Consider the following 107311-nt stretch of genomic DNA (forward strand, 5'->3'; position numbering starts at 1 on the left):
ATGAGATCCATAGTTCCTTTGTGAAGATTGCAGCAGCCACAGAACCTTAAAGAAGGAAAATCAACTGCAGCACTCCACCAATCAGGCATTTATGGTTGAGTGGCCTCACAAAAAAGGCACATGACAACCCGCTGGGCCTGGGAGTTAGCCAAAAGGCAGTGGGCACATGAAAAGCTTGAGAAGCAAAATGATCAAGTCTGTTAAAATGGCCAGTATTTCCATAGCACAGAAGAAATCAGGCACTGAGCATCACCTCATTAGCACCATTCAAATTCAAAAATCAAATGTGGCAACATCGATCATGCTGAAAATACAGCATGATCGAAATTAATTCAAACTATGAATTAATTTTAATTATTAGTCTGAAAACAAAATGTTATGGATTGAGCTTTTTCCTCTGCCGACCTTGATATTAAAATTACCGACCCAAACCAACACCCCTCTACACTCATTACTGTTCAACATTCTGAAGAGAATTACAGAATTTATGGTCAAAGCTACTTCAGCAGTTTAGTCTAAATAATAAAGTATATTAAATGCTTCATTCTGTGCATACGGTATGCGATTCCTCTCCCTAAACTATGACTGGTACACTTTTTCCTCTAAGTATATTGTGTGATCCGTTTATGTAGGCTACTTTGTATTTGTGTCCTGAAGACTCCTGATGGCTGCTTAGCACAAAATGAATTTCCTTAAGGACAAATAAACAATCTACTCTGTCTTCCTTATCTAGAAGTTTGCAAACTAAATTTAAAAAAGTTTAGTAAAAGTAAGTTAGCTCTATTATCCTTTCTTGACCTCAGACTGCTGTACTGTTGATTATCGAAATTACAACATATTCACATACCAAAGATAAATTACAGTAGGTTTCAATGGACTGATAATTGGTTGATCTGTATGCATATATAATATACATTAGGAAACATGTCACATAACACACAATAAATATCTTCTGAAACCAATACATGGTATCATGGTCTTGACTAAACAAGTGTATGCCAACACTTTAAATAACAAACCTGACCCTTCACATAAAAATGAAGCACAAGACACACATGTCAAAAAAGATGATTTATTTAACTGATTGAGATTAAGCTTAAGCAAAATCGAGACTTCAAAAACAACAGTCCATGACCGGTACTGAAGATGGAACCCTTCAGTGGAAAGCTGCTGAACATATACACACACTGTAGTATGGTGCAATGGCGGCAGAGTTATGCAGTGTTTCCTAATCTTTCACATTATCCATTCCAAATATATGGCTTAAATCTTCTCTACTTAGAAAAGTTTGATTAAAAACATCAGAATATACACAAATACATTCATATTTACATACCATGGATGATAAGTAATAATTTGTTATTTATTATGTGGTTCTTTAAAAAAAAATGCTTTTGACAGTTTGTTGAATGGTGCACTGTATGTAATAGGCTTTGCATACAACTCAAATGGCCCTCGGCTTCTTGAAATGTGATAAAACAAACTAATATTGTAAGTGGCACAAAAAATAACGTTAGACATTTCTAGTAGGAACATACCAACATAATATGGAAATATCCTCAAAGTATATTTACAGGTGTGAGACAGACTGGTGATGGTTGAAAAGTCTTTTTTTAGGACAGTATTATAGTGTTCTGGAAAGAGAGCCTAGGACGTGTTTTTACCTTTCTCCTTTTCACCTTTCTCCTTTTCACCTTTCTCCTTTTCTGCGGATTTATTTCTCTCTTTGGAGGCCTCATGTTTACTGTCCTTCTTCCTTTCTTTGCTCCTACTCCTGTCCCGACGATCACGTTCTTTGTCCCGGTCACGGTCTCTGTCCCTATCCTTGTCTCTCCGCTCTTTCCCGCGATCTCTGTCTCTGCTTCTGGACCGCTCTCTTCTATCGTCTCGGCTTCGCCTGTCTCGTTCTCTGTCACGGTCGCGTTCTCTGTCGCGCTCACGGTTCCTCAGTCGGTCTCTGTCATGGTCTCTCCTGTCTGGAGCCCTGGGATCCCTGTCTCTGTCATGGTCTCTCCTGTCGGGAGCCCTGGGATCCCTGTCTCTGTCATGGTCTCTCCTGTCGGTATCCCTGTCTCTGTCATGGTCTCTCTTGTCGGTATCCCTGTCTCTGTCATGGTCTCTCCTGTCGGTATCCCTGTCTCTGTCATGGTCTCTCTTGTCGGTATCCCTGTCTCTGTCATGGTCTTTCTTGTCGGTATCCCTGTCTCTGTCATGGTCTCTCCTGTCGGTATCCCTGTCTCTGTCATGGTCTTTCTTGTCGGTATCCCTGTCTCTGTCATGGTCTCTCCTGTCGGGATCCCTTTCTCTGCCTCTGTCCCGGTCTCGTTCTCTGTCCCTGTCTTGGTCTCTTTCCCTCCTCTTGTCTGCCTCCGGCTCCCTGTGTCTCTCTCCCTCAGGCTCCCTGTGTCCCTCTCCCTCAGGCTCCCTGCGTCCCTCAACCTCAGGCTCCCTGCGCCTCTCAACCTCAGGCTCCCTGTGTCTCTCCCCCTCAGGCTCCTTGTGTCTCTCAACCTCAGGCTCCCTGCGTCTCTCAACCTCAGGCTCCCTGCGTCTCTCAACCTCAGGCTCCCTGCGCCTCTCAACCTCAGGCTCCCTGCGTCTCTCAACCTCAGGCTCCCTGCGCCTCTCAACCTCAGGCTCCCTGCGCCTCTCAACCTCAGGCTCCCTGTGTCCCTCTCCGTCCGGCTCCCTGCGTCTCTCTCCGTCCGGCTCCCTGCGTCTCTCTCCCTCCAGCTCCCTGCGTCGCTCTCCCTCCAGCTCCCTGTATCTCTCTCCCTCTCTGCCTCTACTGCGGTCTCTTTCTCGACTACGTTCGCTGTCCCACTCCCGCTCTCGGCTCCAGCGCTTGCTCTGGCCTCTGTCCCATGATGGCCTGCCGCCATGCGGGCCTTCTCGGTCCCTGTCCCTTCGGCGGTCTTCGGACGGTTCCTTCTGCCTCTCCTCAGAGAGGTGCAGCAGGCCAGGAGGTGGCTCTCGGTGCCCTCCGTCAAAGCGACTGAGCCTGTCTCCGCTACGAGGCTCTGAGCCTTCTCGGTCCCTGTCCCTTCGGCGGTCCTCGGGCGGTTCCTTCTGCCTCTCCTCAGAGAGGTGCAGCAGGCCACTTCTCCTCATGTCAGGTGAGTGCCGGCGCCAGTGCTCCTCCCTGTGCAGGTCTGGACTGCGGCCTCCCGGGCGACCAGGCGGAAGTATGGGGCCGTCCTGAGGAGTCGGCAGTAGAGGCCCACTGTGACGAGCAGGTCTGTCATCAGACGGCAGTAGAGGCCCACTGTGACGAGCAGGTCTGTCATCAGACGGCAGTAGAGGCCCACTGTGACGAGCAGGTCTGTCATCAGACGGCAGTAGAGGCCCACTGTGACGAGCAGGTCTGTCATCAGACGGCAGTAGAGGCCCACTGTGACGAGCAGGTCTGTCATCAGACGGCAGTAGAGGCCCACTGTGACGAGCAGGTCTGTCATCAGACGGCAGTAGAGGCCCACTGTGACGAGCAGGTCTGTCATCAGAATTTCTATTATCAAGGCGGTACCGCTCTGACCCACTGAAGTGCTGAGGTGGGTGCCCCCTGTTGTCTTGAGTGGGGGGACCTCTGTGGTCATCGAAAGATCCTCTGTGTGGCGGTGGAGAGCGTGCTCTAGTGCTCCCATACTGGCTATGTGGGTGGAAATGTGGTCCACTCATCTCCCCACTAGGAGATGGCCCCCTTCTATCCTCATACTGGTTTGCAGGGGGACCTCTGTGTGCCTGGTGGCCTGGTGTAGGGGCCTGGTTGTCTTTGTACATGTGTGGAAGAGGATTCTGGTTCTGATGTTGGTCGATGCCCTGTTTGTAAGGGCCGGCACTGTCTTTGTTATTCTGATCTCCAGGCCCTCGTGTTGGGTCTATAATTGGTGGTTGGGAGCCATGAGCCCCATACTGAGATGGCGGGGGACCCCGGGGTCCAGGGAAGTGGGACGGCGTGGGTAATCTGTTATCAAAGTGACCAGGAGGTGGCCCAGTGAATTGCGGTGGAGGGCCTCTGGATCCAGAGAAACTGAACGGTGGAGGAGGACCGGTGAATCTTGGGGGAGGTGCGTTGTTTTGTCCATCAAAGTTCTGAGGTGGAGGATGGCCCAGAGGGCCTTGCTGTACAATGTGTTGAGGCGGCATGGGACCTTGCTGTCTAATGTGCTGAGGCACGGGACCTTGTCCCAAATGCTGAGGACCTTGTGGTCCCAAATGCTGAGGACCTTGTTGTCCCAAATGCTGAGGACCTTGTGGTCCCAAATGCTGAGGACCTTGTGGTCCCAAATGCTGAGGACCTTGTGGTCCCAAATGCTGAGGCACAGGACCTTGTTGTCCCAAATGCTGAGGCACGGGACCTTGTCCCAAATGCTGAGGCATGTGACCTTGCTGTCCAATATGCTGAGGCACGTGACCTTGCTGTCCAATATGCTGAGGCACGTGACCTTGCTGTCCCAAATGCTGAGGAGGCATGGGACCTTGCTGTCTCATGTGCTGAGGAGGCATGGGACCTTGCGGTCTCATGTGCTGAGGAGGCCTGGATGGATCAAACATCTGAGGAGGTGGTCCTCTCTGACCCATTGGTGGGAATGGCGGTGGCCCCCTAGGTGCCATAACATTCTGGGGAGGAGGTCCAGGAGGTGGTTGCTGCTGGGAGCCTCCCCACTGGTTCTGATATGGAGGATAGGTACTTTGAGGACGGCCATACTTCTGGCTGTTGTCACCTTGCATGGGGGAAGGACCATGCATGGTAGGAGGAACCTGCATGTGTGGAGGGGGTCCCTGCATTGGGGGGTGGCCTTGCATGGCCGGAGCCATATTAGACATTGGTGGTGGCCTATTCATTGGGGGTGGTCTCTGCATCGGAGGGCGACTCTGTGGGGAGAAGCGAGTTGGAACGGGAATGTCAGCTGCTGGAGGTCTATATTCATTTACGAAATGTGGTGGTGACATCTGGGACCTGTGGGAAGAACGACTGTCATCCATCACATGTGACATGTGGGACATGTAGGAAGAACGATTGTCATCCATCACAGAGCTCGGAACAAGTACAGGGATTGCGGATGTTACTGTAGAGATGTTTGAAGATGTATTATAATAGTCAGTGGGTGAATCTTCAGTGTCCTGGACATACATTGAATCCTCACCAGCTTTTAAAATACTGGCAGCATTGGGCCACACATTGTACTTGTCCTTCTCAGTTTCAGCCTTGGCTGACTCGGCTTCCTCATTTTTAGCTTTTTCCTCCCTGCAGTTGACCCCCTTATCATGTTCCATCTTCTCTCCTAACAAGGGAATTGACACCTCTACCTTGTCTGAATCCAAGAATGGAAGCGGCTCACTTTCTTCCTCCTCCTCCTCCTCCTCCTCCTCTACCTCTTGCAGTGTTTTTTCTTCTTGTTCTTGTGGAGACTCTGTGTGTTCAACCTCCTCTACCTCCTCATCCTGTGGTTCTTCAACTGGAGGCAGTATTGGTGGAGTGGTCACCTCACTCACCTGCTCCGTAATCAGAGCAGGTGACTCCTCTTTCTCCTCCGGTTCATCTGTCGATTTCGTGGTAGCTACAGCCTGACGAGGGTCCTTACTCTGTCGTGGGTCTCTTCTCTCATTGATCAAAGGAGCAACAGATGAAGACTTTACTAGTTCTTCAACCTGTTTGCCCAGTTGCAGCAGCTGACTATTGACTAGAAGTGACTTTGTAGGCTGTGTTAATAGAGTGTCTGTGAGGGAGAATGAGGTAATTGAAGTCCCTGTGCACGTAATTTGTAGATTGTCTTGCTCTCCTTTTTCCTTGTGCTTTTTCTGATCCTCAAACAGCTTGCTGAGGCTCTCAGGGAGTCTTTGTGGTTCAGTCAATCTTTGTGGTTCAGTCAATCTTTGTGGTTCAGTCAATCCTTCAGATGTGGCCTTTGTTTGGTCGGGGACAGCTGGTTTGACGTCATCAAAGATGGAGTCATCCTCTGGGTCGTAAGCCACATCATCCACCTCACTGACCATCTCTTCAGGCTGCTTACACACCTCAGGTGCTTTGACCACATCAACAGGTTTCTTAGGTGGAATGTAACCCCTGCCGTTGTCATATTCTTCCTCTGGGTCATATGGCCGGTCATCCTCATCCTCATCCTCTTGGTCCTCTTTGGATATCTGTCCAAACTGCTGGACAATGGGATCTAGCATTGTAGCAGGTGGGAGGGAGCCTTCCCCACCCTGATCAGAGGGAGAGTTGGAGGCCGAGTCATGCTTCTTCTTCCCAAAGAGAGTTTTGAGGATAGTCTGAAGAGGCGTGGCACTGGCTGCTGTAGAAGCAACAGAGCCCCCTGAGGATGGGGAATCTCTGCCCGTCATGGTGGACGCGGGAGGTACTTTGACAGAAGACAAGATGGACAGGACGGATGAAGCAGTAACAGGGCTGCCAGTGGTATCTGAGAAACCGAGGGTTGGCGGTGATCCTGGGGGAGTTTTGCTGAACGCAACTTCCAGGCTCTGCCGTACACCTTTCTCAGCTTTGACCAAGGTGGATGGTTTTGGAAGTCCAGTTTCATCCACATCTCTAGTGTGGGTCTTGGAACGTTTCTCATCACCTTCTACCAGAGAACCAGCCCGCTTTCTCTCCTTCTGGCAGATCAGCAGGCCCAGAAGCAGGTTAGGACGTGCAGGTTCAAGCCCTGTAAGACAGAAAGGAATAAAACAACTTAGAAAAGACCAGCTCTGATGGAGTCACATGGGAATTTACGTGTCTGTCTGTCTCTGTGTGTGTGTGTGTGTGTGTGTGTGTGTGTGTGTGTGTGTGTGTGTGTGTGTGTGTGTGTACTATGAACATACAATTTACTTTAAGAACTAGTTATACATACAACATGTAAAACACGTAAATCTCAGAAATGTAATGATCACATAAATGGACAAATAGAAATGAGAGCTTTCTTTACATACATTACCAATAAAAACAAACAATTAACACAGTATACTGTTGTCAGGCAAACCTAGTTTGCAATTAAACAGACAGTAATACATCAGTTACTAATTAATGAATTGTTCAATAACGGATATAAAAGAAAATAAATAAAACACAACCATCATCATTGATGAAAGAAAATAACCCTTTAAACCAGGAGGCCTGACAATGAGTTAACCACTTGTTGGCGCAATGCATTTCATACCAGACAACCAATGACAAATGTAATATAATACATCTCTCAATATGACATTATTTGTCTGTGCTTGTGACTTTGAAGATACAACTTCAGGAATATTACCACTACATCCAAATAATCCAGGGATGAATATTCTTGCATTGACATCCTTTATCAAATCAAATCATCTTGTGTTGTCATGAGTAATTTGTAAAGGAGTTTGTAAAGGAGTTTCTTATAATATCAATGAAGATGTACCAATTTACTGTTCATATACAGTATACTATACACAATAGAATATATGCAGTTGTATAATGTTGCTTTATTCATTCTCAGTATTTAGGGAGTCCTCTTTCTGTATCCAATGTTCAGGATGTGGATGAGTGGATCCGTCTTTGAGAATGGGCGATATTGTCTCCTCTGACAGAGGGTATGCGCGTGACATCATCGTCATTAGGAGTGGGCGATATGGAAAAATACCACAATATTCTTTTCAAGCAGTATCACGATATAAGATCATCACGATACTTTCTCATGGTTCTTTTTTGAGCCCCTCCTATGGACAGCTTTGTGTGAACGTTGTACCATGCAATGTGATGATTTGATTGGTTGAGCACAAAATGTGATGAACAGTTCAACCACCTACAAGGTAACACAAACTAAAAGTAATAGTAGTAACAGACCATTTAGACCAAAATACTTCAAAATCATAGAATGTGCATTCATTGTATCCGGATATATATACACGATATCTCTGAAAAGCCATATCGTGGAGACATTGTATTGTCTCGACGATATTTATCACAATATCGCCCACCCCTAATCATCATACCCAGAAGCCTACCGAGTGGCAGAAAAACTACCACAAACTACTACTAAAACTCCTATCTGGTTGCATTAAACAACGTTAAACTCCCTTTGCCACTCACTTTATGCATGCGCATACCCTCTATATACAGTATTTATGATGTGTGGTCTAGTATCATGGTTTGATGATTGATGCTTTAGTCCAGATGTCCAGAGAGATGCTATATCCAGTACTGCAGCAAGGTATGCTGGGAAAATGTTCAGCATGGAGGTACAAAGCACTTAGATATCAAGTTAAGAGTTAACCCTAAAGAAACAACAAGCTGAGACTGAACTAAAATGGCACCCACCTGCGATGCACAACTTCCTTTATTACAAATTATAAGAAACATGAGTGATACAAAGACATTTACATGGAAAAACAGTAGAGTACACATAAGTGGTCACATGTACAGAGGTGAATGTGGAACACCAAGAGCACAGGAGTGCCCCCTACAGTACAAACTAGAAATAATAGAAGTTCTCATTTGACCCATAAGCTTGTAAATCTGCTTTTGTTCTTCCTATAATGAGACATGGCAGAAATAGGGACCGCCAGCTGAAAGTGGGTAACCTGCCTCCAGTGATAAATACAAAATATCACAAACTATAATTTTTGACAGAAAAAAAACCATTTACATTTCTACAGTTACATTCAAAACACAACATAATTATCCCATTCTGACCGGGAACCCATTTTGGTGATAGCATCATGTTATGCTTTAGCTATTGAAAAATAGCAGATCTACAAGCTCATAGCGCGCCACCGAGTGGCGCGCTACGAGCTTGTAGGTCTGCTATTTTTGAAAAATCGAAGAACGACTGACATTTTTAGAGTCTGATATCAGGTCAGAATGGGTTAATCAGACCAGTGTGTGTCCAGTGGAAACCTCGTATGAATCTGATCTCAGGTCAGAATGGGTTATGATTCTAGATTTGCAGTGTAATCCCAGTGAAATCTTACCTGGCCCCTCAAAGGGTAAGAGCTTGGCGGGCAATGGCTCCTTGGCACTCAGTGGGATTAGATAGAGGTCTTTGATGCGGCGGTTATTGTTGGCCACCACGCCAAAGCGTTTTCTGCTGCTGAAATAAGAGAAGAGAGAGACATACGCCACTTCCTCTTCCTCCGTTGCTGGGTGGAAACGAATCAGACACAGCTCCTGAGGACAGCCACAAAAGAGAGAAAGGTAGAGAGTGAGAGAGATGTTGTGACTGAGTGGCCCCCAGACTAATTGAATAATCAATTAGTCCAGTGATTTTCAACCAGTGGTCCTGGGGGGGGGGGGGGGGTTGTTCCAGGTGGTACCCAGCTAAATGATGGAGAGTTGGTAACCAAATGGACCCTAAAAAAATCCTTAACTGTTGAGTGTACAATTAAATCAAAGGGTCCACTTTTCATTGTATGGTTTTCATTTCATTCATTGCACGCTTTTCATTGTACGCTCTCAAGTATTGTTAAACATCCGCATTACTTAATTTACAAGAGGTCTACACAATTAGAAAAATGTGTTATTTTGATCAATGTTTGTGTGTTATCTCTACTATGGTACCGCATCAATACAGCATGGAATTGTGGACAAAATCTTATCCAACAATAACAAAATATTCTTTATTTTTGGGCCTGCTAGGCTAAAATCTGATCAAATGGTGGGCCCTGGCTCAAAGGCTGAATAGATAATCGGCCTCGACATAAAAAAGGTTGAAAACCACTGGATCAAATCAAATAATTGGTTGTGTGATTGGTTGTGAAACAGATTACATCTTCAGTCACTTTGTGGTGTAAATTAAATTGCATACCGGTATATTAATCAGATCATCAAAAACATTTTCAAGGGATTAAAAGATGCACATAGTCCAAGCGTGAATTGAATCACTTTTCAGAGCGTTTTCAAACAAAGCGTTGTCAAACAAACCTTTGAGAGAGAGGTCTTCAGCTTCCCAACATAATCCCACACAGTGCTGGGAGATATGCGTCCTCCCACGTGGATGGTGTCTGGTAAATCCTGCAAAATCACATTTGAGATTGTCCTATTTATGAGAATTTAATTATCAGATTACACACACACACACGCACGCACACGTATGTTTTTTTTTTACCAGGGGCACAGTATACATGTGTATATTACTATATTTACATGCAAAATCACAAACCTCTTTCAAGTATTCAAAGGATCCAGAAACTAGATAGGCCTTCGTGACAAACTTAGCCACAGACTGCATGTTGATGAGACCTTTCCAAATCTTCTCCTGACCATGGAGGAAGATGGCAGTTTCACCCTCAAGCGCTGATGTGCTGGGAAAAAAAGAAAGAAAAAATTACTTTTGAGTGATATTGCTCTGTGTATGTATGATCTGAGGGCTTTACACACTGAGAATGAATAAATAATACGAAAATTACAATAAAGTATTTGGTATCACTATCATAGTTGATTCCACATTCATACAAGTTGATACCTTTATTCATATTTACAGTGAAAATGTTACCTTGTTCGGATTAAAATATATATTTATTTATGCTTTATCATCATGTAATATTCACATTCTGTGTGGATGTACGAAAGACAAAAGAAAACGTTGCTTAAGGGTCTCAATACTGGAAACAACAATGCAAGTAGTGGTTTTACAAGCAAAGCTACCAATCAAGAGTCTTTTGTATTGATTTATACCTGGTTTTGGCTGCTTTAGCCACAGTCAGCAAAGACGGTGCAGCTGGCGGCATCGGTAAGGGTCCCTTGGGAGCCACCTCCACTGGAGCAAAAAGCGCCACGATGGCGGCCTCTGTAGAGGCAGGCATCACGGTGGGCGTTTCAGGGACAGTGACAGTGGCCGTCACACCAGCGCTGTGTCGGTTCATGCGAGGGTCTCTGCGGGTGATGGTGACAGAGGAGACGGCAGGGATGTTGACAGGCGTGGGGGCCTGAAGTGGAGCTATCATGCTAGTAATGTCCTGGTAATGCGGCTGGGCCAGTGGGTCTATTGCAGGAATCTCAGGCCAGGATGGTTGTTTATCAGCAACATCCTGTTGCTGATAACCCGAGAGCAAGTCCTGTTTTTTGGTCAGCTTCGCTTTCTTAGATGCGGGCTCATCTTCTGACTTCTGGCCTGGAAAATTGATTAAGATGAGGATGGTATTATGATTAATTCCTGTTCTGTTCTTTGGCTATATATTAGTGTATATTTGTACGTCTCTAAATGTTTTGATGAATTGAACAAGGTGGACCCTCTTGTAAATATTAAGTGTAATGCTTTATTGGGTCGTCCACTCACAGTTAACAGTCTTTGTATTGAGTTGTGCTTGAAATGTACTGTAATTCTGCAAACTGTTAATGAATACTTCAATCAATCAGTCTATCTATGGTGCTGAAAGGGACCAAGACATCATGTAATATTCCGGTTTACCTGTACAGATTTTACAGTTGAGATCAAAGAGATGAGCCTTGTGTTCAGCCGTGGTGTCCTTAAGCATTGTACTGAAAATGTCTGGCATGCTGCCGCCACCGTTCCCCTCTACAGCAGACCCTTGAGCAGAGACTGAAGTAGTGGTGCTGAAATCCTCATGGTCCTGTGAACATTGGAACGAGAAATCTCCCTCAAATCCAATTGTAATTGGTATTACTGAACTAATAATAAAGAATGGCAGACTGAGATGGAAATTCAGGAGGGAATTTTAGGTATAACAAAGTTTTGGGCACAGTTGATTAAAGTAGAGAAAAGCATGTTAAGGAACAGGACAGTGTGCAAATCAACTAATCGGTCAATCTCTGGCATATAAAGCGTCCTGTAAAGTTGGTAAGACTATTTTGTGCAGTGACAAACCCAAGCAGAATGAAATAGGAAATGTGAGTAGAAAGGAAAGGAGTGCATGCTGCCACTTACTGCAGCAGTAGCCATGCGAGCAGATGAAGAGGTTGCAGAGATACATACATCAGCATCAGACGTTGGTGGAGCATCCTCCACGTCAACACTGTGAGAGCCAGACTCACGCCTCTGGCTGGATTTGGACTGACCTGAATGAGGTCGAGCACCGGCATTCTGGACCTAGTGATGACAATGAAGTGATATATGAGTATTACTTTTTTGACCCAAGTGGTTTACACAGGTGAAGACTTTGGCACATGGGGTTCAATTAATCTATATGGCAATAATCGTATCGTATTCCTTGCCGATAATAGTAATATCGATAGTTCGATAGTTACGACAGGAAATTCTGTGTGAGACGTGGCTTTAAAAACAAAATAATATCAGAATCTGTTTCTGACAGTTACGATATATGATTAAATCATTTGCATTTATCCATCAAATTTTTTCTTGCTTTTTGTTTAAATGTTATCCACTAACTTTTTCAAATTGTTTTGGAAACTTAAAACTTTTCGGACAATTTATTTGTCAAAACATCGGCAGTCGTGGTCTAGGTCTCTAGTAAATTTAGTAGGACACACGGTCATTTAAAATCAACGCGTATCGTGATTACATATCGTATTGTGGCCTCTCTATCATGTGATACGTATCGATCGTGAGGTTGTCGCAACACCCAGCCCTAATGGCAGGTGTCCATTCTGCAAAAACAAAAACAAATGAAAGTGTAAAGATAGCACACTTGCGTTAGCGATCTTAAGATCACTAGGAAACTCTTCAGACTATGCTTCCAATAATGATTCTATGCAAAACGTTCATAACAGTTACCTCAGGATGGTCAGGTTTCCTCCATTCAGAGATTTCTTTGGAGAGCAATTCTTCAGCACTGAGTCTCACAAGCCTGAACGGGGAGACCTCACCCCACACCACCCTGTAGAACAAGCCCTGAGAAAACATATGCCGTTATAACGTCATATAAATGAGGCAGAGCCAGGTATTTATTCCCACTTAAATTGAGCACAGATCATGATAATTAAGACAAGCTATCTTCTTATTCTTTTCGTGTCTTTAAAGCATGCAGTTGGATCCAAGGTTCCCAACCACTGGTACTAGTACCACTGGTGTTACTTGAGCACTCCTCTGGTGGTGCACAGAGGAGTCGCCCAAAAAAGGAGAATGAAATATTTATATTACAGAACAGATTAATAGAATTAGAAATATCAGTTGTTCTGATAAGTGATTAGACAGAGTTTTGTCAGAGCAGCATCAGGAATGCTGCTCAGCTGGTTGAACTGTTCATCACATTTTGTGCTCAACCAATCAAATCATCACATTGCATGCGCAGCTTAGGAATGGAACAAAAAGGGCAGGTATACGCTCCTGTATTTTAACATGAGTTATGACAAGCTATAATCCTTAGCTTCCCTACGTGCGATTCAATTTAATTTACACAAAATAATCTGATTCTGCCGTGCATGTGTGAAAAGGCTAACCATACAAATTATGACATGTTTACTTTGACTCACTTTGTTCTTGGGATCCTTCAGGTTCAACATGAGCGACCTGTACTTGTTCTTGTACTTGCTGTCCGTGTTAAGGCTCTGCTTGAACATTTCCTTCTCAATGGCAACGGACAGCCTTGCCATCTCAACCTCAGACATGTTCAGATCATCACTGTCACTCACCCTGGTGATACAAAATGCCAATGCCAAGTGTTTACAATACATGATATGAACATAATTTCCATTTTATTCAAGGGACCAGGGTAGGATTCCATGATTCTTACATACAATACGTTTTAATCTTGGCAGGACACTCACCTCTTGTAGAGGATGTCTGTGAGTGAGCGGCGGATGTTCGTTCTCATCTGATTATTGGGTGGAGGCGTAAGAGACATGGAGGGTGCTGAAGCTGCTGTCTGGGGAGGTCTGGAGGATGACTGACTGTGGTTGGAGGGGGCTGAGGTCAGAGAAGATGAGACTCTGGGGGATGACTGACTGTCCAAGTGGGAGTCTTTTTGCTGTGGTTGCTTCTTAGGAATGGTGAAGTTGGACTTCTGGACTCTGAGCGCCCCCGTGATGTGAATGGGACCGGAAGGGTAGGGTGATGGGCTAGGTGATGGACCCGGTTTCTTGGACTGTGCCATCTTACTAGGTGGCGTCACTGGTTTCTTGGAGGACTTAGAGCCGCTGGCTTGAGGAGAAGATTTCTTACCCTTCGCTCCTTTGACCCCTGGGGACTTCTTACCCCCTTTGGCACGTGGGGACCGCTTACTTCCTTTGACGGCTGGGGACTTCTTACGGCCTCTAGTGCCTGGAGACTTCTTACTTGCTTTGACTGGAGTCGTAGTGGACTTCTCAGCAGGTGCTGGATCGTTGGGCTCCTTTTCGGTCTGCTTCTCTTCGTTGAGTGGAGCTGAAAACCAAACACAACAGTAAAGTGTTAAAACATATAGATGCCATAACCACTTACACTTCATTAATGGCTGCAAGACAAGGAATGAGTGTACCAACTGTTAGAGGTCATTGAGTCATAGATCGCAAAAAATACATTTAAATCACATTGATCACAGTGACTTTTGAGAAAGGCCATGATCCATTTTAGGTTCATAAGGACTTCCTTGAGACAATCAATAAAAACAATTACATGAACATATTTTGCAAACAATCTCAGCACTATAAACCAAATATTTTTAAATAAAAAAATAAAACTGACACGAGCTTGTTCTTAATGCCCTCTTTATTTGAAGAGGATGGCGATACAGTTTCAATGGTAGTGCCTTGAATTTAACAGTTGAAATGGTGGTGATAATGGAGAGATCAATGTAACCCCAATTGACAAAGATGTTAGTTTCCCAACATTTTAAGCCCATGTTTGATTGTGAAGCTGAGGGAATGAGCAACTTGCTCAACACATGTCTAGTTGCAGCCCTTGTTATGTGCCAACATTTACCCAATAATTCTGATGACGTACATTCCTTGTCAGCTCGGCTGCATTAACATACAAGCAACTCCTTCCCACAGTGAAGTCACATTTCTCATGTGGACATGCTGCTGAAACCAGGGTCAAAGTTGACTCAGTGCATTTCTGAGAAGACATCTTAAAACTAAAAATCATGTAGTGGTTATCTAGGAGGTAAATTATCAGAGAAAATGTGTTTGCGCTTTCCTGAATACCAAGACAACTTACCACATCTCATAAAACATCAACATACTTTTAACACTAACACAAGCCATAGGTGCAGTAACAACTTTACACTACTAGCCAATTGATTTTCTCCACTCCATCCACAATCCCTAAGAACTGCTCATTGAAGCATCGCTGTGGAGCAATTCATTTGTAGACTTTAACCAACTCTATGATAATCTGATGGCCATAATATAATTATTTTCATCAGCTTTGTGTTTTCATGCAGCTGTCAACATGTCCCATTTCAAAATGGTTGTAAAAGTATAAACAGCACATTGTGCACATGCTAATGGCTAAGTCATTTTCTACAATGTGAATTCAGATTTATTTTAAAGCAGAGCCACATTGTATAGACCCAAAGCAGTAGAACATGCATCTACTGAATGTCAAATAAATCTGCTCCCTCTTTCAAAATATCAGTCACCAAATTCAAAATAGCGCAAGGGCATAAATAAGCCAATCACTGAACCATGTTTCTTCCTCACATCATGTCCCATTTCAGCATAACTCACACTTTGCATACTTGGCTAAAAATGTAATTTTCTACAATGTGAATTCAGTTTTTTTTAAAGCAGAGCCTAGACCCAAACCAGTAGAACATGCATCTACTGAATGTCAACTAAATCTGCTCCCTCATTCAAAATATCAGTCACCAGTTCAAAATAGAATGAGGCCATAAATACTGAAACATGTTTGTTCCTCACAACCTGTCCATTTTCAAAATGGTTGTAAAAGTATAACCCACACGTTGTGCACATGCTAATGGCTAAAAGAGTCATTTTCTACAATGTGACAGGGACGGATTAACCCCAACAAGGGCCCCTGGGCCTGTGTTTGGGGATCCCCATAGCGCACGTGCGCGCAGAGTTTTTACATTTATCATCTTTTACCTAAATCTAACACAATCAATGGCCAATGAAGGGCCTCAAACCCAATGCCGTGCCTCAAACCCAGTTTCCCCAAAGGGCCCCTGAGAGCCAAGGGCCCCTGGCCACGGCCCAATGGATAATTTGGCCCTGCAATGTGAATTCAAAGATTATTTTTTTAAAGCAGCCACATTTTAAACCAAAAAGCAGTAGAACATGCATCTACTGAATGTCAAATAAATCTTCTCCCTCATTCAATATCACCAAGTTCAAAATAACATGAGACCATAAATAAGCCATTTCACTGAACCATGTTTGTTCCTCACAACATGTCCCATTTCAAAATGGTTGTAAAAGTATAACCCACTTTGTGCACGTTAATGGCTAAAATTGTCATTTTCTACAATGTGAATTCAGATTTTTCTTTAAAAAGCAGAGCCACATTGTAGACCCAAAGCAGTAGAAGATGCATCTACTGAATGGCAAATAAATCTGCTCCGTCGTCAAAATAGCATGGGGCCATAAATAAGCCAATCACTGAACCATGTCTGTTCCTCAAACTATAAAACATATGTTGCACACCTTGTATCATAATGGATAGACTCTAGGTTCTTTGAGCAGTGATTTCTTTATGAACTTAAATTTGTCAGGTCAAATCATTAACACTGCCTTCCAAGAGTCCTCGTAGATGACAATGTCCTCATTTCATAGCAAAAAGCAAACTCTCAACACAATCCAAACAAATATCAAATGCAGTTGAGTGCAAAAGGTTTAAATGTGAATCTCGCCAATAAGTGTGAGTACAATGGCCTCATCTTCAAGTGCCATCTTCTGCTGCAGCCGCCTTTCTGAATTTAGTGGAGTATCCCAAGATGGTCTGGTCTCTGGCAGAATCAAGTTCTTCTTAATCCCAACTTCACATCTGGCGGCTCGTCAAATTTCCTTGGCGTGTTGTGTGTGTGTGTAGAGGAGTGGCATTATGCTTCTCTGAGCTGAACTGGTCAGGACATCCTACAGCAATCCGACACTGCTCACATAATCAAGCCAGGCATCCAAAATCTGTCGTAATACCTTTTATTTTATAGCAACGTTTCCCACGTTGTGATGCATGACATTGAACAAGCATAAAAAAGTATGAAAAAGGCCAGCCATGTTAACTCTCAGAATTGAGGGTTAGACTGCCATTTTTTCCTGATGTCATCAGCTCAATATGAGCTGGTCATCAGCTCAATATGAGCGTAAAATTTGAGTGAGTCCCTGAAAAATCAGGGAGAAAAAGTCACTGAAACCTACCTGCTGCAGAGACGGGAAGGACTTGTTTTGAGACCGACATTATAGCTGAAGAATCAGGGTGCAGGGACACTTGCACAGGCAAATAAAATAGGTAATTGGACACGCTCACATCAGAATCAACCTTTCCTCGACATTCATACATTTCATGGAAACTGTATTATGTTAAACTGAGAGTAAGTGATGACAAGCTGTGTGTATTCAACTGTCATGTTACTTTCACAGGTCTTCATCCAAACACTCACGTTTTAACCATGAGATTCTAAACACAACTCTTCAGGATTACTGAATAATACTTACCTATAGCAACATTTGGCACTTACCTTTTTATAATGATGTGCATAATTCATCAAGCAACTTTAACATTAACCAATTCATAACACTCTGTAAATCAATAAAAACTGATATCAGGGTGTGCTCTTCTATAAAACTATTTGGTGGTTCTCCACCATGAGTGGACCATCTCTAATGAATTACAGGAACCACATTTACAAATGATAATGGAAAAAGACAATGTGGTTTTGCAGCAACGGCCAAATGCATACAACAGATTTGCCCTGTATCACAATTCCCTAATGTGAAGAGACAGATGGTTAGGATTGATTTGTCAAGACCTTCAAAGAGATACATACACTTTTTGTTTAACACTGTTGGTGCTATTGGTGAAGTCTTTTCTGGCGTTACTGCATTGTAATTATGGTCGCAGGACCAGGATGCTGCGGCCGGTGGTTCTTCAGCTGCATCGTCTTCACCTTCGTGTTCTGGTTCAGGATCGGCGTCTTCCTCACTGTCTGACGCCAGCTCCTCCTCTGTGGACTTCTTCCTCGTCTTCCTCTTCCTCCTCCCACCAGTGGCTGTTCTCTGGTAGGATGCACAGACACACTGAGTCAGTTCAATGACAGCATAAAAGGAAGGATTCTGCAACTGAGGATCATTTGGTTACAGGGTCCTGATATTAAGACAGTTGCATTGAATAATTTGGAAACACCTATCTTAGTCAGAATTACATCAAATTCACATAATTCTAAACCATTTTTTAAATGGAACCTTTTAAACTGTCCCCATGCTGTGTATACACTGTATAGAGCCATGGCTGAGTGGAACAAATTGCCAGATATGATCACAAAAGAAAAACATTAAATCAAGTTTCAAGAGACAATTGAAGAGGCGTCTTGAACCCACACACACACAAACACTCAGTCATGATTAGGATTATAGTTTCAATTTATATCTCTAATTTAGTTTTCTACTTTAAGAGAATGGAAGGTTAATATGTAATTAATTTCTTATTGTTTTTGTTTTCTTTCTCTTTTCCAAGAAAATGGGGAATCGGAGAAAGCTGGATGAAATTGTTTTTAGGAAATTGACTTATTTTTTTGCATTTTATGTTATTTATTTATCACTGTCTTGTAATGTCATTCCTGTCGAATGTCATGTTTTTATGTTCTGTGTGGACCCCAGGAAGATTAGCATCCTAATAAAACTCCAAACTGTGCAAGTGAGACTAGCATTTTAATTTACTGCACCATGCCCACTTCTAATAGGGATGCAACAAAAGATTGTTTTCATTATGAATAATTTTTTGTGTCTGTTATATTTGGTTTTAAGACAAGTTTTCCCTTATGAGGCATTAGAATCACATTCAACAACAGTGCCTTTTCTTTGCAAAGACCTTCTGAAGAGGATTCAATAGCCCTACGTTTTTTCTTGATTGTTACAAAATGTTAAAATGTTGAAATGTTGAATACCCAGTTCTAGGGAAAAACTCACACCATCTCACTATCCAAGCACAAGCCATGATAACGTATTGCTTACTTTCCATCTATCTTCATATTATGCCAAAACACTTGTTTGATTCTTTTTTAGGGCATATTGCATGATCCAATCAAACAAAGCTGTTGAAAATACCGGCCTCATGCTTAGGGCAGATGGCTAATCTGGCTAACAGTAATTGACAACAACAATATATGTATTTAAGAAGGCTGGTTCATTGTTAAATATGAAATTAAATGTATTACGTTATTAAGTTAAATATGAAAATATTTCATACATAAAAGATGACAAAATACATCAAATTCCATGCCCCCTCTCAACAGAAATCTTAATAAATTGCGTTATAACTTGTAATCAAGGTCATTCAGAAAGGAGGGCAAACAAACAATTCTCAAGAACAAGAATCCAGCAGGCAGACATTTAAGTAAAGTTCTTTGATCAGAAATTAGAACAAATCCAATATAGTACATGTTTTACAACCAATTTAAGAGTATAAGACCATGGCTTCAGGATTATTATATTATTATTAATGATCACCATGTGCTGGCATCAGTTATATGGACATACAGTTGTGGTGTGATGGTACATTTTGCATTTACTGCATCCTAACTATTTCTAACAGTGCTGCAACTTTATATTTTTTTAATCTGTATCATTTTCTTGATCATTCAATGAATCCATGTTATTAATTCAGAACATGAAATGTTAGTAAAAATAAATAATAAAGCAATAAATTATGAGAAATTCTCATAATTTGGGTGGACTCCAAACGGAAACCGGACCTCAATTTTTCAGTGGACAAAACAAAGACAAAACAAGCATTCTAACTTTGAAATGTTACAAATTTGTGTGCGCACGCTTGTGTGTAAATATATATTTTTCTTCTTTTTCTGGCACACATTTACATGACACATCACTAAACAAATTATTTTATTACAAAAAAGGTTTAGTTTAATTGATTATCTTTTTCAACTTCAACTACCATGGAGACAAAATAACATCTCTCATGAAGCTAAGTTTCTATTCTATAAATGTCTATGTCCAATTCGCTGCACAACCTTTGTTAACCCATTTAAGACTGTGGCCGCTTCTAAAAACACCTTCTAAATTCTAACTTAAGTTTTCTGAAAATGTTCAAATATTTATTTAAAGAATTATGAAAATGTTATGCTACTATATACTGTACAATTTGTACATAGCAAGCAAATTGGGTTAAATCGATGTGATGTCAACATCTTTGTGACAGGGACAGGTAAAAGCCATAGAATGTCTGTCCCGAGTTACCTTGGGTGCAGACTTGGTGCCTTTCTTCTGAGCCTTGGCCTGAGCCCTCTCCTTGGGTGTGGTGATGGACTTCATGGCCGCAGCAGCGTGCCTCAGGATGCAGTCGTTGCCACAGTAGACCGAGTCCGGTTGGGCATCTTTCTCACAACCAGGCCCGATACATTTGGGAAGAGAAGATTCCTCTGCCATCTGCTCTGCCTTGGGAACCGATGTCGGCTCTGCCTTGGGAACAGATGTCGGCTCTGCCATGGGAACAGATGTCGGCTCTGCCATGGGAACAGATGTCGGCTCTGCCATGGGAACCGATGTCGGCTCTGCCTTGGGAACCGATGTCGACTCTGCCATGGGAACTGATGTCGGCTCTGCCATGGGAACAGATGTCGGCTCTGCCATGGGAACCGATGTCGGCTCTGCCTTGGGAACCGATGTCGGCTCTGCCATGGGAACTGATGTCGGCTCTGCCTTGGGAACCGATGTCGGCTCTGCCTTGGGAACCGATGTGGGCAGCTCTGCCTTGGGAACCGTCGGAAGCTCTGCCTTGGGAACCGTCGGAGGCTCTGCCTTGGGAACTGTGGGCAGCTCTGCCTTGGGAAGTCTGGGCAGCTCTACTCTGGGAACCATGGTCTGCTGTACCTTGGGAACCACCACCGCTGCTGGTGTTGTGTCCAGCTCCACATTTGAGGCCACTATCTGCACTGCATCTGGTACAGCTTTCTGCTCTGCCGTTGGTTTTGCCTTCGGCCCCAGTGTCTGCTGTGCGGCTTGCTGGAAGACACAAAGTCAGTAGAGAGAATCTTACAACATGCACAACACAACTTTTCAAAGTCCATAATATCACAGGCTTAAAAAAATGAAGTTGACAAAAAACACCTACCGGCTGAAAGATCTTTATCCTCTTTTTCCCAGTTGGATTGATGGCTTTCTCTATTCTGCCTTTGATGCCTGGGTCCATTTGGCTGGCAGCCGTAGCGACGGGGTCCACTTTACCGGCCGCAGCAAATGTGGAACCAGCAGGGGCTGCTGCTGCACCATCTGCTCTGGGTTTCCCGGTCTCCGTGCTTGCAGCCAGGGACGCTGTGGCTGGCTTGACCACTTGGCTTTTCTTCACAGTGCAGTTGGGACAGACATAGTCTTCCCCGTTCCTCTCCATGAGGCGTCCGCGGGCCTCTGTGATGCCCACACAGTCTCCATGGAACCATTCCTCACAGCGGTCACAGCAGATCATGAACCTGGACAGAACACAGGGCAATTCTGTTATTATCACCATGCAATGAAAGTCAGGAGCAGATGGCTCTCACTCAGGTTAACTGCATACTTTCAGACTAGGACTGCAATTTTAAAGAGCAATTACTAAATTACTAAAAGAACAAAGGGCTGCAATTCATCTCTATTGTTTTGCTTCATTTACTGCGATTTGATTTAGATTTCAATTTGAGAACATTTTAAGCAATCAAAATGAACAATATACAATAAGAAAATTAATTAAAATAATGTAGATCAAAAATGAAAGCGGTAGACATTGCAACATTTCTGGGGTCATTGTAACATCTATACCAACTTGGGTGTGCAACCCAGACACTTTTAGGTTGCTTGATTCAATATTTAGATATTTGAGGGGTTTTTTGACACTGATTTCATTTATTTTTTGTTTTATTAATTAATAATAATGTAATTTAAAAACAAGTCCCCCTCACACAAAAAGGACCATGTCAGTCACCAGAATCAGAAAGTGTTTTCAATGAGTTATAATGTGTTCATATAGGAGGGACAAGCTACTTAAAAAAACTGTCTGGCGTGCACAGTTGCACACAAGTGACTCATGGACACATTGAGGACTAGTGTTTCTCAAACAAAAAAGTACAAAAGTAGGACCAAAGACAGATAAAATGTACCGTTTGTTGTGTTTCTGCCGACAGATGCAGTACAGTGCATTGGGGTCATATCCTCCGTCGTCTGCGTCAGAGGATGATGAGGATGTAGATGTTGAAGAGTCTTCATCGACTTCCTTTCCCCCTTCCACGTCCTGGGACTTGCTGGACATCGGTGCCGCTGGCACTGCTTTGGTGTTGACCGGAGTGGTGCTCTTAACAAGTGGTGTAGTAGCAGGGATTTTATTGACGGTTGTTGCTTTATTGACAGGAGCAGAATTCTTGGCCACCCTCTTCTTGTTAACATAAATTCTGATCGGTCCTCGCTTTGCAAAACGGCCTATCATCGGCCTATCATCGCTCTCCCCTTCGCTATCTTCAGTCTCTGGTCTTGGCTCCACTTTGTCATCCGTGTTATCTTGTTCCATTGTGCCCTCTTCCGTGACCTCCTCCTTCTCAGAGTCCAGCTTTGGCGGAGGCTGGGCCACGTCCCCGCTTGCTAGCAGCTTGGAACAGGGGTCCTTCTTTTCTTCGGCTATGAGGACCGGGGTTTTGTCGACGGTGTCTCCGTCCTCCTCGTTCTCCGAGCTCCCGCAGTCTCTGGCTGCACTTCTTCCACCACCTCGACTCCGTGTCCACCTGCCGTCCCGAGTCCTCCCCACGGTCCGTTTCTTGGCACTGCTCTTTGTCCGCCTCTCTGGAGAATCGGCCTTGTCGTCATCAACAGTCTTTGCGTCTGTGTTGCCGTCGAAGCTGGCCTCCGAGGCGGTCTCCGCATCGGTCGGCGTTTGGGATGGGGGATCGCCACTCTCAATGCTGGGTGGAGCGCTCTTTCTTCCACCTCTCTTGGAGGTAGAGAGGAACTCCTCCAACTTGTCGGTACGTTTTGGCTGCCTACCACTACGGCGTACGGGACCACGGTTTTCTTGGCTCTCAGAAGCCGTTTCCCCTGGCATGTCTCTCTTCTTAGCGATGGTCGTCCGACGGAATCCCCAGGTCTTCTTCACCTCACTTGTGGCCTTGGGCAATTTTTCTGGCTTCTCTATCTTGTCTTGAGTAGCATTTTCGTTTTGCTCGTGAAACTGTTCTGCAACAGCTGTTGAGAGAATAACAGAAAGTTGAGGCAAATAAACGAGGCACGTGAACATTGCAATATGGTTGGCTGAGGGCCACAATATAGTTTTCTTATGTCTATAAAACTTAGGATTGCTTCGTGGTCGTGCTGCCTTAACCCTTAAAAAAAAGGAGGTGACGGTGAAGTGTGAAAAAGAAGAGGAAAAAAATAAAAAAGAGAGCTACAATGGAGGGGGAAAAAAAGGTGATTTTCACTTACCCTTGAACCCAATTCACCAAAATACATCAAACCCAACACTTAAATTGTGCCCAGTTATCAATGAAACCAACCACCCCTCACTAATTAGGGAAAGAAGCTCATTCGAGATACCTTGTGAGCAGCTAGCCATATGGTCCTGGCTCTGCTCTGGAGCTAGAGAGAGCTCAGGGCTCACATTCTCCTCCATGATGGAGTCAACCACTACTTTCAATTTGATTGTCTACAGAAGAAAACAAGAGAGCAGCTATGAGTCACTCTTCAGTTCATAAAAAAAAAATATTGCAACACTTAAGACAGCATTGCTACAATGGAATTTTAACATTATGGCCAATTCTATCTTCCTTCCTAGGCATGCTTAAGTTCACTTTAAAGTCACCTTAGGAAATGAAGAAACACTGATTCAGACCATGGTTATTGTTAACTTAACACCTTGGTTAGCAAACAAGCTTTCATAAAGACAAAGGTTCCGCGGTGGCATATCATAAAACCTCGTTTTTTTTTTAGTGGTGCAACCACTCCCTTACGGAGCTGTGTGTGGGTGGCTGGGTGGGTCCGAGCTTGAAAACAGGATGGTTATTTTTCACCACCTGTGCACAACCGAACACACACGCAATATTAACTGTATATATGATGATTTCCGGGTGTGCCAGTACAGTAGCGTGAGTTGCACCACTCACTTCACACGGGTGTGATTTGTGAGTATATGATCTGTATTATCCAGGGCCAAAATTTGCTGGCCTTTCATAACAAACTTTGTTTAAAAAAATGGCCCAAGTATGTACCCGCAAGTTCAGTAATGGTGGAAAGCACAGCACTTCTTCATATAAAAAAATGCTTTTAGTTAGTAGCCTAATCAGAGTCTCTGCAGTTACTGGATCTGCAGAAGAAAACAACATCAGCGACCAAGACATGAATCCTAGTAGAAAAGGAGCTGCTGCAGCATTGAGTCAGTTATTCAAGACTAATATACAGTCAATATTTAAGGAGATTAAACATGGGGGCGGGGAAAGCTACGTCAAACATTTGTTTAATTTATCCGCAGATACAGTAATGGCTTTGCATAGTATACAGACTTGGAGGGGCAAATCTGCAGTCAGTTGTCTCTAGAACACCAAGGGAAATTCATAATTGGTGAAATTGTGAAATTATATCGACATGGAGGTCAGCTATTCCATTTAAACTGAACGCAAGCATCTACCATGCGACATTATCGTCAATGCCCATGCAGAAGTCAAGACGCTGCGGTCCATCTATATGGCCAAATAATTTTGTAAGGATGTGGTCACGATACCGTGCCACGTGAGAGGGAGAAACTCTGTTGCCAAGAAGGAAAAAAGTATGGGAGGAGCCCATTGATCCATCACATATACAAAGGTTCAAACACGTGATAAAGTGTTAAGTAAACCGAGCAAAATAAACGCCGTTAAACAGGAACGTCGTGTTTAGTCGCTGTCTGACCGAAAGCCCTGTGTTGTCTGGTCTCCGAGGCTACTAAAGGTGCGCGATGCAAGGTACTGGCGGCCTCACTAGGAAGGGCCCTAAACCCACATCAAATATGCACACCGTTATTCCCAGCACCATTTTAGACGCAGAAGCATTTTCGGTTAAGAAGATCAGTTGGGAGGCATTGTATTATCATATTAAGTTACCCGATTACTTAATAACCCGCATGTCAGAAAAGGCAAACCTTTAGACCAGCAGATACATCATCGATCAAACGAGGAATCCTTTCCGATCATCAGCACGTACTTTCGACGACACGGAATGGCGGAATTAACGATTGTGCTCTAATAATGACGGTTGGGTGCATTTTCTCGTCTCCCACCCTACAAGGAAGTAACAACTGCTGAGCTGAGCCGCGTGCCAGACGGTTGCTCCAGGAATGTGAACACAACGACCGTCTGTGACTGCTCCTTCCTTGCACGCACTAAAGCACATTTATTTCGAAATCCAAAACAAATACTAGTGACGATCGATCGCTGTGGTTGTGCTGTATATGCTGTTAGCTAGTCGGTGTGGCTAGCTACAGTAGTCTAGTCGTTAGCATAAGTAACGGTTAACGTTGGTAAACAAGGTTACGTTAGCTTGTAGCTAACGTTAGCTGCACCATGTTCAACCTTGTCTCGGCCATCCTCGACAGTCTTACATTTTATGGCGCGCAAGAACACAACAGAAACATTTGTATACGCCATGCACACGTACATCCAGACACCAGTATTTGTTATATTGCATTATTTCACCCACATACCAGATCAAACTATCGATGATATGTTCTCGCAAGATCCTTCGGGCATTCCTCCATTTTCCATTCCTGACCTGCTGGCTTGTAGTCGTCGTCGCGTCTCGCGCTTACAACTTGCTGCCTGTTACTGACTGCGGCAGATGGCTGACCGTTTACTGTCCGGCCTTGAGAATCCCACAGCCCCTCTGCTGGATAGGAGGGGAACTACAATTGAAAGGCCTGGCGAGGAACATGCATTTTGAAATACTTTGACTTGATGTAAAATAGCCTATGCTATTTGAACGTTCTTACCGCATCATGAAACTAAAATATAGGCCTGTCTTAATGAAACATTAATACAAACAAACCTATTTCAACCATAACCAGAATTCACTTTTAACATCTGCTGTCCTATTAAGCAGTCAGCTAGATAAAAATAAAAAAAAACGTTTCCTTCCTGTGCTATTATCATTAATGTTTGTGGTAGGGCAGCCCAATGTTTATGCATGCATCACTGATGCAGCCTTAAATTTGACGCAGTTCTTCTGTATATAAGCCTTACCTTATAAAGACCAAGGGGTAAAATATTGTATGTATTTTTTATTGTACAGAATGTAAACATCAGCAATGACACTGTCGTGCTGACAAAAATATACAGTTTGTATGAACTTCCAAACTATACAGAAACAGTAAAGAATAGTTTTTTAAATAAATACTGTAAAACAACTTATTTGAAGAGTTAAATCAATATACTGAAACGGATGACAGAAAACCTTTTGTGAACAATTTGTTGGGGAATTACAGTGGCACCCAAAACATAGGCAATACAATTGTCAACTCTGGCACTTGTAGCCACAAGCAATTCTAGATACAATTCTTTATATGTTGAATCGAGAGTTGCAACACCAACCATTGACAGCCCATACATCCAAACAGAAGATCTGTCAAGAAATTCCACGCAGGTGAAATTCTGGAATGTTGGGAGTTTGGAAGTGCTTGTTGGAAGTCACTCAACAGCCCTTTGTACCACCCGTGTAGAAAATGCACATATGCAGGAGGCAGCAGGACGTTGCGTTATAGAAAACAAGCGCTTCCAAACGCCAACACTGCACAGAATTTGTCAGAAAGTAGCTAATAATATGTCTACGGTGTATTTTTATGAAACGAAAAAAACTGTTTCCATACAGCGGCAATGCGAGTTTAACATAATTGAATACAATCAAATAGGACTTTTCTGTTGTGGAAACTTTGGTTGTATGGGCTGTCAATGGTTGGTGTGGCAACTCAACATTCAACATATTAAAAATAGTATCTAGTTGCTTGCAGCTATGGGCACTTGCCGAACATAATGTGCAAATGTGAACAGCTGAACAGCATGATAGAAGCATTTAATTCCCCCCCATTTCAGTTGTCTGAAATGTGTTTGTCCTTTTGATGCATGCAGGCGTACATGTAATCCCACTACAGAATGTGTTTATTTTTCAGTAAGACATGAGTGCATGAGGAAGAAGAGGGAAGGTATAAATTATGTTTAAAAACAAATCTGTAATTCCAAGTGTTTTCACTCTCTGCTGTTCTTTCTCGAGCAGGTATTTCTATTGAATATATAAACAGCCTATGTAAAACGTTTATACCTGTTATTTTCTCTGAGCGCTACTGAACAAGCAACATTACAGTAATGCAAATAAGTTAACATATAATATTGAGTATTTTACAGACATTTGTGTCAACAGTCTAAAAATGAAATGGTCCGTCAAATGGAATTACATTTTTGTAAACAAATTCTCGAATCGCTTATGCTCACAGCCTAATATTTTTAGGTCAAGCACTAGCATACACCCAATTTACTGCAAAGGTGTACATGGAAATATTAAAGTGCTTTGAAGGCCTTTGCATGGAACTGGCCCCCTCTAGTGGTTATTTGCTGTTTGCTGTCAATCTGTCAAATTGAAATGGGGAGTGTATTTGAATATAGCATGTGAGCCCACAACTGGTAATAAAAAATAAATAAAAAATGAGTTGCTCCAGTAGCAGCCGTTTAAGAAAATGGCACAGAGAAATATCCATGTACACAAACAAAATGTCCACAGCTTGAAGTATGGTAATGACAGATTATGACAAACTTACAGCAACATTGTCAGTCTTTTTTTCCATGTCACAGTCTTTGTCTGATGGTGCAGAGATTGCAGGGTCTCTGAGTGGCATTGGGCCACTACTAGACTGTCCTAAACCTTTGTTTGGAGGAAGATCTGCTGTGGATTCCAACTCAGGTTCTTGCTGTGGGGCTGTTGCTAGAAATTAGATAACAAAATAGTTATAAACCGCACATCCATGAAAATGATGTAAGTGCCTAACCTTTTCACAAAAAGCAGTTACAAGCCAAAACAAATCTTTAACACTTTCTGTACAAAATCATATAATCATATACCTGATGATCATGTTTTTTTGGGGGGGGCTCACAATCACAGGCACTCCATCTTTAACCGGAGGAGAGCCTGCTTTAAGTGGACATTCATTTGTATATCTACAGTACAAATCCTTGCCAGCATACATAGATGAATACCGTATGATTTGTATTGACAATACAGCAATACATAGTGTTCACTCAATGGCCATTTGTATTAGGTACACAGTACACACATATTTAGTATCAGGCATGTGTCACTATCCAGTCATCTCTCACTAAAAGAGTGACTGGATGCTCGTTGAGAAGCAGTGCTGTACAGGAGGTTATCAGAGATGTTGGAACCATCCTGTCCAACACTAACAATCATACCATGTTCAAAGTCACTTGCTCATTCTAATGGTGGAACTGTAACTGAACCTTTTAGCCCTTTCTGCATCCAGTAGTTTATATACTGAGTTAGGGCCACGTCACTCTGTTTGGAGGAGTATGTTGTCTGCATTAATGAACAGGTGTACCTAGGGGGAGGGCATAGTGACGCGTTTGGTAGGATTGTGGCTAATTTAGGCGCCATCTTCCTGCCTACATGTAGGCTAGTAGGATGCTAGGCTACTTGGCTGCCAGTCTGCAGTTCGTAAGTTTGCTTGTCAGTGACGCTGGTGTGTACACTGTCACTACAGCACACCATCTTCCATCTCTCTACTATCTTTGACTTGTCACAACTCATCAACGGCTCTGGATCGATGGCGGTGGTATTATTATTATTCGCCGTTAGAAAATGTTCGGGTGTTCTGATCTCCCCTCCCCTCACGTCAAAACAGTTCTCAATGTTTTACATGTTACTTGACGAGAAGACATGTGGACATATCCTTATGGAACCAGGGAGAGGGGGAAAACACCACGAGAGTGACGAGTGATCAGTCAAACATGTGTTCTCTCCGCAGTAAATACATAATCTGTCTGTATGCAATCTGACCACTATTATTTTGATTACACTGTCATGCTCGTTTGAGGACAGGTAGAGAGCAGAGAATATGTGTTTGGGAATGTTGCTGAAGGTCATGATATTTTGTCAGCTGACACCCAAATCAAAGAAACCATACAGCATGTATTTTATTATTTGATATCTCCGACAGTCAACACACTGCATTCATGGTTATGTTATTTTGTCATCAGACACCCAAACCATACAGTGTTTATTTAATTTTATATCTACAATGGTATATGTCTCCACAGTGAAGCTGGAAAATGTAGCCTATAGGGCCAGTGCATACTGTAGGGAGGAGTTTCACTCAAAACGGGTTATTCTGGTTGACATTTTCCTGCCTACCAGTAGGCTATAGTAGTAGGCTGCGAGGCTACATTTTCCAGCCTCACTGTACTAGACATATACCATTATAGATATGAAATAATTAAACAAACACTGTATGGTTTGGGTGTCGAATGACAAAATAACATAACCTTGATCCACAACAGTAATGGGTCTGCCCTGTTAGTTTATACCCTAACTTGCCCATTCCACGTGGGCCATCAGAATTATGCTTCCATTGTAGCCTTGCAGTGTGTTGACTGACGGAGATATCAAATAATTAAATACACTCTGTATGGTTTCTTTGATTTGGGTGTCAGCTGACAAAATAACATAACCTTCAGCAACATTCCCAAACACATGTAGGCTATGCTCTGCTCTAGATCTACCCGTCCTCAAACGAGGACGACAGTGTAATAAAAATGATAATGGTCAGATCGCATACAGACAGATTATTTATTTACTGCGGAGAGAACACATGTTTGACTGATCACTCGTCACTCTCGTGGTGTTTTTCCCCTCTCCCTGGTTCCATAAGGATATGTCCACATGTCTTCTCGACTTCTCGTCACTGTTTTGACGTGAGGGGAGTGGCGGCTATCAGATCAGAACACTCGAACATTTTCTAACGACGAATAATAATAATACCACCGTCGACCGAGAGCCATAGAGTAGAAGAGAGTCAAAGATAGTAGAGAGATGGAAGATGGTGTACTGCAGTGACAGAATACACACCAGCGTCACTGACAAGCAAATTACGAACTACAGCCTGGCAGCCAAGTAGCCTAGCATCCAGCAAGATGGCGCCCAAATAAACCAAAATCCTACCGAACGCGTCACTATGCTCTTCCCCCATAGCAGACTAGCCTACTACTATAGCCTACTAGCCTCCTGGTAGGCAGGAAAATGGCAACCAGAATAACCCATTCTAAGTGAAACTCCTCCCGATGCACTGGCCCTATTAATGTGGCCACTGAGCGTATTTCTTTTAATTATTTACCCGACTGTGTGCAGGACTTCATATGTTCTGGCCAGTGAGCTTGCTGGCAAGGGTAATCACAGTAGCTTGTGTTCCAACAACAGTAGAAGATGGCCTCTTTTCTGCAGTTAGCACACCACTGTTTCTTCTTGGTCTCATCTACCGCCTGCTGCTTCTCCACCTCCATCTGTTTCTTCACCTCAGCCACCAACCTCTCCCGCTCTTGCTCTAGACTCTGCCTCATTTCTGCCATCGTCAACTCTGCATGTGTGCACACAGTATGCAAGCAAACAAACTTGAATAAACGCACAAGCCTACATGTAGTATTTACCTCCATTACATGGATGTAGTATTTGACCAATTAAAAAAAAGAAAATCTTACCAAGATTGTGTTTCATTTCCGATAACTCTTGTTGATGCAACCACTGAAATTTTTCTATTTCTATTCTCAGCCGTTTAATCTGTGTCAAAAAGACAAAAAGACACTCATTTCATGACATTGAATTATGATTTGCATGATCAGTTCTGTGTCCATCCTCCCAGGGCTGAAGTAAAAAAATAAATACCTCTGCTATTGTGTTTCCTGAAGTACTTTTGGAAAGATCGTTGTAGATTTCCGTCATTGTTCCTTTGATTGCATCCACAATCTGAAAGAAGACAGCAACATTCAGATACAAAATAAAGAGCGTTTAAATTGCTACCCAAAAATCATAGCTAATCAAGGTCACAGAACGTGTGGGCAGCTTTGATTGATTGACTGAATACTAAGAGTTTGCGTGGGCGAGCACAGGGGAGTACAGTACAATACAATACAAGGTTTGGCTTGTTTCCATTGGGGTCCTTTTGTACTAAAACATTTAATGATAGACATTTGCATAGTACATAAATGTACTATACAAAAACATCATATAAACGGGTAGAAAACGAAAAGTAAAAAACCTGTGTGAACTTAAGTGAGGGGTGCTCTTATCATCATACATCATCACATTCCGGCCAATCACAATTGGCAATCTCACTTCTCGGTCCTCACTTTTTCTACTCGATACGTACATTGCTCAGCCAATCAAATCATCGCTATGGGGTGCTCATCCCCATAGATGTCAGACATCTCTCCATCAGCCACATATACATACTGTATATACAGTACAACGGGGTGTCCCCTGTGGCACAATCGTTATGCGATGCTCAACCAATGGCACATCTCCCACCCAATCACACCGGCCAATCAAAACTTGCATCCTCACTTTGCAGTCTTCACTTTTGTCTTCAATGTCTGTGTTTACACAAACCCGGAAAGCTGGGCACAGGAGGGGCTAGGGCCCCTCATGTGACAACTTAACCTAACCATAACCGCAAGCATGGGAGCAGCACATGTTCGAGCGCTAGTCCGACCGTTGTTCCCGGATGTCGGAATAATGCTCCGTTGGAATTACCATCGAATCCCAGATGAGTGCAACTACAAGAGTCCTCAATGTATTCTTATTGACCAGTACAAAAATCTTGTTCTTTGCTTGACTTTTAGCCAGCTAGCCAGCTTTGACAGATGTTTGACAGAATATGCCTGAACAAATGTCCACAAACGGCCATCAATTTCCGTTAAAACATTTATTATATATAGATAGGGAGTATTCCAGCCCTGTGGGAGTAAACACGCCCGTATTTAATGAACAGGATGTGAGAGGGGTGTGAAAAAGAGGAAAGCAGACGGCCCATACTGCATCCCTGGGTGGGTCATCAAGACCTGTGCTGACCTCCTGGTGGCAGTATTCACCACCATACTTTCCCCCAGCCCAGTGTGTGGTCTCCATTGTCCACCATTGTCTCCAAGAATGACTCCAGCTGGCCTGAACGACAACCAGTCATGAAGTGATTTGAGAAGCTAGTTAAGCATCACATTGGCACCTCTCCCCCCAGCACCTTGGAAACATTGCAGTTTGCCTACAGTACTGAACTAAATAGATTAATTGAGGTTCTACATGTCACCCTCTCCCACCTTGACAACAACAAAGAGAGGAAATATGCCAGGCTGTTATTTGATTAGAGCTCTGATTTTAATACCATAGTCCTCACCAGGCTGGCTAACAAGATGGCAGACCTGTGACCGAACCCTACAGTGAAAATATTGTATTAGTAGGAGTGCTCGTTTTACCCCGCCGGCTACTACTAGTACTAGCGGGGCTTATTTGCTAACTGGGTACTGTAGTTCCTGACTGCCAGACCTCAAGTGGTCACCCTCACCCTAAAAACCCAAGCCCCCCTGCATACCGAGTCCCCTGCTGTACACTCAGTCATCAGTGGCCAAGAACTGCCCAGTTTGCTCACGACACAGTGGTGGTGGGCCGTATCACAAATGACAACTAGGACTGCACTCTGTCGAGTGCCAACTTGTGCAGTCTTATGTAAAGCACCTTGAATTCATGAATTGCCTTTGTGCATGACATGTGTTACACATTAATACTGGCCTTGCCTTAATATTAGCGATCAATCTACGAATACTCACTTTATTTGTGTACTTTGTGATGTCTGCTGCAATGTCTGCTGAGGCCATGGGGATCTGCATGTCTCCTGAAACTGAGGAGGAGGAAGAGGCTGTGCCTAGACCCGACGCTGTCGTCGCAGCCACAGAGACTGGAGCACTGGTTACCAGGGTTACAGCTGAGGTGGACATGACGAGTGGAGGAGTATCTTTTTGCTGAACAGCTAGAATGAGAAGAGGACAGCTGATCACTGACAATAATGCATCCAAACCAGGACGTTTTTTGGCTAGAACCGATTAATCACGGTATATGTTGAACCGTTCATTACACTTGGAAATCATTAGAACCTGTACCAAGTTTGATCTACCTTTGGCAGCCTGCCTGGTCTGATAGCGTGTGCTCTGTGTTGACATAGACGCCGCTGTGGGGACTGCTACCGTGGCCTGAGCCTGGCTGAGTGTTGCCTGTGCCTGGCCTTGTCCTGGGGAGGGCACCGGTGGCTGTGCAGTCGTCGTAGACTGCTGGTTCTGCTGCTGTCGCTGCACCTTCTGCATGTGCCACTTCTGAGAAGAGGTCTGGAACTTAGCAGTGGGATTCCAGACCACAGCTCTCTGCACTACTGGCACAGTCTCCCTGGGCAGCAGAGGGCGCTGCTTTTTCAATACCGGAGTGGCGGGAGCTGAGGAGGAGGCGAGGGTCGGTGCTGGGGTGGTGTTGGACAGGGTGGTGGCGGGGCTCATGGCTCCAGGAGAGGCAGTGGTGAAGCCGACCATAGTAACGGGAAGGGCCTTAGGGGGCTGTGTAGAGTCTTTGACATTGGTTGAGGTTGAGGAAGTGGCTTTGTTGTGTTGAGACTGAGAAGCTGAAGGAGTGGGGGCTTTACCTGCACAGAGGGAAACATAGAATGCAAATTAATATCATTTCAGCAAAGTTGTGAATGTTTTCATATAGTGGCAATCTATAGAAAGCGAATTAATCTAATTTCAGCAAAGTCATGGATGTTTTCAGATAGTGGTGGTAATCTAAGGCAGCGAATGCAGCGAATGTTTGTGTTTCCAATCCAATTGATCAACATTGCCAGCCACACGCTCTCACCAGTGAGGATAAAATGAAAGAAAATTAATATGTAAGATTATTATAGTGCTAGACTTTGGGTGTGCAATACCCATATATTGTATAATCACAGCACAGCAGTATGAACACATATTATTGTAAACCACAGCAAAAGTTTAAAGTGAATAAATCCAATTACCGGTAATAAAAAATAAATTGCCTTTTGCCATAGAAAGCACTACTTAAACTGGGATGGAGGTTCTTCCTTGGCTTAGTGGGCGTGCAATGTTTCCCAGCAATCTTCTATCTTGCATGCCTTAGCCTTTATCCCTAAACTTACTTACTTACTATTTAACAAAAAAACTTTTTTAAATAGTTGAACTACCGTTCTACATCAACACGTTGTGAGCTTGTAGATTGGCTATTTGAACTATTTTTTTATATTTTTCAAAATAGAAAAGAAATTTAAGTTTAGCGATAAGGGGTAAGACGGCATGCAAGATAGGGCCCAATATGTACCAAATTGCGCCATGTTTGGCTGTAGGAGTAATATGATAATATCCAAAAATGGGTTTTGCTAAATTCGGCCTCCTGGTGGCATTATAACAGGCTTATATGAAGTTCCAGGGAGTGTGCGTGCGTGCACAGTTTCACGCTGATCAGTTCAACGGTGCCGGAGATAAGCTGTACACAGACGGACGAACACATACACGGACGGATGGATAGGGTCGAAACATAGTCTCGGCCAGGCCTTCTACCTTTTGTCTCTTTTTGATTCCTTTCTTTTAACATCCCTGCACTAGTTTAAGTTTAATTCTCCAGGGAGTATAAATGGCCTTACCAATTTTCATGGCCATCTGCCCATTAGATTTTGAGATACTGTATCTTGTGTTTTAGACCTAATGGCAAATACCATGTATCACGAAAATCAGTAGGGGCCATCATCTGGAGAGCAAATTCTACAGCAATAGTTTTTTATCCCAATTAACTGCCCCCTCTTATTGTACACTTAATGCTCACCTGCCATTGAGGAGCCCCCACCGGTAGAATGACAAGTGCCACCCCAGTCCCCAACCCACAGGAGTCTCTACTACTAACACTCCCCCGAACACTCCCACCAAACCAGATGCACCACGGTGGATTCGAACCCTGAGACACACAGCGGTGGTGAACAGGTAAATTAGAGGTACTTTGCCCTGCGACATACTAGGGTCATGTCCAAGGGGAGTGTACTTATATATCAAGCTGCCTCACACTACAGAAACAGGAGATGGGCTCCTGCCCTATGGGCCTCATGGCTCGGCAAGGCTTACTACTTACCCTTGCAATAACTGAGCTCACAGTAGTAGAGTAATATCATCATCCTTAGAAAAAACAGAACACTCACCCTCAGTCTTACTGGCAGACGACTCTTTAACAGCAGTGTTGTCTCTTCTAGTCCGCTTCCTCTCTCTGCCTCCTTGTTCATCTCCCAGGTCAATGACCAGCTCCCTCTCTGAATCAGAGTCGTCTACTGGCACCGGCTTCCTTACCTCCTCTTTGACCGGAGGTTTCTCTCTGGGAACAGTTGATGCCGGAACTGCTTTTGTCTTCTCTCGGCCCTCTTTATCAGATGTGCTACATGGTCTCCCTGCGGTATCAGAAACGGTAGCACCTTCGTCACTTGAAGAGCATTTTGATACCACCGGATTCTCAGATTTGCTGTCCTTTTCTTGGTGTGGGGATGGAGGTTGGTCCTTCAGTCGGGTTTTGGAAGGCTCTTTCTGGCCTTTGTCATTAGAAGGAGCATCCTGTCTTTCTTTGGGCTTCTGCTCCTCGTCACTGGCATACTCACTGTCACTGGAGTCCGATTTATCAGAGTCCTCCGAGTCGCTGTGCTCTACGCCCTTATATACATCTTCAGAGATCTCATTTATGCCTGCACAAAGCCAAGAAAACAGTGGGTTTCATTCAAAAAAGGTTTTTAAACAAATTGAGTCATTGGCAATGTGCCACAGTCTCTATCACTGCCAGCCTTGATAAACATGGAGTTACTATAGTCTCTGTGTTTTACCTGACAGCAAGGAGTTTCACTCCATCTTCTGCAGTTCCCCTCCCAACAGAACAGGTACCTCACCAACCAGTAGGAATCGCTAGTCAAGGACAAATACCACTGGAAACAATGGACCCTTCGCTAAAGCCCACCCCAAAAGTGATTGTCCAATGCTAGCTTAGCAACCAACCGTCGCTGGTCTGGCAACGTCTGGCAAGCTGTCATAACTGTCGATGTTATTTTGCCCAACGCCCGCATACAAACAATAGGAATATCACGATATTCTGATGGTGACTAGGAACCAGCAACAGATTCCACGTACTCAGAATACGGTTGGAAGGTGTCTTTTCACCCTGCCCTTTTCCAAAATGAAAATCTGCACTAGCCGTTTCCTTACCGAATTCTGATGTTATTACACCAGTGGTAGAGGCGGAAAAATTAATACCGGTAAATAAGAAACTCCATGCCGAGCGCACCTCTCAGCTCCAACCGTGGACGGTGAATTTATCGCTAAACCGCGTATTTGTATCGCTCGACAATTATTTTCTTTTTTTGTTTACATCTGTCGTTCATAATGTAAGAGATGTGTCCAGGCGAGGAGTCCCCTCGGATGGGCTCGGGGAAGAGTTCTGGAGGAAAGAGTCACAAAGTGTTGGAGGCCCGGCCTATAATTGGAGGGCCAGCTTGCCAGTCCTTGGTCTGGCAGCGTGGAGTGGGTGGGGCTTAGCGAAGCGAAGGGTACATTCACTACATTGTGTTCATTGGATGGCCTGGCCGAGCTACAGGCACCGCAGCCAGGAATCAAACCTGGGCCTTTATGGTGTTGTAACTCAACATCACCAACTTCGAAATCATTATTACGTGTGGGATGTTATTGCTTCATTCAATCGCTCTTTTTACTCTACCTGCTCACTGAAAACAGTCTCTCACCTAGCTGGGCCTTGCAACTTTCAATGGTCTTGTCCAAGTTGAGTTGGAAGCGGCTCTTGATTTGTCTTTTGGGTGAGGTGAGGACCGGCATGGGCCCCTGCTTCTGCTGAACAGTCTCGCTCAACTCTTTTAGGTCCATTTCTGCTTTACTCCGATCTGGCAGGACACAACACACAATAGAAAAATCTAAATAAAGCAAACCTAGAGGTGTGCATAGCTCCTTCTTTTTGGTGGACAATGTGCACTTTGTGCAGACAGTGACATACGTACAGACAGCCTCATTAGAGTAGTTTTGCACTCACCTCTTCACAACGGCTCAACTAACAATAAAGGTAGCTCTCCACCTAACAGACTACTACAGATTACTACAGACTAGCAGTCGAATTAAGTCGGAAGATAAGTCAGTTGGACTTGGAAGGTGTGAATGTACCCGAGAGCCGACACCGACAGAAGGCTACTATGGTGCATATGGCTTGATATCTTTTTCAACAACAAGCACGCTGCTAGTAGACGGTCGGAAAGTTGACCAAGCTTGCTGGGTTGGCTTTCACCGCTTCCCTACAACTTGCGACCAGACGCGGCAGTGTACCCACCGTCCAGTTAACTGCCCAGTGTACCCACTGCCCAGTGTACCCACCGCTCAGTGTACCCACCGCCCAGTAAACTGCCCAATGTACCCACCACTCTGTGTACCCACCGCCCAGTGTACCCACCGTCCAGTTAACTGCCCAGTGTACCCACTGCCCAGTGTACCCACCGCTCAGTGTACCCACCGCCCAGTAAACTGCCCAATGTACCCACCACTCTGTGTACCCACCGCCCAGTGTACCCACCGCCCAGTTAACTGCAGAATTGTGGCAACAGACACTTTCCAACACTTATGCCGCCAACGTTGGTGCAGTGGAGAGCTACCTTAAATGTTTAGTTCACCATATCTATATTTGCTCTTAGAGAATAGCCATTATGAAGCATGGCCACAAATATCCCATGCCTAATGAGAGATTCACCTAGGTTGAGGTTTAAAATGCTTCCTGTTGGTGGAGTCTTCTCCTGCTTGGCAGAAAGGGGTGCTTGAGAATGGAATGGTTTGGGACTGTCCAAGGCATTGCCTGCAGCAACAGATCGTCCATAGGCAGGTGATGCTGTATGAAGAAAACTATTGTTAAGTATCCTATGTGCAATCCGGCCTAGAATACACATACAAAAGAAAATCATTAATTGTGTCTGGATGCGGACATGATAAAGTGTCTGTCTGCGTATACCTGTACAGTCCATGGACTCCTCCCCTGTGCTATACTGGCTGTTTGCAGCTTTTGTCTGGGACTTGTCTGCCGCGTCCTGTTCCCCATCCGAGCCCGTATGGGCAGAGGAGTTAGTGCTCATGGGCGAACGAGCCACGTCATTAACAGCAATTCGCCGGCCTGCCATGGTCCCGCCTATTCCAGCCCCAGACATCACACCTCTGCCGAGTGGTATCTTGGGAGACGCCGTCATATCAAAGCTCAGCTTGATCTTCTCCTGCTTCTCGGGATTGATGGGGGTAGACGCGGGGTTGGAGGTGTCGAGCAGCATCTGAAAATGGTTATCAGGGGCATAGGGCGTCCTGAAGGGGGCGTAGTTGAACACGCCAAACTTCTTCCTCATGTTCTCTACGTACACCTCCATCTCCTGCATGGCACTGTTGAAGATGCTCTTGGTTTTCTTCACAGAGAATGGAATCTCTTTGGACATGAGGTAGCAATTGTTTAAAGGGACCCAAGCCCTGAGGATAAAGATCAACACCATAACGTCCCACCGTGTGACACAGTGAGGTGCCTCCCAGTCCAAGAAATGTAAGCACATTGAGCCATTACCTGTCATGCTGTCCAAAGAAGCGAGCGTCCACTTGTCCGTCTTTATCTCGCAGTGCTTTGGCAGGCCAGAATGGAAAGCCTTTCAGTTTAGCCCAGATCAGAGGATGTGGATTACTCTGCAAATATGAGAAACAGTTGAGATGCAGAGATTCTGTGTATAAGAATATAAGAGAATATATCAATAAAACTGTGTAGAATCATAATCATCATCAAATAGTTGAAATTAGGGAGCTTACACATGGCTCGCAGAACCAATTGTCTCTCTTTTGGCATGCTGACAGATAGCATTCAGGACACACCTCAATCTCATTCATCTGCAAAACAAGCAACAAAGGATGTATGAAGTTCCTGTTCCCAACTAAATCCTTTTGTGCCCTCCCCTATCGGCACACATACTCACCTCGTGTTCACAGATTTTCACTATCACTTTAGCTGTAGCTGTGAGTTTGTGATTGCCTAAAAGAAGGTGATTCGTCTGTATTAAACAACTGATTAAAAGGCTGGATCAAACTTGTAGCAGGTCGAAGCTGAGCAACATACCTCCGTTGTATATGATACAGTTGTGAAGAATCCATTTTACATCTGCCAAGTAGGCCTCTGTGCAACCATACATTTTCTTTTTGATATTCTGTAAAACACAAAATAAAGGGGGAAAAAAAAGTCAGCGAGTGTCCTGTCAAATTGTCTCAAAGTGAATGCATGATGCTCTGATTCACCTTCTCCAATGTGCAGAGATCCATTGCGTGGAAAATATACTCTGCATAATCTGGGTGCTGTTCAAGAGCTACAGGCTTCTGGAAGGGTTCCGTCTGGACAAGGTGCACAGAATATAGAAACACACGGTGAACAAAGGGGTGCAACACACTCCACAGCTCTGACCACCACCACTGCACACCACAACAATCACAACATGCTGCCAAACCTCCCCGTGGACAGACAATATCGACGAACAAAGCTCTAAAAAAAGGCTACTTGAAACAAAAGAAGGAAAAACAAACATAACAGAAGAAGAAAATTATGATGGGGTCTTGTTAGTGGTGTGATTTATTACCCAATTAAAAGCTTTTCTCTGCGTGGAAGCTGCGTGTGGGGAGAAAGGTGACGAGCGGGGTTGGTCCTGAAAGAGAGTTAGGCTTAATTTATACTTTGTCGCACGACCCTGTTGTCAAACGTCGTTGAAGTGAAAGGGTCGTATACGACGACGTATAAAAGAGGGCAGCTGTGTCCTCACTACCAACTAGTAACTTTCTGAACTCCAGCCAGATCACACAGGTCAACTACAGTTTATGAGTCTGATTGTTAGTGGCGTAATACATGCCTTATAGTACATGGCTACATGCATATAATCAACTCATCATGCCAAAGACACAAAAGTTAATATTTTAAAAACTGGCATCAGGCATTATGGAATGGAATAGGAAAAGCATGACAGCAAAAAAACAAGCCCAATAACGTTCAACTGTGATTTGCTTCCAGAGCGTTATTGGAATAACATGACTGGTAACAACACATTCATGCCACTATTCAATAGATACAATTTGTGGGATGTGGAATATTTAGCACAGGTAGCAATGAAAAAGAAAGAAAAAAAAAAAGTAAACAGAGAGCAACCTATTTGTAGTAGGGCTGGGCGATAAGATATATTTGTGATTATGTTTTTGGAGATACAAAAGTATCTGAAAAAACCATCTTAAATGTTGAATATATATATCAGTTATCTTAATAATGTGCTTTTTGAGTGGCACCAGCCCCTCCAATACATGGTTTTTGAAAATGACGTCATATGGTGACCAAGTCTATGGGCTTGTTTGTTTTTAGAGCACTTATGACATAAATCTTTGGACTTTTAATGTTTGTTTAGGGCAGCAGTTAAACAAACAATTGTAGTTCACCTGTGTCCAGTTAAGTCTCAGCCAATCAATGTGTCGTTTGTAGTTAATGTTTCACCTGTGTCTAGTTTTTCTGTGTCTATTTAAGCCTCTGTGTTGACAGTTTATAGTTATTGTCATGGGGTGTGTCCTGCCCAACAGTATGTCTGTCCAGTTTGTTAATAAATCATCATTGAACTTGATCTGCCGGCCTGCGTGGTTCTGCACTTGGGTCCAAAACTCCCACGAAACTCGACGACGACCTCGTTGCTATCAAGTGCCATTAAGAACACCACCTGTATTAGGCAGCAGGAAACGGCTCTTTACGGTTGGCACTGAAAGAGACATTTTGTTCGATGAAGAAGAAACCAGTACTAGCATGACTGGTGGATGGAACAGCCAGGCAATTAACTGCTATGTTGGCATCCTTGGCATTCCAACAACCACCAGCAGCTGGAAGCAGTACCTCCAGTTTGTCCTGCTCCCCAGCCTGTGTTCCAGTCAAGCCCTACACACACACACCGGGTGTGCAGCGACGCGGCACAGGCGTTGCCGGAAAATAGAACGGTGGCGTATCGGAGCGTCAGGTGAGGCGTGAACGCGCGTCGGACGGAGCCGGTGTGGGATAGGTTCATTGAAAATAACGGAGGCGGCTGTTTTGACGTGCGGCGTTCGCAGACGGTGTGTGTAGCCCTTCAGCTAGCCACCAGGCCTACTAGCATCCAGTTGGCTAGAGACCAGCCTGCTCCATCAATTCGGCTTGGGTTCAAGAGCCTGGAACCCACCTGCCCAGATCCTGTTCCCCCTCAACCCGTCTGTCTAGAGGCCACCAGGAGGAGGCGTGGTCGCTCCCACTGGCACCAGTGCGCCCAGGAGCCCTTACTGCCTCCCAGTGCACCAGAGCCCACGCTTCAGCCCAGCACCGGAGAGGCTTCATCGCCACCGGCCATCAGCACCAGAGAAGCTCAGCCGCTGCACAGCAACGCAGAGAGGCCGCCACGCGGTGACGCCGAGATCCTGCCACCGCCGCAAAGCGACGCCCATTACACTGCTGCAGCTCAGCGCCACAGAGCCTCCACCTCTGAGGCCCCACAGCTGCAGCTCACCTCTGAGGCCCCACCGCTGCAGCTCACCCCTGAGGCCGTGCCGCTGCAGCTCACCTCTGAGGCTGTGCCGCTGCAGCTCACCTCTGAGGCCCCACCGCTGCAGCTCACCTCTGAGGCCGTGCCGCTGCAGCTCACCTCTGAGGCTGTGCCGCTGCAGCTCACCTCTGAGGCCCCACCGCTGCAGCTCACCTCTGAGGCCCCGCCGCTGCAGCTCACCTCTGAGGCCCCGCCGCTGCAGCTCACCTCTGAGGCCCCGCCGCTGCAGCTCACCTCTGAGGCCGTGCCGCTGCAGCTCACCTCTGAGGCCCCGCCGCTGCAGCTCACCTCTGAGGCCCCGCCGCTGCAGATCACCTCTGAGGCCCCACCGCTGCAGCTCACCTCTGAGGCCCTGCTGCTGCAGCTCACCTCTGAGGCCGTGCCGCTGCAGCTCACCTCTGAGGCCCCGCCGCTGCAGATCACCTCTGAGGCCCCACCGCTGCAGCTCACCTCTGAGGCCCCGCCGCTGCAGATCACCTCTGAGGCCCCACCGCTGCAGATCACCTCTGAGGCCCTGCTGCTGCAGCTCACCTCTGAGGCCGTGCCGCTGCAGCTCACCTCTGAGGCTGTGCCGCTGCAGCTCACCTCTGAGGCCCCGCCGCTGCAGCTCACCTCTGAGGCCCCGCCGCTGCAGATCACCTCTGAGGCCCTGCTGCTGCAGCTCACCCCTGAGGCCCTGCAGCTCGCTTCCACTGAGGTCCCACCACGGCTGACGTTTTTTGTTCTTACAAACACAAGCATAATCTATATAATAAAATCATGATTGTATATGCATCGTTATTCTGTGCATATCCGATTGCATTTGATAAAGGTTTGCGGGGTAAAAATTCATACAACTGGCCTGGGTTTGAATCCAACCCAAGTCTCTTTGCTGCATGTCATTCCCACTCTCTCTCTACCACCTTTACAGTCTCTCTCATTGCCATCAAGAACAAAGCAGAACTTATGAAAGAATATTAAATATATATAAAAAAGACAATTTTAAAGAAAATGCATAAATAGATATACATTGAATTATGGGTCGACCTGGTTGCGCAGGGGTAAAGTACCTTCCCACCACTGTGGTTGATTCCCCCACAGCACCTCCAGCTTGGCCACTCACATGTTTGTGGGTGCAAAGCTGGCAGGGACGTCTGTTCAATTCGGAGCAAATTTGGGAGGTATAGTGTGCTCCTCTGCACATGTTATGTCCTCCCGCTGAAAGGAGACATGTGGTTGTCTACTCACTACTCTATACCCTTCCCAGACCAAACAGTATAGGGTTGCCAGTTTCAGGGTCTATAAACATGTAGGTGGAATTGGCAATATGACTAAATTGGTGATTTGAAAAAATCTAATATAGTTGATAAAAAAATGTTTTTATATGATATCACCCAGCCCTTCTTTATAGTGAAAACGATTCCCACCCCAAACCTAATCTAATCAGGTGAAATTCTCCACTAAAAGGCAAGCATCAATGTACTTACACCTGGCTGTTTCATCTTCTGTAGGGCGAACTTGAGCAGGTAAGACAGCTGGTCTAAAGTTAACATCATCATTGCTTTGCTCTGAGTCTCTATACACTCTGCAACTGTTATTTTCTGAAAGACACCAAGAAGAAAAGAGTTGACAATTTGAGGAGTTCCACATATTCCTGAAAAGTCATCCTAGAATTGATTGAAACCGACTGCTTACAGCTACACAGGGGTCCCCATCACCCGTATACACGTTCATGAGTATGTACCTCACACTCTGGACAGAACCAGTCGCCCTCGGGCTCGGCTGGGAGTTTGAGGCACTTGGCGTGGTACACCCTGGGGCAGAGCTCACAGCAGAGCACTTGGCCCTCGCGGTGGCACAGCCAGCAGTAGAAGTCATTCCTGCCGTCCTGTGGTGCAACATCGACAGGGTCCGTACTAGTGAGTGCTGGCTGCTTCGCGTAGTAAAAGGGACCATGTCTTAGTTCTGACTGGAATGCGGACAAAAGAAACAAATCAAAATAGCAATGAGACTACAGGAGAATAAACATCTGTAGAATGGACACAAGGTGGGCAATGGGCATGCTGAAATCACAGGCTACACACACTTCTATAGTAAATAAACAGTACATACTGCAACAGCCGTGTTATATATTCAAACTGTAAAACTGTATTGAAATGTTATACGTTTGCTGTTCTTAATTGAATGTGCTGTTCCATTTTATAATTAATACTTTGCTGGAATCTGAAAAAAGACGCTAGCTACTCATGCGCTGGGTTGGCAGGTTCGAAGTACGTAAGTATGTAAGTATGTACGTACATTACATTTAATAAATACTAATTTATCTGCAACTGTTACAATGTCTTTAAATACATTTAGATACATCACAAATGTCACTGTGTCCTGATTCACAGCCAGTCAGGATACCCATATCTAATATAATATTTAAATAAAAAGGTAGGTGATTCGCTTCGAAACTATTCTGGTATCCAATTTTGGGACGTCATTATAGGTACACTGTACACACACACACAAAAACAGCTACAACGCGCCATAGTGACGTGTTGTGATCTAGCAACATTTTTATGGTGAAGTGATTAAAATATTTCTTTATGGACGAAGAAGAGATTGTTCGGGGGGCTGTACCTGGTCTTTGTTACTGCCGACTGCCCCTGGTTTCTTCTTCCGTTTTGTTGGGCTAGGGGAGGTTTCAGCGGAGGAGTGACCATTGGATGAGTGACAGGGACTGGGCATCTTGCGTTTCTGGACCATCCTCTCTGCTGACCCTGGGTCTGAACCTACACATAAGGGTCGAAGTTCACACAAACACAGCATGACACAGTTCTGATTTTAAAAAAGAGGCATTGACACAATTACACCAGATCTCCAATCCAGGAGTGTTGCAGTGTACTCATACAGGGGGTTGCAGCTAGTGACCATAATGATAGACATAAAATAAATGTAAAAAGCAGCAGTATATAAAGTAATCCTCCATCTTGTTTATTTTGCAGCTCACTGCCACATGCATGCAGACACGCAAACCACAGTGAACGCATGTACACACCCCTGAAGACCAAAACACTTCCACTATTACCGCATACTCCCGTAGGTAGGGATAAAAACAGCTCTGTTGAGCTTTCTAAAAACAGCCTTGTGTGGTATCTTCTTACCTTTGGATCGTGTTGAGATCTCCATTGCCTCTGCTGCATCTATCTCTGTCCTCCCCTCCTCCTCAGACACACTGACGCAGAGAGGAGAAAGGCATCATCAAGGATTTGTCCACAATAACCTTAAGAGTCCTCATATAGCCGTGTATATATATATATATATATAGCCGTATAGCCGTACAGTGACTTACAATAGGGCGACGAAACCTATTGTAACGACTATCATTGGGTTTGTATCTGATGATTCAAGTAAATGATTTACACTGAAACATAAGAATATGCTTTTAGAGTGTGATGCCATCACATTCTGTAATTGGCTCCACCAGGCCGAAGGCATGGGGAGAGTATGTTTTGCATTCCGTCCGTCCGTGTTTCTGACCTCTACCCCAATTATTTCACTTTTTTGGACAGTACACCTACAGATTCTGTGTTACCCTGATGTCATGTTATTGCCAGCTTCTTCTGCTACAGCAGCTACACCACATAAATACAATATCACCTGCACCTTTTGGACAGATACAGCGCAGTGATTGGCTATTCACTGACTGTCACGTGACACGTGCCGCCCCTGTTTGATGGGGGAGGGGGTACAGATGTCCACTGTGCCCATCGCCCCATCCCTCGCCGCTATCACCCACCAACAGCCAAACGAAAGGCAGTGGTGTGTTCTACCGTGGAAGTGGAACTCAACACGCCATATGATGTTTAGAACACAATGACGACTAGCACATGCTCTTGACAAAAGGGTGTATCTGATACGCAGGAGAAGGGGCTAGGCAGCAAGGGGACTTCAATACTTTTTCGTGATTCGTGGTAATGTTGTGTGGCGTCTGCCGTCTGATGTGAATAGACCTGCCAATGAATACTAATGAAGTGTGCTAGACACACTAATTAGTAGGCTCTTTAAAACTGCGCGTCTACAATTCACGGTAACATTAGTCTGTTTTTACAGGACATTACAGAACGTTCTGCGTGTGTCTACGATGTACAGGCCTCCGCTACTAGATGTAAATGTTAACCTCTAGTGTAAAACACATTTTTGGATATTACTCCTTCAGATTTTATCGTTATACATCATCTCTATAGTCATGTGGTCAAGACGGGTTTCTTTGATTTCCCAAATTCCATGCTAATTGGCTAAGATTTACAGTGTGGCCCGTTTTGTACAAAATGCCGCAAATCATGAACATTAGCTTTTTTGCATTGCTACTTCTTGCGACCGTAAAGACGACCTTAGTAGACATTTTTTCATGATTGGCTGCTTCTAAGCCAATGGGAGACTTACCCATATAACCCAGTCTGAACGGCATAAAAACCCAAACCCCTTACATACAATTAATAAAGGCAGAAAAGCCTAAAACAAATCTTTAAAAAAAAAAATACCGGTACTCTGAGTCTGCACTGCACCTGGCAGTTATGACTGAGTCATTCTTGTTTAAACTGTCTCACCCGTCTGTGCGAGTTATTTCTTTTGTCACACTAAACTAGTTTTGCATTGTTGTGCGAATGTGCGTGATGATTATGGCCCTAAAGTGCCCAGCTTGTACAGTGGTGAGAAGCCTTGGGAGGCAACAGTTCCTGAGCAATAGAAAGAAACGCTGAGGTGCAGAGAACAAACAATTCAACAAATGGAAAAAGCCTGCACACCAGTAGAGAAAAGGTTCCTATTATTTGACAACATTTCAATCAGATTAGATCTTCATCAGGAACTAAAGACATTGTGTCACCGTTACACTAGCTACCACTTCAACAGCATCCACTTCTAGGACCATCTTTAGTCTAGAATATGGAATCCAGTACTTTACTGACTGACAATTGAGAAACAAACAGTTTCCAAAAATATCACCGGGTAGGTATTCATCAGCACATCTTATGTTTCACAATTTGGGGCTCGTGCCTAAATATAGACTCTGCAATATAGCCTGCATTTGGAGCATATCTGGCACTTGAAACATACCTTGCATATAAAATAGGCATTATGTCCATTTCTTTAAACCTGAGATATTGTTGATGTTTAAGCAAACATATTTGCGTTTGTTAAAAGTTAAACCACAATAGTACGGTAGAAACAGATGTTTTCTAATATATGCCTTGGAGGCCTCCAAAACCGTACATATTCTTTCTACTGATCCTATGTTCGTGTCAAGAAACATTTTAAGATCCTCCCCTAATACATTTGAAAAGGTTTCATCCTGAAAGTAACGACACATTCATCCTCCATCTGTTGGACTTAACACCTCGAAACAGATGTTTTGACGATTGATTTGACTTCTATTTCCAACTTGCCTAATGCAAACCTGACAGCGTGTTGCGGGTTTGAATCCCGCTCCCGATTACCTTTGCTGCGTGTCACTCCCCATCTCTCTCCCCATTTCCTGTCAGTCTGCTGTCCTATCAATAAAGTCATGAAAGTCTGAGCAAACGATTGACATTTTCCAAGGGGCCATGCAGGGAAAGGCCGGGGGAGGAACTTGAGGCAAGAGCTGCTCAGATGTGTGAGAAGCTCTCACGGCATGATGGCTGTGATCAACCTGATTGAGGTCAGTCAACTTGTGTGAGTGACAATCTGGGAGGGACGTTGTGTTGTTGAGGAGTGTGTGTCCTTATTAAACTCCAATGGCATATACAGGAAGACACAGAAGAGCAACATCATCCAGATCTTCTCTCTCCAATCTGTAGATCTGAAGGAATCCGACATTGCTCTCATTGACAAGGGCATGATCTGGACTGGAGGATGGCAACTCCATCAACAGAAGAGCGGCAGGTTTTGGCACAGATTGGCATATCATACAAGTGGTTTGAATATATCCACAAACTGGCCATCCACCTTTCTTGTAGCGATGCATGCTCATTGCTCACTGTATCGTCTGTGAATGAGCCGTTATGAGGCAGCAAATACACAACTAAAGAGGACGAGCGAGACCTGTGTGGGTACAGGGTGACACATGTCCCCAACACCTATATGGAATTGAGGGGCCCCTTCCCCTGTGCCCAAGTATTCAAAACGCTGCTGTGTAGCGTCACTAAAAACGCCGGGACAACGCTCCACACGTCCCAAACTCTTCTCCCTTCTGGCTCCAAAACTGTGGAATGCACTTCCCATGGCAGTCAGAACTGCAGCATCACTCCCAATCTTCCGCCGTAGTCTGAAAACCCACCTTTTCAGACTCCATCATGGCCCATAGCACTTACTCTACCCTAGATAGCACTTCTGTAGACTTAGATAGCATTTGAAACAGACTTATAGCATGTTATGTAGACAGCACTAGAATTGCATTGTATATAGTCATAGCACGCCATAGTACATATGTATAGCATAGTAGTATATGTAAAGTTTATACGTATAAATTTCATTACATAGATATTCCACTGTTACTTTCTTAGCTTACGCATGTTTCATGATGAATGTTTTTATGTGATGTATTCCCATGCTTTTGTTCTTGCTTAATGTAAGTCGCTCTGGATTAAGAGCGTCTGCTAAATGCCTAAATTGTAAATTGTAAATTGTAGTAACAAGGGGTGGCTGCAAAAAACGAATATGTAGTTACCTGACTGATCTTGTACAGAATGAAGATGCAGAGATTATCTACTCTGTTGGCTTCACTGCACCAATCAATACAGAATTACAGTTTAGACCAGGCTGAGGCTGACACCATCCTCTTCCGTTTATGCAGCTCTACGAGATAGCTTGACCTTAAGTGATCTATTGTGACAAGAACGGTAGCATGATGGCTGAAGTCTGTGCTATAAAGTGGGAAAACGAAGAAGAAATCATTCCCTCCAGAATCCAGATATCCACCAACGTGTTACCAGCCGATACCGAAAATAAGCCACTCCTCCGACTTCACTCCTCCCTGAAGCTGCACTCCTTCCTAGTCACTCGGACATGGCTGGGAATGGTGGTTGCTATAGCCCTGTCCATGTCTTGTCCACCCCACACCACAACCTGATCTCCCTAGTACACATCTACCTGCAAGTGCAACAGGGTCAGGTGAAGAGAGCACCGAGGTAGAAGAGAGTGAAGCAGATGATGAATCTGATTATTCAGAAAGTAGTGAGGCAGAATGCTCACAGTCTGATTCAAGTTCAGACTGATGTTTCAAGTAGTTTCATGTTCAAGTCAAATTAAAGATACATAACACATGAATCAAGTATTTTACTGCAATTGTAGAGATATGGATGTAGTGTTTATTAAATGACTGATTCACCTCAGAGCTAGGTCACTGAGCACTGGGCCCTGACTAACAGTAGGCTCAGTTCTTCTCACATCCCTTGTGGTTTTCCTGAGATCTGACCTCTTGGCACCTTGGTAAGTGAAGACATATATTCAATGTCCAAGTCTACATTAATTGGGCCTTTAAAGAAAGGCATCCATCCAGCTTCCTATGACTTCAAGTGCTTAATGAAATTGATTAGGTATTAACTATTTCATACCCTGAAGAAGGCATTTTGTTGCCGAAATGTTGGTAATCTAATTTTGTTCGCATGACTACGAGCTGTGCTGTCCCCTTTTTTCAAGTTTGTCTCCCATGGTCAGCACCTCCCCACTAGTGGTGTTCTCTCCTGCCTTTTTGTTTTCATTAACCATTTCATAACATAATTGAAATCAACCGGTTTTACCCACTATATCACCTCAGACATGAATCATCTTTTCCCCCCCCAGGCTAAATAAACTCCATTGTTGATGTATCAATTTTGTCACAGTACATGGAATTGGCTAAGGCTTCAATGTATTTATTTAGCTCTCACTGTTACAATAGTCTTACATGATAAGTACTGCATTTTCCATGTTTTGATCCTCCCATCACTAGGAAAAGTACATTAGAATCATGCTGAGATGAGGAAAACAAAATAGCATCACTTTCCTCTTCTTCATCTAAACTCCCTGAACATCAACCAGACAATCACAACCTCAGCAACACCTCCCCTTGGCCAGGCCAGGATACATAAACAAGAGCATAACAATGAAATAACATTAGAAAAACAAATCTGCTCATTCAGACAAAACACTTTTGACATTTAAAACAACAGAGCACACAATATAACCAACTGCCTCCTATTGACTTTCCTACACCCACTATTGATACAACATAGTACTATATACTTCCAATATAGGAATTCAACAGCATACCTTTTGTTGCCTTACTCACACACAGATTCTTCAGCTTATTCTTTAATCTGTTTCTTTTGGTTTCAGTTATTGAGGTCGTTGGGGGTATGAGCCATCATGGATGTGTGCAGGTTTTCCAGAAGGCCTTTTCTCCCTGCTGCTCTCTCTCTCCCTGCGATTCTCAATCTTTAACCTCAGCTGTGGGCTACCGATTGGTCTGAGCGCCACACGGAGGAGCCTGATTGGGTGTGGGCTCAGTGTGCCACACAGGCTTTCTTCTCCCCGCTCTCGATATGCAGTGCTGCAATGCAGAGTGTATTGCTGCTCACCTATAGCTGGGAAACCACTGAAACTAACCTTCCACTTCCTTAAAGCCCAGGCCACCTTGACAGCATGAGCATGTCTTCTCTAATCAAACAGGAGATGCAGTTGCCTAGGCTTGAGAGGGTGAAGATCAAATTCCCTCCCTCACTGCACTGCACTCTCAGTGAGTGTGTGTGTGTGTGTCGTCCATTTTGAAGACACCCTCCCTGCTGCTGCATACACGGCACATAAACACACCTCAATTTGACTGCGATTGCGAGTGCATTAGAGAAAGACCAGCAGGGTGGTAGGCAGCAAGGGCCTTTCCACAGAGCACAAAGACAGGATTGCAAATGTCACAGGCCTCCGAGTCAAAATGGCTGCGATTTACGTAATATACAGGCTACTGCCAACAATCCTTTTCTTTCATCAGTAGTGTGTTCTCTTCTACCATTAGCATACCTTCACAAAAATCAATGCTGGCTTGAGGTTTTGTGAGCTTGATCAGAAACATTCACAGACCCAGCTGTGAAAGTGACACTGTATGATTCTTTCTTGAGAATTAATTTCAGACAGACCTCTTCTATTCAGTATTTCACTGTATTTCACTGCAACACAACAGTAACACAAACCTGAACAATGCCATAGAATGGAGAGGTACGTACATATAATAAGGGAAAGAAGGAAAACAAATGTGGGGGTGGGGTGAGGATTACGCAGGACATTTGGAAAGGTCAGGTGGTATAGGGGTCTGGGGAATAATTTGAAAATGACAGACTGCCATGAAAAGGATTTTCACATTCTTACCCTACGAACAGACTGTGTCGATGCAAAACAGATTCTAGTGCAGTAATGCCAGTCCACACTCCAGAGTGGAATGATGGGATTAGAGGCATTACCGCACACCATTCACACAAATAAAAGCCAGGGGTGAAAAAATTTGCTCTCAATAAATTGCAGAAGGCTGCTGAACCCCTAGCTGGGCAATAATGTGTGACATTATATCTGGGCCATTTTTCCCCCCATGGTCATACATGTAAGACTGCATACTTGTCAGCAGGCAACCTCACATACAACAATGATGCATAAAACGATGCCCTTGACACATTTCACGTGTTGGGAGTATAAACTCCTCATCTTTACAAAACTGGAATAAATGAACGAAAACTGATCTAAACCTTTTCACTGAAAACCTCACACACAGAGAAATGAACTCAATCAGGACTGATACATACTGGAAATACAAATTAAAAGCATACACATATAGTTATGTATCAATAACATGCATTCAAACCTGATTGAGATCAAACGGATATTCTAGTCTCTGTGTGCAGGATGGGCTTTCTATCCAGTATCTTTTCAAGAGCAAGTCCTTCCCCTCTTCTTCCCTTCTCCCTCACATACAAATACCCAGCATGCCTCAAACCGAGGGACAGAAAAGGGAAGCTCTATGAAATGGCTGCCGCTCGGCAGCAGAGAACTGAGCACTGTGAAACAGAGCACACCATCAGATCCAGTCAATTCTCCCCATGCGATGAAAGAATAAGCTTATTTTGCATTTAATGTTTGTCTTGTTTTTATTTTAGGAATTTGTCAGGACCTACTCCTTTTCTTTTTTTTAATACATGTTTTGTCATTTGCCATTTAAAAAGGGTTTAGTTCTGTTAAGGATGTACTGAGCTCTGGATGACATGCGTTAAAAACAGTCTTGATAGAACACAGCTATGAGGTCTTTTCATGATCATTACTTGGTTGGCATATGATTAACAACGCGTCCCCCCCTTGCTCTGGTGCCACTGTGAGGCCTAAATTATTCCTGCTGTGCTGTCAGTTGTACCATCTGTTAATTCCACCAGGCATTCCCCTCTTTCTGTGTTCCCTCTCTCACCCTGCAGCTACAAACAGCCGTGTGCCCCCTTCCTACTCAGGTCTGCCATTTTGACAGCACAGGCCTGTGAAAACCAACCTCTTGCTTCCTACAACAGCTCAATCCTCTCCATGGCTTGACAATAGAAAACAGGACTCCTATGACTACGAATGTCTCAGTGACTGTCCATGCCTTGTGTGTCCAGGCAGTCACCCAGTTGGGACAAGCACTGTACTGTGCTTTACACCCCTTTCTAGGCTCCATTCCTGTACTGTGGGGGGAGAAGTAATCTCTCTCCCTCCCTCTCAGCCAAACCTTTATTCTTATGTATTACTCAGGCACAGATCTCACATGGTGGCTGGTAGCTTTATCAACAGAGCAGTATATGTGAAAGAATGAAAATCAGGCTTACCTCTGTGGATGCATGCCTAACAAAACTCAGTGTGATATGTCAATGCTTATTAAAACATGGAGGACAGCACTGTCAGCCTTCACCCTAGTCAGACAGCACAGCAGCCACGGTTCTCTCCAGGCTGTGTGTGTACTGTGTGCGTGTGTGTGCGTGTATGATTCACTGTTCTGATAGAAGCAAGGCGCGCCAGGAGTGGCCGCTCGCACAGAGGAGATGTAAGGCCGGTGCTGATTGGTTAGTTCATTTCCTGGCTGGTGCTCGTCTTTTGTTTCGCACTAGGCAGGCTGAATCGCTGTAAACACACAGAGAAGAGCTTGGTCCAAATAAAACATAACGTAAAATAGATCAGACTGCCAAAATTGTTGAGCACAGCTGTCAGATTCGTTACCTTGCCATTCAACATTGAATCCGTTTGTATTTTTCAAGGAGAGGCCTTGAAAAAGATGTTTTGATAAAAGTAGTGCACAGGCCCCAGGCCTGTATGTGCTCAAGGAGGCCTTTGTCTCAGTAGATCCCACCCTAAAGTTAAACTATCCGCTGACAGGAAGGGGGGTGAATAAAAACCTGTTATACAAATAGCACGAGCTACGGGGAAGCACACGCTTGGTTAAAGTGAAATCTGTTTCGTCACTTGAGAGGTTCCAAACAGACTAGAGCTACATTGCGTGTACAAAGCTATCTAACTAGTAACTGGTACGAAGGCCATATTAGAAACGTAGTCCTGCATGTTGTCACGATAGCCTTGGATCAAGACTATCATAGATGCATTTCGAAACTGCAATTTTTTCGAAATTCGAAACACTAGCTAGCTATTTCGTTTCTAAGATAAACATGGATATAAGCAGTAAGCGCACACAGCTAGCTCTGGTCCATAGCTCGAGCAGTAAGGCTATATGGTCTATGGACCAGAGCTAACACATAGCCACAAATGGAGTTATTTTCGTCCCGACCAGACACATCTAATAGAAGAGTTGCGACGAGGGGGCAGAAACAGCGCTGTTCATGTAGCCTGAACTGAGACAAGCTGGAGTTGGAATTGGAAATACATTGTTTTCAACGAGGGCGGCGCAAATAAGAGCTATTTTAAGCATGTGTGCAACATACCAACTGTTTTAAAGTATTGTACAGTAACAACTAAAGTGTCTTTAATGTTTGTTGTACGGTTACTACAAAACAATTAAAATAAAGGGATTTAAGATCATTAAAGCTGGGCTGTTGCCTGAGTCCAATGCATTTCTGCCTACTTCCGGTCCAGGACTTGTCCCAGTTGGTTGTCCCCATTCTCAATAGAAGTCTATGTAGAGAAGCCGCCATTGGGGGGCCCTAACTCTGATCCATAGCTCCTATATGCCTTTAATGCAACGGCAGCAAAGGGCATTAGGGCTATGGAGCAGAGCTAACTGGGCCCCGACTATGGCCCGACCCAGGATGATTTAACCTTTATAACAACGCCCTCTTGTGGGGGAACAACGACATATCTGCTGGTCAGTGCTATCCATGATTCCTTGTGTGTAAACCAAATCACAATGTGCATTGTGAGTCAAGTGTTGACAACACTGACTAACAACCTGTCCCTGCATGACCTCTCTAAAAGGCACACGTTAATATGTGGCCTTTTGGCATATTTATTGCTGAACAAGGTGTGAATTCCAATACCGCTAATTTAGCTTTAGTATGCCAGCTAGACTACACTAGACTAGAGCTAGAGAACACAGCAGTGTCACTGCAGGAAATACCAACTAGTCCCAAGGTGTGCAATGCATTCCAGGGTCTGTCCGTTTGCCAAATAATATTTCGCATGCTCATATCTTAACCAAACGCTTTCACGTTTTATTCCGCTCACCAAAGCTCTCTGCTGCATCATCATGTCCAGACTCCAGAACAAGAATAGACGACGGCGTCTCTCCCTCCGACAGGACGTGTGCTTCTTCCCACTTCATTGAACGTGCTCGTAAGTTGAACTGTAGTCCTCTAGATGGCGTCCTCGAGCTTGTGTGGTCGTAACAAAAACCTAACTGATCAATCATAGTTTTTTTTTTTCGCACTATAAAAACAGTAGGCTACAAACTAGAAAAAGTGCCCCTCGAGGCACAGGTCTCCACCAGGGCAGGGCAGATTGTTGCCTCCTGGTGGCGCTATAATAGGCCAATGTGAAAAGGGTGACTTTTCTTCTTACTCTCCAAGCCATTCTGCATGGGTGATAAAACTCTCATTAGGGTGCATTCAAAATAATTACGTAATTGGACAAAGGTTCCTCTAAATATCTGGTTTAAAGAATGTAAAGAAAGAGAAAGAGAGATACGTTATTAAAATGGGTGGCATAATGTTAGAGACTTTACACCAGCATAGCTGGCAAAGGAATATCTGTTGGCAAACTGCCATGGACTGCAAAACTTTGTAGAGGACTGATGTTGCTTTATTATAGGATCCCACTCTTCTGGACTGAATAGCCCGTAACATAATGAGTGTTAAAAGAATTACTGAAGTGTACTCATTTTATTGTAGCCTAATGTGATGTCCAAGATGACTCGCTTGTTATTAAAAAACAAAAAGAATACAAAATAAAGTATATATCAGAAAAGTCCCTCCTGAATAAAATGTGTATCTCGACCGAGTTAGAGAGATGGGGAGACTCCTGCTACTGAACAAACACTATCACTATCAGATAAGCAATGCTTATCAGAATATAAAGCTGCCGCTTCAACACTTGCTGCTTGTTGCAACAGTATTTGCCTGCACCCTAAACTGCTTTAACTGTCAGAGTTTGCACCAGTGCCTTCCTTCTACACATACCAGTTGAGATGTACCTGTCTAAATACTTCCTTAATGTCAAGTCCACACCCACAACACCAGAGGGAGTTCAACAAACCATGTGCAACCCAGATTCGGCACAAACAAGGGACTAAATTAATTTCGCTGCTATGCCGCCAAAATGTGGAACGCCCTACCAACAGTCATGAAGACATGCGAATCCCTTGACTCCTTCAAAACTGCTCTCAAAGGGCACCTACGGACGGCTGCAATTCGAAACTGGCCCCTGTAAAATCTGAATCCTCCAACCATCCCTTTTTCTCCCTCACTGTATATGTTTCTTTTCCCTTTTTACCTCCTCTATGATGATTTCCTGTTTTGACTATATAGTTGTGTATATTCGTACGTCTCTAAATGTTTTGCGCAAGCAGAGCACGCAAGTAACGTGGTTTGTTCCGGCGCTTCGATGTGTATGCCGTGGTATTGATTTTGAGATTGACGTAATGAAGATATGTACCAATGCCAGGGTATAACTGGCTCTCGATGGTGACGTCATAAAGATATGTTTCAGTGTCGGGTGGATTAAAGGTAATGCCTCTATGTATATGTAGCCCCCAGCCAAGACCCAGCCTGCAACAACCCTGTCAATCGGGCTCAGCCCCATTGGCACGACAGTGGGAGGCCCGGGTTCAAACCCTGCTTTCCGCGCATTGCTACATATATATGTATGTAATCTGAAACATACCTTTTATTACGTCACCTTCGAAAGCCAGTTATATCCCTCCATTGATACATATCTTCATTACGTCACACTCAAACTCAATACCACGGCATCCGCATAAAACAACCCAAGTGACCACAGTATACTACTTTTCAATTTACAATTACATACATACATACATACGTTACCTGTTAGCTAACCAATATGTTTCAGTGTCGGGTGGATTAAAGGTAATGCTAGTGTATACATGTATGTAATCTGAAACCTACCTTTATTGCGTCACCATCGATACTGTATCCCTCCATTGATACATGTCTTCATTACGTCACACTCAAAATCAATTGACCACATTAAGTGACCACAATATACTACTTTTCAATTTACAAATTACATATACTGTACATATACAACTTACATACGAATAATTACCTACGTATAAAGATAATGGATGCAGAAACATTAAGAAAGTTACTTGTTGATTACCTAGAACAAAATTCCACATACGTCCGGATTAGGCTTTAAGCAATTAGTCACAAATCCAACTACAGAAGTATTTTAGATATATTTTAAGTAACAAATATACCAAATACCAAAACAAATATTGAAGTTAGAGACACATATTACTCAGACCATGATTTAGTATTGATATCACTATAATCCAACATTAAGCGAAAGCAAGGTTATTGAAGGTTTAAAATAACTGATATAGATTTTTTTCATCTGATATCCATGTTTTATTTTTCTTTGAGAAACTACAAGTGGATCCTGGACACTACTAAATGGGACTGTATTTCTTTTACCATACTTCAAAATAATATTTTTTTTTTACCTCCAATGACTAGGTACGTAGCACATAGCAAAACCTAATAACTCAATATTGAAACCAATATTTCACAGAGAGGCTGAGATTGAAAGTTCGTAGCGGCCGGTCGACAATAATTTTACAATTTACATTTTAGGCATTTAGCAGACTTACAGTAAGTAAGAACAAAAACATGGTTGTTAATACATAGAAAAAATTGTCATCAAGAATCATACATAAGCTAAGAACCCAACAGTGGAATGAATCTATCTATATTATGAAACTATGCGTATAGACTTGACTATATAGAGTGCTATATGTCTACATTAAAATGCTATTTAAGTTAAGACGCCTGAGGGCAAGAAGCATGCACGCATCCGCCACGTTGTAATATGCTATTGGCTGTTTGTATTCTTTTTGGAAAAATATAAAAAGATACTCCTGTGGAAAGGCTATTTTACTTATATTGACCCTATAAACAATGTAGTATTATTTAGTATAATGTAAGGTTTTGCACACTCAAATGGTACCTCGTCAGATAATCCCCACATATCCTATACCACAACTTCTGTGAACAGACTTCACTGTAGTAGCTTTTCATAAATTATATTTGTACTGTCTGCTGTCATGAAAGTTTATAGTTGGAGAAATTCAAAGTCCAGCCGTCTGCTGTCCAGCCTCTCCCATCCCTCAATGGGGAAAATTCTGGGAGGAAAACAGAAACGGGTGAGTTGTCTTGTTACTGTCAGATCAACATGGAATGAATTCTGTACTGGCCAAGGAGCATGTCTTGAGTGTACAGGGTTTGATGAGGTCAGATCAACAATCAACATATGGAATGTCAGAACAGGTCAGCTCCATAGAGTATATGGAGATCTGGAGGGTTTGATGAGGGCCCAGGTAGGGCCGGGCCTTAATTTTCGGGCCTGTTGAGAATTTTTTGCTGGCTGCCGGGCGCGGCTGCACTAATAACTTTGGGGCAGGCCCGTCTAGAGTTTGAAATTTTAATGGACAGGTATAAGTCAAAAGGGAGACATCGAAGAGGAAGGATGGATGGGGAAGGATCAACATATGGAATGTCAGAAATATATCCATATATGGAGATCTACGGAGTGCTACGGGCTAAAATGGAGTCTGAAGAGGTGTATTTTCCTATAACTGCATCGACAACTTATGTATGCGCACTCCCTGGCCATGGAAAAGGCCATGGAGGCCATGGAAAAACATTTTCCCTGCATCCCTCCACATCTGTCGGTTATAGCGCCACCATGAGGCCGATTTCTGCAAAACACATTGTTTATGTTCGTCCACAGATTTCATCCAAATCTCACGCAAATCGGTACACATGATCTCTGTAGTCATGTGATCAAGACGAGCCTGTTGGATTTCTCAGATTCTACACTGATTAGCTAAGATTGGAGGGAGGGTTGCCTTCAAGAGTAGCCCGTTTTGTACAAAATCCTGCTCATCCAGAATTCTATCCTCAGAGATGCTATGAGTGATCTGGCTCTGCATTTCCTCAACAAAATGAAGAAAATTGTTGCAAGAAACAAACTAACATGTTTTTATTACTTTATATTACTGTTTTTTTTTTTACATTTCTGTCGAATAAACTACAGTATTCAAGCAAACAATCAATCATAGGCCTGAAGCTCTTGCTTCGATGACTTTCAGTGTGATTTTCACAGTTTATTTAATGCCCTAAAGTTCCCAACCTGGAGGTTAGACGCAACTACACACACACACACACACACACACACACACACACACACACACACACACACACACACACACACACACTTCCAGCTGTTATGTGGAAGAAATACCAGATGTATGTATGTATATAGCCAATCAAACCCATACGGCATACTGCATCTGCACATTAGTCAGTAACAAGGAATAGCACACACACACACACACACACACACACACACACACACACACACACACACACACACACACACACTTATTGCAAGTGGGCATGTTATATTTTGATGGTCCTTTTGCTGTGTTATATTTTGGATATGTGTGCCACTGCTGAGAAGAAGTGGGGGTGGGGGATTGGAGCAAAGAAAGGCATGCCTTTAGTTGTTTGCAGGTAAAGCAATCTAAATGCATGAATGATTATGGGGCTATCTCCTGTCCTTTCAAACTGTTATCTTCTGTCCTTTCAAAGTGGAGAGGCTGAGTGAGGAGGGGGGATGGGATGAAGTGGCTCACACTCTCTGTCAGAGGGGGAGGTCAGTTTTTGGTGTTTTGTGGGGGAAGGGGCACAAACATACCCCCCCCCCCCTTTTTGGTCTATGTGGAATGTAATTGAGGCTCTCACTTATGCGGACATAGTACATACATACACAACAAAACATAATCATGCACACCAGGAGTGTGCAAAGCTTCCTGTTTAGCGTTGTTTCTGTCATGAAGATATATCTCAATATGTCATGTGCTATTATTATTAAAGCTTCACTTAGAAGCTGGCAAATGATTCTTTATTGATTTGTACTCAATCATGCCTGCATCAAGTGACCCATATGTAATTTGTGTGCTGGATGATTATTTATCAATGTATTAGTAACATAACAAATAACATGTCCATTGCCGATACACAGACATTCATTTAGGCATGTTCTATGAATATTAGTATTAAAACTAGCCACTGCCAAAGGTAATGAACTTGACTGGATTTCTCAACTCTCCATTCAAGACAAAGCTTCCTAGAGGTTCTGAGCAAAACTTTTTTCTTTTCTTAACTGTCCACCTCTGTCATTTGTTCCATTCCCCTTTTCGTTTTTCCACCTCAAACGTTTTGGTACTGATTGTGGATAGAATTATGTCCAGACAGGAAAGAGCAAGTAAGGAGCTAATTACCTAGTATTTTACACCGCCTCCTCTCCTCTCAAACCCAGTAACTCCCCCATCCCCCCTCTCCTCCTCATGCCCTCCCCCTCCTCACTCCTTCCCCAGCAGTTGAAATTCTACACTAGTGTGCCTACGAGATCACCATGGAGACAGTTTCTTCCATCGTCCATGGCTCCCCACAATCTCCTGTTGGTTTGCCAGGGCACGCACCTCCCGTAACTTCACTGACAAACTAGCCTACTGTCAATTGGATAAAAATTAGCCTACTTACTAAGATGTTATAGCCTACTGCATAAAGTGTAGTGCACACAATGTAATACTTACATGTTGCATTGAGCATTCATGTTTCATAGCTGACATATAACTCATAGGACTGTGGGTAGGCCTACTTGATACGTGATAGGATGTTTGTTTGAGTTTGTTTTATGAATTGTATTAAAAATACAATTGTATCGTCATTTGCATAGCTTCTACAGTCTACACTATAAAAAGATCCATGCGTTTTTTATTTCTGTCCCCTAATAATATCCTTGGATGCTGCTCTGTTCATATCACATAATGGGTATTCGTGTATGTGTAGTTCATTTTCTGAACGAGCCATTCGGTTTCGTTAAGGATCTAGGTTGAATACAACTTCATTACCCAGAAGGCCAATCGCTCCACTACAAGCTGGCTTCTTGCGACTTGCGCTTTGGGAGTGTTTCCCATTTAAACAAACACGGTCCTGCTGAAGATGGCGGAGAGTTTATAGAGGTGATAAAAGAAACTGGTCTACTCAATGAAAACATCGAAGCCGGTGAGTTTTCAGCTATTTAGTATAATGTTGTTGAACCCCCGATTTATTTGAACACTGTTGTGTGTATTTGTTATTCGTGTGCATTTTTCCAGCGATGCAGTTTGTGTCGCTCCGTTGCTGAACAGAGCTGTGTTTCTACCGCGATACAACGACTAGTGCCTATTTGTTGTGGAATGTTTGCGATTTGCTTTATTGCAACAAGGATCACTTTGATATCTCCCTGTTTAATATGTCTTTCTTATACTGGCGTTGGTGGTTTAATATATCTAATATAGCTTATAACCGCTTTAAAGTTAATTTGATAGGATAGATAGGCTTTATGATCGGATGGGCTGCTATGGAAGAGAATATCACATAGGTGAGCTCGTCACCACATTTACATTTAAACTTTGGAAACCTTCGGTTTTCCTTTCTTCTCCCCCATTATGTTTCTATTGACTTTTTCCTAGAGATTTGTTTCTATTTTTGCTTTTGCACCAGCCAGTTGTAGTAGCCGTGACCGCCGCGCGCACGAAATTGTCGATGTGTTCACTGGCAACATACGGTCCGCGAGCTACAATGTAGCAGTTGTTATTTGTCAAGTTTCCTGTGCAGAACGTTGTTTATGACTGACTGATGGCAACTCAACTTGAACTGTCTGGGAGGGTTGTTATTGGCTAAATTGTAAATGTGCCACACTGATCAGGCGGACAGTACATCGTTTATTGCTTGGATGTAGCAGTTATGTGTTTATCTGTGATCGATCGTGTGTGTGTTTGTTTTTTCACATGGAATACATGCAGGAGCTTTCAGGTTGGATTCCAACTCGTTCACTATGTGCGTGCAACGTGCATGCTGAACAGTCACTTTCTGAAACAGCGAGAGAACATTCTTTGAGAGCTTGCTCATGTATAGACAGACAGCGAAGAGGCAGGTTAGTCATTTAAATGAAACGATTGAGGTCTAGGTGTGCTGCCTGTCGCTCTCTTTGCCCGGAGGCATCCTTGCCAATACTTGCAGGCATCTACAGTGGTGCTACTTATTCTTGGCATTTCTTGCCTATGAGAAGCTAAAGCAGTCTAAAACGATTTAACTATTTTTCTAGGCCTCTGTTTGTTCTAGGCATTTGTGTCAGTCAGCTGTCTTCTCTCTGATATATTTGGATGCGTTTATAATATCTTTTTTTCCCTCCAATGGATGTCTGTGCCATTTCAATAACATAGACTCGTGTGACTGTCATGAATTTGGGAATGGGTGCAGCTACTGAGGAACATCAATCCCAAGGCGGGTAAATTTGTCTTTATTTTGGGTCTGATGGAATGTCATCACTCAAGGTTGTGTATGTGGTATTTTTGTAGGTGGCAGAATGACCACTGTGGGAACCCGTCCAATGAACTGCTTCTACTCATATTCTTGGCAAATGGAGCCCCCCTCTCTGTCCCTTTATCTCCCCTTTTCATTCTCCCTCACACAGGGTGTCAGGCTGTGTTAACAATGAATCAATCTTTGAGGGGATTCTTTGACTGCAGATGGGGTGAAGAAGTGACTTGGATGCATGGCTTTTGGTCTTTGTCTGCCAGCCCCAATGCTCTCAATAATTCATTAACTTATCACTTTTTTCTCATGGGATTGAAGAGAAGACTCTGGTGGCAGTTACTGGGGTCAGAGAAGACAACCGTTACCTGATTGATAATTATTGGTTATTGATCTTGTGATATTATTGATAACGGCTGTACATTGGTTTGAATGTAAAATAGAACCTTAAGTACAATGTTTGTATAAGAAGATTGGTCTAGCATTTCAAAATATGCTTAACATATATTCTTAACTCTTAACTACATAGTAAAATCCTGAGCGTTAATCTGTGTACAAATGCAACCAAATGGACCCATAGGAGTCACCAATCCTTGTGTGGCAGAGAGGCCACTTTTTGATAACTGTCTACACTCTGTCTTTGTCGAGCTGCATTTTTTGCCCCATTGATGTCTGAATAGATGGCATTCTTTCAGTGTGTCGTCAGGGTCTGTGTGCGTGTTGTCGAGAGAGGGAGAGGGAGTGAGAGAGAGGGAGATAATAAGTTTCGTTTCGAGTTAGCTGCCAATGATCACGAGGTATGTGTGTGTTTAATGTAACATTAATTGGTGGGCAGAGAGAGGATCGGTGGCTATGTGAGGAGTCCTGAAGACGCAGTGTGCTGAAAGGAAAGCCTGATTGTTTCCCTAATTGAAATATGATTCCTCTGTCGTACCTTTCTGTCAGGCTGCAGGACAAGAGGTGGGGGTTGCTTGAATAGGACTCCAAAACTAGATTGACAGCTTCAAACCGCTGCGTTTTTTTTTATTCCATTTTTTATATTGCAAACTTTTCATACATTAGTTTTTGAGCAGAACAGAGACTGCACGTGACATGCTAGTGTCCATGGTACTACTCAACAGGTAGGTTTAGTTTAGTTGCCCACTCCTAAAATGCTAAATATAGAAGCCTTTGCTCAACAAGATAGTTGTTGCAACTGTTGAAATATTTTCACTGCGATGTTGCCTGAATAAGTGAGATGGAATAAAATGAGAGAGCCTGGATCTAGATTGTTATTCACTATTTAGAGAAACCCAGCCAGCTGCATCGCTGTGGTCCAAGTCAGCCTGTGCAGTTTGGAGTCTGGCTGTATTTGAAGTCACATCTCATTCATTCCCTCGTTCCCCTCTTCTTCAACTCTGAGGTAATACCCAAATGCTAGGCTAGTTGAGCCATATGTGAGCCATGCACACGTCTGAAAGCCAAACGGGCAGCCTGAAGCAATCATTGCACCCAATTCCAGTTTATAACCAGCAAGCCTTTGGAAAAGTTCACTCTCTGCAGTCACTGCTGATTGGATGAAGCAAGGGTTTATTAGGGAAGGGGGGTGCCAAGGGCTTTGTCCCCCCCCCCCTCTCTGCCCTTCCTCTTTAACTTCAACTCCCCCTTTAACTTTCTCTCCCTCAGCTGAAGAATGCTCGTAAAATGGGTTCACCTGAACAAGCCAACTGCAGGGTAGCTCCCTGTCCCGGTTTTGCTACCATTGTAAAATGTTAGCAAGATGGTGTTTGTGTTTTGTTTAGGGCCCCTTTTTATAAAGTTTAGGGAGGGCAGAAAGGGAGGGTGAAGAGAAAAAAGTTTGGTTAGTGAGATAAATGTTGCCAGATGCGCTCTCTCTCTCTGTCTCTCCGTCTGTGTGTGTCTCTCTCTCTCTCTCTCTCTCTCTCTCTCTCACTCTCTCTCACTCTCTCTCTCGTCTGAAAAGAGGAAAACCTGTGAGCATGTCTTTTCTGGATGAACTTCTCAACTACTACATTGACCACCTTGCTTTCATTTTGCCCTCCCTTCCTGCCTGCATTTTGCCCACCCTCTTCCTGCCCTGCGTTTGCCCTGCCTCCGCCCCTTCACTGTGGAGCAAAGTCGAGTCTTGAGTGACACAGAATTCCAGGTTCGAAGCGAGAGGCCCCTGCTATTCTGGGTCGAGTAGGCAAGTGGGCTCCAGATTTACTACAGTGCGCCGTCAACACTGGCTAGGAACGTTTCAGCTAATTTATGCTGAACATAAATCCAAACAATTTTATATTTCTTAATTGAGAACCACCCTAAACTGAATGAAGTGGAAAATGTTCCTCCTGACATTTACTTTTGTTGACTGTGCACGGCGACGTCACTCCTGTTCATGTGGTCTGTTGTTAAGGCAACGCTCCTAGCAAAGAGGCGCTCATCTGATCCCTGTCATTGTCCCTATTATTGAAGAGCCCGGCTGACACTTGGGGTAACAATGATGTTGTATCATTCCAAACTTGATGTTGACGATAGTTGAATTTAATTGCCAAAACATCACACTGCAAATAATGTCTGTCCATTAACAGGCAGCTTTGTTCATGTTTTTTATGGTTTTACGGAAGCTAGATTTAAATTTAGTTATATTTGTTTAAGCAAGTAACGGTCATTCCAGTCCAGAGGGCACTTTTCTATCAGCACACAACTTTGATCATATCATGAATGCTGTTAACGCAGATAAACCGAAACGGGCATATTCCAACATATTCATGTTTTTTCAGTAGTAGTCTCCACTTCTGTGTTCCTCATGCCATGTTTCACAGTACAGCAACAGTTGTAAGACAACATTTTTGCATCCGTAAATTATACATTGTCCTAAAATTGTTGTTAAAACAGTTTCAGTAAGATCCGACTAAGTTACTCCTTGGGCATGTAGCATGAATTTACAATGTTAAAAAGGAAGTAAGTCTTCTGATGAAGCAGAAATGTAATTATCTTAAGATAGGCGTAATTCTTAAAAGAAACGTATCGCTATACAATGCATTGTTTACTGACAATGCATGTTACTGACTAATCCAGAATGCGGGATCCAGGGACTCAATTTAAAGTCGTTATTGGCAGCATATTCAGACTGGCAATTATTCATAATGGAAACATCACAACATATCTATGCCTGTCGGATGAAAACCTATATATCTGGAGCAAAGTTGTGGCTACTTTTTCCCTAAACTGTAAACGTGTTCAAATGTCACTCACAATTATCTCGTCCTATGTTTTTGTACGAACATGTGGACTCAAGAAAGCATGTGAGGATAAGTTTCATCCTCCTCAGTGTAGCTTTCACCATGTATTGTAGGCGTTGCCGCGTTGATATTGACACAAAGGCTGCAGCCACTAACTAAATTGATTATCATTTTGTATGAATACATTTCTTTAGTTCTCCTATAGTAACTGTACAGTTTTAGCAATGTTGTGATGATCCTAAATGAGCTGCATGACTGAGTGTGACCATGCTGCTAGTGTGAGTAAAAATGCCATCTGGTGTGGCGGCATAACAAATATTTATATTGAACAATATTTTTGTCCCGATTCATGAATTCTCAAATTTGCTCATCAAGCCACCGCTAATTGAGCAACTAGGCAGATATTCAAAAATGAATATGAACGCCTGAACGCCGGCCTCCTATCTCTTCTTCCTGTAGATGTAAGCTGTTGGTGACCTGAACACGGTCAGCTCCTACCACAGCGCCTGCAGGCCTTCTCGTGGTGCTTTGTTGTGCGAGGGACTTGATTAGCCGTGCACGCTTAATCACCCAGCAGATGGAGCAGAGCACAGCGCCACAGAGACGTAAACAAACCCGCAGTAGGATTATTGCTCAGGACGTGTGCGCATGTGTCCAGTCAGACGGAGTGACTCTGATTTGATTCTGAAACGATCCCTGAGCGTTCGGCCGCCTGCCTAGCATAGTACGCCCTCCCTCCCTCCCCCTCTCCTCCCTTCTCTATCTCTCTCTGTGTCTTCCACCGTCGTTGGCTTTCGGTCTGTCTTGTCTTTCAACACTTGGTCTTTGTGACCCCTGTATCCAGCTTGTCCTCATAAGTCATTTAAACACGCTTTTAATAGTGTTAACCTGAATCTGGGTGGCATGTGGTGGGAAGGATACATGCATGGCCCTGCACTCCTGCAGGGAGAATAGAGAGAACCCATCCACTTTGAAGTGATATTTTTATGATTCCACAAGTTTTCTCATGGAATAAAAATGTAAATTGTTACAAATCTTTTTGTTACAAAGCTTTTTTCATTGTGCAAAAAAGAAGTAAAAATCTTTGCCAATCCTTAATGTTTTGGGGATTCAAATGGCTTTGGTATGTTTACCTAGACTTGTTACGTTTCATTTCAATGCTTGATTATAGCGTGTAAGTATCTGCAGTCCTCTTTCATACGGCTCCCCATACCTCGCTCCTGGAATCTCTTTTACCTAAGTTCTGTCAACAAGTGAAACTGGCCAGTTGGGGGAGAAGGAAAGAGTAGAAGGGGAAAATGGAGAGGAGGGGAGGGCTCTAGTTGTGAAACTGGCGTCAGACCCTCCTTTTGAGTGGAATTCTTCGCAGGGTTCAGAGTTCAGGCCGCCGCAGCGTGGCGCTGCGATTGGCTGAGGAAAGGTGAAACAAAAACCACAGTAAACTTTTGACCCCAGCGCAGGAGCTTGGCAGGAACGCCCAGCCCCTGCTTTGGCTGGGTGGAACAGAGCCCGCTCTCTTCCTGTGTTTACTCCGCCAATCCAGCAGGGACGGAGAGAGGGAGGGGGATAGAGCAGGGAGGGAGGTAGGGAAGAGAGAGAGAGAGAGAGCAAGCAAGTGAGGAAAAATCATTGCAAAGAGTTGCGTTGCATTCTGAAAATGAATAGTGGCCTTTTCTTTTTTGTGACACAGCTGAAGCATGCAGACAAAGAAGGTCACTGTAGACTTTAGTTTGAACCTTGATATGAGGTCTATTTTATTTTCAATATCTCAAAGTGTTTACAATGGCTGGCATCGTCACGCCAAATTGACCATGGTTAGATTAGATTGTCTTTCTCCACTGCCTCTGCAGATATAAAATGTGTTTGTTATCACACTGGACAGCATGGAGGCTGATCAAGCCTGGCGCTCTGACTTGCCAGATAAAAGGCTGTTTAGCCATTGATTAATTAACTAATTTCCATAATATTAGCCTTGTGAGATCACACAGCCTCTCTCACAATGGGTTTGGTCACTGCCTCAGTGTTCTGTGGAAAATGCTCTGTTTATCGGGGTGGTCAAATCATATCTGTACAGCTCCCACATAGACACACATAGCAGTTCTAGAGGATGAAGGCATCACTGGAAGGGATGTGTGGCTTTATGCAGCTCTGTGTGTGTAGGTGAGTCTGTATGCGTGCCTGCGCGATTCCTGTCCTGCCCCTCTTGGCTCTTTGTCTGTATTAATGATGGATCGTGGTGGAAGATGCATGCAGGGCACACACACGCACACACACACGCACACACACACACACACACACACACACAGGAATCTGTCATCTCTTTGTCTGCACCTTCATTTATTTTCCCTGGTTTTTCTGCACGCTGCAGTTTGTGTGAGGGAAAAATGGGGGGTGTGTGTGTGTGCACATTAGGTGCATTGCTATGAGGTGGGGGATGTTTTTCTTGAGGAAAAGGCAATTCTCTGAGAGCATTTTCCCCTCTGCTTTGAACTACCTTCTCTCACTCACCACCTTCATCCATATAGGCTGTGTGTCTGTAGGGAGGGATACTGGTACAACAAAAGGGTGTTTTTATCGAGACTATCGTGTGTGTGTGTGTGTGTGTGTGTGTGTGTGTGTGTGTGTGAGAGTGAGAGAGGGAGAGTGTGTTCTTGAAGTACGTCTCAGTAAAATGTAACTACTTCAAAATAATTTCACATTAATTGGCCAAGCCATGGTGCCCATTGGATTTTTTATTCATGTTCTATTCACCATATTTATTAGATTTAATTTAGGCATTTTATGCTCCATTTCAGATAGGAATGTGTAGAGACTAGAGAGACAGGATATCGAGTGCATAGAGAGGAGAGACATGCAAGAAAAGATGGGAGTCTGATTCAAACCCAGGTCAGTCCTGGTGCTTAAAGGAGCACATGCACTGGCTTAGCCACCAGGCACCCTTCTTGCCTTACTTTAAAAAAAAATCCTTTACAATGTAAAACTAAGTTATAAAATAAATCTGTCAAATGGTTTAAAGCTTTACGTTTCTGGATAGTCGGCATGACTGTATCTTACTGTCCTCCTCCTACTATAAAACATTTTTCTCCCCAGTGGGTTGACCAAATCGATTTGAACTTGCACACACAGGCATTGGCCATTGGCATATGCAGGGAGTGAGGATGTCGACTCAGCAGCTGTTGTGCACATTTACACTTGGGTGTGTATATACAATAAGTTGGCTTTGTGTAGATTGATTGATTGAATACTTTATTAGCAGCAGGAAAGTATAGTTTGATACAAGGTCTAAGAGCATTCTGACCTGAGATCAGATCCATACGATGTTTCCACTGGGACACACACTGGTCTGATTAACCCATTCTGACCTGAGATCAGATTCTAAAAAATGTCAGTCGCTCTTCGATTTTTCAAAAATAGCAGACCTACAAGCTCGTAGCGCGCCACTCGGTGGCGCGCTATGAGCTTGTAGATCTGCTATTTTTCAATAGCTAAAGCATAACGTGATGCTAAACACCAAAATGGGTTCCCGTTCAGAATGGGTTAAACCCAAGAAAGCCTATGGCTTGTTTCCATTGGGGTCTAAACATTTAATGACTGGCAAATATACGATACTATGCAAAAACATCTTACCGTATCAACGGTTAGAAGTCGAAAAAGACAAATATGTACAGTATACGGGGGGCTTTTTTTTTGCAGCCACCTGTAAATTTTTTTTAAAGAGCGGTTTTAAAGGAGAGTAGGATCCTTTATGACTGTTGTTGGGGCGTTCCACCTTTTTGTGGCATAGAAAAAAATAAAAATAATATATCCCTTGTTTGAGCCTGGGTTGAACGTGATTTGTGGAGCTCCCTCTGGTGTTGTGATTGTGGACGTCATTGATGTTTTTAAAGTAGTTAGACGGGTATATGTGTCTTTGTGGTGTAGTAGTGTATCGACCAGGCCCATTGCAAGTTGTTGTTCTTTGTCCTCTACCCCAGCGGTCCCCAAACCTTTTTGGCCGTGCTCCCCCTGTTGCCTCCTGACCTAGCTGACTGACTCACCCCTTCCCAACGCTCAGTCTCATTGTATTTGGCCAAAAAACGGCAAAAATGATTAAAAAAAATTCTAATATGATTATGTCAAATAATCACAGAATGAGAGACATGCAGCTGCTGTATGCAAACTCCCACAGCTGCTCTATACATCTCCTTACAACAGTGTTTTACCAGATTTTGCCATTAGTGTGTTAAATAATGCCACGTCAAACTGACTGATAGTTAGGAACCAAATGGACACTTAGAGGTCTGTAATTCTGAGGGTAAAGCAAATGGAACCAAATGGACATGTAAGTGTCCATTTGGTTCAATTTACACTCTCGGGATATAAACTGCAGATTTGGGTCCCAGAGAATAGAATATCATCAAATGGGGCTTTGTGGCCTAATACATATCAAACTGTTCTTGGACTGCTCTTGAAATGAAAAAGGTTTAATGGAATGAAGAATCACTACCGCTATATATTTTCTCCCACTCTGCGTCACCATGGTTGGTTGTTAAAAGGTGTGCTTTATGCCAACACAAGCAGTCTCCCCCTGGGAATTTAATAGTGACTGTAAACTGTAGCTTTTGTTCACTGAGGCTCAGGCATTTATTTCGCATGAAAGGCTGTATCTTGAGTCCCTTGACTGAGCTTCAGGGATGGTGGAAAGAGCAGAAATCTGTCTGTAATCTATGTATGTAAAATTGACCTGTTGAGCTCAGTTAGTTAGGCCTAATTTTGGTTTTAGGTTTCATTTGATTGCATATTCACATGGAGATACAAGAAGTATTGATGAGGCCACTTCACGTGTGTGTGTGTCTAGATATGCGTGTGTGTCTAGATATGCGTGTGTGCGTGCGTGTGCATGTCTTGATATGTGTGTGTGCGTGCGTGTGCATGTCTAGATATGCGTGTGTGCGTGTGCATGTCTAGATATGCGTGTGTGCGTGTGCATGTCTAGATATGCGCGTGTGCATGTCAAGATATGCGTGTGTGCGTGTGCATGTCTAGATATGCGTGTGTGCCTGTCTAGATGTGTGTGTTTGTGCATGTCTAGATATGCGTGTGTGTTTGTGTGCATGTCTAGATATGCATGTGTGTGTGTGTGTGTGTGTGTGTGTGCATGTCTAGATATGCGTGTGTGTTTGTGTGCATGTCTAGATATGCATGTGTGTGTGTGTGTGTGTGTGTGCATGTCTAGATATGCGTGTGTGTGTCTTGAGTTGGGGCCTGTCTGTCTGTCTGTCTTGAGTCGGGCCTGTCTGTCTGTCTTGAGTTGGGGTCTGTCTGTCTTGAGTTGTGGCCTGTCTGTCTGTGTGTCTTGAGTTGGGGCCTGTCTGTCTGTGTGTCTTGAGTTGGGGCCTGTCTGTCTGTGTGTCTTGAGTTGGGGCCTGGCTGGAATTTCAGAGCTGCCAGCACACTTCAGAATGGATAATGGAGGCTTTCTTACACTTTTTACTGCTCAACTTTTTAGAAGTCTGCACATGTACACACATGCTTGGCATATGTCGTCCTCCCCACTAGACAAAACCTGTGTCCCATTGTGCATCGACCATCTCCGTCTCACCCATTATTCCTCCCAGGCCCAGCTCTTGGTCCCGCTTGTTATCAGAATCATGTGGAGTAGGCACCAGTCTTTACAACAATGGCTGTCCGCTCCAACATTGGCTTTGATATAATGCAGGTTCTGTTTATAATGGTTCTCAAGTGAAGACAATGTCAAGACTGCCATCGCTGATGTTAGTGGCTCATCACTAAATTGTCGCTACCTCGCGTTTCGGATAACTTCTAAAAAGACGGTAGCCACATTAGTTTTAGGCGACTTCACTTCCTGTTCATTTTGGGGTCTTCAAAATAAAAGTCACGGCTTAATCTGGCGGCAAAAGGGACTACAGATTGAATCAATGCTGGTGTGGTATATGGTTGGCAGTAAATGTTAGTGCTTGTGGGACAGCTCTTTGAAGAAAAACAGGAAGTCATTCTGTCCTCTTGTTTCCTCTTTGCACTTGATATTCTAAACTCGTGTGTGTGTGTGTGTGTGTGTGTGTGTGTGTCAGTCATGGGCCACCCTTAATTGTCTATAGTGGTTAACATTAACAAATTAACAAATAATTTTGTTCACGTTCAATGTTCAGTAGCGTTTCCGTCCCAGTGGAGTATGGACTTAACCTGTGTGCATCCGATCCCAATGACATGACTGCACAGAAACACAGCACTGTCATTCACAATCTAAATGCGCAGGTCATCTTATTTCGTGTTCATGTGTAGAAGTAATAAATAATGTAAAGTATTTTTTTATCTGTTGAGAAAAGTATAAGTCAGTACACAGCATAATAGTTGCACATTCGATGTTAAATGACCAATACCTGTTCTTTGTCTAGGTCCTAGACTGAGTCCTAGGATGTTTATTTACTTTGATACTTAAATGTGGTCTTTTGTCCAGGAACAACAGTAGCCAACCTTTTATTTCAATTCAAATTGCAATGTCTATAATTGTATAGTGAACGAAAGCCTGAATGTAATGGTTTCAGGAAGTGAACGAGTTTTAGATTTATTTAATTAAAACGCAAAAACCTTGTGTTTGAACTATCTTTATACCCCTCTTGCTTTAGAACCTATACGTCTTGTATGTTGAGGTGTGTGTGGGTGTGTGTTTGTGCGTGTGTGTGATCTTTGTTTTGAGTGGGCCGGTGTTTGTTGCGGGTCGTCGTCTCAGGGAGCTCAGATTGCAGGCTTTATTTCAGGCTCGGCTGGAATGTCCTCACTATTCTGGTCCTGACTGAGTGACGATGTTGCCAGATTTTGTGACAGAAATAAGCAACCACGTTTATTCCCGAAAACAAGCCCAAAAGAAGCGACTATAGGCCACATGAGCACTTTAAACCTATGCATTGGATATTTGAAAATATGATATAAATATTTTTTGCAAAACAAATCTGGTACGGGCCGGGGGTCCCTGGCACACAAATACTAATTACATTTTATAAACGACCCCAAAAACCCACAACTGTGAATAATTTACAAGCAACTTTACAGAAAAACAAGCCCAAAGTCGCTTATATATTCGGACATGGCAACACTGCATGCAGCTCTGGGACAGCACACTGCCCTCCCTCTTCTCTCTCATTCCTCCTCCCTTTATTCCACTAGATCTGCATTGACTCCTCTTCACCTCTCCTTCCCCTCCCTGTACCTCTCCTCCCCTCGCTGTACCTCTCCTTCCCCTCACTGTACCTCTCCATTGACTCCTCTTCACCTCTCCTTCCCCTCCCTGTACCTCTCCTCCCCTCCCTGTACCTCTCCTTCCCCTCCCTGTACCTCTCCATTGACTCCTCTTCACCTCTTCTTCCCCTCCCTGTACCTCTCCTTCCCCTCCCTGTACCTCTCCATTGACTCCTCTTCACCTCTTCTTCCCCTCCCTGTACCTCTTCTTCCCCTCCCTGTACCTCTTCTTCACCTCCCTGTACCTCTCCTTCCCCTCCCTGTACCTCTCCATTGACTCCTCTTCACCTCTCCTCTCCTCCCTGTACCTCTCCATTGACTCCTCTTCACCTCTCCTCTCCTCCCCTCCCTGTACCTCTCCTTCCCCTCCCTGTACCTCTCCATTGACTCCTCTTCACCTCTCCTTCCCCTCCCTGTACCTCTCCTTCCCCTCCCTGTACCTCTCCTTCCCCTCCCTGTACCTCTCCATTGACTCCTCTTCACCTCTCCTCTCCTCCCCTCCCTGTACCTCTCCTTCCCCTCCCTGTACCTCTCCATTGACTCCTCTTCACCTCTCCTCTCCTCCCTGTACCTCTCCATTGACTCCTCTTCACCTCTTCTTCCCCTCCCTGTACCTCTCCTTCCCCTCCCTGTACCTCCTTCCCCTCCCTGTACCTCTCCTTCCCCTCCCTGTACCTCCTTCCCCTCCCTGTACCTCTCCTTCCCCTCCCTGTACCTCTCCTTCCCCTCCCTGTACCTCCTTCCCCTCCCTGTACCTCTCCAGCTCTGCTCTGGATTCCACCTCATTCATTTCTTTAACCGCTTTCAACCTGGTGTCCCTTTTTATGGGCATGTAAAAAAAATCACACCTGTGTGAACTGAGTGGTGCAACTCCCCTCCCCCCCTCCTTTCTCTCTCTCTCTCTCATTAGCAGACAACAGTGCAGCACTAATACTGTCTCTCTCTCTGTTTCTGGCACAACAGCGCCCCTACTGGTACGGTAGTCATACTGGTGCTCATGAACCAACGCATACATAGGCACACACATAGGTGAACACGGACATTGCTGTTCCTTGGAGTGGTTGCACCGCTCAAAATTCACAATGTTCAGAAGCTCACAATGTATCCCGACTTTAAGAGATCGATTAGTTATGTTTTTGAATTAGGGCTTAACGTGTGTGTGTGTGTGTGTGTTGCCTCACTTGACTTTTATTTGTCTGAAGGACAAATTTGTGGATTCTTCTGCCATTGATGGTATGAGGCACGCTGTGTGTTTAATTATTCAGCTGCAGCTTTAGCTCGGTAGCGAGGGCCTCTGGTGTGATCTGTGTGGAGGAAAATCGCTCTCGCGCACACACAAGATCATGTAGCGTTGTATTTTCTGTGTGTGTGTTAACTTCATGCATAATAAACTATAAATGTGCGAAATCTCTGTGTGTGCGTGAGGTGTAAAGTAAGTCGGATCGGTGATTGGGCATCTCTCCATATGTAGGCATATAGGGCAGTGGTTTTCAACCCTTTTCATATCATACATACGGACCACCAAAACTAAAGAATATGTCCACAATTCCATGCTGTATTGATGTTGGTACCATTAGTAGAGATAATAACAGGCAAATGTTGATCAAAATAAGCATTATTTTACGTTCTCTAATTGTGTAGACATCTTGTAAATCAAGTAATGCAGATGTTTAACAATTAATAATTTAGCTCTTGAGAGTGTAAAATGAAACCACTGGTGGTCCCCGGACCACTGGTTAAAAACCACTGATATAGACGGATCCATATATGGGCATTAAAGGGACATAGACAGGCAGGTACAATGGGTACAACAGCTCTTGTATGACCGTGTTGGACATTTACATCGTTCCCAACTTGCATCATTCCCAAGTATTCTTGCTATACATCCAGAACACCCGATCCGACTGACTTCACACCAGGCACCGCAGCAGTAGAATTGACGTGACGTGTGCGTGAGTTTCTTTCTTTGTGTATATCGAGAAACTGCCCACACAGACCCTGTCTGTGTCCCATAAAAGGGACACAGACGGACAAGAGACGTACAATGGATCCATCTGAAATAAGTCAAGCCTTTTATTGTTTTAATATTGATGATGGTGTACAGCTCATGAAAATCAAAAAATCCTATCTCAGTGAATTAGAATATTTTACGAGACCACTATTTTTTTTTATTTATAAACGAGAAACCATCTGAAAAGTATATTAATGTATGCAGTTACTACTTGGTCTGAGCTACTTTTGAACAAATGATTTCATCAATGGGGCGTGGCATGGAGGTGATCAGTCTGTGGCACTGTTGAGGTGTTATGGAAGCCCAGGTTTGCTTTGATAACGGCCGTAAATTAATTTGTATTCAGTCTCATGTCTCACACCTTCCTCTTGACAATACAACCAAGATTCTCTGTGGGGTTCAGGTCAGGCCAGTTGGCTGGTCAGTTAAGCACAGTAATACCATGGTCGGTAAACGGTAACAAGACAACTCACCCCGTTTCTGTTTTCCTCCCAGAATTTCCCCCAGTGAGGGGTGGGAGAGGCTGGACAGCAGACGGCTGGACATTGAATTTCTCGAACTATAAACTTTCATGACAGCAGACAGCCTAAGTACAAATATAATTTATGAAAAGCGAAGTGAAGTCTGTTCACAGAAGTTGTTGGATATGTGGGGATTATTTGACGAGGTACCATTTGAGTGGGCAAAACCTTACATATACTAAATTGTTTATAGGGTCAATATAAGTATCTTTTTTATATTTTTCCAAAAAGAATACAAACAGCCAATAGCATATTACAAAGTTATCCCCCTCACTGGTGAAAATTCCGGGAGGAAAAACGGGCAAGCACCAGTTACTAGTATAGTTTTGGCACTGTCAAATCGAGCTGGAAAGGAAAATTAGCGTCTCCGTGAAGCTTGTCAACATACTGAAGCACACAGTGCTGTTAAATATCACAATAGATGGTGTGTTGAGACTCTGGACATGACAAAACACAGTGATGATTTATGTTATCTGCTGGTGTTGATCCACTGACTGACTCATGACTGAAAATGTAACAATGGTTTCAACACAGCCATCTTTTTAGAGTACATTGTGCTTCAGTATGTTGACAAGCTTCATGGAGATGCTAATTTTAACTGGTTTACTGACTATGGTATTACTGTGCTTAACTGTCCCAGTCAACTGGCCTGACCTGAACCCCACAGAGAATCTTGGTTGTATTGTCAAGAGGAAGGTGTGAGACATAAGATTGAACAATACAAATTAATTTACGGCTGTTATCAAAGCAAACCGGGGCTTCCATAACACCTCAACAGTACCACAGGCTGATCACCTCCATGCCACGCCCCATTGATGAAATGATTTGATCAAAAGTAGCTCAGACAAAGTAGTAACTGCATACATTAATATACTTTTCAAATGGTCAACATTTCTCGTTTAAAAAAAATCATTTTTTTTAGTGGTCTCGTAAAATATTCTAATTCACTGAGATAGGATTTTTTGATTTTCATGAGCTGTACGCCATGATCATCAATATTAAAACAATAAAAGGCTTGAATTATTTCAGTTGTTGTGTAATGAATCTAAAATATATTAAAGTTTATTTATTTGTATTACTTTATGGCAAATAATGAACTTTTTCATTATAAGTATTGCATAGTCCGGTGGGGCATGCATTCCCAACTTGCACCTCTCCTAACAACGCGTCACGTAGTGACACCACATCTATATTTCAGATCTACAAGCTAACAACAACACGGCAGTGCAACATGCCTAATTTATGCTCTGTCGTATGATGGTGTTCCGCACTACCCGTTGGATGCCATGCATTGTTAGCTTGTAGATTGGCTATGTTCAGTGCATGACGCAGTCATTCTACGAAGTATAAATCAGACCGACAGTTGACTGACCTCAAACGTGGTGTGTGTGAGACACTGTCTCCTATATGACCCGGGGGGGGTAAAGTGCAGAATTTGGGCGGACCAACATGCTCAAGAACAACATTGGTGTTTGAATCGGTCTGTCATCAAGTCTGTGGAGGTCCCACAGAAGTGTTCGGCTTACCTGATTGGCCAACTTGACCCCTCACTTTCACACTGATTGGCTGAGCTTCTTTGCATCATGTTTGTTGTTTGTGCTGTGTCAACAGTGTAAGTGATAGCGTGCACCAGCTCCATTCGCCATGCTCCTGTTCCATCAGCACAACATCAGCAATTCTTGACGGCATGAGCGATTGGTCATATGGTAGTGGATGCTGCACTGTGTACTCTAAGAACCTATTCTGGGGATATTCTGACAAGCACAACTGGTATTGCAAAAATGGGTGGGGTCTTCATTCCCTCCCAGTCGTTCCGGAGTAGGCCAGTGCCCACGGTTACCGCATTGGATACTTGTATACTAACGACGGGTAGTACTCAATGGTGTGTACACACCTACACGCTGTGTAGATGTGTTTGAGCACGCAATGTGATGATTTGATTGGCTGATGTATGATGACGTTGACATCATCATCATGATGAAAGGCACCGCTCACTTCATAGGAGTGTTTTTTTTAAGAATCGCTCCTTCCATGGTTTGTACTATTAGTTTTCCTAAAATTAAATAAAATTGCCTTGCTTACAATATCACAATATATCGAAATTCGGAATGCAACCCTGACCTGTAACATGATGCATATAATTTCACCAAATTCTTGCTAATACACAGCCCTACTAGTAGTACTTGAATAACTTAGTAGTGCTAGTAAGTAAAATAAATAAATAACCCAACTTTGGGGTCAGGACATGACAATGTTTGAATCAAATCACCTACACTTTCGTTCACATCACTGTATTGGCAGATTAATAGAGAGGCGTGAAGATTTAGTCAATAACTTAAGACAATCAACTAAGCAGTACTGTAAATGCTCTACTACCTAACAGCAACGGTACAAGGTGTGTGCAGGAAGCAGAAAGGCAGTGAGCAGGCAGCATAAAGAGAATATGTAAATAGGGTGGATGGATGGCCACATTTCCAGGAAGGGGAAGTGATGATGCAGTGGGACAGTCTGAAGGAGGACGCAAACAGGATGCTATCTGCAGTCGCTTCCTGTGCAATTCTAGAAATCACTTTATTCCCATTAATTACTAAGGTTAAACCACAAAATGGAAGAGGAAAATATTGTTTCTCACAGGAAGTGTAGCAGTGTCATCATCAAACATAGATAGTTCTTTGGATAATGTCTATGTTACAATACTGGTCACCGGTACTGTTTTGCATTTCCGTCTAATAAAACTAGTTGGATCTAAGAAATGTTAGTCACTACTAACAAGATGAATAATGGGAGGTCACAAGGCTTTAGGTTTTCAAAGTGGGGCAATTGGAAAGGAAAGGGAATATATACTAAGTTTTTAAGTGGTCTCTATTTGATATGGGCATGTTACGTTTTGACGCCCACCCTCCACGTGTGCATACACGCACACACACAATGTCTATACCAGGGGTGCAACCACTCCTACAACCAGCAAACAACCAGCAATGTCTGTGTAACCCACCCGCCTATGTGGCCATGAGCACGAGTATATGACTATAGGGTACCAGTAGGGGGTGCCAGAAACGGAGAGGAATAGTGCTGCAATGGTGCCTGCTAATGAGAGCGAGAGAGAGAGAGAGAGATGCACCACTCAGTTCACACGGGTGTGATGTTTACTTGAGAGCTACGTTCAAAATGACCGGCTCAACGAGAGCTACCCACCAATAATATATTATCCAGTTGTTGAAAATAGTTAAACAATGTACCTGAGGTGGCTTTGAAATGACGTTACATAAAATTATGACAAACGCACTTGGAATGGGAAATACAGTGTGTGTGTGTGTGTGTGTGTGTGTGTGTGTGTGTGTGTGTGTGTGTGTGTGAGAGAGATTCATACTAAGAATTGCACAGTTAAGATTATGTCCATTTTTCTCTTTCAGGATATGCTTGCTTGACCATTAATTCCATACAGACTCTGGATGGAGCTGGATTATGCTTGGACTGGCAAAGGTGAGTCTTTTTAATTTTTTTACTTTAACATGATATGTGGGACACACACACACACACGCGTGCGTGCACCAGACAGCTTCTTCATAGGTTAATGCCATTTTATTTTTTATCAACCAGCAATATTTAATACTAATTTAATTGTCTAGCAGCTGTGCGTGGAACTGTGCGTGGTTTGAATAGCACATATCATATTATCTTTGGGCAAGTTTCACATTGTCAGAAGTGATAGATTCAGGCACATTTGCATAAAGTCAGAGTCAGACCTGTTGTGACTCATCTGTGGCAAGGTGCACTGCTTCTCAGAGTTTCTCACTCTACTTCGCACGACGATTGGTTTCGTCTTATCTGCTCAACTAAAAACGTTAAAACACTAGTAGTGAGCACACAATTGTAATCCTTTTGACCAGAGATATATCTCTTCATCATGCAGGACAAATAATGTTTCTGGTTTTGAAGCTTATTTGCCATAGCTTGGAGGCTTTCTCATTCCTTTCCATAGTGTACAACAGTCATGGTTCCCAAACGGTGTGCAGAGGCAGTCCAGGTGTGTGTGGAATATTGTGACAACCACACATTATTATAGCAAATGTATTACTAGTGCATTTTTCTTTTAACCCATTCTGACCTGAGATCAGATTCATACGAGGTTTCCACTGGACACACACTGGTCTGATTAAGCCATTCTGACCTGAGATCAGATTCTAAAAATGCCAGTCGTTCTTCGATTTTTCAAAAAATAGCAGACCTACAAGCTCGTAGCGCGCCACTCGGTGGCGCGCTATGAGCTTGTAGATCTGCTATTTTTCAAAAGCTAAAGCATGACATGATGCTGACACCAAAACGGGTTCCCGTTCAGAATGGGTTAATGTACTCCTGTGCATATTAATTTCCCTCTAGGCAAATTCTGTTCTATAGTCCTAAAAAATATATTTTAACCACTTGGCATCCCTATTTTGAGCATGGCATTTTATTTTAAATGTACCAAATTTGCCAAAATGGCACATCTTCAAGCTCTCAATGTGTCGGAGCAATGCGTTGTGAGCTACTGAGCTTGTAGATCATAATGTTCGCTATGAATACAGATGGCTTTCCCATTGGGCAGAAGAAGTTCGACCCTGCTGTTACATTTCCAATTCCACCTTTTCAAAAAGGCCTCGGTCGGAGCGGCTCCTCGGAGCTCTGCTGTTTGTGTGGTTCAGGATGTGGGCCTGACTGAAGGCTGATGTCATCTTGCTCCATTGCTGCAGAGGTGAGCCGTAGGCCACAAACCAGGAAGGAAGGAAGGAAGAAAGAAAGGGAAGGGAGAGTGGAGTGCGGTAGACTGGAGAGGGGGAGAGATTAAGTCAGAAGGGGGCAGTCAGATTTATACTACTTGTACTCGTACCATGGTGTCGCTCTCCGAAAATAGAAGTGAGGCGTTTGCGTCGTGAGCTCGGCTATTTTCGTTGCAGCACACCATCGTACGGCCTACGTATAAATCAGGCTTTAGAGAGAGAGGTGCTGAAAGGTAAACGGACAGGGAGCATGCAGCATAGATTTATGGCGCGCGGCGCGTGTCTGAGACTTGGTACGGTGTTTCCCAAACAATGGGGCAGGACCCATTTTTGGGTCACAGACCCATTAGTATTTTTTTATGAGCCGTGGGTAAATTGATTAGACTTTTCCTGAGCTTTTTCTTTTTCTCTTTAAAAAAAATTAAAATGTTTAATAAATAATGAAAATAGTAGATCTAATATATATATATATAGGGCTGAAGTGGTTAATTCATAATATATTGTTTATATAAATTGTGGTCCGTGGACACCAAATTTTTTTAGTCTTGAGCTGACAATATTGTAGTGGTTACTGTATTTTCAGCTCGAGTAATAATTTCACTCTGACTGAGGGTCCATTTTACACTCGAGTTAAATGATTTTGCTGTGTTGTAGTAGTAGTAGTAGTAGTAGTAGTAGGAGGCACGTTTCAACCTGCAGTTGTGCAGTCGGAGTTGCATAACGACTCATCTGTCCTGCTTTTTTCCATTCTACCATGAACTCATTCTACAAATGTGTGTGCGCGGCTGCATGCACATGCCTTTAGATGCATACATATGTACAGTACATGTAGATAACGTGCATTGGATTGATGAAGTCCATTTGTGCACAATGATGAAGTCCATTTGTGCACAATCCACACCAGTCGTGTGTGTGACTGTATATAATGCATTTCTGGGTGGGAATTGGAAGGAGCAGTGACCTTAGAGGTTTTCCTCTCGCGTGAACCCTGAGGGGGTCAGTCACAGGGCAAGGCCAGAGCAGGAAAACAAGGGCAGGGTCCCCGGCCCAGCACTGCTACACCCAGAGAGAGAGAGAGAGAGAGATGGGGGGAGGGGTGGTTGGATAGCAGTCGCAACCTACTGGAAGAAAGAACGGATGTAGCTTACTATGGAGAATGCCAAGTACAGAAGAATGCGGAAAAGGCAGAACTCCTTCTAGCTGATGGAATACAGCCTGCCGTGACGCCCGAGTTGTTTCTAGGCTCGAAAACCTCTAGCAGCGCTTTTTATTCTTGCTTGTAATGGTACAGGTTTACTAGTGAATATCTCCTTGCCCATACCGTGCCTCTACATGCCTGAGCATGTATGTGCTCTGGGAACTCGTGTGTGTTTCTGCTGTTGTAGTGGCACCATTCAGCCAGCCGGTAGCAGCTCTAGTGGCCAGGCGGGCTGGCTGGCTGAACGCAGGATGACCCATCTCCCCCGAGGCTCCAAATCACTACATCATCATCAGTCGCTCCTCACAGTGGAACAGATGAGATTTCCCTCCCATCAGGCGCTGCACAGAAACCAAGGGCTTCTGCACTAACCAGCTAGTCTTCCTTCACAAATCTGTCCTGGGAAGAATCTTCCCAGGAATCAAATGCGTTATTAATACAGAGTAGCTTTGAGGTGTCTGTTGATCTTCTTTAATCCAGTCGTTTTCTGGAATTTCTGCATGTCTGAGATATATTAATAGGTATTGTAATAATTATTATATGCCATTTGACTTCACATTATTGATATTGAGGTATTCAGGCGACAGGCAAAAATATTGTGATAATTGATTTTTTACAATATCGACCAGCCCTATACCATCCTTAACAGTATTTTATGTTACACACAAGAACAGTGTGTGTGTGTGTGTGGGGGGGGGGGGGACTAGCAAGGTACTGCTCGGTATCAGCCATTATTATAGGAAGCCGCTCAATTTGGAGGAGGCGTTGGCCTTTACCCATGATTTATGTCTGCTGTGTCCGACATGTATGTCAACTATACTGTATGTAACGGTGTTCTGCTGTCTGTGCACTTTGTAACTGTCTGTTCTCCTATCGTTTGACTGCATTGGCAGTGTTTATGTTCTTTGTACAAGGTATTCCTGTACTTCTGATTATGTGGACATAAACATTTTGTGCGTGCGCGTGTGCCTGCATAAACATTAATCGTGGGCTTTTCTCTACAGGTGCTAATATGCGCTGAGAATGAGTGGAGTAGGAGAGAACTCATTGGAGCCCTTGTGCTCCGACCGGAAACGCAAGCTGTCCACCTGCGACACACCAGGCCTCGGGTGAGTGACACAGCCTGGCGAGTGCTGTCAGTGGTTCATTAGAACAGTGCATGTCTGTACAGTATGTATGTCCCATTGTCCTCTCAAACGTAGGTCAATCAACAACTCGCCATTTTCATGATGTCATCATAGGCACAGAACCACCTTTGGTCATAAATTAATGCAGCATTGACATTCAGCACAACCAGGAAGTGCCTGGTGAAAGTGAGACTCAAAGGAGTGGCACAGTTGGGTGTCACACCAACATTGTTCTTGTGAAGCACTTTTGTGTAGGTGAGGTTTTTGTAAAGATCGCTATTTGCATTTGACTGACCTCATCATCACACTAGGACATGCAGCCAGCCTGTATAGTCCCCACTGAATACCGCAGCTTTATGCACAAACTGCACACATGATCACTTAATATTATCAATTGAGCAAGAAGGTCATACTATTATTATTACTTTTGTTTTTTTCCGTTATAAAATCCTATGTCCAGCTTGAAGAAAAAAGTGTATAAACACAAACATGTGTAAACGCAAACATTGACGACAAACGTGAGGACGCAAATTGTGATTGGCCAGAATGAGATGATGTATGATGACATGTATACTTCACACGGGTGTGATTATTTTCTTTTTATGCGCACAGCATGAACTAGTAAGTGTAGATATTTTTTCCTCTGTTGTACCCTATCCCTCTTTTAAAAGCCCCTCGCTAACGACAAGCCAAACATTAGGAGCATCTGAGCCCTGGCTACGTGCAGGCTATAACAGATGATTGGGGTTGTGGTTGTCATAGCAGCACTATGTCTAACTCCCCCAACCCCTGATGCCCCAGCAGGTGTGACAAGAGACGAAGAGAGCAGGAGAGCAAGTACATCGAGGAGCTGGCCGAGCTCATCTCTGCCAATCTCTCCAACATCGACAGCTTTAACGTCAAGCCTGACAAGTGTGCCATCCTCAAGGAGACTGTACGGCAGATCAGACAAATCAAAGAGCAAGGTACAACAGCGGCCATATTTGTACCCAGTTATTACCAAAGCTAAACATCAAAACTGTATATGGTCTGTGCATTGCAATCAAATTACATTGTCATGTTTTTCTTTGGGAGAGTAAGTAAATAATGAATAATTTAAAGTCTTATCCAGCTAGCTTTTTAATAGGACAAAATAATAGCATGGTGTGCCAGATTCAAGGCCAGGCGGCCTCAACCAGCCAGGTTTGGCTGTTTGCATCACCAGGGGAAATGAACACCGTCACCAGTAATTGAGCCTCAGCCACAGTGGTGACGATGGCTCAAGGCTGCCAGTGACACTAGTAGCATAATAGTGCCAGAGCTATCCTCGCTCTCAGAGAAGAATGACACTGGCCACTCAGGATCCCATTCCAGTCCCAGTAGAAATGTGTTCTGCATCCCGTCCCGAGGCCCTTTCCCCCCCGTCAATTGTGCGGATCTGAAATGACTCTGGGTAGGTAACAGGGCTATTTGCTCCCACCTTGTTTAGCTGGCCCCTGATGAGATCTGTGAGGTTAAGTGGGGAAGGAAGACAGAGGCAGCACTATCATATTGGAATCTACCCAGAGGGTCACAGCTGGTTACCACTGCTCCCAGCGTTGTGGAGCCAGGTTGCCATAGTGACAGAAGAGGAATGATGGAGGGCCCCTCTCTCTCTCTCCTCTTCTCTCTCTCACCAGCGCTCTGTTTTTCACAAACCTTTTCTTCCCTTCTTTTTTCTAGGTGTTTTTTTGTGTTTTTTCCCCCCCTTGCATAATTTCCGTTCCTCCCTCTGTTATCAGGCTCCATCTGTCATTTTGACATGCCAACAAATGAAATGCAATATAATTCAGTTTGATGTCCCCCTTATCAGTTGCCTAGAATTCCCACCTCATGTCATGTAGAGCAGTGTCTGACAAAGCTTCAGCCACAAAATGGATAAATGGAAACGTGTGTCAGCTGTGTAGATTCGTTTTAGCTTATGGTTCATGCTGCCACCAGGTGGCCACTGGCAGTAATTTATTCCATTATGCTCCGTGATGGGTTCCAGTCGGTCAACCTCAGAACATAATGCAAGAAAGAGTATTGAAGCTTTCTATTAGACCAGTGGTTTTCAACCAGTGGTCCTTGAGGGGGTTCCAGGTGGTCCCCAGCTAAATGATGGGAGAGTTGGTCACCAAATATAGATCTTTAACTCTTGAGAACGTAAAATGAAACCAAATGGACCCGTTACGGGTCCATTCGATTTCATTTTACACTCAAGAGTTACATTATTGGTAAACATCTTTCTACAGAATTATAGACTGTAGAAGAATTGTTATTTTGATCAACGCTTGCCTGTTATCTCTCCTATGGTACCAACGCGTGAATCTATTCTACATCCGAGCATAGACATGGTAACGCCCCGCCTGCCTCTGATTGGCCTACCGACACTGCCCGTGTTGACTGTCCTCCGAGATGCGAGGTTACTCCGTGGACGGTGGTAATTAAATAATACAAGAGAACTAACTTGTAAGTTTTTATTTTTGTAGAAGAGGCAAACTAATGTTTATGCCGTGTGCTTTGAATAAGTGATTGAACACGTATGTTGTACTACAGTATGATTTTATTTGGGTGTGTTCTAAGTAAAGTGTTTAGTATAATAGTATTAGTTGACATAATTAGATTAATACACGATAAAGATGAAGGGAAAAGAGACCTTTTTACAGTACAATAAGTTTACACATACAAATAAATTACACAATAATCAACACAAACACTTTATTTAGAACACAAATAAAATCATATTACGGCATACGTGTTCAATCAATTATTCCATCAAAGCAAACGGCATAAACAATATAGTTTGCCCCTTCTACAAAAATAAAAGTTACAAGGCTGCATTCTGGAGCGTCACCAAGCTGTCGTTCTCTTGTATTGTACGTGTATTATTTCTCGTCAGACTGTCCAGCGGAGGAAAGTCTGGTAAGGCCGGCAGTGTCGATATAGGCCAATCAGTGGCAGGCGGTGCGTTACCATGTCTATGCTCGGATAGATGGATTCACGCAGTACCAACATCAATGCAGCATGGACATGTACATGTACACTTTAGTTTAGGACATGGACATGTACATGTACACTTTAGTTTAGGACATGGACATGTACATGTACACTTTAGTTTCGCATCTGAAAGGCTAAATGTCGTCAAATGGTGGCTCAAATTCAGAACAAAATAATGGGCCTTGATATGAAAAGGGTTGAAAACCACCGTATTAGACTAAATTATCCCAATGGAATGATTGTTGTTAGTCAAGAGTCCTACTGGTGAACAAGATGACATTCCTGCCAGATCTACTTCCAGGATTATTTTAATTTATATTCTTAATTTATGCTGTTCATTTTCTTGTTGCTTGTTTCATCTCAGCTCATTACCCCTCCTGTCCCCTAAATGTATCAGTTAAGTTAACACGGAAATATATCATGGATCACAACCTACCGCTGTCTTGCTGTACAAATGGTTCACAGCAAAGTGTCACCCTCTCAGGCACTTTCATTGCTGTAAATTCACCACAGTAAAGTACTAATACATGCGTGACACATAACACCCTCCTGTAGTTGACACAATGTGTCTGTGTGTTCTCCCGCCCCAGGCAAGAACTCGTATAATGACGATGACGTTCAGAAGGCGGATGTGTCGTCCACCGGCCAGGGAGTCATCGACAAGGACCATCTGGGACCACTGCTTCTCCAGGTCAGCCCGGGGGACACTCACCAGTGGCCAAAAGGCCAATTGGCTGCAACTTACATAAATATTTGACCAATGCATAATTGGCAGTGTCACTCACATGTAGGCCAAGTTTAGAGGGCTCTCTGGGGGATCAAGGGGTCAGCCAGTGATCGAGTGGCCTGTGTGTAATTGAAATATGTACATCAATAACTCTCGCCCCTTTCTGTCCCCTTCAGGCTCTGGATGGCTTTCTGTTCGTAGTGAACAGAGAGGCCAGCATTGTGTTTGTGTCCGATAATGTGACTCAGTACCTGCAGTACAAACAGGAAGAGCTGATCAACACCAGCGTTTACAACATCCTCCATGAGGACGACCGGGAAGAGTTCCACAAGAACCTGCCCAAGACCAATGGTGAGACATGTGTACACACACACACACACACACACACACACACACACACAAGACACTTAACCCCCTATTCTGCGCTGCCCTCCCCCTGCGCTCCATCTGAACACTTTAGCAGCAATCAGCTGGGTGAAGCTGAACACGGAATTTCCCTGAGGGATCAATACGGTCTAATTAGCAACACACACACACAATCCTACTGCAATGCATTCCTTATTGCATGTCTAACCCTGAATGACATTAACACATAGTCTGAGTTAATGGTGACTTGAAAGCACAATTCATGAGCACACAGTCATCATTCTCATATAGTAATATCCCCATTCAGAATTTATGTATAATAATATGTTCAAAAGTCATTGCTCGCATACTTTAATCCATTCGAGCGACTGTGGCTCAGGAAGTAGAGCAGGTCGTCCAATGATCCATGGGTCGGCGGTTCGAATCCCGGCTTCTCCTGTCTACATGTCGAAGCATGAACCCCTAATTGCTCCTGATGTGCTGGTTGGTACCTTACATGGTTTCCGCCGAATGTAATGCATGTAAATATAAATGCACCATTTACCATTCTTATTATGTAAGTTCACCCATTTCAGCCTCTAGAGGGCAGGATAGGGCAACATTATCTACCAACCTGTACAATTCCCTTGTAACACTTCCTGTGCAACTAGGTGACATTGATCCCCGTTCTCTTTGACACAAACATGGCAACCGTGGAGGAGGTTTTGTGGTACCAGGTATCTACCTGGTATATACACTGAAACCTCCACAAGCTTTCAGACAACGTGCAGAAAGACGGATGAAATGAAAGCAGAGTATGGACGGGTCTTCTCCGTCCGTACTCCAATATTTAATGTCAATTTGAATTTCAAGTATAAATGGGCCTTTACATGTAAGCCGCGCTCTCCCTCTCCCCCTTCATTATGAAACGTAACACTTGTATCTTCCCATATTTGTCAACCAGCAGCAAATGGCGGCTCATGGGGTGGAGAGGCACCCAGGCAGAAGAGCCATACGTTCAACTGTCGTATGCTGGTGAAGTTTAGTCATGGTCAGATTCACGGGCCCACGCAGGAAGGGCGCTATGAGACCATGCAGTGTTTCGCCCTGACTCAGCCCCGAGCCATGATGGAAGAGGGAGAAGGTAGGAGATGAATATCTTTTATTGACCATAGGCCATGTGCTGAAGGCACATGTAGTACAAAGATACAGACAGCATATGTCTTTATTATTATGCAATGCACTTTATTTTATAAAATATACATTTATTTCCTAAGCTTTCCAGTCTAAAATATAATCATAATGTTTTGTTTTTGTGGTTTCTCCAGACTTGCAGTCATGCATGATCTGTGTGGCACGTCGCATCACCGCAGTAGAAAGGACGGAAAGGTTCAGCACCCGCCATGAACTCTCTGGTAAGCATTTATTATTATTTATTATTATTAAAGGTTCAGCACCCGCCATGAACTCTCTGGTAAGCATTTATCATGAACATCAATATTATGTTGCTTTTCCATACATAGTCCCAGCCCGCCACGCCTATTTTCAGCCAAGAAATTGAATGTAGAACGAAAACCGAAAAGTCACTAGTATAGACCGTCGCAGTCCCGCCACCTTTCATGACGACGCCAGGCCCAGGAAATGATTCCCAATGCATTTTTCCCATAGACATTTCAAAAAGTTTTTATTTAAAGACGGATACACCGCGGACAAAGCCAACTCGAGTTGTGACAACGCATGACAACAAACACTATTTTGGACCAAAACAATAATTACAAAGAAGTAAAACAACAAAAAAAGTGTTGTAACCTGCCGTTCTTTTCTTCTTTCTAATTATTTGTTCGGCCCAAAAAAAATTGTTTGTTGTCATGATTTGTTACGACAAGAGTTGTCTTTAAATAAATACTTTATGAAATGTCTATGAGGAAAATGAACGGGAAATCATTTCCTGGGCCCTGGTAGGCGGGCGGGACTGCGACGCTCTGTAGAGCTGAGGGTTTGAGTGGTTATCTACAGAACATATTCATATAACGTATATTCAGCACAATGGCCTGGTTAAATCTTTTGTCAAGCAACATTATTCCAGATGACTCTGTCTCTACCCAAACCACACCAATGGGTTGACAGTCGCAACAAAACGGTTTTAGTGTTCGTCCCAGCGGTGTGATATGTCCTGTTGCATGTCGACCCCAGTTGACCCAAGTCAAAGCCAAAGTGATTCAATTGGTTCAATTCAGTGGTACCTTACAACTACATGCATCTACATGGGTCTACTCACAACCACTTAGTTGCAAGGTGTTGCATGGCGACCCATTGGTGTGGTTTGGGCTTTAGATGTAGCCTAAAGCTTAATGTATTTAATGTACAATCTGCAGTGATTTGCATAGACATACACAAACTGAGCTGCACAACCTGTTTCAGTATTCCTTGTAACTAGCAATAAAACTTGTTTACAATCGGCAGCTGCCATGTAGAGCTTCATTGTCATATCTGCCACTTTCCAGGTAAACTCATTGAGATTGAACAGCAGAACACCCTCCACACCACTATGTGCCCGGGCTGGGAGGACCTGGTGAGGCGTTGCATGCAGATGTTTCTCCATCGCAGTGAGGGACAGCCCTGGTCATACAAGCGCCACTACCATGACGGTATGCCCACTTTTAACCCCCTCTGCCACAGCAAACCCTACAGTATTATTACCTCACTAAACATAGTCAAACTTCAATCAACAACGTCACCTTATTTTTTACAATACTCCTTATATTTAGTTCACAATGTTAAGTGATGTACTTGTCTCTGTTCCAGCTTTCATCCATGGTCACTCTGAGACACCTCTTTATCGCTTCTCGATGGCCGATGGCACCCCGGTAACAGCCCAGACAAGGAGTGACCTCTGCAGGAACCCCAACTCCAGCGAACCGCCTACCTTCCTGTCCACACACCTGCTCCAAAGGTTCGAGGCCACTCAACACAGAATATTTGAACACATTGATTGTAAAACATTTTGTTATTTGTCCTTTTGGCTGGAAATGGTGAGTTTGTTGTTTTCCTTGGAATGTATTACATCTTGGAGCATTCCTTTTGTTCCCCCAGGGAGCAGAACGGTTACCGGAACAACCAGGGTGGCGGCATGAGGCCTCAAGCAATGGTCGCGAACAATCCTAACCCCCAGATGAGCGCGGGCCCAGGAAGGGGTATGGGCATGAACAGGGCCTACGGCATGGCCGAACAGGGCAACATGCCACAGCGAGGTGCGCCTCCATACCATGGCTCAGGGGGCAACCGAATGAATGCAATGAACCAGATGAACCCCATGCATCAGATGAACTCCATGCATCAGATGAATAACATGGGCCAGATGAATCAGATGAATCCAATGGGCTCCATGCATCCAATGAACTCCGGGAACCAAATGGGGTCCATGGGTCAGATGAACCAAATGGGCCACCAACACCACGGCATGCACCACCAGCAGCATCCACACCAGCAGATGGGTCAGTTCCACGGAGGCGGAGGAGGGGGATACGGCATGGGAATGACCAGCCCCCCACAAGCCAGTCAAGGGATGAATGGCGGCCAACACAATGTCATGGGCTCTCCCAGAGTCCGGGGGAGCCCCAAGATGGGCTCCGGTCCCTTTTCACCTGGAGGTATGACACAGATGTGAAACCTCTCTTTAGATACTAAGATGCTGGTATAGCTATGGACTGCACTAAGTTTATGCTTGTGTTTTTTGCAGGTTTGAACTCTCCCATGAGCTCTGGTCACCCGGGTGGCTCTGGAGGTGGAGGAGGAGCGACCTTCTCCAGCAGCTCCCTGAACGCCCTCCAGGCCATCAGTGAGGGAGTGGGCAACCCGATGCCCTCCCCCCTCAGCTCTCCTCACCCCCACAAACCAGACAACTCTCCCAGTGTAAACTCTAGCAGCCAGGGCCAGGCTCCAGGAGGACTCTGTAAAATGGGCACCCCGGCCCATTCTGACTCTAAGAGTCCAGGTGGTTCGCTGGGAGGTGGAGGGGAGCAGCAGCACCCGCATACCACATCCACCGATGTTCCCCCCGAAAAGCTGGACAGCCAGGACAGCCGAGAGGCGGGTCCTGCCGGGTTAGAGCCCAGTCGACGGGGCCCCGACACAAAGGGTCACAAGAAGCTTCTTCAGCTCCTCACCTCCCCTACAGACGACCTGGTGCCACCAAACCCCGCCCCGAGCTCCGGTACCGGATCCACCTCTGAGGCCAAGGAGGGTGACGGTCCCGGGGTCACAAGCCCGTCTTCCTCCACAGTCGGATTGGGCCAGCAGGGTCTGGGGGCAGTGTCTTCCTCCGGAGGGGTGGGCCATTTCAGCAACCAGTCCCTGCAAGAGAAGCACAAGATCCTCCACAAACTCCTGCAGAACGGGAACACTCCTGATGAGGTGGCCCGTATCACGGCCGAGGCTACAGGTAAGACCTCCCTGGAGACTGGAGGGGTCGAGTCTGTGACCACGGCGCCAGGGTCGTCCAGGGGGTTGGATGTGAAGCAGGAGCAGCACAGTCCCAAGAAGGAGAAGACCCACGCCCTCCTTCACTACCTCCTTAACAAGGATGACTCCAAAGAAGGTGGCAACATCAAGCCCAAACTAGAGGAGCAGGAGGGCAGGGGGGGAGCCCAGGGGTCAGGGGTCACTAGCTCTGACGCTCACTCGATGGACAGCAAGGTCAAGACTGAGCCGACCGATGAGGTATGCATAATTGTCCAACAAGAGATAGCTGTAAATGTTGTACCTGTATAGTTTGAACATTTGTAGATGCATGCTTTCCTCATGATGTTTGCATCTTCTTACAGTTGGAGACCCTAGAGACTATTCTTGGAGGGCCCAGGAACAACTCTGCCTTCTACCCTGAACCAGACTCAAGAGCTGCAAAAGAAAGAGCAAACAAACAGGGGAATATTCCTGACAGTTTACATGGTAAAGTCAAAACCAAATGCTTGACCTTCTTGTTGTGGTGGGTGTTTCTGAGCCCTTTATAGTATTGCTTAGTTTTAGTTTTTGCTGGTTTATTGATTGTTTTACTTTACATTGTTTCCAAAATCATTAAAACATGATCACATTTTTCTAATTCAGTAAATGTGCAGTTAATAAATCATGGAATTGCATATTTCCTTCCTTTTTAAAATGCATTAAAACACAACTATAAGTTGATTTCCCCACCGTACTGAAAAGGCCTGCATCCAGGGCCTTCCTCCTAAATGAAACAAACCACGGTATGTGTTGGACTGTAACCTAACTTTGTGTGAACTACAGATGGAGAGAGAGGCCCCATGGCAGCCGGTCAGCGAGGGCCCTACCAGAGGGCCCTCTCTGTGGATTCCAAGCCCCTCAGCGGAGAAGGAGTCGTCGGAGCAGTAGGAGGAGGGCTGGCTGGCAGGAGGAATGTCCCCTGTCCTACCCTGGTCAAGCATGAGAACATGGACACTCCCATCCGTACCGGAGCCATGGCTAACGGATTCCCTGGAGGCATGGGCGTTTGTCCACCACGGGGTGGCGCCACAAGTAACTGACTCATTAACTTCCTCTCAGCATGCCTGGAACTGTTTATTCACCACTGTCCAAAATAAACAAACTGAAACTGCATTAGATCTCCTATGACCTTTCTCAAATGGCAGTATAGGCATTTTAGTTCATTGTTTATAGCAGTCATAAAATGTTTTAAGATATATATATATATATATAATCTATATTCACAGAGAGCATACACCTTTTGTCTTTTTCGGCCTTTCTCTCTATTTCTATTATTCCCATGATTGCATTCCATGGACAGGCATTACATTTAGTTACATTTTATTAATTCAGTTTATAAGTTATGTTTAGGCATTGTTTAGTAAACACTATACAGTAAAGATAAGGGAGGGTGTTGTGGCAGGACTTTAGGGTGGTTACCACAATTTTGCCATAAACTGAACAAGCAGCGGTGAAAAAACGGGAAGTAAGGGTTGGATTTGATCCCAGTGGATCAACTTTTCCACATAACAGCAGCATTTCAGAGAGACACAGGAGACTGCTTAGAGTTATGGCTGCTAAAGGCCCTACAACAACTAGTAATGTTGAAAATCATCATATTAGTGTCATCATTTTTGCCACCTTAGTCTGACTAGTGCCAAGTGGGCCAGATGAATGACAACTGACGACAAGTTATCTGTTTGTTGTGAAGGAGGTATGGGTCGAGGCATGGGAATGCCCCAACGTCCTCCCATGACGGGGGCAGGAGAGTGGGGAATGCCCAGGTCAACTGCCAGTGCCAGCCCTGTGGGAGCACCGGGGCACCCTGGTATGGCCCGTCCTGGAATGATGGGAGGACCCATGATGAACCGCTCCAACAGTGTGCCTGCCAACAGCAGGTCCATGCTGCAGCAGCAACTCTTGGATATGGGTACGTGTGTGTGTGTGCGTGTGCGTGCGTGTGCGTGTGCGTGTGTGTGTGTGTGTGTGTGTGTGTACTGGTGCTACTGTACTTGTGAGGGCCAAAACTACAGTAGAATTTCAGAGATTTTCCCTTTTCCTGGTCCTCAAATGTGTTCAGGTTTAGGATCAAGCATTTATATTAGAGGTGCACGATTATGAAGTTATATCCGATCTCCAATTATTTGTAAGGTCATATCTGCCGATACTGATTCTGACCGATTCAGCCTAGGTGCCCGGACGGTTGGCACCTAGGCTGCTAAGCCAGCCTGACGGCATGGCGTGGGTTCGACTCCAGATCCCGACGGCATTTGCCGCGTGTCACTCCCCCATCATTCTCCCCATTTCCTGTCAGTCTACTGTAAAAATCTATCATTAAAGGCAAAAAAGCCCAAAGAAGAGAAATACACAAAACAAAAATGACAGTCATTAGTCACATTTTTGCGTCATCAATATCTGTGAAAATAATCTGGATTATTTAGAGACCGATCCGATACCAATATGGCATTTTTATGGCCGATTTCTATATGCTACCGATTTTATCGTGCACCACTAATTTATATAGTTTAGGTTTTAGTATACTTCATTGCATACTGGTGTCGCACACCATAAATGGCGCACACCGCATTCTTACGAGCTTGTAGATCGTCTATTTTCGGGTTTAGGGTTATATGTATGAAGAATGGCATGAATAAAATTGCCATCCTAAAATAGTGTAGTATGACAAACATTGGCCTAGTGGTTAAGGCATATACCACATAGGCTCTGACAGCGAGTCGTGGGTCTGACTACCTTTGCTGCGTGTCACTCCCCGTCTCTCTCTCCCAGAAAAGCCAAAAACCATCATAAAAAGTGTAGTAATACAAGTGTGTGTTCTGATATATTTCTGATATAGTTTGGAGACAACAGTGTTCCTAAAGTGGCTTTACTGCAGTCATAATAACATTAGGCCTTTACAGTTGTGTTCATATTGGATTGACAATGATTAATGAATGTAAGTCAATGTCCCCAAACGTTTGCAAAGCCGACGGGTGTTTGAGTTTGATGTAATTACACGATCTTTATTAGCAGTTTGTTGATAAGACATTATTACAGGCCTGCCACATCAACACCAGTTCTACAATGTAACCCATGTCTACATGTCATTAGCATTAATCATTCTATGCTTGATGTTTTCTTTGTTGTATGTCTATCTCCTCCTGAATTATATACGTTTTGCCATCTCTGTAGGTCCCAATGAAGCTAATATGAGCATGAGTCCCTATGGAGGACAAGGTCCCCCACCCCAGTCCCCCTCCTGGCCAGACTCTGCCATAGGAATGGACAGACCACAGAATAACACCAACAGGTGAACACAATGGACTGTTATGCATGCAACATTCCAAACAGCCCCTTCCCAGACTGCTCTGTATGCATCAGAGACTAGATGTAGTCATGTTGTTAGTCTAGATACTTTGTATGCATGCCATGTAGTCCCAACTATCTGCACCCCTCAGCATTTACGATTAGTGATTCATAATGAGTCCTTGCAACACACGTGTCCTCCCTTATTCACTTTTTTGTTGTTGGGGGGTTTTTTTCTCAGTTTTGCTGTCATTTAGTTTCTTTGTCATTCACATGTTTGTTCCAGGGGCCAGTTTGGGAACCGCCTAGATGAGCTAACATGCGTTTGTTCCAGGGGCCAGTTTGGGAACCCCCTAAATGAGCTCCTAACATGTGTTTGTTCCAGGGGCCAGTTTGGGAACCCCCTAGATGTGTTCCTAACATGTGTTTGTTCCAGGGGCCAGTTTGGGAACCCCCTAGATGAATAACATGTGTTTGTTCCAGGGGCCAGTTTGCGAACCCCCTAGATGAATAACATGTGTTTGTTCCAGGGGCCAGTTTGGGAACCCCCTAGATGAGCTCCTGGTGCCGCCGTCCACCAGCGAGGGCCAGAGTGACGAGCGTGCACTGTTGGACCAACTGGACTCTCTGCTCAACAACACCGATGTCATCGCTCTGGAGGAAATCGACAGAGCTCTGGGCATCGCTGACCTTGTCAGCCAGGTAATGGACAAAACTGATGCTATGATATACAGTATAAGTATATAGTTCTATAGTATGGGTAAGCAAATGGGTACTTGTAGTCTTGTATGCATTGATAATGGAAGACATTTCAGAAAAGCATATCCATTTAGGAATTGTAATACAAGAGCATTTTCACTATAAAACTGAACTCCAAATCATGACTCTTTCAACCCCACAGAGTCCGGGACCTGAGGGCCAACAGCAGAGTCAGGGTCAACCATCAGAACCCTTTCCAGGGCCCGACTCCTCCATGGTCATGGACCAGAAACCCATGTATGGCCAGGGCTACCCTGGCCCCCCCGGTGGCTCCACCATGGGTATGCAGGCCAACTACAGCGGCAGCCCAATGCAGGGCCAGTCTCCTGCCGGCTTCAACCCTATGATGAACCAGATGGGCCAGCCGGGAGGCTTCCCAGGTATTGCCGGCATGGGTAACCCCCGTGCCAACATGATGAGACCACGCATGATGAATGCCACCAAGCCCCTCCGACTGCAGTTACAACAGAGACTACAAGGGCAGCAGGTGAGTGATCACAGAATCCAAGCTTGTATATCTTTTTTTTTTCCCTTTTTTTTTGTGACAATTTGTGCAAATCTTTGATAATATATTTTCTTTTAAGCAAAGATTTGAACTAACATTTTTGCTTTTGGTGCTCCCTGGAACAAAATATTTTTAGATGGTGGTCTGCGACCAAATATGTACATTATGGGTGGTCCTTGACATGAAAACGTTTGAGCACCACTGCAACATACGGTTTTTAGAAGACATTTTAGAATCAATGTAAATTATGCTCGTTTGGAATACACCAGTACAAATGTCAAATTAAACCTGGTATATTTATCTTGTAGTTTATGAACCAGACTCGACAGGGCATGAAGATGGAATCTGCCCCTGGAGGAAACCCTGCCATGCGCCCAGGCATGCAGCCTGGCATGCAGCCTGGCATGCAGCCTGGCATGCAGCCTGGCATGCAACCTGGCATGCAGCCTGGCATGCAGCCTGGCATGCAACCTGGCATGCAGCAACCTGGCATGCAGCAACCTGGCATGGGTCAGGTATGTAGTCACCTCACCCTGATGCAATACACATCCACTCAACACTCTTGAGTAAAAGCAGATGTAAATACATTAACGTTTATTCTACAGTTAAACCTCCTTTGCAAGCAGATCTGTAAAAGAGAATAGGCTGAATGTCTCACAGGTCAAATGTTTTTTTACCAAGTAGCCTAGCTGATCTGTGAACTGCTCATATTCCTCCATAGCCTGGTTTCCTGAATGCACAGATGATTGCTCAGCGCAGCAGGGAAATGATGACTATGCAGCTAAGAAGACAGCGAATGATGATGTTGATGCAGCAACAGCAACAACAGCAACAACAACAACAACAGCAGCAGCAGCAGCAGCAGCAGCAAGGCCAAGGGCCAGCTGGAGGCTTCAGCCCACCTCCTAATGTCACAGCTCCAGCGGGCATGGATAACCCCATGGGTGGTCCCCCAATGAACCAGCCTGGACAACACTATGGGGGCAATTATGGTAAGACACCACTTTCTTTCTCATGTACTTTAGGCATATATACTATACTATATACTAACAGCCTCCAGTGAGCACCTCTCAGACTGTCTGAACATATGGCATATTTCCTCTTTGGTGTTTTAATTGATTGATTAAATCTTTATATTTCATAATATTAATGTACCTTAGAATGCACTGTACAATTTCCATGTGAATTATTCATCCCATGCTACAGTGCTTAAGACTGTTCTTTGTGCACATGCAGGCATGAACCAGCAGGGGGAGTCATCATTCATTGGTCCAGGCAGCCCACCAGGCAACATGATACCTGGGCGAATGGGAGGCCCTCCTCAGAATGCCATGATGGCGGGCAATCCCCAGGCAGGACCTATGTACCAGTCTGCTGAGATGAAGGGTTGGCCACAGGGCATGCCACAGGGTGGCATGCCACGCAACAAGTAAGTTGAGGGGTAGTTCGGCGGCAGGGCCTTCTGGCTAACTGCATGCAAAATTGCACGCCAAATGAGCACCTCCCGTAAATCTGAAAAAGCTAATCGTAGCCGATCAGAATGGAATCTCAAAGATATGACCGTTACAAACCAGTAAGACGCCTCATTGACGGCAGCTGGTGCTTTGGCATGGGGTGTTAGATCAACATGGAATGAATTCTGTACTGGACATATAAGGAGCATGCCTTGAGTGTACAGGGTTTGATGATGAGGAGATCAACATATGGAATGTCATAACAGGTAAGCTCCATACAGTATGGTAGCAGGGACATCTCTTGAATCTCTTGTACAGGGTTTGATGAGGGCCCAGGTAGGGCCGGGCCTTAATTTTCGGTCTGTCATTAGCACAGCGTCGCCTAATTTGCGATCTAACCACGGGTCAGAAAACCTTTAGCCTCTGTACTGTTTGTTTAGTCTACTCATCATTTATTTTCATTTTTTCCCAGTTATTATTTGTCGGGAAGCGACAGTGCCAAAATACGTATCTACGTTTATTCAGTTGTATAAATGTGTTTTATTCGATCTAGTGGAAAGGCTACTCACATTAGCTTCGGATGGCTATGCACGTCGAGACAACACACACACCATTAACATGGTATGGACTAGTGCAGTGATTCCCAACCTGTGTGCCGTTTGAAATGGCCAGGTGTGCCGTTTGATTTGAACAAAAGTAGCCTCGGAACCCAGACGTTTTTATTCCCGGGAAGAAAAGTAACCCCGACCCTCCCCCGATAGCAATAGATACTGGGCTGCCTGCGGTTGTTGTTGCCCATCCCCACCAGCCTAACGACCCTCGGCCATAGAAATGCTAATGTGTGGCTTTGTTTACATGAGATCACCTACTCTCCTGGCACGTACTGTATACAAAAAAACACTGCTTGCCTGTGCGTTCCAGCCTGCTTTTTGCTGTTGTCTTTTAAGCTGACCTACAAGCCCACACTGTGTTGCAAAAGCGGCAGTGATGGGCTTACAAATCGCCGACATACAGCGAAACTCATGTCGACGAGTGAGACGACACAAGAGAGAGAAGCAGTAGCCAGGGCCTTCATGTTTCATAACGTTCGCTGTTGTCATACGTTGTCATACGTTTCTCAAACGTAACTTTCAAGTGAACTTTATGGAAACTTTAGGAAGTCTTTCTTGCCTGACTGCCGTGAACAAACATGTGTGATTCACCGTGTCCAGATTGCGAGCAACACGGGCACACACACAACACAGACACTAGCATGCAGTGAGTCAGTGACGTCAGAAAGTGACTTTCTGACACTGCATGCACTTTATTGATCATGCGTGACGTGATGAAAGCAATTGTATTCGCATTTGGTAGGTCAGGAAATAAAATATATAATTATATAAAAAATATTTTTGTTAAATAAAACTTGCCATCTTGTGTATATGAGAACCAAAAAAGGTGGGTAAACACTGTACTAGTGTGTATATAACTTCATATTTCCTTGTGGATATATCTAATGTATTTCTTTTTTTTTTTTTTTTTGTCCAGTGCCTACCCCCAGCAGCAGTTCCCCCAGCAGGGCAACCAGGGCCAGTTTGGATCTATGATGATGAACAACTCCATGGGTGGTCCCGGGCCAGGCAGTGGGCCGGGAGCAGGACCGATGCAGGGCCAAATGGGCATGAACTCCATGGGAATGGGCCGAATGCCCATGGGACCTGATCAGGTACATAACGAGGACAGGGGCAGTGATAGATTTGACATCACGTTATAATCCTCTTCTGAGCATTGAATTCTATTGTCATTTGTTTGATGGATTCTATTGTCATTTGTTTGAGTTATTTGATTAATTGTTGTCTTTTTTTCTACTCAAAGTGCGTGTGCCAGAAATCTATAAACCTATTTCAATCGCTATAAACTCTTTCAGTTGGGGTCACACTGTTAGACTAGCATTGTTAAATTATCTGAAAAGAAAGTGTTTGGTGGGCACAGGGATGTGTATATGTTGTCTTAAATAGACTGTATACTCGTTATCACAGATATACTGTATCCGTATGTTATCCGAAATGCGCTTATCTTCTTTTTACAGAATATTATCGCAGAAAATGATGCTTGTAGAAATTTGTTTGATATTTATTTATAGTTCCGATTTATAATTATTAACTTTACAGTGACATTTACAATTAAAATGCACTGATATAATTTTGTACAATAAAGTCTATTGTTAAACTGTAAAATATTCTTCCATACATATCTTTTTGTCATTGCAGAAATATTGCTGAGGAGGATCACTGACGGCAGTAAGAGTCCTTATGAAGAGGGCAGTAGAATCTTCCAGAGTCTTCCAGCTGTGGCGGAGCAGTGTGAGGCAGAAGACAAGCTGGGTGCCTGCCCCACACACTCACACACACACACACACACACACACACACCCTCCATCCCAGACCTCTAGTAGTAGACCTGAGTCACACCACAGGGACAACCTAACAGACTGCTTTTTTCGGAGACCATGGGCCAAATAAAGAGATGCCTTCCCCTCCTCAGATTCACTAACTAGCCTGACCTCTGACCCCTGCACTAATAGAAGATCCTGTCAATGTCTGTGCACATGTATGAATCTGTGCATGAGCAACATGGAACTGTCAGGCAGTGTTCAGCCACGTGGCTGCAAGCAGATTGGGACTACGGTACAACTGGCTGTGGCTGCACTTTACCTGGAGGCTTCTATAAGGAAAAGGATTGTTGCAATATTTCTTAAATATTACAGCCTTATTAGAGATTTAATGCCTTCACACCAATGGGTTTCACTTTCACTTCTTAGCCTTTCGGATGCGCCTCATTTTTGACAGAAGTCAATGGAAGCTATAAGCACACAGGTTGTTTCTACGTTATGCAGATTGGAGCAATAACTCTTGCCTCTAACTTTTTAGGCTGAACCTGAGCAACATAATCCCTGTCACAAGCAAAGAAATGGTACTGCAGTATTAGATGTCACAAATGTCCTCTGTGAATATGAATTGTAAATATGTTACAAAATATATCGGCCATGCTTTTTATAGACCCATTTTATTGCACAGAGTATAAATTGTATTTGCTCATAGGTCAATGCCGCTTTGGGTGATTTGCAGTTATTTCGTTTAACCATTACAAATATTAGCAGGCGCTTGGGTTTTTGTTTGGTAAATTCAAACACTTTTTTTTCTCTCCCCCAAAAAATATAACAGCCATGGTTTTTCATCAGACACTTTTATTACCGACAAGTATCCGATGGATAGAAAGAAGGCTGGAGCTTTCGTATTATCATATATTGATAGATTGTAGAAGTGAACTCTGCCAGGACAGCCTCAATATAATGGAGGATTTTATTCATTGCAGCGATGTGCGTGTGTGAGTGAGAGAGCTGGAGCGTGGTTGGTGCAGTGTGTATGTGCAGTGTGTGTATGCGTCTGCAGTACCACGAGGATGGGAACACATCGTTCCTGGCTACTCCACCAGGTCTGTTCCTGACAGCGTTCTGCCTCCTCTACCAAACTGTTGCTGTGGAGTGTATTTTTTACCCTTCCTCTATTTTCCTTTGACTGTTCTTCTCAATTCACTGAGAAATCTACCTTTTTAAAACATGCACAATCCAAAGATATTTTTCCACATCTTTGTATAGTTTCTGAGATCGCTGGTGTACATTTTATATTATTACATACATTATATTATGCCACTGGTAAATGGGTACATATCATATGGGGGGTGGGGGGCAGTGGGAAGCTATCTGTGCTGTTCTGAGGACTGTCAACTCCAACCACGTAGTAAGAAGTCCTACATCTGGAAGAATTATGGATTTTGGCTGTGAATGACGAATACCAATGGGATGAAATTCTTTTTTTTTCCTTTTTTACATATCAATCAATCCCTTTTATATTTTTCAGGAAATAACTTCATTTTCCTGAAGTTAACTAAATCTGGACACAAAATGAAGTGCAAAAGAAAAGCAGTAAGGCTGGAGATCATTCATTTTACAGGATAGGATGTATATTACAGATGATTTTTGTTTCTTCTCTTGATGTTGATATTGATGTAAATACAAATTTCTATTTAAACACTTTTGTCTCCAGAATGTCCTTTTGTTGGTTCTGTATTCAATAGGCTACTTAAAAGTTCCAGGCTGAGATAAAAAATGTAAATGAACAAATGGTTGGACACTGACTTCAACTCTTGACAGGGGACTAACCCTATTAGATGGCAAATTATTTTTGAGGATGTTCGTTTGGAGCTCTAAATGACAACATGAGACACTCACATGTGGCCAATACAAACATCTTGTGACTGGGTTCGTTTTATACAATAACCACTGCATTCATGTCTCGTAACTACATAGCCTATAGTGGCAGTGAATCTGCAATCGTGGCAGCCACAGTAGGCGTCCCTCACGTCACAATTTTTAAATTGTATTGCTATATTTTATCAGCTTTATGCTTCCATACGTAGGGTTGTTTATTGGTCATGCTTGTATACAGTGTGATGGGGTAATTAGGTTCCAAACTATTATAAAATTAAACTAAAAGAATGTGAATATAAACTTATGTAGCCTACTGTATGTGACCTGGATTGGGACTTTAAAGTTATGTCTTGTAATTCTAGGTTTAAGAAATTCTTACCAAATATCACATGCTGTCATGATGTCATCTGGTCTTAGGCTATTAAGGCCATACTCTTAATAGTATGGCTCTTAAGGCCATACTACCTATAGTACCAACTTCTACCAAGAGTTATCGCGTGTCCTGAATTATACAGCATATAATTAGCGTGATGTTTGAACAATCTGTAGGAGTATAATATCACAATTAGGCTATTTGCCCAAAAAAAAGAAAAAAAGACCTGCATGCGGGGCAGTCGCGGGCAGCCCCACACAGGCGTGCACTATGCACAGTTCACACGTATCGGTCCCATGATCGGTCCAGTCAGTGGGACGGACTTAAGCAAAGGACGGACAGGGGCGAAAACGGAGACTGACGACAGAATCATAATTTCTGGATCCGACCAACACTATTGACTGCAAGAGTAGACATGTCGAATGACCTAGACAGAGGGTGGCGCTCTTGTCTATACTCGTGTCGTTACTCCTTATGGTTCAATGGAGTTGACGGTAGTAGATGCCGATGGCAATTCTCTAAACGGCCACAAGAGAGCATTAAATTACAACAACAATTCGAATTGACTTGTACTTAACGAGACAAAATAATAAGCTATGCTGAATTGTAAAACATGTTTTTGACGTTATACCATGATTTAATAGTAGCCTAATAAAATGCATAGTAGCTTATTTTACTTGTGGAGACCACAATAGCCTCAACCAGAATATGTCAAATGTATGTGTAAATGATGACATATAAGTGTTATTGAATAGCAAAAAAAAAGTAAAAGAATAAAAATAATAAGAAGCAGTTAAATAATTGTGTATGACATGCGAAGTTTCTGCTTTTCAATATTATGCTGCTTCTCTCGAGTTGAACCCAAAGACTGTATAGCCTAGGTTTCTTTCTTTTAAAAAAAAAGAAGGGGGAAAAAAAAAGGCGTAGTGTATATTAATAGCAGGCAGGCTTATAACTACTGTACTGTGTGGGAATCTATAACAGAGAGCAAGAGTCTCTCTCTTGGCAGCGTTCCCGGCCCATCTGTGGCCTGGCTCGTGGATTACTGTTTGTTAATGTTTCAATCAGCTGTGTGTTGAGGAATGTGGAGCTATTTAACCTGAACTTCCCCAGGTGTGCCGAGGCGCCGCTCAGTCTGGGCCCCGTCGCCCTCCCCTGCCCTTGGCACAAAGCTATCACACAAACACAATCACACACTGGCCGTGCCTCAACGCCGGGCCTGCAGCTGTGCGCATCGCACCGCAGGGAAATGGGAAAAACATTGCACCAGGGAGACAGAATAAATCAAATAACGAATTGCCTCTCCAAACCATTTTAACCCGTGCCCTGCTGAAAGACCACTCAAGATCTGATTTTAGGCTATTATATTTAAATTGTTTTCCAAATTATGTTGAAGTAGGCCTATAGGCAACTTTTAAACTAATAGGCCTAACTCAATAACTGTGCATATGTATTATTTTGTCTACACCAACTAACATTGCTCATAAAAATCACCCTAGTCATATATTTTGATTAACATATAGCATTGCAATTGTCACATTTTTGATTTTAGGTACTTTAATTATTGCCACTTTATCTCTGGACTAAACGGATACTTCCTCTTGTAATTTGATACGTTAATGAGCCATACAAAAACAAATTACCAATTTAGCTGGTATGACTGGGCCACCAGCCCTGGTTTTATGTTACATGAGGCAACAATGAGTTGGCTTCATTTATTCTTTGGTTTAGCTGTTGCTGACAGCCTCTTCAGTTGAGCCTATTTAGCAAATCTGCAGACTGCAGTTTATATTAAGATTTGGCCTAAACACATCACCATAAATGTTTTAATTTACATTTATTTAATATGTGCTTTAACCCCATCCTAGCATTTTAAGATAACCCTTATGTGAGGCGAAATGTATATTGCACATTTGCACTGTAACCCCCCCACACACACACACACACAAACTTCAGTGAAGCAATATTCTTGTTCAAAAATATTTTGTCATGTTTTAATAAAAACACAATTAAGTACATTGTAAGAAACAATAGCTTTCACGTAACGTGACATTGTAATATACAATACAATCTTTCGCTCAGGAATCTGAGAAATGTAAATTTCCTTTAACAAAATTCAAAAATTTCTACACGGTTTACACAAGATACAAAAACGTAGCAGAAATATTAGCTTTCTTTAGAAACTCTACAAGCAACAAGCAACGTTGCGCTGGAAGCCTAACTGCCGTGATCTCCCGGCTAACCCAGTCTATTTGGACACCAGTCTTTCTCCAAAGGACCTCGGATGAATCGAGGGCCTTGAGTGACAGATCCTCTCCACAAGAGAATGTCCACAGAGTGTTATTTTCTAGCATGGGAGTTCGAAACGTCCCTACTCGGTTCAAGGTTCTTTTTTTAAATGTGTTTTGAAAGTCACATTAAGTAGCCTTGTTCGTTCTTCATAGTGCTCGCTGCTGGAATGATGAGACGATGCTCCAACATGGATTCTAGCGGCACATGATTCTGTCGTCCGAGCATCCATTCTGCAAGGAAAGAAAATAAGACAATATATTTAGAACATAATCATGACATCAACAGGGAGTCAGGGACAGCACCCCAGTTACAAAGCATAGCCTATAGCTATCGATAGCGATAATGCCATCATTGTTGTGCGTTGAGTTGCTTTATCATGCGTAATGAATCATTATAACGAAACTCAACGCACAACTTGCCACCGGCTCGGCTTGTTGTGTTAAGACATTCGAGTCACCGAGAAAATAGGCTGTATACATTGATGGCGATATTTACCTCGACTGAGATGCTGGCGAGCTCCGCGTTCAGGGTGGTCAGTGGCGTGCGAGGCAGGCTGCCTGCGCCGTGCTGGCGGCTCTTCTCCGGCTCGTCCAACTCGACCTGCAGGTCCCAGATATAGTCGATAACGTGCTGCAGGATTTCTACTTTGCTAGCCTTCTTGTTGGTGGGCAGGGTGGGCACGAGCTCCTTCAGCTTGCTGTAGCAGCTGTTCATGTCCTGGAGAAAGACGGTCATCTGTTCGTCGAGCAGCGGAATCTTGCATTTGGTGATGGCCAGACTCTGATCCGACAGGCAGCGCACCATCTCCTCACCGCCGACCTTGCTCTTCAGGGCGCAGGTAGATCCAACAACCTTCATCTTGACGCGTACTTGAGGTGTAGTTTCCAAGAATTGCGAGGGAAAACGATAGTGGGGAAAGCCAAGTAGCTTAAGTTACAGTGATAGCAAAAGTATTCTCCGTCGCTTGGAGGTGTTGACACTGGAATGTTGACACTTTTAAACCTCCACATGGGTGAACCTCCCCGTCTTTATAGTTGACCAGAGGCTCGAGGGCGTTCTAGTTGCGTCCTGTTTGCGGGTAGGAGCCAATGGGGTTTCTGCATTTGTATTGGTGGGGCTGTTCACAACTGTTTTCTCGGCCAATGGCAGCGCTTGGCTGGTTATCGAGATTTACAATCTGTTTGAGGGATGGCGTTACAAATGGAAACAAATGTGTGTCTTTTACGGGTGATATGTGGGAATCCAGCTGTCCATGGCTTGGGGACTCTGCAGGTGTAGATTGCCTGGGGACAGTCAAGGGGGTGGTGAATGCATGGGTATGTAGTACTGTGTGTGTGAATGTGTGTGGGATGGGGAAGGCATGAATAGGATGAATGCCTGATGATAATTACCATCACGTCCTAGAATTGACTCACCATAATGGATGGCACCACAGATGTGGGTACACATTAAACTAAAATAAGTAATTAACAGTTTGGAAAAAAGTAAGCTTTAGCTTATTTGAATTTATTTTTAATTCACCCATGGCAAAGATGTTTACTCCAATGTTTGTTTATTTAATCTTTTTTGTCTCGTGAAACATACAAAGTAAAAGCGCACTTTATATTAACGCATTAATTTGGAACATTGCAAAAATCACGAGGAACGTGTGCTGATTATTTTAGTCAATTTCCTGCACTGTCATTCACATATGGCTGCCCAGACAGTTACATTCAAAGCTCTCTTTATACGGTACAAACTTCACTTTAAAAAAAAACAACACACAGACTCTCTTTTTCCTCTCGTGAACGAAGCCCCTGTGAGCAACTTCACGGATTCCTTCACATGTTCTCCGTGTGTGTGCTCAGCCTTGTGTGCACATAGAAATTGCATTGCTCTGTTCTGAATCTTCCTCCAGATTGTCCAAACAAGCCGAAGCAGACTGGCAGGCGCCAGCGCGGTGACGTCACCCATTCATCCGAGCCTTGACGCCTGTCAGCCTGGCGCCGCGCGGGCGGTCTCCATGGAGACCTCAAACAAGAGGCTCGCACTCCCCCATTCACCTGCGTAGCGCGCAGACCCTGAGAACAAACTGGCTGCGGAGATCATCATTCATTTATCACCTTAAATCACTCTGATGAGATTACCGCCCAGCGCACCTGCAAACGGCCATTGTCACCATGCTAACATGAACAGTGTCCTTAAACCAAAAGAATGGGGAGGGAGGGAGGGAGGCTGCTTTGAAAAGGCAAAGCTATTCCTGCCACATTTTACACAAATGTGCAGGACAATTCTTGCATTCCTGAACATGGCATTTTCACAGCCTATCTTAAACTTCCCTTAAACTAACTCCTGGCGTTTGCAAGACTATTTACAGAACTTTATAAACAATTATCATAGTTTTTAAATCTTTTTTTTTTTCTTACTTTCTTTCATTTTTTTCTTCTTTTCTTTACAAGACCCCAAATTATTTGCACCCAGCATATGGCTATTTTATAAATAAAATATGTAGGCATATACACTTTTGTGCACATTTTTCTACAGATTACTTTTTACTTATGGTGTTTTTATTATAATGCACAAAGGAATGCAGCATGCCATTTCCATCCTTGTTTACATTTAAAAACTTGTTTTTTTTGGTAATTGTTTCCTTAGACGTATTATATATATGCTGTATTATAATATATACTGTAGCCTATATATATATATATATATATATATATATATATATATATATATATATACACACACACACTGATTTGAGAATATACAGATAACTGCAATAATAACAACTTCAGCATTGCTCTCTTGTAACAAAGTTTACTACTATGGAGGACTGTTTCTTTCTAGCTGTTGCGGTAGCCTGTAAAAACTTTTTTTTAAACTTTCTTTTTTTTTCTTTGATTTTTTTCCCCTACCCTCTGTCCTAGGTCGCAGCTGACAGGGCGGAGGGAGGGCCGGGTGGGCAGAACAATGGGAGTGCGGTGCAGGGATTGTGGGAGAGAATCTAGGCTGGAGCCACAGTGTCTGGAGCGCCCCTCCACTCCCCTCATCCAGCTTTTGTTCAGCTGCAAAAGCTATCAGCACTTCCTACTGACACCAACAATAACTCCACACAGCTGGGCCCTTTTTAGCCTGTTTACAGCACATCAAGGCAAGGGGAGAGAGAGAGGGAAGAGAAGAGACAGAGGAGGGAAAGAAAAGTGAAACATATTAGCTCCTGATTTTAACTGACAGAATGGCACAACACCTCCCCCCTCCCTTCCCTTGCTCCCGTATCCCCAAAACAACCCCTTCTTCTCCAGACACTGGTGGATGGAGCTGATATAGAATTCATTTCCCGCGGAGCCTAAATGTCAAATTGATTACAACTGTAACAGGCTGTAAAGACCAGCTTGTATTCTGCTACTGTTTGTATCATCGATGTAGCAACATCCTGCAGCCATCAAAGAGACGATTTTTTTCCCCTTCACCATCAGAACATTGTAGACAATCTTTGCGCCAGCACAAAAACTTTTTTTCTTCTGTCCTTAATGGTGTTTTCAGTAGAACTTGGTACCAGTTGGTGGAGAGGAAATGTATTGGCTAATACGCCCTCATTCTTGTTCTTTTATCGCTATAGAAAATAGCTCCACAACAGCAGTGTACAGGAAGGCATCGGGGAAAAGTTAGTGCAGGACTTTGTTCAGAGGAAATAGGACATTCCAGTAATGCTTTCACACTTTTGCTGCTGTTATTATTACTGGGGCGGGGGTTGGGGGTAGGGTGGGGGACAATGAGTTGTACTCATACAACTTCCTGAACACACGCAAAACCACAACAGGATCTAATGAAGCTGTTTCTTTGGCAGATGATTTGACGTGAATATGATTCTCCATATATAATGTTGATATAGAGGGCTGCTATGGAATTTTATTAGAAGTTGTGTGAACCACATGAAAGTTTCACTCTCTCACACACACACACACACACACACACACACACACACACACACACACACGCACGCGCACATACACACACAGAGAGAGAGAGAGAGAT

The 107311-nt window shown here is 43.8% G+C and overlaps 4 protein-coding genes across 12 annotated transcripts; 1 reads left to right on the forward strand and 3 right to left on the reverse strand.

The window, feature by feature from the left end:
* Positions 1-1058: 1058 nt before the first annotated feature.
* dido1 (death inducer-obliterator 1) lies at positions 1059-25801 on the reverse strand. 3 transcript variants are annotated; one of them, XM_080788785.1, is made up of 16 exons: positions 25680-25746; positions 23543-23651; positions 22123-23194; positions 21105-21459; positions 20231-20995; positions 17806-18034; positions 13649-14243; positions 13355-13514; positions 12657-12773; positions 11898-12011; positions 11373-11535; positions 10640-11075; positions 10125-10266; positions 9887-9976; positions 8938-9133; positions 1059-6662 (listed from the first exon to the last, which is right to left on the reverse strand). In XM_080788785.1, the coding sequence occupies exons 2-16, from the start codon at positions 23616-23618 to the stop codon at positions 1648-1650; spliced, it is 9525 nt and encodes a 3174-aa protein (XP_080644911.1). In that variant the 5' UTR covers positions 23619-23651; positions 25680-25746; the 3' UTR covers positions 1059-1647. The 3 variants fall into 3 exon arrangements, with proteins under 3 accessions (XP_080644911.1, XP_080644910.1, XP_080644912.1); XM_080788784.1 differs by having other exon boundaries at positions 11850-12011; XM_080788786.1 differs by lacking the exon at positions 23543-23651 and having other exon boundaries at positions 11850-12011; positions 25680-25801.
* Positions 25802-26246: 445 nt separating this feature from the next.
* On the reverse strand, positions 26247-52641 carry zmynd8 (zinc finger, MYND-type containing 8). 3 transcript variants are annotated; one of them, XM_080786620.1, is made up of 21 exons: positions 52517-52641; positions 44828-44898; positions 44304-44455; positions 43423-43647; positions 43166-43279; positions 39741-39806; positions 39406-39498; positions 39230-39317; positions 39090-39145; positions 38926-39003; positions 38690-38805; positions 38099-38598; positions 37844-37978; positions 36837-36992; positions 35262-35792; positions 33189-33704; positions 32845-33044; positions 30911-30991; positions 30727-30805; positions 30366-30605; positions 26247-27943 (listed from the first exon to the last, which is right to left on the reverse strand). In XM_080786620.1, the coding sequence occupies exons 1-21, from the start codon at positions 52528-52530 to the stop codon at positions 27765-27767; spliced, it is 3690 nt and encodes a 1229-aa protein (XP_080642746.1). In that variant the 5' UTR covers positions 52531-52641; the 3' UTR covers positions 26247-27764. The 3 variants fall into 3 exon arrangements, with proteins under 3 accessions (XP_080642746.1, XP_080642747.1, XP_080642748.1); XM_080786621.1 differs by lacking the exon at positions 52517-52641 and adding an exon at positions 51532-51614; XM_080786622.1 differs by lacking the exon at positions 39741-39806.
* Positions 52642-60344: 7703 nt separating this feature from the next.
* On the forward strand, positions 60345-100452 carry ncoa3 (nuclear receptor coactivator 3). 5 transcript variants are annotated; one of them, XM_080786582.1, is made up of 23 exons: positions 60345-60445; positions 78144-78213; positions 81690-81794; positions 82614-82777; positions 85400-85500; positions 85713-85887; positions 86849-87025; positions 87210-87296; positions 88386-88529; positions 88687-88834; positions 88975-89531; positions 89621-90600; positions 90705-90828; positions 91165-91413; positions 92072-92290; positions 93550-93667; positions 94194-94365; positions 94565-94909; positions 95236-95442; positions 95649-95919; positions 96164-96356; positions 97909-98086; positions 98631-100452. In XM_080786582.1, the coding sequence occupies exons 3-23, from the start codon at positions 81709-81711 to the stop codon at positions 98640-98642; spliced, it is 4707 nt and encodes a 1568-aa protein (XP_080642708.1). In that variant the 5' UTR covers positions 60345-60445; positions 78144-78213; positions 81690-81708; the 3' UTR covers positions 98643-100452. The 5 variants fall into 5 exon arrangements, with proteins under 5 accessions (XP_080642708.1, XP_080642705.1, XP_080642709.1 ...); XM_080786579.1 differs by having other exon boundaries at positions 60346-60445; positions 86846-87025; XM_080786583.1 differs by having other exon boundaries at positions 60346-60445; positions 82617-82777.
* Positions 100453-102968: 2516 nt separating this feature from the next.
* id1 (inhibitor of DNA binding 1, HLH protein) lies at positions 102969-104302 on the reverse strand. The gene is made up of 2 exons (XM_080786696.1): positions 103790-104302; positions 102969-103524 (listed from the first exon to the last, which is right to left on the reverse strand). Exons 1-2 carry the CDS (start codon positions 104150-104152, stop codon positions 103489-103491), a joined length of 399 nt encoding a protein of 132 aa, XP_080642822.1. The 5' UTR covers positions 104153-104302; the 3' UTR covers positions 102969-103488.
* Positions 104303-107311: the final 3009 nt, after the last annotated feature.

The sequence above is a fragment of the Protomyctophum bolini genome (genome assembly GCF_963924005.1).
Source record: "Protomyctophum bolini genome assembly, chromosome: 2".
In the NCBI taxonomy this organism is placed as follows: Eukaryota; Metazoa; Chordata; class Actinopteri; order Myctophiformes; family Myctophidae; genus Protomyctophum; species Protomyctophum bolini.

Coding starts and splice junctions, on each gene's coding strand:
- id1 (XM_080786696.1), bottom strand. CDS start 104,152: ATGAAGGTTGTTGGATCTACCTGCGCCCTGAAGAGCAAGGTCGGCGGT. Junction 103,525..103,789: donor TCGCCAGCATCTCAGTCGAG/GTAAATATCGCC, acceptor CTTTCCTTGCAG/AATGGATGCTCGGACGACAG.
- zmynd8 (XM_080786620.1), bottom strand. Junction 39,807..43,165: donor AGAAGATGAAACAGCCAGGT/GTAAGTACATTG, acceptor ACTCTCTTTCAG/GACCAACCCCGCTCGTCACC. Junction 39,499..39,740: donor AGAGAAAAGCTTTTAATTGG/GTAATAAATCAC, acceptor CACCTTGTCCAG/ACGGAACCCTTCCAGAAGCC.
- ncoa3 (XM_080786579.1), top strand. CDS start 81,709: ATGAGTGGAGTAGGAGAGAACTCATTGGAGCCCTTGTGCTCCGACCGG. Junction 85,888..86,845: donor GAACCTGCCCAAGACCAATG/GTGAGACATGTG, acceptor TTTGTCAACCAG/CAGCAAATGGCGGCTCATGG. Junction 87,297..88,385: donor CACCCGCCATGAACTCTCTG/GTAAGCATTTAT, acceptor GCCACTTTCCAG/GTAAACTCATTGAGATTGAA.
- dido1 (XM_080788784.1), bottom strand. CDS start 23,618: ATGGAGGAGAATGTGAGCCCTGAGCTCTCTCTAGCTCCAGAGCAGAGC. Junction 14,244..17,805: donor AACAGTGTTAAACAAAAAGT/GTATGTATCTCT, acceptor TTTGGTTTTCAG/CTCCACTCAACGAAGAGAAG. Junction 9,977..10,124: donor CCTTTGAATACTTGAAAGAG/GTTTGTGATTTT, acceptor GTGATTTTGCAG/GATTTACCAGACACCATCCA.